Raw genomic sequence first — 122215 nt, forward strand, 5'->3', positions numbered from 1 at the left:
CGAGGACCACCTGTAAAAATAGATCCATTTTTACATGCGGGTCTCTTAGACAACAACACGTGAAAATACACGTCTGCCTGCTAGAAATAAACAACTATTGATATAAAATCGGGCTAGGTGCACGCAAGGGTAGTGACACGCACCAAATCCCCAGCCCTCTCCCACACATCGAATCCACCGGTCCTCTCTCCCTCTCCTCTCCTCACTAGCTCCCCCCCATCCGTCTCAAATGTCAATCTCAACAATAGGAGCAACCACCTCTCCCCTCTCCTCTCTCTAACCTACGGATCGGTTGGTGATATGAAGAGGAGGCATCCATGGGACCTGGGAGTGGCGCATCCAACGTCCTCGGAGGCCAGGTGCGATAGATCGATGGAGGCCGGCTTGGGAAGTGGTGGATCGATGACAGGCGCAGCAGAGCCTGATGGATACTACGTCGGCGGTCGCCAAGTGCCGCGAATCGATGGTGGCGACATGCTTGGGAGGCGGCGAATTAATGGTCGTGGGCCTAGGAAGCAGTTCAATCTACCACGGTCGTTGGGACCGGCGAAACGATGATGACCTGGCAGTTCCGCCAGTCCCGACAGGGCTTGGGGGATCCAACCACGACACTAGATTGTCGTGGCAACGACGATGACTTTATCATTGTATTTTGCAAATGAGGATCGAGGCCAAAACACTTTTTTCTTTTACCATTTCTTTCAGTGTCTCATCGGTTGCCCATATTCTCTAATAAGCCAAAACATTTAATAGGGAATAAAATTTAATTTGTAGGTAAAACTTTTGTATATTTATTGGTAGCGACTTAAGAGTCAGTGCTAAAAAAAATTACGTTAAAAATATCTTAAAATCAAGTTAAAAAATTTAAATTTTAGTTTTTCTTTAGCTTATTAGACCGACCAATGGGACTCTCAAATATCTTGTGTAGTCAATTGTTTTAAGTCTTTAAGTACATGCTTGAAAAAAATCGATTTTTTCGCCTTATTAAGGAGGTCGTATGAAAAATCATTTTTTATACGCGTGGTTAAGGTGCACGCTTGTAAAAAATTGTGATATCCAAAGATAACTAGCATGGTGGCCCGCGCAGATTGCTCGGCTAACATCATTATATTTTCTCTCATATAATAGCATATATGTTTTCTCATTATATTATTAAAATATATTACAATGACAACATAATTTTAAATTTTGCAATAACTTTACGAAACTACTAATGTGTAATAACTACTCTAGTCTCCTCTTCTAATATTCCTTATTTTTTTAATTCCGAATTTTCGTTATTTTTAAATTGTATTTCTATATAGACTCTGCTTTTTCTTTTTCTCCGATTAATGTGAGAATTTCTAGGCCATGAGAGCGAACGTGGAGGCTCTTTTTTCTATTTCTTTAATAATATAATAGATAGATAGATTGGCTGTTGGCGTTTGTGGCAGGTCTACGAAAAGCCATTGGAAATATCTGCTTGCAGTAGTGGTGGACTTGATGCCATCAGAGTTTTTTTTCTCTGTTTTTCTCTCCATATAGTTGTTTTTATGGTTCTCCTCGCTTTAGAATTATTTTCCGGTTTTTTCCTATAAAGTGAGTTAGTAACATTTTTCTTGTTAACATAAAATAGGAAGGCGATTGTACGTAGTATTGGGCTATTGGCTTGCCGTGGAACGCGTGAGAGTGAGGAGGAAGAAGAGATTATAGTGTTTTTGCGTCTGATACATACAGATATTATACTCCTACTGTGTATGGTGATGCATCGATCGATGACGTACCTCTAAATCTATCTACCATCTACAGTAGAGTGATCGATTGTGATAATAAAATTAATTAAACCTTGGAGGCTATGGTGTTGGCGGTTCCGGGCTGATGATGATGATAATCCGGCAGCTCGACGTGGTCGGCGATGGTGGTGTTCTTGAACCTGTACCAGCGGGCGCAGAGGAGGAAGTAGCAGACGTTGGCCGCCGCGATGGCCGCGACGGTTAGGTAGAAGAGGTCGAGGCGGGCGTGGTTCAGATCCTGCGCCAGCCACCCCGTGGTCCGGTGCACCGCCGCCACCATGAAGCCGCTCGCGTAGTTGGCCAGCGCGAACGCCAGGAAGAAGAGCGCCCCCGCCACGCTCCTCATGTTCTCCGGGAACTGCCTGTAGTACAGCTCCGTCTGCCCGATCGCCGCGAACGCCTCCGACATCCCCGCCGCCACCTGCTGCGGCACCAGCCACAGGAACGACATCTTCACTCCCACCGCGCCCAGCCGGCGCCGCCGCTGCTCCACCGCCGCCGCCACCACCATCGTCGCCACCGACAGCACCAGCCCCACCCCGATGCGCTGCAGCTGGCTGATCCCGCCCTCCTTCCCCGTCACCCGCCGCAGCGCCGGCACCACCACCCGGTCGTACACCGGGATCCACACCGTCATCGCCATCATGTTGAACACCACCATCGACCCCGCCGGCACCTCGAACGCCCACCACCTCGTCAGCCGCCGGTCCATCTGCAGCGCCTGGAGCACCACGAACGTGCCCAGCTGCGTTACCACGATGAAGTACACGATCCCCGCCGACCACACCGGGATGATCCGCGCCAGGCACTTCACCTCCTCCACCTGCTGCACCGTGCACAGCCGCCACGGGCTCGATCTCGACTCCGGCGTCACCACGGCGGCCTTGTCCAGGCACCGGAACTGGTCCGTGTACGCGATCTTGGCCACCAGCTTGCTCTGGTGCGGCGGGTCGAACAGGTCGTCGGCGGAGGCCGGTGCGGGGACGCGGCGCTTGCGGACGGCGGCGACGATGACCCGGGCGAAGCTGGTGAAGGGGCTGCCCTCGGGGCGGACGCGGACGTAGAGGCGGGTGCCCATGAAGAAGAGCGCGCAGGAGATGGCCATGAGGGCGGCGGGGACGGCGAGTCCGATCGCCCAGCTGACGTTGCTCTGGAGGTAGATGATGAGGGTGGCGGAGAGCATCATGGCGACGGTGAAGGTGAAGTAGTACCAGTTGAAGAAGCTGGCAATGCCGCGGCGGCCGGAGTCGGTGCGCGGGTCGAACTGGTCGGCGCCGAAGGCGAGGTTGCAGGGGCGGATGCCGCCGGCGCCGACGACGAGGAAGGCGAAGGCGGCGAGGAGAGCGGCGAGCTGGCCGTGTGTGGGGCCCTGGCACGACGACGAGGAAGAGGAGGCAGTGCAAGGTGGGGGGTGGAGAGATGGGATGGCGGCGGTGAGGGTAAGCACAAGCATGCCGAGGCAGGAGGCGAGGGAGGCGGCGGCGATGGTGGTGTAGCGGCCGAGGAAGGTGTCGGAGAGGAAGGCGCCGAGGAGGGGGGCGAGGTTGGTGGTGCCGGAGAAGAAGTTGAGGAGGGTGGCGGCGCGGACGCTGGGGAGGTGGTAGACGGTGGTGAGGTACACCAGCAGGTTGGCGGTGGTGCCGATGGTGCCCAGCTTCTCGAACGTCTCGTTCCCTATCACGTATGGCATCGACTTCCATCCTCGGTACCGGACGCTGCTGATCACCTCCTCCTCCTCCTCCTCCTCGCCGCCGGTGATCTTCTTCTCGCCCGGCTGCTGCTGCTTCTCCATGGCTGCTGCTGCGTCCATGATAGATCTTGATCTTGATCGAGTAGAGTAGAGTAGCTAGCTAGATAGAGGAGCTTGCATGCAGGGAGGAGTGCAAGGAGAGATGAGTGAGTGGAGGCCTATAAATAAGCTTAGCAGAAGCAGAGTCCAGCAAGAGACAGACAGACACAAAGATATTGATTCGATTCAAGGGCATGTATAACGTCGACTGAACTGCATGAACAGAGTGTAATTTAATTGTTGTGAGATTGCCTTCCTTCCACATGCACAGTGCTCAATTAAGTACCATATGCTCACTGCAAAAGTACTTAAATAATGGTGCCATTTTTCTTTTAAAAAGACTTTTCATGCATGAGTTTCTTACAAATACTACTTTTTTTGGATAATTAATAATTTTAATTCATTCCTTCGTCTGTACTCTCAAATAATTAATTACCAGGGACCATTTATCGCAAATCACGAATAATCATCACAAATCATCCATCCACCTGTAAATCTGTCTTCCTGCGCATGATAGTGTATACTTAAGCACGAGTCAGAGACCAAATAATTGAGGCTGCAGGTTAATTAATTAATGGGAATTTGGGGAGCTTGTGGATCAAGCTAATATATGGTAGCTGTACCGTGTGATTTTGCTACACTCTAGCTTAGTTCGTCCGATAGTTTGGGCAGGGGGGTCGATATGATGTAATTAAGTTGATGTCGGCCAGTATCAGGATATACACATAGATTAGTCAAAACGGTGTTAGTAATTTTTTGGCCGGAAACTGTATATGGATGTGTATGTGTACAACGTCATTTTCAGTTAACTTTATTTGACCAAAGGAAAAGAAGGCTTAATTGGTACTTCCTCCGTTTCACAATGTAAGTCATTCTAACATTTCTTATATTCATATTGATGTTAATAAATCTAGATAGATGTATATGTCTAGATTCGTTAACATCAATATGAATGTGAAAAATGCTAAAATAATTTACATTGTGAAACAGAGGAAGTACTAGCAAATGGTGGTTAGTTTGAGTATGAGTGCTACTGATCAAGTGTGGAGTCAAGATGACCGCAGCTGGTGAATAGTACGTAGGGATGGATGTATTCCGGCGGCAAGTGTACATTATTTATTAATTACTACTCCTATTATCAATCATATATAGTATACTCCAGCAATGACAGTCAAAACAAGTTGCAGTACTAGTAGTAGACAGAGAGAGATATTACTACGTACAGACTAGCTAGAGAGTACCGATGGACTGCAGATTATTCTGCTTTCAGATTTCAACGTCAATGCAAAGCAATTTACTACAGTAGCTATACTGTATATACTGTCAATTAATCAGCTGATTTTGTTTTCCCGGCCGGTCCTTCTCTAGCTACGATTTCTTTTTTTTTAAAAAAAAATGGACGCTACCTTAATTAAATTAGCTTGCTCGTGAAGCTAGATACATACTTCTACTCATTACAAAATCTCAGTTTCTGCACATGTGTTTATTAGTTACTCTAGTTACTACTCAAACTGGCTTGCTAATTACTCCAGTCTTTAGCCGCCTGCGGATATATCGGTCCTGCCGGCTGCTAACTGGGTAGCTTAGCTAGTCGATATCATCAACTTGCTGCAGCGAGCGCGGCAACTGTACGTATATATACATACGAGTGCTTCTTAATAATTAATTAAATTAGTTTGACTTTGCTAGCACTGCCACTATATATGGAGTATACAGTGCAACTGGATAGTACTCTCCTCCGTTTCAAAATGTTTAACACCATTAACTTTTTGATATATGTTTGATCGTTCATCTTTTTCAAAAAAATATTGTGAAATATGTAAAACTATATGTGTACACGAAAGTATATTTAACAATAAATCAAATGATATGAAAAGAATAAATAATTACTTAAATTTTTTGAATAAGATGAATAGTCAAACCCGTACTAAAAAGTCAACGGTGTTAAATATTTTGAAACGGATGGAGTAGCTATTAAGTTTGTCGCATGCATATATATGCGGCGGCCGAATTAAGTCTGACGCTAGCTGATCCATCCATCGACGCGACTCGATGGTCATCGATCGATCCGATGAGTCCTCTCCTTCCTAACTTAATTATATACTGCTACAGTACTTCTTCCTCTTTATATTTGCCAATTACAAACAAAATTTGAGGTGAAGAATTCTACGGAACTCTTGATTGAGTAGTAATTTATATCATGCGTGCTATAAAAGTTAGTCGATAAAATGGAAAGATACATCTCAATCGCTATAGCCATTTATCAACTTAATATATATATACTTAAAAGAACAGAAGATATATACTTATTTGATTACAACAGAAGAACACTTGATATTTTCAGAAAATTTAAAGTTGATGACCTGGGAACCAAGGTCCCCATTCCCCATTGCCCATGAAGAAGCCACATGTCCTCCAATATGACTTAACATTTTTTCGAGGTTTGTGTGGGTTTGTGATACATGGACTATCTTGAATAAAGAAGAATGAAGCCCACCTAGGAAAATAAGTTATTTTTTATGCAGATATATTAAGAGTCTTGCCTGTAAAGTTTATTATAATTGTCATGTCATTATACGTTTTGTTTGTAAATATAAATGGGTGTGTGTAGAAAAATGGTTTGTGTAGTGTGACACGTACCACCGAGTTAGAGAGATCGATATGGGGCGTCCTTGGCTTGTCTCCTTCATCCTATACTAGCTAAAGGCCATGTATGTTGCAAAACAAATATTATATTTTTTTTGAGAGAAATAAATATTATAAGTGATAAAGCAAAAGCAAACGTTATAAGTTTATAGTATAGTTAGTTGATTAGGTATATGATGTCATATCCAAAGCAAAAGTATACACGTGTGGGGAACTTATGATCCTACATGTGAGTTTAATTATGGCGTTGGAACGGACTCAAACATCACTACTAGCATCATATTATGTAATTTAAAAATTGAACAAATTATATATGAGTTGAGTCCTAGCTACTCTTGGGCAGGAATCCCGCAGGATGAAAGCGATGAGTAGCTTCTGGATGCAGCTAGCCCAGGTGCGCATGCATGATCGATGGATGATGCATCCATCCTATATATCCAAGCCACCGATCGATCGATGGAGTATATACTCCCTCCATCCTAAATGTTTGACACCGTTGACTTTTTAAAATATGTTTGACCGTTCGTCTTATTCAAAAAATTTAAGCAATTATTAATTCTTTTCCTACCATTTGATTCATTGTTAAATATACTTTTATATATACATATAGTTTTACATATTTCACAAAAGTTTTTTGAATAAGACGAACAGTTAAACATGTTTAAAAAAGTCAACGGCGTCAAACATTTAAGGAAGGAGTTAGTATATGTGTGTACGCGCGGCGGCCTGTCGATCGATCGATCCCCAATAAACGTACTGCAGGATAACAACAAACCTAGAGTAGCTTTTAATTTTCTCCTATCATACATGCATCATCGATGGATATATACTCAACAAGTAGCTAGCGCGCGTGGCAGTGGACAGGAGGATGATGGTCCGGATCGATATATATAGACTACCGATTGATCGATCGATCGACATGATGTACAGTACACTAGAGCTAGTGCACATCACCGTCGTCGTCGTCGATCAATATGCACGATCGATACAGAGATAGATTTGCATGTCTCCAGACACATCTCTTGGTATTTTACGTATCATATCTTTATATAAAATATATATAAATTAATATGAGATATATTATTCTATAAACGTACGAAGCTTAAATTCAATTTGTGTAAGTTATAGTTATTGCATATGTTTGTTGAGAAAAAAATATATCACATATTAATCTTGATATTTCTTAAATATTTTAACGAATATTATTAAGATGCATGCATGATACGACGTCGCGGGAGATAGAAACATTTTTCCCTATGTGTTGATACGGCGGTTGAACATGCATGCATGTTGGCATTTTCATGAGATAGATCTAGCTTTGACTCGATCGACATGACTTGTCCGCATGCTTACGTGCACCACTGCCACAGTCACTCTCTCCTGACCATCGTCTCTATAGTCAAAACCTGTCACTGCTGGCCATTGAGTCGTAAGCTGGATATCGGCAGGCATGCCGGCCTGTCTGCAGTCTCGATCGATCGCCATGCATATATATACGCATTAATTACATTATATTGATCGATCTGTACATATGTATACATGCATGCTAGCTGTACTTGTATTTGTATGGATCAATCTGAACGTATGTACATGCTCGATGCCTTCAGTTTCTCCCTTTCACAAGAGCAAGTGAGAAGAATCTATCTATCTTATTAGCTATCTTGTGAAAGTTGTAGCTAAAGTAGTAGTACTAGTACTAGTAAGAAAGCAGCTAGCTAGATTACCGGCCGTCACGTTGCCACATACACTAACTGAGAGCAACGTCCATTTACCGCTTGCACGTATACGTGTGTAGTCAAGTGTAAACTCAAGACTGACAAATTGCATGTACTTTTGCGATATATATATCTCTATCGAATGAGATATAGATACGCGGTTAATTAGTTAATTAATTTTCTGAGACGAGATATATACATATACCGTACCTGCAGATCAATTTTTCCGTCGCCGTCTCGAGTCATGACAAAAGTTCAATAATTAATCGATCGATCAATTCAAATCGTCCTTGTCCACCAGAGGCAGAGGGCGCCCGAGATAGACCGCTTCTACCTCCATCTTTATTTTAGACAATGATATGCATGCATGTCCCTCGACCATTCATATATACATTCTCAAATTAGATCTGCTCCATTTAATTTAATTCGCCAAATGGTATCAAAAGATCGTTTTGGTAACGTAACTGATCAAGCACTCATTTACATCCATCTCCATGTAGAATTAATTGCAGATCCATATAAATGCGGTACGCGTGTATATACTCTAGCTAGCTAGCGAATTGGATGTAGCTAGCCTTTTGCTCTCTTTATCTATCAATCATCAAAACATCATTACTGACGAGTATCTGCTTATTTGGAAAAATGGTGGAAACTATATATGTTGTGGAAGTCTGAAAATTCACGCTGAATCAAAAAAATGTACGTCCAGGATTTGGTGTGGACGAATCTTGAACGTCCTTTTTCGATACATAGTTAGTTTTGCACTACATATTTTCCCTGTTTATTTTAGTGATCATCGTGCTGAAAGTGCATATTCTCACCGTTCAAAAAATTCTTAGAATTGAGACGAGACATAATACAGTACAACAAATACATACAACTATACTACTATACTACTAGTAGTCGATATCTATACTGTATATAGATCTGCTATAAATAAATATGATTCATAAGATAGTAGTTAGTAAAGAAATAAACAATATAGATTAACTCTGTTATCAGTAAAGTAAAGGCAGTTTTAAAATATCTCAATAATCATAACTAATGGCGAGGAGATCAACTAGAAAGCAACATATATACGTTCGTCAAATTAAAGGTACACACACATCACGAATATATATAATTAAATGCAATGATATATTGGCTGATGAACAGTACTTGACAGTTAAGTAGATATAGCTTGTGTTGGGACCTATGTCAAGTTTTTCATATAAAAGATGGTTATTTTTAACGGAAAAATTATATTAGGGGTCATCTTAATTTGTTACTCCGTATAAAAGACTATACATGGAGTAGGCAGCTAGCTAGCTACTAGCTAGGGGATTAATTCATTATTTGCTGCCATTCATGCAAATGATCCATCCTAGAACAACATTAATAAATTGTATACACCATGTACAGTAGTCCTACTAATTAATCTGCCTTAATTGGTTGTTACTGTTACATGCAAATATTCGTCACGATTAATAAGTACTCCCTGTTTCATTTTAATTGACGTTTTGAACAATGACACGGTCTACAAAATATACCATTGAACTTATTTTTCTATTATAATATACATAATAAATAAATGCATGTTTACTTTTATTATAGTGTTTTGAAAGATAAATCTATATATGTTGTTCTAGTTTCTTCAAACTAAATATTTTTGAAGTTATTGATGGTCAAAGTTATTAAAGTTTGATCTCAACCTTGTCCAAAACGTCAATTATTATAGAACCGGAGGGAGTACTCCTTAGTAGCTCGCAGTTGGACTCAAGGTTATTAGCTCGATCCCTACCAAACTAATATTATCATCTTCAAACTTTACAATATTGCAAATTTTACATAAATCATATACTTGATAAAATTAGTATCTTTGATCCTACGAACTGATTCTATAATTGTTTGGAAAAAAAAAAGCCCAACACATTAAGTATCTTGATCCCAATAACCTAGTTGAAGTGTGTTCGTGGCTGCTAGGGATATATATAGTCGTGTGATATATTTACTTGGTATGGACCATATATCATATATGGACCTCTTGATTATTACGGTTATTTGTATCAATATATTTTCTTGTAAACTACTTATTTGTTATGTGATCGATTCCATCGTTTGTTTGTTGCAATTAAATGATTACAGTAAGACCTCATATGATTATGTTCTGGAGAAAAATAGTATATCATTATAATTGTAGTTAAAATATTTTTATATAAAGCGTGAAAGATCAAGAACATCACAAAATATCTGCTGAAACATTCAAACAACACTATGTAATATTTGCAAATGAACTGGTAAAACATGAGAAAACTCTTATTAAAACATCCAAGAAAATCATTTGCAACATTAGAAAATTTATATTATGAAAACAAAATTAAAATGTGCAACACAGTAGTGGACCAGTTGAAACATTTCAGTTTGAAGTGTGAAACATCCGACCTCAAATAATTGAAACATGTATATTTTAACTAAAATATAATTACCATGTAATGTTTTCAAATGAACTAGTAACACATGGGAAAAGCACTTATTAAAACATCCAAATAATTTCATATGCAACATTAAGAAAGACATATTATAAAACAAAATTAAAATGTGCAACATAGTAACAGACCAGTTGAAAGATTTCAGTTTGAAGTGTGAAACATCCGACCTAAATGATAAAAACATGTATTTTTTTAATTAGAATATATATGTAAAGAATTAACTATAGTACCTTGTTGCAAACATTTAATTGCAATGAGTATAACAGTGTTATTGGATCATAGATTGGATAAGTTGTCACGCCCCGAACGGAACTAGCCCGTGACGCTCCAAATTAACCTGTTAATCGATACCAGTCTCAGGAAACAGTGCTGGTATCACAGGAAGACAGAATATCACAGCAACAGAGGTCTCTTTATTACAGAGTAGAAGTACAGTCATGTTGGGCTGCGGACAGATCCCGAGCTCACAACTGCATTACAAAAGGGAAAGCGGAAGCCAAGACTTGGACCAATCATCACAGGCGCGACTTGGGAACTAGACCGAAACCCTAAAACTCATCGTAGCCGACTTGCTCCTGGAAGAACTCCTCGTCAGCGGGATCCACTTCATCTTCTTCAGCAACTGGGGGAGAATTATTTATATAGAGCAAGGGCCCCGAACGGAACTAGCCCGTGACACTCCAAATTAACCTGTTAATCAATACCAGTCCCAGGAAACACTGCTGGTATCACAGGAAGATAGAATATCACAGCAACAGAGGTCTCTTTATTACAGAGTAGGAGTAAAGTCATGTTGGGCTGCGGACAGATCCCGAGCTCACAACTGCATTACAAAAGGGAAAGCGGAAGCCAAGACTTGGACCAATCATCACAGGCGCGACTTGGGAACTAGACCGAAACCCTAAAACTCATCGTAGCCGACTTGCTCCTGGAAGAACTCCTCATCAGCGGGATCCACTTCATCTTCTTCAGCAACTGGGGGGGAATTATTTATATAGAGCAAGGGTGAGTACAGGAGTACTCAGCAAGCCATGGGAATTAAGTGTTTAATGCAGGCTTCAAGGAAAGACTGTTGTTTTTGCAATTGATTTTATTTAAACTCCTTTTTGAAACAACTAAGTGAGTGCTTCTCAAACGACACGGATGAGGTAGTGCGTCTCGTCCGGTCGGAGTATGTGCAATGTATCAGTCTTTGAATTGATTCAAGGTTGGCACCCGGCCAACGGCTTTCAAACGGGCACCCGGGCCTGGCTGATCCCATCAGCCGCAGATTTTCCAAACATCGAACCCATTCCACAACAGTAATTTCACAAGCAGTAGTCAAACAAAACTACGCTAGGAATCACCTCACATCCGCCCATGACCGTGGGCATGACTGTTCGAATAGTTTAATAACCTCTGCAGAGGGGGTACACTTTACCCACACGACATTACTAACCCGGATCACCCAGCCCGTGCAGAACGGCCACGTCTAGAGACCTTGAGGCTTTCATGACAAGGCATTTCGAAAGCTGACACAGGTTCACCATATGCCAACGAGAGGGGTCCCAAACCGACATTAGGTTAGGTCCCAGACCATACTGTGCCAGGAAGCCCGGGGGTTCTCCCTGGCACCACCCCGTTGAATCCACATGTCTCTTGGCATAATGGCTGCCTCGATTAGCTAATTACTCAGCCAGGGGCATCCCATTCCACCCATGTGGTCGCACTTGCCTTATGTTCGGATGAAATTCCAAGGAAAACGGTCCTTAAGTGCAAGAGCGGGAAACCGTACTCCCGGTACGTTCCTCGATCCGCGATTTTGGAAATTCATTTAGTTCGCAAGCACCGACCCAGGTGTCGGGTTTTTCCAAGTCTTTTGTAAAACCCCAAGTTTTACCCATCGTTGGATATTTTAAATTTGAGGGGAGGTGTCCCGATGCGCGTGCCCGAAGTCCCGTGCATCGAAGCACAACAGTCGACAAAGGAGGTTTAAGTGTTCAATAATTCAAGGAGGGTAATTGCAACAATTAGGGTTGGGCCGGCAGGCTATCTCGCAAGCCGCGGCCGATTTACTTGTGTTAATCCTATTCATGCAATATTTGTGGAAAAGAAATACTTAGATTTAAATTAGGGTTTGTTGGAACCATGCCACCCTATATTTGCAAAATTTGAGATATGCCACCCGTATCTCAATGACATGTAGGACACACATGAGTCAATGACATGTGGGTCAGGGTGGCATATCACAAATTTTGCAAAATTTGTGTGGCATGGTTCGAATTGTCCCTTTAAATTATAGGTGCAAGATGATCAAAGTTGACTTGCCTTGCTCGAGATCTTGAGCTTGATCCTCGAAATCCGCGCACTCCGGGTCTTCGGGCTCTGAAGCTACACGCGAACGAGATGACTCAACAAACGGCGAAATTAAAGCCCTATTATTGACCTCTAAGCGTGCCATTAGATAGATCTCGAGATTTGAGGAATTTTGGAAGTTGAACGGAGTCAAACGGATGTATGGTTGAAAAGATATTGAATTTCTAAGATCATCGGATTTTTGGACTAAAAGAAAAGGATTTATTTAAACCCTTTTTGAATTAGCAACGAAAGAGGGAGGGGAAACAGACTTCCCTCGGGCGGCTAGGGCGCGGCCCGAGAGAAGAGGCGCGACTCGGCCGAGCTAATGGGCCGGCCGGCCCGAGAAGGCGGCCCAAAGGCACGCGGGAGGGGAGGAGAGAGGGAGTCGGTGGACCGGGCTCACCTCGCGTGATCCCGAGTGGGACCTGCTTGTCGGCGGCTCGGCTCACCGTGAGCGAGGAGCACGCGACGCGGCGCTAGGGTTTGGAGCGGGGCGCGATGCACGCGCGCGGCTCGCGGTGGGTGCGGATGCGGCGGGCCCACGCGCAGCCTCACGGCTCGCGGTGGACCGCGTGCGCGAGCGGGGCGGAGGGGAGCGGCGGACCGAGGTCTGCTTGACCCGGTCGCGGCCGAGGTGGCACCGACGTGCCGCCTTCGTGGCAGCCACGTGGGCTGGTGAGAGGAAGACGACGACGTCGGCCGGAACGGATGGCGGACGGCGGCGGCGAGCGGCGGGGCGATCTACAGCGATGCAGGCATGGGCGAGCGCACCGGGAGGTTGCACGGGACAAAGGGAGACGAGCCAACGGCTCGGATTCGCCGGAGGGGGCTCGACGGCGGCGGGTTGCGGCGGCGGCAACCGGCGGCGAGAGAAGGGGGAAACGGCGACGGCATGACGGGAGATCGATTCGGGCGAGTTAGAGCATCTACGTGACTCCGGGAATCCGTTTTTAGCGTCGGATTGGACGGGTCATCGCCGAGGAAGGCCGGCGACGGGCGGCTACTACCGAGCGCGGGTGCGATGGCGGCGAGCTTACTGCGAGCGGCGGCGCGGCTTGGGGCGGCGCCAACTAGCTACTGGGGTACTACTCGAGCTGCTACTCAAAGCTAAGGGGAAGAGATGGAGCGAGGAGGGAGAACGGAGGGATGCCCTACCGAGACGAGGCGGGGCGCTGTGATGAGAGGCCGACGGCACGGGAGTGATCTCTCCGGCCTCGGGCCGGGGAAGAGGAAGAAGACGAGCGCGCGGAGTCCCCTTCACGCGTCCTTCGCACGCGCCGGCTCTCCCGGTGCTTTGGCAACGAATGGCGGAGGTGCAAGTAGGGCGGAGCGACAATGGTGCGGTGGAGACGGAAGGCGAAAACAAGGGAGTTTGGAATGGGGAAAGGGGCTCGGATTTATAGGGGCGACAATGTCGGTTTGGGAGGGCGGAACCGACATTGGGCGGTCAAGCCAGCGAGCTAGCGCTCCGGCTAGCGGCCAAAACGGCGACAGGGAGGATGACGCCGGCGGGGGAGAAAAAGAAGAAAGGAAAGAGGGAAAGGAGACTTGCCTCTTGCCACTTTGGGAAAAGAAGGAAGGAGAGAGAGGGCGACGAGACAGTGGGAGGAGGAGCTCTGCCTCCAACCCTTGGAAGCATGCGCGGTGGTGGTGGGGCCGGGTCGTGACGACGGCGATGACGGCGGGGGCGGTTTGGAAGGGCGCGGCTACAGGGCGGCAGGCGCGGGCTCAGGCGCGGCAGGCGCTGACGGCGGCGGCGACTGGCCTGTCGGCCACCATGGCGCGCGCACGCGCGCGGGAAGCAACGGCGCGGCGATTTGGGCGGCGTCGGCAGGAAGCGGTAGCGGGAGCAGAGAGGGAAGGAGAAGAGAAAGAGAGAGCGAGCTCTCTCTCGTGCTCAGCGCCCGAGCGTCGCACGTGCCTCGCACGTGCGGGCAAGGATGGAGGAGGAGGGAGAGATGGGCTGAGAGGAAATGGGCCGGGGAGAAGAGATCGGCCCACAGACTCAAGGGAGGCAAAGTAGACTTTTCGAGAGGATTTGATTTAGGACATATTTGAGATTAGGGTTTGGATTCGACGATGGATTGGAGATTTGAGATCTGGAATGGCACGGACACTGGACAATAATCAAGGAAACAATTTTTGCATTTAGGATTTTTAAGAGATAGTTTTCCCACTAGGCGCCATGACGAAACGGGCGCTAGATAAGTTGTTTAGGATAAAATATTATTTGAAGCTCGCGTGAAATATTTTATGCATGTACACATATTCCCACATGTATCAAGAGTAGCGTTAGGTTTTTGACATCTGGCCGAGTGGCCTATCAATAGCATTATTTATTTATTTATTGTCGTACAGTGGTACCATTAATTTCTAGATTCCTCCCGAAAACCTGCTAGAAGTACATGCGACAAGTAATATTTCTATGAAAACTATAAATATTATGTAGCACTACATATATGCCAATTTTAAAAATATGTGTTGTTTAGCATGTGATTCATATATTATGAAATTATTTCTATGGTATATAAAAATATAAATTTTATGATGTTAAACTGTATGAGTTTATAGAAATTAACGTTAAAGATTAAAATGTTTGATTTAAACTAATATATAACGTAACGATTAGTAATTTAAAATGAATGGATTAATAAGTGATTGATAGTAAAAATATGACTGAATTGAACGATTGTGGTATGCATATCTCATTAACTAGGTGAAATCCCGCGTATTGCTGTGGAAAATTTAGTATGGAAACAATAAAAATAACCTGTAAGATAGCTAGATAACATCAGTTTAAGAAGTAAGTTAATGTGGTTTATGATAATTTAAATTTAAATAGTATGTACAATGGTGATTCAAATGTAAAAAGTAAGGTGGTATGACTTTTTGGAAGAAGAAAAATAAGGAGATGGTTTGGAAAGTAGATTAATCATCTAAAGGTTAAAAATAATTGATGTGATATGACTTAATTAGATGAAAAAATGAGAAAGATAATTTGGACCATAGATTAATCATTTAAGCACTAACTAAATAAGGATGAACTATAAAACTATATAGGATATCATAAAACATAATAAAGATATACATTGAAACATTATGTAAATTATGTTGGATGATAATTTAACATGTTTGTATTTGAAATCTCTTAAATTATAAAAACTATAAAGATATAGCATGTTTGCATGATATTTAAATGTGATGATTGTTAGTGGATGATGATGTGACATCTTTGCATGTTAAGCTTAAGGAGTTAGTGGGGGATAATTTTATACTAAGATAGGATTAATTAGGATGGTGAAAGTAATAATTTAATCTAGTCGATCGTCCCATTGACTGAGTGACGTACGCATATAGTATCATCTAGTAGTAGTTAGATGGAGTATCTGAATATCTATCTACTTCAGTTAAGTCCTCCGGAAAACATGGTCGATCACTCGGATCTTGCTTAATTTGTCAAAGAGTGCATTTGCGTACGTGCTCGGTCAAATAAATATTGTATTGTAAGCTTACATGTATGGATGCTGCAAATGATTGAATTTGGTGAGTGCTACTAATCCACGTATATATGGCATGGTGTGCAACCCAACTCAAGTGAACCAAACAACACTTGTCTCTCTTTCTTTCTCTTTGCTTTCTTATATTATTATAGTACCGGTAATATGGCCCTAATTTGCATACAAATAAGAACATACTATAATGTAATTTGTAATGTTCGTAACGAGGCAGGGCTATATAAATAGAAATGTACTGAAATGATGATTGAGAATAAAACATATGAAAGAAAGATGACTCTGTGTTTTAAAGTTGCAGAGATAAGAGGGAGAAGAGGCCGTTGGATTGCATTGGAGAAGCCCAAACTCCAACGGCCCATATGACAATCGTAGGAGAAGCCCAAGCTCTACTGGAACAGAGGCCTGTCAAGAAAAAGAAAAGAAAAGCCTAGTAAGGAAATCCAGTCAAGTCGAGTGAGTGTACAGGAACTTTTGGGCCGTGATTAGAATTTGGCCCAACCACAAAGCCTAGTAAGCGGCGGTTGATTGAGCTGAGAGAGAGACGAGTGTGAGTGTGAGTCAGTGTCAGTTGCCACCGCCGCACCGCTCCGAGCGGTAGGTGATCCCGCCGCCGCCCGCCGCCCGCCGCGCCGCTCGCCGCCCCGCCGCCTTCCGTTCCATTTCCATTCCACGACAAACAAACGGAGTCTACTCCCATTCCTTCCCACCCGCGATCCCTGATCTCCTCTCCGCTCCTCCGCGCCATGGCGGAAACCCTAACCCCCCAAACCCTAGCCGCCGGGGACCTCGTCTGGGCCAAGTCCAAGCGCCGACCCTGGTGGCCCGCCCACCTCCTCCCCGACGGCCTCGTCTCCTACCTCGCCGACCCCGACCCCGACCACGCCCCTCGCCGCGCCTCCGACCTCAGGCCCTTCGCCCACCCCGACGCCGACCTCATGGCCCGCGCCACCACCACCCGCGCCTTCGTCGCCGCCGTCCAACACGCCCAGGCTCAGGCCGCCGCTCTCCTCCACGCCCACCTCACCTGCCCCTGCGCCTCCGCCCCCGCCCCCGCCCCCGACGCACCGCCCCCGCCCCTCCGCGCCACCCTCCACAACCTGCCGCCCCCCGACTTCCTCGCCTCCCTCCGCCACGCCGCTCTCGACACCTCCTCCGTCGGCCTGCTCGACCTCCCCAGGCTCAAGGCCTGGGTCGCCGCCCTCGCCAACGGATGGGGTCCCGCTGGCCCGGGCCACTACCCGCGCCGCCCCGTCGCCGACCTGGTCGACAAGATTGACCTCGATGTGCCCGCCGCCTGGGATGCCCAGGACCAGGACACCAGGCCATTCGAGGTGCCGCAGGAGACACCCACCCAAAAGAAGCGCAGCGTCGCCGAGCTCATGGACAATGACGATGACAAGGCTACGCCACACCACCAGGACAGCGCTACCACCATCTCCAAGTCCAACAAGCGCGAGCGCAAGAAGAGCAAATATCTGTCGCCGCCCTACACCAACTTGGGCGGGATTGCCCTTGTCCAGAAGGCGTCTGATTCGCCAAAGCCATCGCCACCCGCTGCCGCTGAAGATGATGAATACAAGGTATTGCCAAAGCCATTGCAGGAGAATGTTTCTCCACAAGAGGTCTTGCTTTTTGTGCGCAGGACTGGGCTGGACGTCTTCCATAGGATACGGTCAATGAAGGCCGTCCATGCCTTCCTTTCTTTGTATACAAGTTCATTGTTGGTCGAGGATGCTGACTACAAGTCCTTTATAGCACACGAGTGTTCTACGGAGAATGCTTTTACAAATGCTGCTGTGGAGACATCTGATTCTTTTGTAAATTCACGTGCTGCTCTGAAACCAGGCAAGTGTGCTTTGAAGAGGACCAGAAAACAGGGGCAAAATGAGGGTGGGAGTTCTTCGACCAAGACCGAGAAGAGGGGGAAGAAATCTCCTGCGGCTGCCCTAGGCTGTGGTGTAACAATTACCCCTGCTATTCCTATCAGGCAAGCGAGGGCAGAAGACATAAGAAGCCCGACGAAACCAGAGAATGGTGCAAGGGGTATGGCAGTTGGTGTGCAGCTTGAGAAGATCAAGCCAGACTTTAAGAGCCCTACATTAGCTTCAGCGAAGGTAGCAAAAGAACCAGGACAGGAGCAGGACAAAGCAAATGGTGGATCTGTTTTGAAGACCCCAGCCAATGCTTGCAAGAATTTATCTGACCAACCTGCAAAACAGAATGATGCAGGTATGCTGGAAGCAAGACAGTTGCATACCAACATTCAAGCAGATCCAGGTGTGCAAGGCATTGTAGTAGATGTGCCTGTCAGATGTGTTCCGGTGGAAGCAGTGAAGTCTGAAGCTAATATTCCTCTACACAGAGATGGGCAGAATGCTGCTGTAGATGTGACTGACAAAAGTGCACCTCTTCCTAAAAGTGAAGACGTATCCCTATCTCAGCCGACAGATGGAAATAAAGAACATGCAAGCGCCGAAGTGCGTACGGTCCAAGAATCTTATGCTTCCCTTGAAGCGATGGTGCCGGAAATGCTTATGAAAGCGGAGGTCGCCAATGGCACTAATGTAGCAGCAGCAAGCAATTCCCTCAAAGATGAGGGCCAGAGGGCCGATCAGCCTAGCCTGAAGAAGATGGTTCCTGGAGCTAATGTAAACCATTCCTCTGGTGAAGCTACCAATAGTGCTTTCCCTGATATAGCTTATTCTACTCCTAAGAAAAAGAAGAAGAAAATTGCAGAGCACTTTGGAAACCCAGCAGCCCTTCTTTTGGACTTTGCAAAGGGTGTTGTTCTGCCCTCCAAAGAGGAATTGCTCTCTGCATTTGGTAAGTTTGGTCTCGTGATTGAGTCTGAGACGGACATCGTAAAAGATACCCATAGCGCTCGTGTTGTGTTTGGGAAAAGTGCTGAAGCTGAGGCGGCTTACAACAGCGCAGAAACTCTTGGTATGTTTGGTCCCCCGTTTGCTACACCAAGGCTTCATTATCTTCCTCCAATCAAGTTGAGCGTGCCTTCGCCAGCTTCAAAGCCTCCCCTTACGGATATTAGGAAAAACCTGGAGAGGATGATCTCATCCCTGGCTGGCCATTCATCTGTCAAGAAGGCAACTCCATCAGATGGATCAAAGCAAATGCCAGAAAACCTTCTTGGGGAAATGCAGGGGCTTTTGGCAAAAGTTGACAAGATGCTCACCGGGCCTTCTGCTACTGCTAGTAATCCTCATTAGCCCCCTACCGCATGGATTATTCTAATCCATCCGTAGTTAGATGTCTTATTGTCTATGCTGTTTGTCGCTGTCATCAATTATAGCTGCCAATCTCGAGCTAATGATAAATTAGATGTTTTGACGATTTCGGCAGCAACGATTGAAACTATTGTGAATGGTAGTCCGTAGCCGTTATTATGTCACTGCTCTCATGCTGCGTGTGTGATATATTAAGACTGCAACTTCTTTCTTCTAGCCCTCTCGCAGCAGCATGAAAAATCATGTTTTCCCCCCAATAGTGAGTATGATGCGTTTATAATAAGGGGTAATAATATACAAAGCTGTTGGGGTTGACATCACATGGCACTGGGCCACTGGTAGTAGTAGAATTTACCATGCAAAAAACTGGCATAGGCATGATGATTGCATATGTTGATCTGGGAGGAGTGGATGTGATACAATGACAGTGATATCCAATAAAATGTAAGCTGTGTATCGCTAATGATTTTTCTAAAGAGATGCTGGTATTGATTAGTAGCAATACAATAACACAGCAGCTCAGTAGTTGTGAACAACAGGCCTGTGAAGTGTGAAATTGATGCTTATTTTAGTCTTTCTGAGTATGTCATAAATCAATGAAGCAAGGGAATGGAGAAGAAATGGAGTATATATGGTTATAGCGCTGCATCTGTTGATACTATTATCAAGGCAAATCTATATGCTACCTTTGAAAAAGAGAAAACAAACAAATCGCCAAATTTGTTGTATTTGGCGCATTTCTCTCAAACTTATGGTGTTACGGTGTTACCTGCAAGAATTATGATACGAATTGTTTGCGGTGCTTTTCTTTTTCATGAATAGGGGTCGGAGTTTTATTCTCCGAACCCCCTTGGTCGTCCAGGTTTTGCCAACTCGATCCGGTGGACAGTGGTTTGTCCTCATTGTTTCTTCAGGTTGTGATTGATTGCTGTGAGTTTTGAGCGGATGGTGGCATTGATTGTAAGCTAGTATGACAATCTCATCTGCAACTTGTTTCTGTGATTGGCAATGCTCTGGCACATCGATCCGCGCAAGTAGAAATTCAGTCACTCACTGTATAGTTGGTTTGCAGAGAGATTATCTGAATTTACTTGCTTGCTCAACTTCAAAAGGCCTGGAATTCAGAAGCTGGACTGAAGAATCGACATACTACTACTTATTTTGTGAAATATCCGTCGTCCCTGATACGTTGCAGATTGATCACAACTTGCGGTTGAGTTTGGAATATCATTGCCACCGGCACCAAAGAGAGTTTTGTTCCCTGAAACTTGTGATCCATGGACGAACAACAGAAGAACAGGCCTTGTTGTCTTGTAGGCATTGATAAGAAAAAGCTCTCTGATATAAGCCTTCGTTTTACCATTGCTAGGAGATAATTCCTGCTCCCGAGGGGCCTTGAGAAATGGAAAATAAAAAAAGAAACTCCGGCCCATTCGGAGTAGTGGAAGTCTGGAACTGGTCCAGGCCAGCCCAGCAACATTTACTTGTTAGGCCGGCCCAAAGTCAAAAAAGGCCCATCATACTCTCTTCCAGAGAAGAAACTCCAAAGTCCAGCACCCAAACTCGATCGAGAATTCGCTCCTCCTCACTCCGCCGCCCGACGACCTCGCCGGCGGCCGCCCCCACCCCGCCGGCCGCCGCTTCTGCTTCCCGCGGGGGGATCCCTTCCGCTCTTGAGCGGGACTCGTGAGCCCCAAGGCAGTGCCTCCTTCACTCAAAAAATTGTCTCCGATCTAATTAAGCCCTCCGCCGCCGCTGCCTCGCCTTCGCCATGGAGGAAGCCGTGCGGGTGGACCTCGACAAGCTCCCCATCAAGCGCCTCCACGCCATCGACGAGGCCGGCAACGAGCACTACCCGCCGTAAGCACCAAACCAAACCAACCTCTTCCCTTCCCCTGAAACCCTAACCCCCACCTCTCTCCGTTCACTGAGATTCGGATTCCGCAGCGACACCAGCAGCGAGGAGCAGCGCCTCTCCGCCATCCGCCGCATCGACTTCTCCTGGGTCATCGACAAGGACGCCAAGAAGCCCAAGAAGGACACCGCCCAGCAGCAGCAGCAGCAGGCATGGCCGTGGCAGGGCATGATGGAGAGCCTGCAGCAGGCGCAGCAGGAGCTCTCCGTCGTCATTGACCTCATCTCCACTGTCAGTTTTCCCACACACAATACTGCAAACCCCATTCTATTTGCATGCGATTGTTTGTATTCCTGACAGAGGAGACAATCCTACTTGATAATGCAGGTCGAAGCCAATGATGCAGTGGCAGTCGCTGGGATGCTCAAGCCCAAATCGCTGCCAACCGAAACCTTAGTTGACACCGCAGTCTCTGCAGCCACCAAGCTTCAGCGCGTTCGGGTATGTCACCCTACTGCCTATGTTTGATTACTTCAATTCACGGCTAAGGAACAAAATGGAACCTAAAACAAACTCAATTTGTTTCTGTAATCGCTTGCCACTTTCCTCTTCCGTCTTGCATCTATCATGCTTCCTGTTGTGATCTTCATTTGTGTCCTCGCAGCATTTGTCACGCTACTTCAAACAATCTGCCAAAACAATGGAGCAGCAGTTCCAAAAAGAGTCTAGGTTCTATGGCTCATTAATCAGGCATGTCTTGTTGCTTAACTTGAGTTGTTATTTCAATACCACTTCACCCAAGTTTGCACCATGAATTACTCGCGGATTGGTGGCAGATTGCAGCAGAACTGGAAAGTGAAGCGGCAACGGTTTGGTGGAAGTGGTCCAGGAAGTGAGGGCTTCATGTTTGATCTGATCGACACTTCTCAATTGGACACAGCAGCAATGCCTCGACTGTCATCATTACCATTGATTCCAATTGACCAAGACTCATCAGGCACTTTGTCCGTACAAGTCCCTCAAAAATCTTGCCGTTTCTTGAGTCTTAATTTTCGAGGGGACAGTGCCAATGGTGTGGAAAACTACGGTCATAAACTGAAAGATGGCATCTCAAGCATCACTTCCTCTGAAACAGACAATGATGATGTCAATAAATCCATCAAACATGCACATTCTATTCTTCGCAACATCCACAAGTCAATATTTGAGGAGCAGGTCAGCTAAGTGTTTGCTTGGCATGCTAAGAATTCCTGTATAGAATGCTCTTAATTAAGTTTTAACTATAGCATCATGGAAAATTATTGTATATCATGTGATGACATCTTGCACCACCACCACCCCTCCCTCCCCGGGTTTATCATTATTTATTTATGTATATCGTTCTGTGGCTTAGCTTAGTGTATGCCTTTGTAGGTATTTGATATGGTGATCCGTGAGACATTTGTCCAATCTCAAGGCATCAATGTGACTGGAATGCGTGAAGATTTTCTCCAATTAGCTATTGGTCAGGAATGTTCATTGTGCCTCTCGCTTGCTCATTCTGGAGATGGTAGTGACTCAGAAATGGTAGACCATGAAGACCATGCCAATTCAGAGGATGCCTCAAATCTTGTGTTGGTCACTATGAATGGGAAGCTGGACCCTTTAAGAAAAGACGTGACAGGGTTTCCTAATCCCAGAAGTCTGGAAATTTACTTGCTACAATTGTTTCATGAGAACATTCTTAGGAAGGTCAGGGAGAAATCCCTTAACATTGGTCGCTACCAAAGTCCTGCTCAGGTTGCAGGTGATGATTATGGCCTGCTAGGTCATTTCTGCTTGACAGTGGCTCACAGGATATTTTCTAACAAAGTACTCGTGGAGCTTGAGAGTGTGGTATAGCTCCTATAAGCTTGTTGATGCTACATATTTGCATGTAGATCATTATTTAAATTTCCTTTCTGTATTGCAGGTCAGCAGGGTTCCATATCTCCATTTGCGTTCTCTTCCTACTTGGCATTCTCGAACTTCCTCCTGGTCTCTATGCTTGAAAGTTCCTCAGCCTATCCTTGCTGCAGATCGGATTGCAAAGCCTTCTGATAACCATGAACTTAAGTACAAATCCAGGTCACAGTTCAATACTAAGGTGATCGTGAAAGATAGCCAAATTAGTCTAATGGGTGAAGGCTCCCCAAGCATTGCTGGATCATTGACTGGGAAGCCCTCCGATGGATATTTGGTAAATAGCTACAATTGTGACTTGGAGGACCTCCCAACAATGCTTCTGCAGCAGGTAAACTTCTGATGATACTATTTAAATTATTTCTTGGTAGATCATGTTTATGAAATTATTAAAGTTATTACCATTGGAATTCATTATGGTCCATTGATAATGCAATGAGCCAGACTATTTCTTGCATTGCAAATGTGTAACATAAACTCCTTGCATTTGAATGTGAAATGCACAATGGTAATGCATTTTTCTTAGTTTTTTTCCCTGAGGAAATCTTCATTTGTGCCTATTGACCTACAGGATTAGTTTGCTTAACAGTTCAAAATGAATGTGGCATGCATGTTGAGTTGAACAGGACACCAGTACAAACATTCTAGTGCCTTGCCATGCTTCCACATTTTTTTAGGTTAATATTGTCCCACATAAGAGGTCTGGAAGGCAGTGGCCATTCATGTAATATAAAACTGAAAGCACTGAATACAGTGCGAGAAAGGGAGCAAGATGTTTATGCTTTGATAGACCTGTCATTGTTCAACTTTGGTTGTCTTGATGGGCTATTTAATTTAATCCAAGTGGATCATCATAAGGATTTGTTTCCAAGTAATACTGTGCTGCCCATGAATATTACCCATGTCACAACAATTGCTTTTTAAGTCTATTTTGTCAGAATGATGTGCTCACTGTTTTTTCTGTTCAGGTTGCTAGTCAAGTAATCCACTGGCTTCATGAAGAAGCATTGGTTCTCGGTATGAATGTGACTAGAGATTTCCTGTGCCTTTACTTTGATCTTGAGCAAGGTGAAACGCTTGGCCTGGTGGCGAATGTTGACCCGGACGACACCTGTGGATGCATTTCTTGGTACCTTACTATTGATCACCCAACGGAGGATGGGAAGATGTCAGCAGATAGTCAGGAGTTTGAGAAGCGTAGGTTTTTGGGCTATGTTTCTCTTGAAGTATTGTACTCTACCCTTATGGACCTGATAAATTTGTGTAACGCTGGCGCCCACCACTGACATCTATCTGAATATCCATGTAATATCACTTACTACCTTGTAGATTGGTCCTTTGCTTAGGCGAATGGAATCCTGTTGGCTGTTGCCCGCTATCATTCATATTGTTGTGTCTTTTCTTTCTGGCCGTAAACAAACGAACCCACTGAACGTATCCTGCGTTTGGTGGGAGTTTGATCGGCGACCCGCTGTGATTTGTTTGATGCTTGGTGCTGAATCTTTGTGGTTTTATTCATCTCGTAATTTTTCCCCGCGTGTTGCCTTAGTGCCATGTGGGCATTCCAAACTGCTTGCATGAGATTTGTAGTAGCTGGCTATTAGAGAATCTAAAGGTGATTGTACATTTGGACATAATGCTCACATCACATGCATGTATAGTATACCCAGTGTTATGAATGGATCGATCAATCAACCAACCGTATAGTTCATCATCCTCATATGATGATATGAATATGAGCTCTATCGGCCTGGTAGGCTATCTCATCTCGATGACAGCGAGAACCATGTGATCCAGGTTGAATCTTATTATCATTAAGATGATGATTGGCTAGCTAGGGAACATCTAAAGGAGATTTTGGGTGAAATTGAAGCTGCCTTAGGCTGTGTTTGATACTTGGGGTTGGGAACCCAACTCCACCGCACGGAAAACGGAGCGGTCCATTAGCGTGTGATTAATTAAGTATTAGTTAATTTTTTTTCAAAAATGGATTAATTTGTTTTTTTAAAGCAACTTTCGTATAGAAACTTTTTGCAAAAAAACACACCATTTAGCAGTTTGAAAAGCGTGCACGCGGAAAACGAGGGAAAGGGGTTGGGAAACTTGTGGAAAGAACGCAGCCTTAGTGTGTGTACGTACACAGGTGCATGTGTAAGATGCCTAGCTCCAAGATCTGAAACATTATGCCTTCATTTTTTTTCCTTTTATTTATTTGTTAGACTTTTTAGACAGTGATTTGTTTGTTACATAAATCGAACACATGAGTTAGGAATAGGATGCTTTATTCCAAAGTGTACTCTCCTACTCTTTGGCTGAAATTACATCATTTAATTTAATGCGATCTGTCCATCAAAGTAAAGAGTCCTTTCTGAACTCCCTTATTTCACCTTTTCTGTCTGAAAGGCCAACCTCCATATCCGGTACCACCTCTTCATTGTTGTCATAAAAGTATGCTCACAAGTTACATGTTTGGTTCATTTTCATATAGTAGTATTGGCTTTCTTTTAGTGAGAGAAGCCTGAAAGTTGAAAATTTATCTTACTCCTTTTTGGTTATTACTCTTAGTCCTGATATCATGTTTGATTAGCCAGTTGGAATTAATTGGTTTGGTGGCTCCTAGACCTCAGGCAAAATGTTTCTTTGGGTTTCAGAAAGGCATTTAACAGTATGTGTCCTTTTGCATTAGTCAAGACACTGAGAGGAAATAAATAAAATTAATTAGGATTATGAAAAATGGTTTAACTTGAAATAAAAGAAAAGGATGAGACCAAGTCACCAAGAATGAATGCATGGTTGCAAAAGTAAAACAGAAATGGTACCCCCAAGATTGCTACCTCCTTTGCACGCATGACTGTGAGTGCACCACCTAAAGCAGATTATCTTTAGTTTCATCTTTGGTTCTTGCTTTCTGGAAATTTTTATCCTGCTACTATTTGAAAAGAAGGAAAGGGAAAAGTTGTGCTCTTGCTTTTCTGAAAAGAAGAGGGAAAGAAAGCAAGGACAGAGCCTGGCCAAGTTTGTTCTCCCTTCTTGCTTAGTATTTTTATTGGATCGTGGATGCAACCTTGCAAATTATGATGTGCTGTGACCAGCAAATAACTAATTCATTTGTTGGTTTATTACTTGTGTGATTGGAAATGTATCCAGCACTCCAGCATGCATGCGTTCTATAATTTATGCTAACAGAAGGTCTATTGTGCTTCTGGTGAACAACTTTGAAGAGAAACTTTTTATGCTAATAAGCATGAAAGTAGCGGCAGACCCAAGGATATATATATATATATATATATATATATATATATATATATATATATTTTCACTTCAGTTCTCACAGATGATTACGTGCTCGATGATTAAAGTTCTCAGTATGATTACCCGCCATTTGGAAGCAATTCTATCTGGATTACCTAATTACTCCAAATGGAAAAAACCATCAAATTGTTCTGAACTCCAACTGGACAACTTGCCGCATGGTGTTCAATTAGTACTCAGATTTCATCAGTGATTCCTTCCTTAAGAGTCTGATTAATTAGTGATTAGGTTCCAAATGACACACGAGAAGAAGCTTGCTTTTAAATTATTTCGTTCTCTCTTAAATTATTGGCATCTCATTATTTCTAATCGTCCAGCTCTTTTCACAATCTCTGTGATTTTGTTTATGGCGTACATGTCGTACCGACCCTTTTCTTTCATCCAACTCTTCTAGTCATATCAATCAGGTACAAATCTAAACATGCTAAACACTCGACACGCACACAACATTCCGTTTGACAGGTAATCTAATTGAAGGAAAGGTTTCTTTCGGTGAACCACTCTGTAATCATTTCATATCATTGAGACAACGATGTCAAAATGACATAGCTGCATGTTTTGATAAAACGGATCAGATGTAGAACGAAAAGAAATTAGCTAGCTTTGATGCTGGGACAATATATTCTTTTTTCTGGGAGGATTCATATATTCAGAATCCGCTGATGTTTTACCCAGCCAGATTAAATGTAGGGAGCCTGCAAATTTACTGCACATTCATTTTCCATGGACAGTTGAACGGAGTCACCTAATTAACCTAACCTTACCTCTAGATGAAACAAAGTTACACCTCTCCAGTCTCCAAGTAACAACCGAACCTTACCTGACAACAATTTTTGTCTTGACTGACTGATTATTAAGACCGTGATTGACCAAATATCCTTCGGGAAAAAAAGGCGATTGCATTCTCAAAATTTTAAAATAACCGAAAAATAACAAGGGTAGGATCATTTTGAGCTCATTTAGTTGAACAGACAAACTAGTGTGAGATTTCAAATGAGAAATGGTCAGGAAGTAGGTCAGATGTGTGAAAATGGGATTAGCTGTAACCCAAGCAAGCATTGGAAGGTTCATTTTCAGGATAACCCACAAGTACGATCCGTACAGGGAAACGACAATAGTCATGCAATCAGCAACTGGATGCTGACTTGCTAAGATGAAACTTGACACCGTTTGCTCACCTAACCTAATCTCCTTCAGATTGTTAATTAGGTATACATACACAGAGTTCTAGGCAGAATCCCTGTTCATTTTCAGTTTAATAATGGAAAGTATGGCCTATTGCCTCGATGATTACCAACATCAAGAGAGATTTACACAGAATTAATAGCATATTGTTGAGTTGATTGATTTGTTGGTGCTCAAGCATTTTTAGCATCCATTTTTTTGATGCTTCATGGACTGGTAATGCTGGGTTTTTTTTGGGGTGCAAAACATGCTTTTTTAATTTTATCAACGGTTTTATTTTTTTCTAAACAAGAATTCAAACCTTGTCCCTTAGATGTTGATATGTTGACCATGCCATTTGGATAAAATTAGTTTTTTTTCCTCGGGCTTGGTTAAAAGTTAAGTTACAACCAAGCAGAATTAAATAGTTTTTTTCATTATTTTTTTAACCTTTTTAATTTGTTGTTTTAAAAATAAACTCTTTTAAAACTTATTTCCAAAAATTTGAACTTTTTAGCTACGCCAACTCACCTGACGTGGCAAAATAATACTGTCACGCTACCCACAATGGACATGATAGTTTTGTTTTGCTACGCCAGTAAGAACAAATAACACTTCCACGTCAGCTAGCTAAGTAATGCTCTCAGGTTATTTTAGGTTATTTTAGACTGACGTGATATTGTTGTTTGGTTGATCTTAAAAATAAGTTTCTAAAATGTTTATTTTTAAAATAGAAAAACAAGAAAGTTCAAAAATAAAAAATAAAGGTAAAACCACATATTATTAGGAGTTATTAATTGTAGTTAAAAGGCTGACACGTGGGAGCATCGTCTAGCGACAATGTTTTAAGCTAGGGAGTGGACTATATTTTTTCTTATTGCCACCAACTTTATATATAATTTTGATAGCAATGTCTAACATATGAAGTAATTTTTTGTTCTTGTTGCTAACGATTTTATACATGAACTAGAAATGTGGAGTTAGATTTATGTTGCTTCACGACTCCACTCCAGATCCAACTTCTTAAGTTAAATTTAGAAGTTGGAGTTTTAGCAAACGAGTTCTCGGAAGGGCTACAAATCTACAATAAATCCCATCCAATCCAAGGGACAATTTGAATCATGCCACACAAAATTTGCAAAATTTGTGATATGCCACCCTGACCCACATGTCATTGACTCATATGGGTCATACATGTCATTGAGATACGGGTGACATATCTCAAATTTTACAAATATAGGGTGGCATGGTTCCAACAAACCCTAAATCCAAATGCAGCACGAGATAAAAATCCCCCTTTTCTTACTCTGTTCCAGAAAAATATCCCTTTTTTTTTTCTGTTTCATTCCTCATGTGGCTTTTTATCCACAATTTATTCCATGTGTATTTGAAAAGGTTATGTTTCTCTGTTCCTCCACATTCCTCTCTACCTCCTCATTCATTTGTGGAGTGGAGTCCCACTCCTACCACTCCTCTCCCTGTGACTCTCCACAACCATCTCATCTCCTTCACCTTCACCTTCAGTTACCCCCATCCAATTCCATCCAGATTGCAATTGCACAGGTAAATTATCCATATACTAACTTTCATTCGTTTGCAAGCAAGATTTCCTTTGCTTATCCCACATATAAATAAATCTGGAAGGGAGCCGAACAGGTGGGATACAGGTAGAGAGAGGTGAGAAGGCAGTGGTGGGAGATCCATCTGCGAGGTGCCTCCATGGCTGAGAAGGAGGGCAACCTCGACGCCGTCCTCAAGGAGGCCGTCGACTTGGTAAGGAACTCACTCTCAACTCTCTACTCTCTACTCCGGCGGCGCCAAAATCTTGCGTCTTTGTGCTCTCTTTTCCGTTCTTTTACTAGATTGGTGCTCCTTCCTGTTCCGCGGAATTCGGGCATGTGCTCCTGGTTTCTTGGGTTGCAATCACTCACGAGTTTCCTGTTTTCTTGGCGTTTCTTGTGACTGGCTAGCGTTTCTTTAGCACCCTGCATGGCTGCCGTTCTTTCTTTCCCTTTTTCGTTCTGTGAGAATTCGTTTATTTGCTCTTGTAAATCTGGGTTTCTGCGGTTCGTTCTGCCAAATAATTCCATGGTGGCGACATTGGCATCTCCAGCTCCAGCCTTGTTTGCTTCTGGCTCAGCCGTTCTCGAAATAGTAGTTGTAGTGGCAATGGCTGCATGCATTAATAGGTGACGGCTGACAATTCGGTGGGCGGGCTGATGCTTCTTGTGTTTCCGTTTTCGTCCATGGAGTTGGATTGGTGAATTCTTGTTTGTTTGTTTTTTTCCTGCAGGAGAATATTCCCCTCGAGGAAGTGTTTGAGAACCTGAGATGCAGCCGCGAGGGTCTCACAACTCAGCAGGCGCAGCAGCGCCTCGAAATCTTTGGCCCCAACAAGCTTGAGGAGAAGGAGGTTTGCTTTGTTCCTTATCTACTGTTTCAGAAAAAAATGCATCTGAGATGTCTGAAAATGCTTAAGAGTTGGGACTTTGATGGTGGCACTGGCAGGAGAGCAAGTTCCTCAAGTTTTTGGGGTTCATGTGGAATCCACTCTCATGGGTCATGGAAGCTGCAGCTATCATGGCCATTGCGCTGGCGAATGGAGGGGTAAGGCAGTTAGATATCTGAGCCAATTCCGATTTTGCCTAGCTTGTTGGTTAGAATTCAGGAGTTGATTACATAACACATTTGTTGTCTTGTGTTGTATCATCAGGGGAAGCCACCGGATTGGCAGGACTTTGTTGGTATCATAACTCTTCTTGTTATCAACTCGACAATCAGTTTCATTGAGGAAAACAATGCTGGCAATGCTGCTGCTGCACTCATGGCCCGTCTTGCACCAAAGGCCAAGGTTTTACCTTTTATGCTGTTCACTATGTTCTCAAGGCAGGTTTCATGTGCCTGTAAGGCCCATTCACAATTCTGAATCCATGAGACATATTTTGTGTTCTTCAGGTGCTTCGTGATGGCCGATGGACTGAGGAAGAGGCGGCCATCCTTGTACCAGGGGATATCGTAAGTATTAAACTTGGAGACATTATACCTGCAGATGCGCGTCTCCTTGAGGGAGATCCTTTGAAGATCGATCAGGTTCTTCCCATTGCTCGACTTAAAGTTGCCTTCACCTTTTGATGATCCATCAAGGCTTCTCCTCACTATCTCTCATGTTGTAGTCTGCCCTGACTGGAGAATCATTGCCTGTCACCAAAGGTCCTGGTGATGGTGTCTATTCTGGTTCGACTGTCAAGCAAGGTGAGATCGAAGCCATAGTGATTGCTACTGGTGTTCACACTTTCTTCGGAAAAGCAGCACACCTTGTTGACTCAACTAACCAAGTTGGTCATTTCCAGAAGGTTAGTTTGAAATGCTCACCTCACATGTGTGTATTCTTCATCAAACTATCATGGTAATTCACTCATATTATTATCTGATTATCGCAGGTCCTGACGGCTATTGGGAATTTCTGCATTTGCTCAATTGCTGTGGGAATGTTTGTTGAGATCATTGTAATGTACCCTATCCAGCACAGGGCATACCGCCCCGGGATTGACAACCTCCTTGTCCTTCTCATTGGAGGCATTCCCATAGCCATGCCAACAGTCTTATCTGTGACTATGGCAATTGGGTCACACCGCTTGTCTCAACAGGTTTGCATCTGTTGCTTTATGTATGTCACTTTTCAGTTTTGGTTTGTATAATGTGCTAACCACTTAAAATATTCAGGGAGCGATCACAAAGAGAATGACTGCAATTGAGGAGATGGCGGGCATGGATGTTCTTTGCAGTGATAAAACTGGAACTTTGACCTTGAATAAGCTCACCGTGGACAAGAACCTCATTGATGTGAGAAAAAACAAATCTCTATTCTATTAACACTTTCATGTCTAGGTTAAAAAGCATCAAATTTGTTAATCCAGGTCTTTGAAAGAGGAATCACTCAGGACCAAGTGATTCTCATGGCTGCTAGAGCATCACGAACAGAAAACCAGGATGCTATTGATACTGCAATAGTTGGGATGCTAGCTGATCCAAAAGAGGTATATTGCTTTGTCGAAGGTTTTTGAAATGGTGGCTGATATCACCTTGGTTATGTTGTGAAATGACTATTTGCCTACATTTTAACACAGGCCCGTGCTGGTATTCAAGAAGTTCATTTCCTGCCATTCAATCCTACTGACAAAAGAACAGCATTGACATACATTGATGGTGATGGCAAAATGTATCGTGTTAGTAAGGGTGCACCTGAGCAGGTATGGGGAGAATGAACTGCTTTTTTTTTCAGCTATTCATATCTTAGCTGCTTTATGAGAGACAGCATTATAATCAGACTTGAATTTTGTGGCATAGAATGTTATGATGTAAACTCAAATAATTGACTGCAGATTCTCCACCTTGCTCATAACAAACCGGAGATAGAGCGGAGGGTCCATGCTGTGATTGACAAATTTGCAGAACGTGGACTTAGATCGCTTGCTGTAGCATACCAGGTGAGAAGGGTTACAGTACACCATCTATCATAACCTGATTTTCACTGTGCAGCAGCGATGGTATCATTTCATGAACAGGTTTAAAGTAATTGTAGATTTTAGTAACTACCAAGTCTTGTCCATGCAAACCATGACTTTCCTCTTTCACTGTTTACTGCGTACGTTATCTTAGTGGTGTGTTACTCTGTTGTTGAATGTAGGAAGTACCAGAGGGGACGAAAGAAAGCCCTGGTGGCCCATGGCATTTTGTTGGTCTCATGCCACTTTTTGATCCTCCAAGGCACGACAGTGCTGAAACAATTCGGCGGGCACTTAATCTTGGTGTCAATGTCAAGATGATCACAGGTGCATGCTCAAATATTCTGTATTGTCAGTTTTTTTTCAGGCTTATGCAGGAATACAGAATTCTGGAGACTCGATTTATACAATCAACTTTAAACAAAAAAAAGAAAAGGAAAATAGGATTCACATGAGAACCAAATAGTACAATGTAAGAACATGGTCGTGAGCACCCAGACCTCACCAGGAAATTCTGTTCTGCTGTTAGCTGGCCAGATTTTTCAACCCTAGTTCTGTGCTTTCCATGGGATGATCCAAATTATCCGTTTGTCTGTTTGGTCACTTTATTTTTACAGTGAACATGGTTTTGATGCAGTCCTATTGATAAATAGAACATAACTCAGATTAAAAATAGTATATTTCCTGGAGGTAGCCGTTTTCATTACATTCAAAAGACTGCTATTTGCGTTCTTTTGTCCTAGTTTATTAATTGGTCTCCTAATGTTCAGGTGATCAGCTGGCAATTGGAAAAGAAACAGGGCGTCGCCTGGGAATGGGTACAAACATGTACCCTTCATCCGCTTTGCTGGGACAGAACAAGGATGAGTCCATTGCCGCTTTACCAGTTGATGATCTCATTGAGAAAGCTGATGGCTTTGCTGGTGTATTCCCAGGTATGGTGATAAGGAGTTATTACACTGCAAAGATTGAGAGTTGGGAAAGATGAATTGTTTAATTCTAAGTTAACTGAGTGAATGGCTTTTGTCCAGAGCACAAGTATGAGATTGTGAAACGTCTGCAAGCAAGAAAGCACATATGTGGAATGACTGGTGATGGTGTCAATGATGCTCCAGCCCTAAAGAAAGCTGACATTGGTATTGCTGTTGCTGATGCAACTGATGCAGCCAGGAGTGCTTCAGATATTGTGCTCACAGAACCTGGTCTTAGTGTGATCATCAGTGCTGTGCTTACAAGTCGTGCAATTTTCCAGCGTATGAAGAACTACACTGTATGTTAAAGCGGAATAGTGTTCAAGTACTCTTTTATATGTTTATTCCCCTAATTTATCTTTCTAATGCATTTTCATGTTGGCAGATCTATGCTGTCTCAATCACCATTCGTATAGTGGTATGTTTATCTTGCTTTTACTTCTGAATGAAAACTTTTATATCCATGCATTTTTTAATTATGTGATTTAATGTGTTGGTATCAAGCTGCATCAAGTCTCTGTATTTATTTATTTATTTGAACAATTATCCTTGATGCGACTGCTAGGGATTATTTTTTTATGTTATTCAGATCAAGTTACAAATACTACGAGATTTCAATCCATAACTGTCCGCTATGATATATATCCATCTTGAACACTGAATTGTGCCAGTGTTCTCTATTTGTGTTACTTCTGAGGGATTAATTCACTTTGTTAATTTCAACAGCTTGGATTTATGCTACTTGCGCTCATCTGGAAATTCGATTTCCCCCCTTTTATGGTCCTAATCATAGCAATTCTAAATGATGGTAAATCTCTCTCTCTCTCACACACACACACCGGCACACAACCACTGCACATGTTCACACTTGCTTTTTGACAATAGAAATTATGAGCATATAAAGATATTCAACTATGTACTGTGATCGATAGGTACCATCATGACTATATCAAAGGATCGGGTAAAACCATCTCCACTACCTGACAGCTGGAAGCTGGCTGAGATTTTTACAACTGGAGTTGTCCTCGGTGGATACTTGGCAATGATGACAGTAATCTTCTTCTGGGCTGCATATAAGACAGACTTTTTCCCGGTAAGGAGCACTGTGTTGAGACTTGAGACATTTGTTTGTGATGATTTTTAAGCCAGCTATGCAAGTATTCTTGGCTACTAACGATGGTTAAATTGTTAGTGAACTACTTTTAGGACCTTATTTGCTTTACTCGCTGAAGCTTATTGTTTATAAAATTTCAGAGAATATTTCATGTTGAAAGCCTTGAGAAGACAGCTCAAGATGATTTCCAAAAACTTGCCTCTGCTGTTTACCTCCAAGTTAGCACCATCAGCCAAGCTCTCATCTTTGTCACAAGGTCCCGCAGCTGGTCATTTGTTGAGCGCCCTGGATTTCTGCTGGTCTTTGCTTTCTTGGTTGCACAGCTGGTCTGCTCCTACTCTCTCACTGTCTCCCTCTTATATTTTGCTTCAGGAGTTAAAGCCGCATTGACGTAAACTTTTGGTTTAAACAAATACAGATTGCTACACTGATTGCTGTGTATGCTGACTGGGCGTTCACCTCAATCAAAGGCATTGGGTGGGGTTGGGCTGGTATTGTGTGGCTCTACAATCTAATCTTCTACTTCCCACTCGACATTATCAAGTTCCTCATCAGATATGCTTTGAGTGGGAAAGCATGGGATCTTGTCATTGAGCAAAGGGTAATTAATAATGCATGCTACACAACTGTCTTGGCCCCTCACACCTATTAAGTTTCTGATTCTCACTAATGTTTGTCTACCTGCAGATCGCTTTCACAAGGAAGAAGGACTTTGGTAAGGAGGAGAGGGAGCTCAAGTGGGCACATGCTCAGAGGACCCTCCATGGACTGCAGCCGCCTGATGCCAAGATGTTCTCGGAGAAGGCTGGCTACAATGAGCTCAATCAGATGGCTGAAGAGGCGAAGAGGAGGGCGGAGATTGCCAGGTAGGAGGACCACACTACACTTGCAAAACATCATGCTTTCTTGCGTATACGATTTCTTGGATCCTTTAGTATTGTTCCACCTGTCCCTTTCTCCATCAGTGCATTGTTACTCATGAATCCATTTTTGAATATGAAAAGTAGTATCTTTTTTTGGCGCCAATAGGCAGGCAACAGTTACATTGAACATATAAGTTGGTTGATAACGATGTGAAGCTAACTTTGGGATGATTTGTTACAGGCTTAGGGAGCTCCATACGCTCAAGGGGCATGTAGAATCGGTTGTGAAGCTCAAAGGCCTCGACATTGAGACCATCCAGCAGTCTTACACCGTGTGATCCAGCCTGTCCATAAAGAAAGAAAAAAGAGGATTATTTTTTTTCCAGATTTTCCTGTTTCGCTTTAACTTGACTGCAATTCTGCAATCACCTACGTGTACTTGAACCGAATTGCTGTAATCTTTGTCCCTCCTGCTCCAGCTTTCTACTACATGGTAGTGTTATATAATTTTTGGTCACCTGAAAATATATAAGTGTTTGAGGTGAAGCACAATGGCAATGCCAGAGTTTTTTTGCTCGGTTACTGAGAAGCATGTTTTCATAATCAATCGGTCAATTGTATGGACATATTATAGATGAATTTGGTAACTGTTTGTGTGGGGGCAGCTGGCAGTATGTAACATGTGGGCTTCAATGTATCCAACCAAGAGGCAATGAATGAATGAATGAATAGCGGTGACTCTGGTCCTGGACTGGAAACGGATCTGTTTGTTGTTGGGTTCCAGCCAGATCTGTAGTGAGGCTCTGGCTGGCTGATATTGTTGTCTGCCATGTTGCCTGTCAAGTTTGCAAAAACTGTGGGCACATCACATGAGATGAGTTGAGAGCTTTTATTTTCTAAGCTGCTTGCTGCGTTGCATGCAGGATCTCGAATGATGCACGCTTGCTTGAGCTGTGCCTGTACCAAATGTATGTAGTACTAGATTGTGTATGTACTATGTATTCTCCAGCTGCCGTACTGTGCACGGATAATTGGTTTGTCTCGTCTGGTCTGGTAAATAGAGAAGTCCAAGTGTTCAATTCACAGAATCTTGTTTTGTAGCAAAAGTAATCAAATGTCATGAGATTTTTCCTTTTTCTTGAATAACAAATGTCCGTCCTAGGGACAATGTCACATCAGTTTGGTATATGTAGAAGTGTAGTAAGAATCAATAGATTACAGCACATTCAGAAACGGTGATCCCAACTTAAAAGAAGGCCACGGCCCACGGCCCACGACCCACTGAAATGGCAAAGCCCAAAGAGGACCAAAGAGGCCCAAATAAAGATGAGGCCCAGAAGCAGAAGCAAACACCATGGTTAGCTCAGCTGGAGGAGAGCCAACAAGCAAAAATGCCGCAGTGGCCGTCACTCCAGCTGCCCGCCGCCGCCGCCGCCCGCCGCGCCACTCCCTTCGCCTTGTGCAGGAGCTCGTCGTCCTCCGTTTCTGCGTCAGCGTCCAACCAGGACCTGGTAGCGTGTTCTTGGCAAAAGGAGGATGAGGCCGAGGCGCAGTCGTTGGTGGTGGTGGGCGGAGGCGCCGCCGGGGTGTACGCCTCCATAAGGGCCAAGTCCCTGGCTCCCCACCTCAACGTCCTAGTCTTCGACAAAGGAAGGTTCTTGTCCAAGGTATAGAAATTCTCTTTGTTTGTTTTAATTTCTATTTTCCATCAGGCACTACTTCCTTTCCACCGAATATATCATTGTTACTGTTGATTTGTTGCCACTTCCGACGAGGCTGCTGTAGGTCAAGATTTCTGGTGGTGGCCGATGCAATGTCACCAACGGGCATCATCTGGAGCCATTGGTTTGTTCTTGTCCACACTGGATGCATATGCTCTATCCTATCGTCTCCTTTGTTCACTTTCACTGTAACAGACTGACAGTTGAATTCTTGTTCAGGGGATGGCAAGAAATTATCCTAGGGGACACAAAGAACTCAGAGGATCGTTCTTCAAAAATCATGGCCCTCAGGATACTATGCGTTGGTTCTCAGATCATGGTGTCGAGCTTAAGGTATCATAGTCATGACACCAAGATTATTAAATAAATCTTTTACATCCATTGATCATCTATTAGTCTGAACCCACCCGGTCAAGTTATTGATGTCGTGGCTGTTTCTATTGGTTCGATTTCATATCAGACAGAAGATGATGGTAGAGTTTTCCCTGTCACTGACAATTCTGCATCGATAGTAGATTGCCTACTGAATGAAGCAAGGCGACTTGGAGGTATCTTGTCCTAATTGACTCTGTTGTTTATTCATTTGTCATCTGAAATTTAAACAACAATCGAATGGAAGTTTCCCTGCAGGCTGGTAAAGCTGTGACTGGTGCATCTGTCACTGAAAATGGGAAGTTTGTTGTGAAGGTTGAGAAGCGTACCGTTGATTTTGTGGATCATGTAAACGCTAAATATGTCTTAGTTGCTACAGGGAGCAGCCAGCAGGTTTGAGAAAAGATGTTTGGCTCCTCCCTTCTTGTTATTGATGTATAATACAGCATAAAGTTCTCCTCCTTTACATTTTTCTTACCTGCAGGGTTATTCAATTGCTGCACAATTTGGTCACTCTATTATTGCTCCAGTGCCCAGCCTTTTCACATTTAAAATTACAGACAAGCGATTGGCTGACCTCTCTGGGGTATTTATCCATGAATACCTTTGTGGCTCTTATGTTATGAAGTAGCAACCAAGACTTGTAAATCTCGTTTTCATCACTGTTATGCTTTTGACAACAAAACAATCATGTATTGCATATGAAGAGTCTGGAGTTAACATGTTTTTGTGTGCTTCCATGGTCTGGTCTAGGTTCCATCCGAGTTTAAGCATCTCATGTGCATATGTATCCTGTTTTCTGTCTGATATCTAGTGGAAATCACAAATCAAGTGGAAGCATGGAAACCCTTTCAGAATTCACGTTAGCTTGCTGCCTCAATGGATTTTTCATGTTTCTGTCTGTGCTTTTCACTAGAATTGCAGTAAACATTACTATGAAACTTAAAACACCTCTGAGTTTGCTCCTAAAAGGAGGAAAGCTGATATTGTAGATTTTTTTTTTCAAGTCAATTGGACAAGAGCTATTCACCCCATTATCTCCTGCCATGTAGGTCACATTCCCAATAGTCAAAGCAAAACTGAAGCTAGACGGCATTAAGAGAAGTGCTCCTGAATTAACTCAGGTGAACATGTCAACATTCAATTGTTTCATAGATGTTTGCTTACATTAACTGCTTGGTCTTTACAGATTGGACCTATGTTAGTTACACACTGGGGGCTTAGTGGGCCTGTTGTTCTTCGTTTGTCCGCATGGGGAGCACGTGAACTGCATCAGTACAACTACCAAGGTAAGATGCAATGGAACTATGCAGGAATTGCACTACATTCGCAGCCTACTGGTAAATGGCAACACAATTTTACTTGCCATGTCTGTCTGTTTCCGTACTTGCACAAGTTGCATTCAGTAGATCCACAACAGAGCCTTTTTCTTATCAGATTGCTGTTTTGCTGGGCATCCTTATGAGGTCACTTCTATGTAGAATGCTAAAGTCGCTGAGTTATTATTCAATGAGTTACGCATGGTTGCAAGTTTCATAACAAATGAGACTACTGGTATCTCATATTAGGAATCTTTATGCTGTCAGTGGATTTGGACAAACTTACCTTCATTTGAAACACTTCTCTTGCTGTTTGTTCTCTTGGATCATATGATTCTTCGATGTATTGTTCTAACAAACAGTAAACAGCTAAAGAATGGTCTCTCCACCTTCTGAGCCAATTAGCTTTACTGTTTGACTCTTTGGCAGCTGCATTGAGAATTTTTATGTTTCATCAAGTATCTGAAATTTTCCACTATGATAATATTTTACAATTATATGTAAGACAGAAGTAAATGTCTATATTATCCACTTCACTGATACCCATACATTTCTTCCAACACAGCAAAGCTCACCGTTGACTTCATACCCGACATTCATATTGAGGACGTGAAGCGCATCCTTTTCCTGCACAAAGATCACCATGCGGTTCATTTCTCACTCTTGTGCTATTCCCTTTACATGTTCTATTTTTTTTTTATAATCTCCTTCACGCATTCATCTAAGGATCTGAATTTCTGATGACTAACATTACACTTGATTGTCCTTGCTTTAATAATTCAGAACGTGTGTACTAAAAATAGACACGTGTACAAATCTCTGTTCTATTTGACATATTGGGGTGTTTTAATCAAGACTTTAGATGGATTCTGTAATCTGTTGCAGAAATATTCCTTGTGTTCCTGTGAATGTTCTAATTGCTGAATAAAAAAATTGCAATGATGAAGTTGAATTAACAAGTTTTAGTCCTTGCAGAAGCACAAAATAAACAACTCTTTTCCCATGGAGTTCGCTCTGGTGAAGAGATTTTGGAAATTCTTGCTAGAACAGGAGGTCATAATATTACTGCGGTGCTCTTTACTCATTCCTCTATTTTAATTGATGGTTTCATCACTAAAATCTTCTCGCGCAGAGTTTAGATGGTGATATGCACTGGGCGTCCATACCAAATAATAATCTAAACACAGTAGCCCTTAGGTTAAAGCAATGGATGTTTGAGGTTGTCGCTAAGGTATGTGATATCTTAATATACCAATTGAAAACATAATGAGCGCAATCATTTAGGTAAGAATATTTTTTGTCTGTCCAAACTCACAGACTGTTATCTCATCATCATTTGTAGGGTCAATTCAAAGATGAATTTGTCACCGCCGGAGGTGTTCCACTTTCAGAGGTTATTAGTCTTAATTGGTTGCAGTTTTCATCAAAACTGAATCAACTTGCATATATATATGTCTAATTTGCTGCCCTGTTCTAAAGATATCGCTGAGCACTATGGAAAGCAAGAAACAGCCCAACCTGTTTTTTGCAGGAGAGGTATACATTTGTTCCTGAACTTGCAACACTCTGGATCAGCAAGAGAACAATTGACCTTAGCATGACCGTGGTGCAGGTACTTAATGTTGATGGGGTCACTGGCGGATTCAATTTTCAGGTACGCATTACAAGTTCCCTTAAAGAATTTCACCTATTTTAAAAGATCGAACTGTTCATTAGAGACTTGGAGATCTTTACATACGACAAAGCAAATTTCAATCTCATCGATCAAGTATAGCACTTGAAATAATAGAATATTATTTTGATTAAAAATGTTTCACTTATTTTCAAGTAGAAAACATGGTTTGTAACTATAATCTATTCTACATTCTCCACAGAATGCATGGACCGGTGGGTATATAGCTGGGACAAGCATAGGAACATTGGCATCAAGCAACATGAGGCAGCAACAGCCATATTTGCAACTGGACGGATCATGAAGTATCACACTGCAAAAAGGACTCCTGCCTGTTCTTACTACTGAAGACTAACATTGACAAATGACATTGTAGATGTACATAGAGGTCAATGATCGATTGTAGAGATGTACCCGTGAAACAATCTCTTGTTATTAGTTAGCAAACAAGTTCAGAAGTAGTGGATTGTGTACTCTGCACAGCTGTGAGCAAATCTAGTTGTCATTTCTCCAACATAAAATCAGATATAAAGTTACACTCAAGGTTATCTGTTGGCAGTAGCAGCTAACGAGTCATTCAAGCTCCCAGAAAAGGTTGGAACAGCAATGGACGTGCTGGAACACGAAATGATTCTAATTGGCTATCAATTAAGACAGGATAATCTCACTTAAAATGCACCAATGCCATCTCTAAATGTTATCACAAATAAGAGGTTTCAAAGCATAAGGAATCAAAGAGAACTACAACTTAGACTACAGACCAATCTAGACAGATGCACCAGATCATCATTCTTCCCCCAAAACTGCACCCTGTTTAGATGAGTCCCTTATTTCTGACTGGAATAACCTCACTAGTCACTAGAGTCTCTAGAGCAGATGCATGCGCTCAACATAAGGATTGTGCAGCCACCTATTCAGTGGCTCCCCACATCCAACGAAGCATCCAGTATTGCCTCGCGTGGTGACGAACGGGAATTCGAAGAGATGTAGCAGCTTCTGAACTGACTGTCTAACCAAGGAAGACCCGGTTACCCTGCTCCTCCTGCCCCAGCCAGTGACAATGTCAATTCTTTCAGGGCATTTGCCCATTGTCAGAATCTGCCTGTGGAACCAAGCCAGTGTCCTTGACAGCGCAGTCACTGCAGTGCCCTCCGACATCAGGTGTAAGTTGATGAGCCAATATGATGGGTCCTTCTCCCTCACAGAATCCGGGTACACATTCCTCTGGGCAGCAACCTCCCATATGAAGCCAGCCTCCTCCTTGAGGCCGGACTTGTGTAGGAAATCTATGACAGCATCCATTAAACCCCTTTTACTCTCTCTGTCCTCACTGTGCATCATGTCCAAGAAATATCTGGTGTGATCCCTCACATTCTGGCCGCCAGGTTCTGCATCGGGCAAATATAACAAGAACATGTGGGCAGGGTGTCCAGTGATCGCCATGAGCTGGCAGCATAAACCCATCTGTGCTTGAGCCTCAGTACAACAACTGAGCAGCAAGGTGTAGGTCTGCAAAGATGGAACGAGCCCCTGAGCAAGCATGTTTTGGAGCACGCTGTAGGCATCTTGGAACCTGTTTATCTTAAGAAAAGCACTCAGTAGGGAATTGCAGGTCGGCACATTGGGCTGCAAACCATCCTGAAGCATTGCATGATACCATCCTAGTGCCTTGTCAACATTGCCAGCTTTGCCCCAGAGGTCCACCAAAAGACCATATACAGGCTCATCAGGAGCCCAGTCATGCCTCATCTCAATGAACACAGCCTCAGCCTCATCCAGATGACCACAATGACCAAGAACTTCCATGACAATACTGTATGTTATTTTGTCAGGACGAAACCCGGCAACCTGCATGTCCTTGTACAGCTTCACAACATTTTCATAATTTCTTGCTTTGGCCTGAAGAGCAATCATTATGTTGTATGTAACTAGGTTAGGTGTGCAGCCATTTTCAACCATCTCACAGAAAAGCTTATAAGCAGCTGCCAGGTGACCACCTTTTCCAAGGCAATTAACCATGGCACTGTACGTGAAAGTATCTGGTGACAGCCCTACTTCTTGCATCCTGGTATATAAATCCATTGCAAATTCCAGGTATCCACCTTTAGCATGGATATCAATCAATGTACAATATGTAACCCGATCTGGCTCATAACCGGCTTTCTGCATCTCCTCGAATACTTTAACAGCCTCTCTTAGATAATTTGCACGACCATATGCATGTATTATTCTGTTGTATGTTACAACAGTTGGTTTGCAGTGAACACTGTTCATCTCATCAAGAAGTTTCCTCATCGTACCAAATTGCCTGGCTTGTCCAAGGATGCCTATCATGGTTGTGTAGCTATGACCATCATGCTTGAAACCTGGTTGCCGCTTTAACCACTGGAAGAAACCAAGTGCAATGGTGTGGTCATGAAGCAGCTTGAGTACTTGGTTTGCCTGGAATGCATCTATCTTGCAATGGAGATTATCCAGAACGTGTTCCGTCATAGGACCCCATTTCATTTGCTGCAGTGTATGGTAGTACTGTTCAACTGAGCGCAATGACTTCAATGATCTTAAGTTAGACTGAGGTCCTCCACCATGACTCTTTATTGTTCCCGCAAGGGCCTGAGATTTGTGACCAGAACCAGTATACATAGCTGGAGCTGACAAGTTTTGGGTTTGAACTTCATCCCACCTAGCATCTGTACTGAAATTGTTAGAATGATAATTTGTGTGGCGCTGACCAGGATGTCTTTGATTCTTTATTTGCGATGGTGAATTAGCAACCATAGCAGGAGGTCCTGAAAAACTCTGGTTTGATTTTGCATAGCCAGATCTTGATACACCCTTCCCAAGATTATTTTGCACGGAAGGATTATAAGGCATCTTTGCCTCAGGAAGACTATGCTGGTTGTGTGACTTGATATTAGAAGGCTGGGCATCCGACAAGGGCTGGTAAGAATAGCTAGTGGCCATCTGTGAAGCTTGATTGGTGCCTCCATTATTTGATGTGGACTTGAGGTTTACTAACTCAGTGTACACACCAGCTCCTGCAATTGCAGAATGAGAAATGCTTCTGGCGGTCTGCTTAGAAGGCTGTACATAATCATTTCCTAGCACCTGAGGAGTTCGAGGGTGGTTGCTAGTGTTGCCAGATGCTGGCTCTGTCTCTTGAGATGAGTTGGAAGGAACAATATGAACAGCTGGAGCAGGGTAACCAGTGGCCCGACCAATGGATCCAACAACATGTTGTACAGATGGAGTTTGAGCCTTTACAGAGGGTCTGCGAGTTGAATGAAACTTCTGCTCGATACCATTAGCCGTCTGCCTTTTTGGAGCAGAAGTTTCATCTTCAGGGCATGTGCATGAAGCTCCATCAGTGCTACCACACCTTGACCCATTAACGTAGAAGGACCGTGCACACTGGGTTAGCGTGCCGAGTTGCTTTGCCCTCAACATGAACTGCAATATTAAGTTCACACGATGTTATCAGCTAGAACAACCTTTATGTTATGAATACATCATACATGAGAGGTTCTGCTTGTGATGATGAAGACAGTATAAAAGATATATTTGATGTTGCTTTGTGGCCTTGTGCTCATTTTATATATATACCCATAACTCTTTCCTATTATTTCTAAAGATAAAACAACAATGATGTGTATTATGAAGCATGTTAGTAACATATATACGAATAGAAATGGGTGTGCAGGTGTCAACTGGAAGAATTGATGGCTATGATGGCTCATGCTTTAGTTTGTAACCTAAGTTCATGTACAAGCAAGTCTATTAATGTGAGAAAACACAGTCAATGATATAAGGAGGAAGGGACATACTGGTTAGTTGGTTAATAAATCAAGCTAGAACTTTTGATAATGTCAGTGCGAACTTCTAGCCTCCACTGAACTCCATATGGCCCCTCACTGGTAAACCTGAAACAAAAATAGAGCAAATAAATATATGCTGCTTACAAAGTATTTTGTTTAGCTGTACTAACCAGTACGAAGAAGAAGAAGAAGAACTCATTCAGAATACTAGATATGTATAACAAAAGGGGATTCTAAGTGTAAACTTCTGGGCAACTACACCTATCTAGGCTTATTGATCCAATCTACATAACTGGTGAGTAAAATCCAACGATCAACCTTATAGGCACTAGTTACAACTGCAAAGTAGTAATAATAAAGTTAAATGATATGCTCAGAACGTTCAGTTCGTCGAAAAGCCATTATCTTCTTTTGGAAAAAAATGTCTTTTAAGGCGCGCAGAAGCAGCATGTCAAACAGAAAGGCAGAAACAGGATTACAGATGAAGCCAAACAGATTAATGTGCGGCAACTAAGATGAAAGAAGCAGCTTGGTGAACAATCCAAAAATTCGTTGAAGCTTTAGGTCTGCAAGACGAGATTTTTTTGTTTACAGGGAGGCAATTAGGGTTGAGTTTTCTGAGCCACAGCATGTCCTTTCCTATCAGAATCAGAGCATTCAAAATTTATAATTGGGGGCTAGATTCTACACAGAACTTTATTGGATTGAATTTATTACATCACATTACAGGATAATAATTCCAAAACAAAAGAAAGAAACCCTTGTTTGGCATTGAAGCAGAAGAAGAGGTAAAAGGTGTCCTTAATTAGGATAGGCTAAAATAATCATCCGGTGGCGAAAAGGAAGGAAGGGCCTTTGCTGCGCAAAATCCAAAATTTGACCATGGATTGAGGAGCACGCGGGCGTTGGGGATAGGGCTTGGAGAAGGCATACCTCGAATCGGGTACCGGAGACGGAGGAACGACCGAAGGGGCCTCTTTGGTCGTTCCAGCCGGCGGCGGCGCGCTCTCGGCTCCAACGCCAGCCGCGCCACCCAGCAATCGCACGGCGGGAGACCCAGCTGGACGGCGGCGGCGTTCGGCAACCCCTCTTCTGCCTCTTCCTCGTCCTTTCTACTAGGAGTAGTACCTAGCTAGTAGTACTAGGTTCCAAGGAGACATGGAGAGCAGAGGAGGAGCGGCGTGAGGAGGAGGAGCAACAACAACGAAGAAGAAGAAAGATGCGATGCGATGCGATCCCGTGTCCCTCCCTCCCGGAGACGCGGCAGCGGCGGCGCACGGGTGGGGTGGGTGGGGATTGGGGATGTTCCGTGGCTTGCGGGAGAATCCAATCCTCCTTCAGAGCCAGAGGAAAGAGAGCAAACCTTTTCTCTCAGACTCCTGGAACTTGTCACGCAAGAATAATAATCTCAACCAATCTAATCTGTTGTTCCGATTTCTGAATCTTTCATTATTAGTATCTTTTTATTCAAAACAATAAATACTACAGTTTATCGGGTTTGACCGAGTTTAGTTAACAATCCTGCCGTTAGTTCCTCCTCCTAACCCATTTGGATTTGGTGTTTGTTCGGGTGGATTAAACCTACAACTACTACTCCATATAAGATATTTTCTTCTTCTTATAAGAAGCCGCCCCCCCTCCCCCACACCACTAAATTCATCCAAAACTAAACAATCCTTTCTTCATATTGCATTTTCTTTGACTACATCAGATATTTTATTGAGGTTATACTTCGTCCGTTTCTAAATATTTAACGGCCTTGATTTTTTAAAATATATTTAACCATTCGTCTTATTAAAAAATTTAAGTAATTATTAATTCTTTTCCTATCATTTAATTCATTGTTAAATATATTTTTATGTATGTATATAGTTTTACATATTTTACATAAGTTTTTGAATAAAATGAACGGTCAAATATATTTAAAAAATCAACGGCGTTAAATATTTAAGGATGAAGGGAATATATGAGAAAAAAGACCTAGATTCTTCAGATGATAAATAAGAGTAGCAACTAGTATCAATTAAGGCCGAGTTTAGTTTCAAACTTTTTCTTCAAACTTCCAGTTTTTCTATCACATCAAAACTTTTCTACGGCTGTGTTTAGTTCAGCGCAAAGTTTAGATTTTGGTTAAAATTGAAGATGATGTGACTGAAAAGTTGTGTGTGTATGACAGGTTGATGTGATGGAAAAGGATTGAAGTTTGGATCCAAACTTTGGATCTAAACACAGCCTACACACATAAACTTTCAACTTTTCCGTCACATCATTCCAATTTCAATCAAACTTTTAATTTTAGCGTGAACTAAACACACCCTAAGATAGTAGAGATGGATTCTGATCTAGCTTTAGTTATCCTAGCTCAGCGAATCCAAAGATAAAACAGAAACAGGGAAAAGGTAAAGAAAATCTAAAAATTTGTGTGTACGTGTGTTTTTGTCTGATGTGTGTCCTGCTTTGGCCAAGAGGAAACACGCGGCTCACAATCATCCAAATGTTAAGATCGATACACAAACAAAATTAAAATAAGCAGAAAAATGTATGCACATCAGGAGCTCGTGAATTGATTGATCAATAAATCAACTAAAAGATGAAAGTACAGACAGTTGTAAAAAATGACAGGAGGACAATGACATCTATCACTCCAAAAATCATTCAAACCTGACATATACATTGAGAAGAAAAAAGAACAGCATACAAATAGTATCGACCTAAGATTTTTGTGAATTGCTATATGAATGCTGTCAAACTTTTAAATACTTTTTATAACTATTTCGAACAACAGGAACGTCTCCTAAAGAATCAAAACAGTTTCCCCCTAAAAACACGAGGATATATACTCCCTCCGTTTCACAATGTAAGTCATTCTAGCATTTCCCACATTAACATCAATATGGATATGGGAAATGCTAGAATGACCTATAAATTGTGAAACGGAGGAAGTAACAACTAGTTGTGGCATACGTTCCTTGTCTTCTCACGTACTCCCTTCGTCCAAAAAAACCCAACCTAGTATTAAATGGGACATTTTCTAGTATAACGAATCGGGACAAGCTTCTGTCCAGATTTATTTTATTAGAAAGCATTCCATTCAATCTTAGATTGGTTTTTTTTAAGGAGGGAGTACTCGCGAGTGTGTCCGCTAGCAATCACCATCACCACTGCACTAAAGGCGGCATACACATCACATCTAAACACATCAATAATTTAATTTTATTATTCCCTAAAAAAAATGTGGGCAAACTGTGACACGTAGAGTAATGTACCACCACACCACCAAAGCTTCCTTCCTAGCTTCCCAGGTGTATATCGTGTATTGTATTGTGATCAAAAGTAAACACTTAATTAATTATGTCAGTTTCAATTTCATTTGACACTCATATAAGCAGATAGCTAGGTGGTTATTCAAGTGATCGGCGTTAATTGTACACGTTGATATCGATCTTGATCGATAATGATTGTTCCACCTAATCAATTGATTAAAGTCTCGATCGATAGTTTTTTTTGGCTTTAAGTCGACGCGCGCGTCGCTATTTAGCTTCGTACATACTACTGCGTCCGTTTTTGGATAAATAACGACAGTTGATCTTTTGAAGTATAGTTGGTTATTTGTTTTATTTTTTTTCTAAAAATATGTAATTCTAATAATTTGTTGTGAGTTGTTTTATTGAAAACGTTAAGGCTGAGTTCGCACTCCCTCTTCCCAACCCAACTCTCTCATTTTCCACGCACACGCTTTCCAAATTACTAAACGACATGTTTTTTTAAAAAAATTTCTATACAAAAGTTGCTTTAAAAATCATATTATCCATTTTTTAAAAAAATTAACTAATACTTAATTAATCACGTGTTAAAAAACCTCTCCGTTTTGCGTGCAGAAGGGATGGGTTCCCGTCCTCCACTCCCAAACACACCCTAAGTATGACTTTTGTGAGCTTATGTATTTGAAAAAAATGATAAAATTAACGATGTCATCTATTACAAAATGCAGAATACTGCTTGTCGACTTTTGATGTCGCGATTCCGGTATTTGCATAGTATGGGGATCGTTGGTACTAGGATATATGCGAGACTGAGGTAAAAGAGATGGAGACAAGGATTTTTATACAGGTTCAGGCCCCTGAATTGTCAGGTAATAACCCTACATCCTGTTGGCCGAAGCCGGTCGTTGCTCTTATTCATCATAATCACACCAGTACAATATTTGGGGTAGCCTAGCTAACTGTTGTCGACATGACAATCTAAAGTTCTGACTCATAGTCGACAATAGGGTAGTCTTCCTCCTCGGGTCTGTGCCCGGCGAGATCAGATATAGCGCTTTCGTCTCTCCTGACAGTATCCGGAGACACCATAGGGGACTAGCCGTGCTTATCCCTGAAGTCGATATCCGGCATCTTCTTGACGTATATTGGCTTGTATGTTGATCTTCTATCTCGACCTATTGTTCCGTGTATGTTGATTGTGGGTGTCCTTTTCCTCATAGGGGGTCTTGTATTTATACCCATAGATGTCCCCTTGTCCAAGTAGAACTAGGGAAACTAATATGGATACAATCCGAGTAGTCCTTGTCGTTTCTATGTAGAACTCTATTCATCCTTCCTTATGCGGAACTCCTCCTATATCCGAAGGTTGTTTCCGTATAAGACATGATATGTGGTGGGTCCTGCCGAGATTTAGTCGACTACTATTAGGTATGTGGTATTCATAACCCTGACACTGCTAATAGTACATGTTGAGAGGTGGGTTTGACCAGTTCTGCTTCAATTCGCGTGAACTCATCCAATCTGCATGCCGGTTTTTGCATCTTTTGTATGGAGATGCAAATATAAACTGTGGTGGTGTTTGAATCTCATGAAGATTAAGATTAAGTGTTTTACGCAAAACGAGGTAGTAATAACGTGTGATTAATTGAGTTTTAATTATTACAAACTTAAAAAATGGATTAATCTAATATTTTAGAACAACTTTCATATAGAAAATTTTCGCACGAAATGCACCGTTTAGCACTTTGAAAAGCGTGCTACTTTAATCCAAAATTTCATCCACTCTTCACTCTTTTAAGTGGATTCAAACGGGGCCATGTATCTAGGCTGTTTGGATTAGGGACTAAAATTTTAGTTCCTGTCAGATCGGATATTTGAATACTAATTAAAAGTATTAAATATAGACTAATGATAAAGCCATTCTAAAACCTTAGATTAATTTGCAAGACGAATCTACTGAGCATAATTAATTTATAATTAGCATATGTGATAATATGGAAAACATGTGCTAATTATAGATTAATTAGGCTAAAAAAATATCTCGTGAGTTATTTATACAATTAACTTTATTATTAATCTATATTTAATATTTATAATTAATGTTTAAACATCCGATATTACAGGAACATTCAGACTAATAATACTCCATGCTCCCTCCGTCCTACCTCTTGGTTCAACGAATCTGTACACGATACGATACATTCGGACGGTGAGGGAGGCGAGTGGAGTGCGTGTCGACGTGTCCTACTCATCCACGCCACGTAACCAATTCCATCTCCGGCCGCCGCCGATGGCCTCGCGCTCCCGGTGGTCGGCGCTGGCGGCGAGCGCGCTCATCCAGTGCTTCGCGGGGAGCTCCTACTGCTTCGCCGTCTACTCCCCGGCGCTCAAGGCCTCCCAGTCCTACGACCAGTCCGCCCTCGACAAGGTCGCCTTCTTCAAGGACGTCGGCGCCAACGCCGGCATCCTCTCCGGCCTCCTCGCCGCATGGGCCCCCGCCGGCCGCCGCCGCCCCTGGCTCGTCCTCCTCGCCGGCGCCGCCCTCTGCGCCGTCGGCTACCTCCCCATCTGGCTCGCCGTCACGGGGGTCGCCCCGGCGCCGCTCCCTCTCCTCTGCCTCTACATGCTGCTCGCCGCGCAGGCGCAGACCTTCCTCAACACCGCCGATGTCGTCACCGCCGTCGAGAATTTCCCCGATCGACGAGGCACCGTCATCGGCATCATGAAGGTCAATTATCCATTCCCCTAATCCATCCTCTCTCTCTCTCTCTCTCCAGATACAACCTCTCTCATCATTTCTTTAATTAATTCGGTTCTTTCTAATTAGGCTTATAATAAAAAGGATCAAAATAAATGAATAGTACTCCAGTAGGCAAAAGCCAAAAGCATACAGATTATTATTGAACAGGCTGCTACCAGCCTACCAACAACCAACCCAACTGTGGCTCTTCCTTGTGAGATACTATTACTCTGTCCTCTTCTCGAACACTCACTTGTTTAAGATGGGTCCCTATGAATTTCGACTACATACATAGTACTGGATGTGTTGCTGCCTTGATGCCTCAAAGCAACAACCACATTTTTTTTATGTGTCCTGATCCTGGATGTTGTTGACTTTAATTTTGGAGCAGAGCAGAGCAAATAGAATATCATATGGGTAGATCACAGGAACTTATAGTGAAAAAGGAGTGCTCCAGTTTTTATTATCATGATGAACAGCACACCAGATATAAGGAGGGAAAAGAAAGAAGAGAACATCAAAGACTGAAAAAAAAACATGTATTGTCCACTGTGTTAATTGAATCTTGTGTGTTTTGTTCTTTCTAGATGACATTCCAGAGTATTGTACATCAAGATAATAAGCTCTACCGTCTTCAAAGAAAAACAAAATCTTTACCTTTTCATCCCAAATAATTTCCCTTCCTTCTTACCAGTTGGTTAGCAAAGCATGCGGGTAAATTTCAAGGAACTTTGACTCATTGTTGTGGGGGGTGTCCCAAATCCCTTTTATGGTAAGCCAAACTCTTGGAGTAGTACTTCCTTCACATAGCTCAGTGGTGTACTAGGCCCCAAAATTTCAGGTTCTGGAGTCTGGAGTCTGCACCAGGATAAATTAACTCCATGAATGAGTAATCGCAAGCTTTAACGGTTTACTCCATTTACGTGAGGATTACCAGTTTAATCTGTAAATTAAGGAGTTTGTGGGATATAGGAAATTTGTGTACTGTGCTCAGAAATTATTGCTTCCAAAAAGACAGCATGACTGATGTTAGAGTGCTACAAACGTGTAGGTAACTACTCCTATTTCAGAAGAACGACATCTGGTCCCTGCTGAGCCATCAGTTGCAATCATCCCATGCCTGTCTTTTTGTTGGATTCATCCTTTTCAATATTTCATGATTCATTGACATGCTTCCTGTGGCTAGTAAGCTTGATTTACCTCCTGTCACTAATTTCCCAAATATTAATTAATGGAAACGTCTGAATAAAGCTTGTTTGCATCATATATCTTTTGGTATTGCCTTGAGGTTTTATCTAATTTTATCGCGGAATACAATTATGTGAACTTCTGCACGTGCATTGCTCTATTAGCCTAACTTGCCTTTTATTTGCTTGAGAACATGGAAATCTGAAGTCTCATTTATTTGTGTATAATATTTTAAACCTGAATCCCTGTACAGAAAATGATTTAGGCCTGAAACTCATTTTATGCTATAAGCACCATGTTCTGTTCTGTTGCACAAGTGTAGGGAGATCTTAAATTCATTTTTTTTCTGTACTTTTCAAACAGGGCTTTCTGGGATTAAGTGGAGCAATACTGGTCCAAGTATACCGCACCATCCACATTGCTCCCAGCACTTTCATACTGATGTTGGCGATATTGCCCACTGCCATCACCCTGCTGCTTATGTATTTTGTCGATGTCCACCGTTCTGATCATCAACGGTACAACAAGAAGTTCATGGATGCTTTCTCCCTCATTGCCATTACTGTTGCTGGTTATCTAATGATCATCATAATCTGTGACCAAGTATTGAAGATAATAAGTTCAGCTGTGCAGACTGTTTGCTTTGTGATACTCCTACTGTTGGTCCTGTCTCCAGTGGCTATTGCTGTGAAGGCCCAGAAGACAGAATCAATGAAGCAAGAAGAAGAAACCAGGGATCAAGCTGAAAGAATCGGACTACTCCAAGAGCAAATTAGTACAAATGCCAGCTCCAGTAGCGATGAGCGATGTCAAGAACTGTCGACAGGCAAAGAAAACATGAATCTGGTGCAGGCAATGTGCAAGCTGAACTTCTGGCTGCTGTTCCTAGCAATGTCCTGTGGGATGGGATCAGGGCTTGCAACGGTGAACAACATCAGCCAGATCGGCGGCTCCCTCGGGTACTCGACCAAGGAGACGAGCACACTGGTGTCACTCTGGAGCATCTGGAACTTCTCAGGGAGGTTTGGTGCCGGCTACATATCCGACCACTTCCTCCGTTCGCGGGGAGTCGGTCGCCCTTTCTTCATCGGCGTCACGCTCCTGGTCATGAGCTTGGGCCACGCCATCATCGCCTCCGGCATCCTGGCGTCGCTCTACGTCGGGTCGGTGCTCGTCGGTCTTTGCTATGGGTGTCAGTGGGCACTGATGCCGAGCATCACGTCGGAGATATTCGGGCTGAACCATTTCGGCACCATCTTCAACGTGGTGGCGGTGGCGAGCCCCGTGGGATCTTACATCCTCTCGGTGAGGGTGGTGGGTTACATCTACGACATGGAGTCGCCGCCGGGAGCTCGTGCCTGCTCCGGTAACCATTGCTTCGTTTTGTCGTTCGTCATCATGGCGTGTGTCTGCGTGGTTGGCTCTGCTGTCGCCTTCATGCTCTTCGTCAGGACGAGGAGGTTTTATAAACGGGTTGTGTACGCCAGGTTGCAATCTTTTCTATAGAGAGAGAAACGAACCGATTCTTTTCTAGCAAATGCTTACCTATCTTTTACAAGCAACAGGATTTGATCTGTACCTGTACGTCAGAGAATGGTAGAAAGCAGAGGCACACTACTTTCTGCTGCCATTTTTTTCTTGTTGAAAAGACATCATTGGACTGGTCACTGGTGTTATATACTACTAGTACTTGTATGTATGCGTAGAAGTAAAAGGAAAATAAAACAATGTACAGGGAAGAAGCTACAGAAAACAAACAGCATTTGCTTCGTCAGAAAATTATAGCAGAGCTGACTTAACACAAAGAAATCAGTTCGTGCAACCAGCTGGCTGGGGTAATTTTTTCAAGGGAATAGGCTTGGAGAGCTCTGCCTTTTATGCTGATTCAGAAAGTAGAGAATAGTTCAGTTCTAAGCACATGAAAGCTACATTGTTACAGAGTGGATTTGTCAGCTGACAACTGTATATACCAGCTGCTTTGCCCCTCGCCGGATGCGGTACAGGAGGAAAAGGCCCAGGCCACAGCGAGAGAAAAGGCCCAGCTACAAGTATGCAGGTCCAAAATGGGCTCTGTAATATGGGCCAAGGCCGGGAAAGTGAATTCATCTAAATAGTCATGTCACCTAAATAGTCATCAAAAAATATGAAAAAAATTGGCAACATAGATTAATATGAAATATATCTCTTCACAAATATGCAAGTTTTAATTCAACTTCTACAAGTTGTAACAAAAATAACAAATATAGTTGCGAATGCGTGATAACTATTTTCAGTTTAATTTGTTATTTTTGTTGCAACTTATAGAAGTTGAATTTGGTCTTGCATGTTTGTGGAGTGATATATTTCATATTAATCTATGTTGTCAATTTTTTCTAAATTTTTTGATAACCATTTAGATGACATGCAAACAACGAGAGGATGTCCCCTTGAGGGATGAAAATTCACATCTGCCAAGGCCCTGTAATAGAGCTAGGCTATCTGGGGAGGCCAAATCCGGCGACGGCGGCGGTGGGACTACTGATGTCTGGAACTACCGTCGACACCCAAATTTATAACACTACAGTAGAATTAACACAAATTTAGAGCCGAGCATTATGACGTCTCTAACCATCCATGTGAGATCAAAGTTGGATAAACAAGTGCAATATTTCAAGTGCCATCTTCAGATTTAACGGGCCGAAGGAGGATATTAACCCTGTTTGAGAGAGCTTCAGAATCAAAAGCTCCCCCAAACAATTCAGCTTTTGACCTAGATTCTGAAAAGCTGTAGTTGTAAAATACAAAAAAATAAACTAGAAGCCAGAAGCTGGAAAACCCAGCTTTTATATATTCTCAGAAACTGGATACCAACCAACTGCTTCTTAGAATTTTAAGCTCCTCCAAATAGACCTTAAGGTATTTTTTTTAATTCCCAAGGGGGAGAGAGGCAAATTAGGAGCTGAACATTCTGATGTCTCTAACCACTCATGTCGGATAAGAGTCGGATAGACAATTGTAATATTTTAAGTGCCGCCTTCAAATTCATCGGGCCGAAGGAGGACATTAAGATTAAGGTATTGTTCGTTTAATTTCTAAGAGGGATTGAGGAAAAACAATTCTATATCATAATAATTATGGAATAAATTATCTTTAAATTATCCTCAATCCCCTTATTGCCGTATGGGAGGGATTAACCGAACAACACCTAACGAAAAATTTTCCACAGCTTTAACAAAAAAAAAGTACTAACTTAATTGTGTGGTTGATTTAGAAACAATGATCAGAGCGGCGGCATTTACACTTGAAGGTGTATATGCCTTATGCCCTTATTATTACAAAGATGGGGAACCTTATTAATAGAAAGAAACTATGACAAAAATATATAAGGACTCAAACAATTAAGACATAGGAGAAGACTATATATTAGTGAAGTGCCATGTCATATGCATGAAGAAGACTGAAAACCACTCCTCGCTCTGTCCTGACATATATGGTCCCGTCGATCGTCCAGGACGAACAACTCCTCGTGCTGAAATAATATAAACAAACAAAATCGCAATCAGTCAAGACTTGTGCAGTAGGATCAGTAATAAACAACTTTCATTAGTGGAGTAGTATTTGTCACCTTAATTAATTACTAGCTAGCTTGTTAATAAATTATATGGTGCCATTCGACTTGTTGTTGACTGTTTCATCCACCTTCGTCCCTGCAGCTTCGTCATCCTTCTCTTTCTCTTTCGCCGCTTTGGCCTTCGCCGCCTCTTCTTCCTCCTTCGCCTTGGCCGCCGCCGCCTCTTCTTCCTCTTTCGCCTTGGCCGCCTCCGCCGCCTCCACCTTGGCCTTGTTCAACGCCTCGATCAGACCTGCCAGGCACGCGTCGGGGTCCCTCTTCTTCCCCTTGGACGCCTTGGGCATCAGGTTCTCCGCCACGTCCGCCGGCGACATGTCGATCTCCTCCAGCAGCCGCCGTATCTCGACGAACATCTCGTGCTGCTCCACGCCCAGGTAGTTCTTGGCCAGCACCTTGAACGCCTCGAACCGGCAGTAGGACATCTCGATGTGCACGTCCATCCTGCCTCGCCGGATCAGCGCCGGGTCCAGCTTCTCCTTGTGGTTGGTCGTGAAGATGATGATCCTCTCGCCGCCGCACGCCGACCACAGCCCGTCGATGAAGTTGAGCAGGCCGGAGAGCGTGACCTTGGATGCTTCATCCTTTTCCTGCTCGGTGGGGAGCTTGGGCTTGTCGTCGTCGTCTTCGTCAGAGGATTTCTTCTTCTTCTTGTCGTTGCTGCGCTTGGCGGTGAGGTCGACGGAGCAGTCGATGTCCTCGATGACGATGATGGACTTGCCGGTGGTCTCGATGTAGAGCTTGCGGAGGTCGGTGTTGGTCTTGACGGCCGTGAGCTCGAGGTCGTAGACGTCGTAGTCGAGGAAGTTGGCCATGGCGGCGATCATGGTGGACTTGCCGGTGCCGGGGGGGCCGTGCAGGAGGTAGCCGCGCTTCCAGGCCTTGCCGACTTTGGCGTAGTAGTCCTTGCTGTCGCGGAAGGCGGTGAGGTCGTCGAGGATGGCGTCCTTGTCGGCGGGCTCCATGGCGAGGGTGTCAAAGGTGGCCGGGTGCTCGAAGGGGACGTGGCTCCAGACGCTCTTGCGGCTGTAGTAGGAGGTGGAGGCTCCGGGGGCGTTGTTGGTGAAGAGGCGGCGCTGGCGGTTGCGGATGGTGACGGCGCGGCCCTCGGCGAGGACGTGGGGGAGGTAGGCGTCGAGGACGAGGTCGCGGTGGCGGCGGTGGAAGACGAGGCGGTAGAAGCGGGCGTCGTCGTCGCGGGGGTAGAAGCTGATGACGTTGGTCCGGGGAGGCTTCTTGGAGGGGTACCACCAGATGGTGGCGCCGCGGAAGGAGTCGGTCACCTCCTGGTGGTCGTCCACCGTGATCTGCACCGTCCTGGCGTCCTTGCCCAGGTCCGCCCTCAGCTTGCGCGCTCGCCGGGCGCAGGCGTGGCTCAGGTAAGCCTCCACGGCGAGGAAGAAGTCGCTGCGGCGGAAGCGCTGGTGGCCGTACTCGGAGATGGTGACGTGGAGGTAGGGGCTGAGGTAGGAGGTGAGCTTGTCCACCATGGTGCTCAGCCACTGCCGGAGCCCCGCGGGGACGTGGTTGTTGACGACGGGCCAGAAGAGGAGGACGCTCACCAACGCCGACCACAACGTCGACACCGATCCCAGATTCTCCATCATGCCCATGGCCATTTGGCGCCGCCGCCACCGCTATAAAAAGAGATGGGCAAGTGTTGGAAACCAGTGCCTGCAGCTCCTGTAGGTGATGGCCAGTATATATAGAGAGTGCGCTGGTATTAAAACATTTTCTATAGACAACTTAATATATGGTATTTCCTCCGTATTTTAATGTATAACACCGTTGACTTTTCGACTAACGTTTGACCATTCGTTTTATTAAAAAATTTTATGCAAATATGAAAATATTTATGTCATGCTTAAAGAACATTTAATGACAAATCAAGTCATAGTAAAATAAATGATAATTACATAATTTTTTTTTGAATAAGATGAATGATCAAACGTTTGATAAAAAGTCAACGGTGTTATATATTAAAATATAGAAGTAGTAGTATACTACAAATCTATAACCCGTTTTTCTCCTCTCTTCTTCACATAACTATAAATATTATATTTGACAAACTTATACAGTCCGCTTATTATAGCCTATTAAGTTTTTGATGAATATTCTTAGTAATTTCGCTGCTTGGTTGTGTCGTTGGTGAGGAGTACGTGACATATCGATGGACGGAGATCGAATTTGCAGTTGGTCGTAAATCATCAAGCGTTATCTGCAGAGACCATCATATCGACCGTCAATAAAAACTACAAGTGGCAAGGAGGATGGATTCTAATCTCTCGGGTGAACGTCCACCCGTTTCTTGCATGCCATCTAAATAATTATGAAAAAATTTCAAGAAAATTCACAAGATAGGTTAATATATAATATATTACTTCACAAACATTCAAGTTCAAATTCGACTTCTACAAGTTGTAACAAAAATAACAAATCAAACTCTAACTAGTATACGTATATTCACAGTCAAATTTGTTATTTTTGTTACAACTTGTAGAATTTGAATTTGAACTTGTATGTTTGTGAAGTGATATATTACATATTAACCTATCATGTCATTTTTTTTGAAAATTTTTCATAACCATTTAGATGACATGCAAGAAACGGGTGGACGTCCACCCTGAGTGTTTAAAACTGTTTTCCAGTGGCAAGTGCTTTCCTCATGCGTCATCTGTCCATCCTTAAGTTGTGCCTGCTTCGTCAACCGCCCTTTAATTTGGTCATGTTAATTTCGATCTTGTGCGATACCTTTTATACGTGTAAATATAATTAATGTACCTTTAGGTAGTTGTAACATAACGGTGTATTTAATGAAACTTTTAGTTTTGGTTTAGAAAAAACTAAAATGCAACAGGTAGGCTTATCAATATGAAATGGATGGATGGAGTAAAAAAAGAGAGTAGATGTTCTGTATAGCTGCAGGACCACCAACCAATGAAAGGGGGGGGGGGATACCGAATACAAGCGGCGACTGGCGGCCAGTTGTTTTAAGTTTTATTTATAACAAGGTGATTTATAATCAATCATCAATTAAAAAGAGAGCGAATGTGATTAATCAAACGACAGGAATTAGCTTAGGGCCCATCAATGGCTCTCCTGAAGAGTGGCCGATCGACTGCGATCCTGATCTAGCCCTAAGCTGCGATCGGCATGGTGATGGGCGGACAATTAAGGAGGACGGCGACTGCATGCATGCGTGAAGCAGCTGGAGTACGATTTATACTTGTATACGATACGACGAGGCAGCGACTGTGCATGGCCGAGGTGGCGGGATCTAGCAGGAGAGAGCTAGCGCGCGCGGGAGAAGATGCATAGGCGGCGCACGAGGCCGCTTAATTCCTGTGCGATCTCGATATATATATATATATGTATATGCTCGCCATCCGCATGCATCATCCTCGATCTCCTCCTACCCCGATCTTCATCTTGTTGTTGATGACGATGACGTACTATGACGACGACGATGTGTGTTTCCCCCATGTTGATGACGATCTTCTTCTTCTTCTGAATGCATCAACATTATAAGAGATCAAAACATAATGATAACACTACATTATAATTAAGGATTAATTAGATCCATCCCATTAAAAATTTAGCGGTTTTAAAATATACCATTACTATTTATATATTTGTATTGATGCCACTATTTGAAATCTTAGTGGTGTCACTGAGATATGTATTTTCCATGTATTAAAAAAAATACCCTCATCTTCTACCTCTCTCTTTCCCATCTTCTACCCCTCTCTCTCTCCTCGCTGCGTCGCTCGCTCCGCCGCCATCCCATCCGCCATGCCGCTCATTCCGTCCCCGCCGCTCCTAATGCTGCTCGCGATGCCGCCGCTTACCACCGCTGCAGCTCGCTGCTGCCACCGCGTCGCTGCTGCTGCTGGCGCCGCCGCTATTCACCGCGCCGCCACGTCACGGCTGCCACCGCCACTGACACGCCGTTGAGAAGGAAGAGAGGAGGAAGGAGAAAGAGGAAGAAAGAAGAAGAAGAGAAAAGGTGCAGTTTGGTATAATTTTTCTAGAAATACATTCAAGGGTAAATAGTGGTATCTTTTGAATATGTGTGAAATTATAATGGCATATTTCCAAATACATGAATACTAGTGGCACATTTTAAAACCGGTAAATTTTTAATGGCATATATCCAATTAACGCTATATATAATAATATTTAATAATGAGGTTCATTTGAAACCTGTTAGGACTAAAGAAGTTACTCCTTGATTCATCGTAATTACAATATACTCCCTCCATCCCTAAATATTTGACGCCATTGACTTTTTTAAACATGTTTGACCGTTCGTCTTATTCAAAAAATTTAAGTAATTATTAATTCTTTTCCTATCATGTGATTCTTTGTTAAATATACTTTTATATATACATATAGTTTTACATATTTCACAAAAAATTTTGAATAAGACGAATGATTAAACACGTTTAAAAAAATCAACGGCGTCAGGAGGGAGCATTACAGTTCGTATCAAAGATTATCAACCGTCTAGGCCGACGGCAACAACAAGTTGCTCCCTCACCTGTATTGTATGCTGAGTCTGAATCTGACACCTGGAAAATACAACTCTAAGTTTTTTCTTTGCAACCGGCCGGTTTTCTATATATATTGGACACAAATACGTTTGGCAGTACTATTCCAACTCCGCATGCAGTACTATCTCGGCCCATATGTATATATAGGAATATACTAGGACACAAAAACAACAATCTACACACAAATTGATCGATGGAGATGACGGCAGCAATGGAGGGTGCAGCAGCCGGCGGTAGTTCGGCGGCGGGGTTCAGCTTGTCGGCGGTGGCGAGCCTTCTCTTCCTCTTCTCTATGCTTCAAGAGCACATCCCCTTCCAACTCCAGGACTGCCTCGCCGCACTGGCCGCCCGCCTCCACGCCCTCCTCTCCCCCTACGTCACCGTTGTTGGAGTTAATTTATTTCTAGAACATACCAGCCTACTCTCTAACTCTCTCTACTACTCATGAAATAAAAGTCAAGGAGCAAGTCCTTCCTCTGTGAAATTTCTAGAGTAGTGTAGACAATAATATGTTCTTTGTGAGTTCTAGTATTTTCATGCATGTACCAGTACTAGTTGTGTTCAAAAAAGTTCCTAGCCATCCTATAAATAGGCAGCTATGTCCTAGATGTGATGCTGCTGTCCAACAATCAATGTAACGTGCAATACTTGAGCAAAGCATAACCAGTTTGTGAAACAAACACAGAGCTTCTCTCCTCTGTTCTCCTTCTCTGTTCCATTGCTAGCAAAATAATCAACAACAACAACTGGTATCAGAGCGCTCAGGTTCGAGTAGGGCGTGACGGAGTAGCACGGCGTATCGGTATTGTCAATTGAAGCTACAAGTATGGCTTCAAGTTCGGGCGCCACAATGGCGCAGTCTATGGTTCCTGTATTTGCAGGAGAAAATTATGATATATGGAGCATCAAGATGCGGACGCTGCTGCTATCTCAAGGATTGTGGGATATTGTTGAGAATGGCTATCAAGAGTATTCCGCTGGAGAAACTCTTACGGCGGAACAGAAAAAGTCTTTGGCAGAGGATCGGATGTCGGACGCCAAGGCCTTGTTCTTGATCCAACAAGGAGTTGCGGAAAGTCTATTTCCGCGTATTATTGGCGCCAAGAAATCCAAGGAAGCATGGGACAAGTTGAAGGAGGAGTTTCAAGGATCTCAGAAGGTACTTGCGGTGAAGCTTCAAACCTTGAGAAGACAATTTCAGAATTTTCTAATGAAGGAGTGAGAGAAGGTAAAAGACTATTTCTCAAGAGTTATTGAGATCGTTAATCAGATGCGCCTCTATGGTGAAGATATAAACGACCAGAAGGTTGTGGAGAAAATTTTAATCAGTCTGCCTGAAAAATACGAGTACATTGTTGCTGCTATTGAGGAGTCGAAAGACATGTTGACTCTCACAATTCAGCAACTAATGAGCTCGTTGGAATCTCACGAAGAAAGAAAGCTTCAGCGCGAAGGGAGCTCTATTGAAAATGCATTTCAGTCAAAGTTGAGCTTCAGGCCTCAAAACTCAAGGTTTCGCGGAAATTTTCAAAAAAATGAATTTCCAATGCGAGACCGTGGTTATTTTCAGAAAAATGGCTTTTCAAGGCAGAAGGAAGATGGTCAAGAGAGAAGAGAAAAAGGTACGTCCAGTTCAAATTTGTGGTGTGACATTTGCCAAAAATCTAGTCATACTACAGATATGTGCTGGAAGAAAATGACCTGCAACAAGTGCAAAAGAAAGGGCCATATTGCAAAATATTGCAGAACTCGAGAAATTAATCGGGCTAATTTTTCACAAGAAAAGGAAAAATCTGAAGAAATGGTTTTCTCTTGCCATACTGCTCAAGAAGAAAAAGATGATGTTTGGGTTATTGACAGTGGTTGTACAAACCATATGGCCGCTGATCCAAATTTATTTCGAGAAATGGATTCATCGTATCATGCAAAGATCCACATGGGAAATGGCTCTATAGCCCAAAGTGAAGGCAAAGGTACGGTTGCTGTTCAAACAGCAGACGGTCCAAAATTTATAAAAGATGTTTTGTTGGTACCCGATTTAAAGCAAAATTTGCTAAGTATTGGGCAGCTTCTAGAACACGGGTACGCGGTTTATTTTGAAGATTTTTCTTGCAAAATATTGGACCGTAAAAATAATCGTCTGGTTGCCAAAATAAATATGGAGAAGAACATAAATTTTCTATTAAGGATGAATCATCCAACTCAAATGGCTCTCAGGAGTGAAATTGATATTTCCGATTTATGGCACAAAAGAATGGGTCATCTTAATTACAGAGCATTGAAGCTACTCAGGACAAAAGGTATGGTTCAAGGCCTTCCATTTATTACTCTCAAGTCTGACCCATGTGAAGGATGTGTATTTGGAAAACAAATTCGGGCTTCTTTTCCCCACAGTGGAGCTTGGAGAGCAAGTGCACCATTGGAACTAGTGCACACTGATATAGTTGGTAAAGTGCCAACAATTTCAGAAGGAGGAAATTGGTACTTTATCACATTTATCGATGATTATACAAGAATGATCTGGGTATATTTTCTAAAAGAAAAATCTGCAGCCTTGGAGATATTCAAAAAATTCAAGGCCATGGTGGAAAATCAGAGTAATCGAAAAATTAAAGTATTGCGCAGCGATCAAGGAGGAGAATATATCTCAAAAGAATTTGAGAAATATTGTGAAAATGCTGGCATCCGAAGACAGCTAACGGCAGGCTATAGTGCTCAACAAAATGGAGTTGCAGAACGGAAAAATCGGACGATCAATGATATGGCCAATTCTATGCTCCAAGACAAAGGTATGCCTAAATCTTTCTGGGCTGAAGCAGTTAATACTGCAATTTATATTTTAAATAGAAGTCCTACCAAGGCAGTACCAAACCGTACACCTTTTGAAGCTTGGTATGGTAAAAAGCCTGTCATTGGTCATATGAGAGTATTTGGTTGCATTTGCTATGCTCAAGTGCCAGCACAAAAGAGAGTAAAATTTGATAATAAAAGTGATCGGTGCATATTTGTTGGCTATGCTGATGGTATCAAAGGCTATAGACTTTATAATTTGGAGAAAAAGAAAATTATCATTAGCAGAGATGTGATTTTTGATGAGAGTGCTACATGGAATTGGAAGTCTCCAGAAGCCTCTAGTACTCCATTATTGCCAACCACTACCATCACACTAGGCCAACCACATATGCATGGCACTCATGAAGTGGAAGATCATACTTCAAGTCCACAGTCATAAAGTCCAATGTCAAGCTCAAGTGCTAGTTCAGATTCAAGCCCGAGCAGTGAAGAGCAAATTTCTACACCGGAATCAGCTCCAAGACGGGTAAGAAGTATGGTTGAATTATTAGAATCTACTTCTCAACAAAGAGGGTCAGAACAACATGAATTTTGCAATTATTCAGTTGTTGAGCCACAAAGTTTCCAAGAAGCAGAAAAACATGATAATTGGATAAAGGCCATGGAAGATGAGATTCATATGATTGAGAAAAATAATACATGGGAGTTGGTTGATCGTCCTAGAGACAGAGAAGTTATTGGAGTTAAGTGGGTTTATAAGACAAAATTAAATCCAGATGGCTCAGTTCAGAAATACAAGGCAAGACTTGTGGCAAAAGGCTTTAAGCAAAAGCCTGGGATTGATTATTATGAGACATATGCTCCTGTTGCCAGGCTAGAGACAATTCGTACCATAATTGCTCTAGCAGCTCAAAAGAGGTGGAAGATTTATCAACTTGATGTTAAATCAGCTTTCTTAAATGGCTATCTTGATGAAGAAATCTATGTTGAACAACCTGAAGGGTTTTCAGTCCAAGGGGGAGAAAATAAGGTATTCAGACTCAAGAAGGCTTTATATGGATTAAAGCAAGCGCCTAGAGCGTGGTATAGTCAAATTGACAAGTACTTTATTCAGAAAGGATTTGCCAAGAGCATAAGTGAGCCTACTCTATATGTCAACAAAACAGGTACGGATATCCTAATCGTCTCACTCTATGTTGACGATTTGATATATACTGGCAATAGTGAGAAGATGATGCAAGACTTTAAAAAAGATATGATGCATACATATGAAATGAGTGATCTGGGCTTGCTCCACTATTTTCTCGGTATGGAAGTGCATCAAAGTGATGAAGGAATATTTATATCACAAAGGAAATATGCTAAAAATATTCTAAAGAAATTTAAGATGGATAACTGCAAGTCAGTTACAACCCCCTTGTTGCCAAATGAAAAGCAAAAGGCTAGATATGGAGCTGATAAGGCAGATCCAACAATTTACAGAAGCTTAGTTGGAAGTTTATTATATTTGACCGCAACACGACCGGATATTATGTTTGCGGCAAGTTTATTATCAAGATATATGTCTAGCCCAAGTCAATTAAATTTTACCGCTGCAAAGAGAGTTTTGCGGTATATCAAAGGGACCGCAGATTATGGTATATGGTATAAGCCAGTTAAAGAATCAAAATTAATTGGCTATACGGACAGTGACTGGGCTGGATGTCTTGACGATATGAAGAGCACATCAAGCTACGCTTTCTCACTTGGTTCAGGTATGTGCTCCTGGTCTACAAAAAAACAAAATATTGTCGCTTTATCTTCAGCCGAAGCAGAATATGTAGCAGCATCAAAAGCTGTTTCACAAGTTGTTTGGTTGAGGAGAATTATGGAAGATCTGGGTGAGAAGCAATATCAGCCTACTACAATTTATTGCGACAGTAAGTCTGCAATTGCGATCAGCGAAAATCCAGTCAGTCATGACAGGACGAAACATATTGCTATCAAGTATCATTATATCCGGGAAGCAGTTGATCGCCAGGAAGTTAAATTGAAATTTTGCCGAACTGATGAGCAGTTGGCAGATATATTTACCAAGGCTTTATCCAAAGAAAAATTTGTCCGCGACAGAGAGCTCATCGGAGTTTGCAAGAAATAAATTAAGGGGGAGTTTGTTGGAGTTAATTTATTTCTAGAACATATCAGCCTACTCTCTAACTCTCTCTACTACTCATGAAACAAAAGTCAAGGAGCAAGTTCTTCCTCTGTGAAATTTTTAGAGTAGTGTAGACAATAATATGTTCTCTGTGAGTTCTAGTATTTTCATGCATGTACCAGTACTAGTTGTGTTCAGAAAAGTTCCTAGCCATCCTATAAATAGGCAGCTATGTCCTAGATGTGATGCTGTTGTCCAACAATCAATGTAACGTGCAATACTTGAGCAAAGCATAACCAGTTTGTCAAACAAACACAGAGCTTCTCTCCTCTGTTCTCCTTCTCTGTTCCATTGCTAGCAAAATAATCAACAACAACAACCGTCACCATCGACGACCACGCCTCCGACTCCTTCTCCCGCAGCGAGGCCTTCCTCGCCGTCGAGGCCTATCTCAGCGCCTCCCCCTGCGCCGCCCGCGCCCGCCGCCTCCGCGCCGACCGCATGGCCCTCGCCGTCGACGACCACGAGGAGGTCGCCGACGACTTCCGCGGCGCAACCATGTGGTGGCGCAAGTCCAAGGCCATCCCCCGCGCCAACGTCATCAGCTGGGCCCCGCGCCAGGACGAGCGCCGCAGCTACCACCTCACCTTCCACCGCCGCCACCGCGCCCTCGTCGAGGCCGACTACTTCCCCCACGTCCTCGCCGAGGGCCGCGCCGTCACCGTCCGCAACCGCCAGCGCCGCCTCTTCACCAACAACCCCGGCGCCGACTGGTCCGGCTACGACGACGCCCGCGTCTGGAGCCACGTCAAGCTGGAGCACCCCTCCACATTCGCCACGCTCGCCATGGACCCCGTCCGGAAGCAGGAGATCATCGACGACCTCGACATGTTCCGCGACGGCAAGGACTACGCCTCCGTCGGCAAGGCATGGAAGCGCGGCTACCTGCTGTTCGGGCCACCCGGCACCGGCAAGTCCACCATGATCGCCGCCATGGCAAACTTCCTAGACTACGACGTCTACGACCTCGAGCTCACGGCCGTCGAGAGCAACACCGAGCTACGGAGGCTGTTCATCGAGACCACCGGAAAGTCGATCATCGTCATCGAGGACATTGACTGCTCCATCGATCTCACCGGCAAGCGCAAGAAGAAGAAAAAGGACAAGAAGAAGAAGAAGATGATGCCGCCATCGGACGACGATGACGAGGAGAAGAAGGTGACGCTGTCGGGGCTGCTCAACTTCATCGATGGGCTGTGGTCGGCGTGCGGCGGCGAGCGGATCATCATCTTCACGACCAACCACAAGGAGAAGCTGGACCCGGCGCTGATCCGGCGGGGCAGGATGGACATGCACATCGAGATGTCCTACTGCTGCTTCGAGTCGTTCAAAGTGCTGGCCAAGAACTACCTGGGCGTGGAGCAGCACGAGATGTTCGGCGAGATACGGCAGCTTTTGGAGGAGGCGGACATGTCGCCGGCGGACGTGGCGGAGAACCTGATGCCGAGGTCCAAGACAAAAGACGTGGACGCCTGCCTGGAGAGGTTGGTGAAGGCGCTCCACGAGGCCAAGGAGACCAAAGCAGCAGGCGGAAACGACGACGACGATGAGTCTTCCAGTTCCAGCGACGATTCTGATTCTAGTTCTGACTCTGAAGAACAAGACAAACTAGCAGTAGTAACAAAACTAGATTTCAGTTTGGCCCAGCCAAACTATATCATCTGATATTGGACTTGTTTATATGTACACTCTATGTGTTGGAGCTGGGCTGTTTGTCTTATGTTTGGTTGTGGAGAAGCCTTAGTTGTGGAAAATGATGATGTCCACTCTCTTCTTGTAGAGAAATTATTCTAAGCTTTCGATTGGATGTTCTCTCAGCGTTGTTTGCATGTCACTTAAATGGTTATGAAAAGATTTAAAATATTTTGAGAAGATGTTATGATGTAAATTCAACTTCTAAATATCGCAACGAAAAAGTAAATTAAACTAAAGCTAGTTAACATATATCCGTTGCAACATATAGATGTTGAATTTAATATGGATGTATATGAAGTGATATATCACGCGTTAATATAATTATAATTTTTTCATAACTATTTGAGTAACATACAAACAACGATGGGACATTCCTTCAAGAGTTTAAAATCCACTCTCCCAATAGCTCATATATATTTATCTTCGCTCCATCCTTTGTAGGAGTAATCAATATGATGATCAAAAGCAAATGAACAGAGAGGATATTTAGTTTACATGCAATTAATGAGTTTTTTAAATGATTAAAAATCCCACTCCGGCTCCTCCACTCTATACCCGAGCTAGTTTAGTTCCGCTTCCGTTCCGCCACTTCTCTCTCGTGCGGTGGACGATGGGCTGTTTGTGTAATTGACAAACCGGCAGTCACTAGACAAGGATTTTCTACACCAGGTATCATGGAACATTTGCATGCAACTCAAATAGTTATAGAAAAAATTTAAAAATATTAGTAACATCTATTGTGATTATATAAATCTATACACAAACATGTAGGACTAAATTTGATCCACAACTAGAGAAACAAAAATAATAAAATCAGTTAGTGAATAGTACCCGTACAACGCAAATAGAATTTGTTATTTTTGTTTCTTCATATGTCGATCGAATTTAGACTTACATGTCTTATATTACCATAGTCTAGCTTATATTTTTTTATGAAATTTTTATATAATTGTTTGAGATACTTTCCCGGCAGTCACTATCATCATTACGTACTGCTGCTCAATTAGCTGGTGGAGGATCCATCATATAATTAGCTCGATCATCTTTTAGTTTCACACACATATGGGTTGTGAAGATGCTACAATGTGCAAGGGATTCAATAACGACAAAGAAGAAAAATAAGATGTAAACCCGTTTATTCTGATCGATAAATGGGTTCGTGGCTTACCTGCGTACACTCCTAGTATTGACCACCATCGAGACATGCTGGGAATAGTTATATCGCCTACGTGCTTGGAATGAGGCTGGCCGTATTATATCGTCATTGATCCGGTGTACTTGTTCACAGAAAGCAGATTAATCATCTTCCTCGTTCTCAGGTGGAAAGCGGATGTCCCGCCTGCTGTGACGACTGAAGGCATGTATGGGTCAAACAAGTAGTCATAAATGTTTATATTATGAGATAGAAGAAGTATCTTATAGCGGTTCATATGGTTCTATTTGAAATAACACTAGTCCTAACTCAACTCATATTATATATTGTTCCGTGCAAAGAAGTACATTAGCCGAGCTTTTCTCCACATAATTGTTAATTAATAATAAAGCCTCCAGATTATATTACTCCTATATATATATTCTTAACGAGTAAGGAACATGTGGACTAAAGTTAATCAACTAACTTGGGGACCAAGTTTCCAAGCATGCATGCATATGGTAGTAACATCTACTAATAAACTAGCTACTACGTGTATTACGTAAGCAGGACTATGCGACCATATATACATGATGCATCATAGCTACTCAGCTGAAAGTTCCTAGAAATTCAGAAAGATGCATGGTACTATATATACTGAAAATGAATCAACTGGTGGGGTTCACTAGAGACCATGCAATAGTTAACTTAATTTGATAAGAAAATTTAGTGGAGTCACCACAAGTAATCTGGGCATATATCCTCTCCATCGTTAACATGAATATGGTGTAAACTGTAAAATGAACAGTGCATGCATGGCTTGTACGTCTATATAATTAATAACTTATTCTATACTAATTAATCTTGAAATGGTTTTGGTAACTGAAATGATGCATGAGTGATACATGACAGTATGACAGCTCGTCAATCAATGGTAATCACAGCAGTAACTACACAGCCGTATCAAACTTGTTAGCTGGCATGCATGACGATCGATGCCTATTTTGAATAGTCTGATCGATGTATATGCTCGTCGTCATCAGTCGTAGTCTAAGTACACATCACTAGAGCTTGCTTTGTGGAGTAAAAAGAAATGCAAATAAAGTAAATTAGGACGGAATGACTTTGATTTTCACACATGCTGGTACAAAGTACAAACTACTTTAAGAAAAAATATATATGCACGCTAGCTCTCTCTCTCTCTCTGTTATATATATATTGATGTTGGGTGAATCGACTTGACTCGATCCAACACAATGCAGTAGAGATATCATCACCGCTCAGGATATATATATATAGATAGATAGGATACGCAGGCTGACACAAAACAACTAGTGAATTAATGGTGATGACGACAGCGGGGGCGGCGGAGAGCGAGCGGTTTGGATGGCCGGCGCTGTGGTCGGCGGCGGCGAGCCTTCTGTTCCTCTTGTCCATGGTGCAGGAGCACATCCCCTTCCAGCTGCAGGACCACCTCGCCGCCCGCCTCCACGCCCTCCTCTCCCCCTACGCCACCATCACCATCGACGACAAGTCCTCCCACTACTTCTCCCGCTGCGAGGCCTTCTTCGCCGTCGAGGCCTACCTCGGCGCCTCCCCCTGCGCCGCCAACGCCCGCCGCCTCCGCGCCGACCTCGCCGAGGGCGCCGATCGCATGGCCCTCGCCGTCGACGACCACGAGGCTGTCGCCGACGACTTCCGCGGCGCCACCATGTGGTGGCGCAAGACCAAGGCGCTCCCCAGCGCCAACGTCATCACCTGGTCCCCGCGCAACGCCGAGCGCCGCAGCTACCGCCTCACCTTCCACCGCCGCCACCGCGCGCTCGTCGAGAACGCCTACCTTCCCCACGTCCTCGCCGAGGGCCGCGCCGTCACCGTCCGCAACCGCCAGCGCCGCCTCTTCACCAACAACCCCAGCGCCGACTGGTCTGCCTACGACGACGCCCGCGTCTGGAGCCACGTCAAGCTGGAGCACCCCTCCACCTTCGCCACGCTCGCCATGGACCCCGTCCGGAAGCAGGAGATCATCGACGACCTCGACATGTTCCGCGACGGCAAGGAATACTACGCCTCCGTCGGCAAGGCGTGGAAACGCGGCTACCTGCTGTTCGGGCCACCCGGCACAGGCAAGTCCACCATGATCGCCGCCATGGCAAACTTCCTAGACTACGGCGTCTACGACCTCGAGCTGACGGCAGTCAAGAGCAACACCGAGCTACGGAGGCTGTTCATCGAGACCACCGGAAAGTCGATCATCGTCATCGAGGACATCGACTGCTCCATCGACCTCACCGGCAAGCGCAAGAAGAAGAAAAAGGACAAGAAGAAGAAGAAGATGACGCCACCTTGGGCCCGCGACGATGACGAGGAGCTTATGTGGAGGAGAGATGTAACAAAAAGTTAAAGGTGTTGGTTCTCATGCAAGAGCTAGCTTAACACAAGCTCCAAGACAAATACAATTAATGTATAGGTGAGAGATAGAGAGAGGAGAAGAAAATTGTAGTCAACCTTATAGCTAATCTATTATATGTGTTGGCTTTAAGATTAGCTAATAGTAGGAAGTGAGCTCTATTATTATCCTTGCTCTAAGATATGACAATAGAAACTACACTCTACAACCCATGATTTCTTAAAGTGGGCCTTTAATAAATACATCATTCCTCTTCTCTACCAATCATATTTATTCTTCATATATTATAAAGACACTATTCTCTCTCAATGCAAAACTTGATAGTGTCTAGTGCATAGCTTCTCGTGTTGAAGTTGTGTCTTGCACGAGACCCAGTTTCTTCCTCTCTTCACTCTCTCTCTCTTAATTAATATAGTGCCACATAAGCTAAAAGTCCTACATGGCAATGTAGTTAATGCCATAGACATCATTCTAGGTAGAGGGTTGGGATTGCCCTAATATCTGAAGAAAACATAAATATTTTTTCCGACCCAAAATTCATGTGTATCAACAGGATCGTTGCGCCAAAAACCATGGATATCAACCTCAACAAAAAAAATTCGCGAGTTTCAGCCTCTGGCCTATAATTTCTAGAGTTGTAGCCTTTGCCAAAATTGATGAGTAACGACCTTTGAAAATAAATGCATGAATATTTTTCTGTAGCCCAACATTGCACGAGTATTAGCACACATATCATTCAGCACTAAATTTGTGAATATTAACCTTAGGATAAAATATTTCGTGAGTTTTAGTCTTTGGCCTATAATTTTGTGAGTTGATGCTCATGATTGGCTTGAAGGATCACGCATTTTGGGGCCTAAGGTTAATCTCAAGAAAGTTTGGTCCAGAGTGATATACTCACGAAATTTTGGGCCCAAAGGCTAATATTAATGATTTTTCCCCAAGGCTAATAATGATAAAATTTGCGGCCCAATCCTATTTTAATTTATTCCTCTACCTCTTTTACAAACCCAACCCTCTCTAGTGTGGAATATTTAATTTGTTTACAAACTTTATAAAGAATAGTGTGTTGTAAAGTGGCCCTAAAAATATGCAAAGATTTCAAAGCTACGGACGTACCAATGGGATAGGCGTGTTGATTTGGATGGTACCCACGTCAGAGTCAGTCCCTCAACATCCATAAAATTTTATGATACATATATAGGATATTAGTATGCACTCAATATGTACGAGCTTGTTCAACAGATGTATTAGAAATGATACCTTGTGATGGATGTAAAGCCAAACAGATTGCTTTCGTGCCAAAAGACCAAAGATTGTGTAGGTTGTAAGAGATGCGAATTTGCCTTCCCAACAAATTTTTTAAGTGCCCGCGTTTATTTAGGACCTGAGACAGCCCGCATTATGGCTCAATCTCATTGATACATTATAAAAAATTTCACTTGAATTGTCTGATTCCTGTTTACCAAAGAAACATGTGCTCAAAATAATCGCGCACAGGTTTTCCTAGTCAAAACTTATGTTGTCTTTATGACTTTATCATCAGTTTTTTTTCTTTGGTTAACTATACTAGTTGTTTTGCCGATATCTGCGGGCGTGTCACGTTAGGTGCGGTGGACCAACAACACCAAGATACGGAATACTAACGTCGGCCATTTGATTTTTACGCCGGCCTTGCTAACCAAGTACTCCTACGTGACATGTATATACTTTTTTTTTACATGAAACATGTATATACTTTTCACTTGTCAAATTCGATCGTACAGGTTGGATGGTTAGTAACACATGCATATAGTAAGTTGTAGATAATTGACAGCAATAACACAGCAGAAATGTAGAAGTATATCGAAAAATCAAAATTTGAAAAACCCACGGATTAGGCTATGATGAACAGTTGCAATCCAAAAATCCAATAGTAGTACACTACTCCTGGAGTACTACATGGCAGTACTAGCTGCTCCCTCCGTCCCAAAATATAAACATTTTTAGCATGTAAAATTTGTAACTTTGACTATTAATAGACAAAAAATAAAAAAGATCAATCATGTAAAATTGATATTAGTCATCTTTTTGCTTATGCTTATACTTATCAGCCAAAATTTGAATTTTCAACCTTAAATTTAAAGCTGATTTTGAGATTTTTTTTCATCTAAGTTTATTTTTCAGCCTTTACTTTTAGATCGCTAAGAACATGTGTATAAAAGTTTTATTCACAAATTACTTTTCGTTTGCAAATACTCCCGATGTTACTAGATTTATCATTAAACAAACTATCATAATATGCAACTCTTTTTATTTAAAACATCTTACTTTTATGGATATTGTTGGTCAAAGTATTATATCGAAAACCGTGTCAAAATTTAAAAGTGCTTATATTTTGGGACAGAAGGAGCAGGATGTTTGTTTCATACAATGGGTTTGTGGGTGAAATTTGGGTTAACATCATGACATGTGTTATGAAGTGATGATGGGACCATTCCATATGTTAATAAATTAGTATTTAGAACTTTCGTCGACTTAATATTATTATATGAGATGGCATATGTGGAGGAAATGGGGGCTAATGTGACAGTAGTGTTTGGGATCGTGGCAAATAATTTTTCTTAGTACTAGCACTAGATGAATTAATAGAATATAAAAACCGAACATGTCGATGTCGTGATCGACCTTGTGGAGAAAATGGTAAGCAAATGGCATGGCGAGTGGAGACGATGAGAGAGATAGAGTTGGTGAGAAGGAAGGACCGAAGGAGCCGCAGCTCGCACCAGCACAAGTCAACAGTTGAGCTCCTCCATCCACTTGACTACTCCTACTTGAGAGAGAGAGAGAGATAGTGCCATTGCCACTGCATCCACCATTCAATCTCACACCTCCGGGCTCCGGCAAGGGAGACAGAGATGCTGCGCCGCCGCGGGCTCCTCCTCGTCTTCGTCGTCGTCTGCTTCGGCGGCGGCGGCTGGCTCCTTCCCGCCTCCCGTGCCATGCCGCTATGCACGGACTCCAGTCAGTCTAGTCACTTACTACATTTGAATGAATGAGAATGATGATACTAGCTAGTGTAGTGTGCTTGCTCAATCAAGGATCTTCTTGCTCTTCCCTGCAGGGCCTCCCGTGGCGCTCAACAAGACGCTCGCCTTCTGCGCCTACGCCCGGGGGAGCAGCAGCTGCTGCGACGCCGCCGCAGACGCTACTTTGCAGAAACAGTTCGATGCCTTCAACGTCTCCGACGCCTCCTGCGCCGCCCTCCTCAAGCCCATCCTCTGCGCGGTACCCTCCTCCTTTCCCTGCTTTTTACTTTCCTCACCTCACGCTCACAGAGGGCCACGCCACACACCTGTTCGCCGCTTTGCCTCACTGGAATGGATAACCTGCTCCAGATTTGGCTTGCCTTGTCTTTTCCTTTTCAGTTACTATACTAGTACTGTATTATTCATTCATGTCAAAAAAAAAACAGAGATACTGATAATCCACCACTAGTTCAACTTCACTTACAATTTAACTGAGCTTCTTTTCTTTCATGTTATCAAGTTGATTCACTGCCATATCAAATTGCCTCACCACTAATATCTCATCTTTCTAACATGTTACTACAAAGATACCACCTTCCGTAATGTATCATATAAGAGTGCAGCAATTCTTTCAATTTATTTGAATTTATGTATCAAATAAATTGAAGAGAGTATCTGTAATTGAAGATACCACCTTCATGTAATTACAGATACTTTCTTTAATTTATGTATCAAATTTCCCTCTCTTCCATTTTCAGAAATGCAATCCGTATTCTGCTGAGCTGTTCAACGCCGGCCCAAACATTCGGACTATCCCTTTCCTGTGCAACTCTACCTCATCCTCTTCTGCTCAATCAAAGGACTCCACACAAGACTACTGCAAATTAGTCTGGGAAACTTGCAAAGATGTGACCATATCCAACTCCCCCTTTCAGCCACCGCTTCAAGGCGGCGCGCCACTTCCCACTTCATCATCCAAGCTTACTGATGATTGGCAGTCTGAAGCTGACTTCTGCAAATCATTTGGCGGTGCGCCTAACGACCAATCTGTTTGCTTCAGCGGGAACTCTGTCTCATTTAACACCACTCCACCTTCGCCCTCTCTGAAAGGGATATGCCTAGAGAGGATAGGCAACGGATCATACCTTAACATGGCTCCTCACCCTGATGGCTCCAATAGAATCTTCTTAGGCAGCCAACCTGGGAAGATATGGTTGGCAACAGTTCCTGACCAGGGATCTGGAGGCATCCTGCAGTTTGATGAGACAAGCCCATTTGCTGATCTAACCGATCAGGTGCATTTCGATTCGCAATTTGGGCTCATGGGCATGGCATTTCATCCCAATTTTGCAACCAATGGCCGCTTCTTTGCCTCTTACAACTGTGATAGGACAAAGTCACCCAGCTGTTCTGGTAGGTGCTCTTGTAACTCTGATGTCGGCTGTGATCCCTCAAAGGTTGGCACGGATAATGGCGCTCAACCATGCCAATATCAAGTTGTTGTATCAGAATATTCCGCTAAAGGTTCTTCAGCAAATATTTCTGAGGTTTGCTCATCTGGACACCCTCCTCGATTCATGTCTGGTTATTCCTCATACTCCATTCATGCACATTCTTCAGTTTTCACTTTTGTCAGGTTACGTCTGCTGATCCATCCGAAGTCACAAGGATATTTACCATGGGGCTGCCTTATACGTCTCAGCATGGAGGTCAGATCCTCTTTGGGCCTACTGACGGATATCTCTACCTCATGATGGGGGATGGTGGAGGAAAGGGGGACCCTTTTAATTTCTCTCAGAACAAAAAGTCGCTTCTGGGAAAAATTATGAGGCTTGATGTTGATAATCCACCAAGTAAGTCTTCCAGAGGGCCATCTTTTGTCATTTGTTGATTGATTTATCCATTCAGAACTGCTTTCCTGTATTCTCTTCAGATTCCATGTTTGTGTCTCTATCGCTGCTCTTTTTTTTTCCCATCTTATTTATTTTAGTTCTAAATGTTGGCATCAGAACTACAAAACAAAATGGCAATCGTGACTCCTAATCACCACCTTCAGTGTTGTTTCAATAATTTTCTCTCTTCTGGGCCAATTGTGTTCAATAAATAAACTACTACTGGGCACATTTTAAAGAATGGCTTAGTCAAAGATGCTGAATGGTGAGTACAAATCTTCTTCGGGATCTTCAAACTGGCAGTATTATCATTCCATATGAAAATATTAGGTTACGTTGTTCATATGGTCATAGTTTAAACCTTGTAGACGATTGACACCTGTCAATATAAATTTAAAACCCAGTATTTTGTAGGATAAAGATAAACTAGTTTCTATTGCCAGTGCAAGTAGTTTGTAAGATAAACTTAAATCTCCTCTCACATAAGACAAACAATTAGCAATATATGGAGCATCAGCATGTACTATATTTGATAATTTGTTCCTTTTTTCCTTTACAGGACAGAGTGAAATTGCTAACCAGAGCTTGTGGGGTAACTACTCCATTCCAAAAGACAACCCATACACTGATGACAGTGACTTAGAACCAGAAGTTTGGGCATTGGGTCTTAGAAACCCATGGAGATGCAGCTTTGATTCCGCGAGGCCTTCCTACTTCTACTGTGCCGATGTTGGTCAGGTAACATTCAGCATTATATGAGCAACTCATGATAATTTGCTACTTTTTAATTTAATACTATTGGTTAACAATTGATTCAGTAAAGATAGTGGTTCTTCATCAGTTTTTCTTTTTAAGGAAATTGCCCATTTTACTCCATAAAGTATGGTATCAGTCTACCTAGCCCCCTAAACCTTTTCCCGTTCAGTAATACCCCTAAACTGCTTTTACCTGAGAGGCTAGTCTTGGATGTTGGTTTTACCATCTTGGCCGCCTCGCCATCAGGCTTTGCCACATCGGCTGTGCTGTGCTGACGTGATGCCAAGTGGAAAAAGTAGGTATGTGGAAGATATGGTGGCAAAAGTCAAAACCATCTTTGAGACAAGTCTTAGTGGCTTAGAAAATAACTCAAGGGGTTTGGTGGACCAAGCAGTAGTTCAGGTTTAGGGGAGTATATTGGAATTTGTCATGCCCTTTAAGGTTGGTTTTTTGTTAGTTGGGTATCCTTGACCTTGAGGGCTGCATTACTTCTAGTCATCATCGAGGAACCTGATAAGCACACTGAAAAGTGTAGGTATAGCTATGTAATCTAGTTTGATCATGAACTTAAAATATTCTGAACTTGATAGGCATTTACAGATAAAGGCATAAAGACAGGATAGATACGTAGCAGACAGAAGCCTATTATTCATTGTGCTGATATAAAAAGACGCGAATATTAGGGAATGACCTAATATCAAATAATTAGAAGAGGTGAAGCTTCGAATCCAGGTCGTTTCTCATTAATATTGTGCCGATATTAATGGAACTCAACTGTTCATTCTCCAGACTTCACATTTAGCTCTCTTCTTTCTTTTTCTGAAGGCAAGCTTTTGTATTTCTAAGACATACAGAACTTAATTTCATCAAATTTGGTAAAATTGTCAAGATATGTGACCACTATGTGCACTTTGCATGCAGTACATCATTTGCATTTTTGACCTTAATCTGTGTATAGGATCAATACGAAGAAGTAGATTTGATCTCCAAGGGTGGAAACTATGGATGGCGTGCATATGAGGGGCCACTTGTTTTCAATCCACCTTCGGCACCTGGAGGGAACACTTCCCTCAATTCCATAAACGCCATTCCCCCTATCATGGGCTACAGCCATTCTGATGTCAACAAGAAGATTGGATCTGCGTCAATAATAGGTGGTAATGTTTATCGAGGATCTACCGACCCCTGCTTGGTCGGAAGGTACATATTGCTTTATTTTGGAACTTAAAGATGGCCTTGAACTAGTAGTATCTTGTGCAGCAGCAGCAGCAGCGAAAAATCTTGAAATTTGCATATCACAACAAGAAGATGTCTTTGTCAATGTGTTTTCAGGTACCTATACGCCGATCTGTATGCATCAGCGATGTGGACCGGCACAGAGGCTCCAGAGAGCAGCGGGAACTACAGCTCGAGTCTGATCTCCTTCAGCTGCTCCAAGAGTTCTCCTATAGCGTGTGACACTGCTGCTGGAAGCCCCCTCCCATCACTTGGGTACATATACTCGTTTGGCGAGGACAACAACAAGGACACCTACGTCCTGTCGAGCAAGGGCGTCTACCGGGTTGTGCGGCCCAGCCTCTGCGGCTACACCTGTCCAACAGAGAAACCTGCGACGAACACTGGGACGACGACGCCTTCGTCAGCGGCATCAGTGACAGGCAAGCAGATGATGGGAGCGCTTCTGCTGTCGGTTCTTATGTTCTGGGTTTTGGTAAGATAGAAACTGCAAAAATAAGCCTCTTGCACTGTTAGCTAGTACTCCTATATAAGTCATGATTTGAGTCCTGATGCACCCCTCCTCACTCTTTTTTCCTTTTTCCTTTGTCTGAACAATCTCACTGTCTTGATAACCGTATGTAAATAATCAGTATTTCAGTTATGCAAGAGAGGGTTGCATCATTATCAAGGTGAATGAAGTTTATTTCATCATACAGTAACATATATTGTATATCATTCCATAAGTGGCGACGTGCAGTACAGATACAGTGTGGCATGTGACAGTTTATTACCAGTTGAAGGTGATTCCATCTGGTGTAGTGACTGATACATTTATAATACTGGGATGTTGCAATAACTATACTAGTCCATGATGTAGTATTAGCAGGCAGCGGTGGGAGGGATGTTGCAGTAGGTTGGGTAAAGATTGCAGGCGGAAGGCAGCGTGATGGCAATCTGCCTGGCCTCAGCCACCCTCTGAACAGCTTGTCTTCCGAACGACGGCATCTTCCCAATGTTTTTGTCTCGTCAATGGTGGATTCCCTTCATGACAAGGTGCAGATTCTCCCTTCTCTCCTCTCTCCATAGACCACCTCCTCTATGCTCTTTTCTCCCGCAAGCCACCGTGACTCCTGTAGGCCACAATGACATGCTCAGAGTCATTGTGCTTTCTCTTTTTCTAATTTTTTTAATACGCAAGGAGCACATTATTGTATTAAGAAGTAGCAAAAGTTATTTACAAGTCTCCTTTTCTAATTCAAATCCAACATGACGCTTGGAATCGTGCTTCACTGTGGAGCGTTAGGCATAACCTAAGTTTTCGCTCACATATAAACTTTGAATCATACGATACCATAAAAACTAGCATGGCGGCCCGCGTAGATTGCGCGGCTAGCATCATTATATTTTCTCTCATATAATAACATATATATGTTTTCTCATTATATTATTTAAATATATTAAAATGACAACATAATTTTAAATTTTGCAATAACTTTACAAAATTACTAATGTGTAATATTCATATTGTATTTTATATACGTGTTAGTTATTAATTATTTTTAATATCAAATTTTAGTTATTTGTAAATTATATATATTCCTATATGGGCTCTAGACTTGTCTTTTAATATTTTTTTCTCCGATCAATGTGAGAATTTCTAAGCCATGGAGCAAACGTGGAGGCTTCTTTTTCTATTTCTTTAATAATATAATAGATATATTTACAGAATGTTTGGTTTGGTTTAGGTGTTTATGGGATACGTGATGTTGTGCCAAATGGAGAGGACGCACGGGTTTGGTCCAACAACTTGTGTTGACTTCACTTGCTCCACCTGTACTGTACTATTATACTGTACTACTGATCAAGTGATGAAAATGAGAGTACACAAGACAGTACAGTAGTAGTCCAGTAGGGAAGAGAAGAGAAGAGAAGAGAAGAAGGCCCATGAGATGAGATGAGATGAGATGAAGCCCACCACCGGCACCGCCGCCGCCGCCGCCGTCGATCGCCGCTGGCTTCTCCCCCTCGCCATCGGCTCCGCCCTCTCCCTCCTCCTCCTCGTCCTCCTCACCACCTTCCCCCTCCCCTTCCCCTTCCCCTCCTCCGCCGCCTCCCGCCCTCCCAACCCCACCCTCTTCGTCGAGCACAAGCTCGCCCCCTCCCCGCCATCCACCGCTTCCCCCCCTCGCTTCGCCTACCTCATCTCCGGCTCCGCGGGCGACGCCGCCGCGCTCCGCCGCGTCCTCCTCGCGCTCTACCACCCCAGGAACCTCTACATCCTCCACCTCGATGCCGAGGCGCCAGACTCCGACCGGGCCAACCTCGCCGCCGACCTCGCCGACCACCCTGTCATCGCCGCCGCCGCCAACGTCCACGTCATCCAACGGGCCAACCTCGTCACCTACCGTGGCCCCACCATGGTCGCCAACACCCTCCACGCCGCCGCCGCCTTCCTCTACACCAACCAACACCCGCACTTGGAGTGGGACTGGTTCATCAACCTCTCCGCCTCCGACTACCCGCTCCTCACGCAGGATGGTACTAATTCGGATTACTTCCTCACGCCACCCATCCCGTAGGGATAGGGGCCCCCCCTTCCCTTGCTACTTACTGTTTTGATCTGCTGCAGATCTGATCCATGTGTTCTCCAAGCTGCCTCGCGGTCTCAACTTCATCGACCACACCAGCAACATTGGGTGGAAGGAGTAGGCCCTTCATTTCCTCCTCTTGCTACTCCTCATCCTAGGCCCGCCCAATGCATCATTGTTTTGTTTTGTTTTCTAGGTATCAGAGGGCCAAGCCGGTCATCATTGACCCTGGCCTCTACATGAAGAAGAAGGCCGATGTCTTCTGGATCCCGCAGCGCCGGAGTGTCCCCACTGCCTTCAAGCTCTTCACCGGTCATAACAGATGCCCCACTGCTCAAATCTGCTGTTTTTTTTCCCTTACTAGCTTGCTCATTACATTAGGGACAGTGAAAACCTATTCGTGATCAATTTTCCTTTCTTCTGTAGTATTGGTGATATAATTGAATCTAGTGAGAATTAGACAGTCTATTTGTTCATGCTGCCGAGATGACTAATTGTTGTTTGTTTTCTCTAGAGTCTTAAGAACTCAGATAAACTTTTTCCTCCAAATAGCTCATATATCTTACTACACTTCATGTTCAGACAACAACACAGCCTGACCGCATACTGAAAATGTTAGAATTAAGCTGCGGATGCAGAGCCAACCCACTCAGTGAAAGCCAAGGCATATAGTTTATTAAGCATGATGTGTTGAAGTTACATGAAATGATCTGATTTATGCTTCAAGTGGATGCATCTGACAATCCTACCACATTGCAGGGTCTGCTTGGATGGCCCTGTCTAAGCCGTTTGTCGAATACTGCATATGGGGCTGGGACAACCTTCCAAGGACTGTACTCATGTACTACGCCAATTTCATCTCTTCACCAGAAGGCTACTTCCACACTGTGGTCTGCAATGCTGAGGAGTTTAAAAATACCACGGTGAACCATGACCTGCATTACATATCATGGGACAACCCTCCGAAGCAGCATCCGCACTACCTCACAATTGAAGACTTGGACAGGATGGTTGCTAGCGATGCACCATTTGCTCGGAAGTTTCATGCAGATGACCCGGTTCTAGACAAGATAGATGCGGAGATCCTGTTGCGTGGCCCAGACATGCTCACTCCTGGAGGATGGTGTGGAGGGACACGAGAAAATGGAAGTGACCCTTGCTCAGTCATCGGCAATACCACTCACCTTCAGCCTGGTCGAGGAGCTGTACGGCTGCAGCGGCTCATGACGTCGCTCCTGTCAGAGGAGAAGTTTCACCCAAGGCAGTGCAAGTGATGTGTTTCTGACTGAAGAAGGCTCTGTGGATGGAGAGTGCTCCTGGTGATATATGGCTGTTCTGACCCATATTTCACCGTTTTGTCGGGCAGCTTCCTTTTTTTTTGAGGTTTTTTTTTTGAGGGAGGCAGCTTCCATTTTAACCTGTGCAATATAAGTTTTAGGAGCACGCCACTACATCGATCAGTTTGTTGTATGCTGATATTGTGTCATCCCTTAGTACAAACACGAGATGAATGTATCATCCACGGTCTGAAGTGAAAATTGAATGGAAAATTAAAGTTGGTGATCAGTGTAGTGTATGAGGTTTGCTGTGAAGTATGGTGTGGGATAAGGATGGGTTCGAACTTCGAACCCTAAAACGATCGGTTTGGATTCCAGATGATTGTGACTGGTTGTTTGTTTTAGGACAAGGTTGTCCTAGGCAGAAGCAACAAAAGGTGGGTGGATGGATCAAAGGTTGCAGGATGCAGAGACGCATATATCTGAGATTACTAGAGGAACAAGCCATGAATCATCAATAGTAATAGTTCATTACCGAGTCAAGGAAGAAATAAATAAACTGGAGTAGTAATAGAGAGATTAGACCAACGGAAGGAAAGAAGGTCGTCCAAGGAATAAGAAGCAGTTAACGCGGGAAGGCAGACGACAGATAGACAAGCTAGTCAACGGGGGCAGACGGATGGACGGCTCTGATCGAAGCAACCAAAGTCCAAGCATCTAGAATCACTTTTGATAACTCCATTGACACAATTAAGCTAGGGGAAATTGATGAGGTTCTTGAATAACTAGTCCAAGACGGTCGGCCGGCGTTTCATTTCGTTTGCTTCCATCGATCTTTCCTTCCTCCCTACCTTGGCCACAACGCCCACGTACACCTTCCATTGTTGAGTGTTGACACACAAGAATTGCAATTACAACAAGAAGAAGCAAGATCAAGAATCAAGATGGCGGAGTCGAAGCTGATATACGCGATGGTGGCGCGAGGGACGGTGGTGCTGGCGGAGCACACGGCGTACGCCGGCAACTTCCGGGACATCGCCGCGCAGTGCCTGCAGAAGCTCCCCGCCGGCGACAACCGCCTCACCTACACCTGCGACGCCCACACCTTCAACTTCCTCATCCACCAAGGCTACGGTACTTATTTAATCTTTCTCTTTTCCCTCGATCTCTGTTTATTACAGATGTATATACTGGATTATCATCCACTCCATCTTTTTTTTTTTGGCTTAATTAGCCGACAACAACTAATCTTCGTTTAATTCGTTTTTTGCGACGACAATAGCTAGTCATGATTGGTTTGCACTAGATATATTAAAAATATGATCATCGATGATGACGAAGACGATGATGAACAGGAAATCTACCATGTCAATATGCCATCCTCCCTGTTTGTTAACTGTATATCATCATCCATGTTGCTTTCATTCAGTCTCAGACAAGTTTCTTTAGATCATTGATCGACCCAGTCTCAGACAAGTTGAATGAATAAAATTGTTTACCCATCACAAAACTGCAAGGGCGGCCCTGGCCCTATGCAGCCGAGGCGACCGCCGGGGGCCCATGATGGTAGGGGACCCATAATGGTGGGGGTGCCAACACCTAATACTAGTAATCTAGTATCTTATCCGATGTTGAGATCAATGGTTTTTATTTAGAATTAAAGGTGTTGCAAGTGAGTTTGCCAGATTCTTCGATGTTCGTGCCTGAGATTCTGAAGTTTGTTATGGATGCAGATTTTTATTCAAATGTTTTAGTTGCCTATCGAATTCTCTTAACCGTACCTATGACGGTAGCTTCATCTGAAAGAAGTTTCTCAAAATTAAAGTTGTTGAATAACTATTTGATATCAATTATGTTGCAAGAAAGGTTAAATAGCTTGGCTATATGCTCAATCGAGAAGGATATCTTGGACACTATTGATCTTAATACTGTTCTTGATGATTTTGCATCAAGAAATGCCCGAATAAGTATCTTTTCATAGGAAACAATAGATGTGATGGGGTTCTATTCTTCATTAGGTTAATGAATAATGATATTAGTTCCAAGTTACAAATATATTGTTATTTTGGTCGACTTTATTTCTTGATAATTACCATGCATGTTAAATTTAATATATGGATGTATTTGTTTTCGTTTTACAAGTAAAATTAGCGTATATATATATATATATCAATAAGTTTTATATATAGCTTAGAGGGCCCATCGCGATGAGTTCGCCTGGGGCCCTCAAAACCGTAGGACCGGCCCTGTAACAAAAGTTTGCAGCTGTTTATTTCTCTCAAGCCATTTATCTAAAACTAATATAGGGTAACCAGACCTGAAGAAATTATTTCATCCGATGTCGCTTTACACTTGACTGAAACCTAAAAGCACAAGAAAATTTCAGTTGCCACTTTACTTGCCTGTATGACTGAATTATCTGAAAAAAAAACAGCATACTGCGTGGTTGCAACCGAGTCGAGTGGCCGGCAGATTCCTCTCGCCTTGCTAGATATGATCAAGGAGGATTTCAACAAGAGGTATGCAGGAGGAAAAGCAGCCACAGCTGCAGCCAACAGCCTCAGCCGAGATTTCGGGTAACGTACGCTTCATTTCATCTGCCAGCAACTAATTTAAGGATTCAGATAGATCCATGCAGTACTTTAGGTCTATAAAACACCGATCATTATAAATTCCTGTATATATGCATGTTCAATACATAGTGTGTTGGCTTGATAGGCCAAGGCTTGGAGAGCAGATGAAGTACTGCATGGATCACCCTGAGGAGGTGAGCAAGCTAGCCAAAGTGAAAGCTCAGGTCTCTGAAGTTAAAGGCATCATGATGGAAAACATTGACAAGGTACAGTACATAGTCCAATTGAAGCTACTAGATTCAGGTATCTGAAGTTACTAACAACTAGTTTTGCATGGCATGAATATATCATCAGGCCATTGATCGCGGACAGCAGATCGACGTACTTGTCAGCAGGACAGAGCAACTCCATGACCAGGCAGGCATTTCAGTTTCATTCATCAAGGCACGTAATTTACAGATTAAGGGCTAGTTACTAAGACATTTTGATTGCATTTTTACTGCAATTTGCAGGCTGCTGATTTCAGGCAGCAAGGGACGCGAGTGCGGCGCAAGATGTGGTACCAGAACATGAAGATCAAACTCATCGTCCTCGGTATCATCATCGCGCTCATCCTCATCATAATCCTCTCCGTTTGCCACGGCTTCAAATGCTAGATAGTATTCGTTATGCACTCCACATTGTTGTCATCCTCAATTCATATATATATATATATATATATATATATATATATATATATATATATATATATAATTGCTACTCCCTCCGTTTCACAATGTAAGTCATTCTAGCATTTTCCACATTCATATTGATGTTTAGATTCATTAACATCAATATGAATGTGGGATATGCTAGAATGACTTATATTGTGAAACGGAGGAAGTAGCAAGGAATTATTTTGATAGTAGTACATATACTGAATAATACTAGTAGTTGCTTTTTTGACATCTGACAAGAGCAAATTAAGACTAGTAAACAGACATAAGCGTTGATCGCTTGACGAAAGAAAAGAAGCAAACTAATTAAGGTTAGCGTCCACGGTGCCTGCCGCCGCGTCCGCCGTCCTTGTCGCGGCCACCGCCGTAGTAATCGTCCTCCTCTTCCTCCTGATAGCATGCTGCTCGCGCCTGGAACTCTTGGTCCTCCTGCCTCTGGCTTCGCCTTGCGCCGCGCCACCTGTTGCTGTTGCTGGTACGAGTAGGTCGACGTCGACGTTGGAGGAGGGGGCGCCATCACGTCGCTCTTCTTGATGTCCGTGAGCGCCGACAAGGCCTCGTCGACGAGCTTGTAGGCGGCCACGGCGGCGCTGGTGTCCTTGGCGGTGGCGAACATGGCGCAGAGCGCCTTGTGCTGCTTCCTGACTGCGTCGGTGGTGATGGCGTCCGGTTTACCGGTGGCGCTGAGCTTGACGCCGAGGACGGCGTAGTGGTCGGTCTTGGTCTTGTCCTTGGTGGCGGCGGCGGCGGCGGCGGCGTGGACCTTGAAGGCGGCCTGCGCGCACTGGGCCTCGGGCGCGGAGGAGAAGAGGGCGGCGGCCATGTCGGCGTGCATCTTGCCGCCCTTGATGTTGCCGTCGGAGAAGCACTTGTCGGCGGCTTCGAGCTGCTTGCGGAGGGCGTACGGGAGGGTGGCCGCCATGGCTGGCAACAACTAATTAACTGCGCTGAGTGCTGATGAATTGATGGTGATCGACGATGGTGCGCTTTGGTGGTTAATTGATTGCTTGCTCCGGCCGGCGTGGAGGAGACTGAATTTATAGCGTGATGAGACGAAAGTCGAATCGAATCGAATCATAGTAGGATTCCGACTCCGATCAGAATTCACTCTGATTCGCGCGGTGCTGCTCTGCTCTGCTCTGCTCTCCGACTCCGATTGAGAGAGGGAAGGAGTATGAGGCAGCTGATGGGCTGATTGGGCCGGACCAAATTAATTAGGTCCTCTCTTGCTTTCGGCCCTCAGTCTAGAAGAAGGCCCAAGTTTGACAATAATGCAAAGGTGAAGATGTAGTGAGCCTGACAAGATAGTTTATCACCATGCCACACGAACCAACATCATACTCCCTCCGTTTCAAAATGTTTGACACCGTTGACTTTTTAGCACATGTTTGACCGTTCGTCTTATTCAAAAAAAAATTTGAAATATGTAAAACTATATATGTACATGAAAGTATATTTAACAATGAATCAAATGATATGAAAAGAATAAATAATTACTTAAATTTTTTGAATAAGACGAATGGTCAAACACGTACTTAAAAAATCAATGGTGTCAAACATTTTGAAACGGAGGGAGTAATATGTAACGGCAAGGGCTCGATTGGTGTTGGATTCCTGATGCCGTCTGACTCAGGCATGGACATGGGAGAATGGTGGTTAGCGATGCGGCAAAATTTTTAGAATGGCCACAGGGACGTCATCGATAGCCTTGTGCTATTTGTATGTTGGATGGTTTGGAAGAAAAGAAATGCGCTTGTGTTTCAGAATCAACGGCGCTCTCGATAGATTTCCTGTTTGGTTCAATTAAAGAGGAAGTGGCGATTTGTAAGGAAGCTGAGGTTTTCAGAAATATTGGATAGTAATCCCTCAATGTAATCTATTTTCTTTTGGGAGATTGCTTCTGTGGCAACTTTTATTTACTTCGACAGCTTCTTGTTGAAGTCAAAACTCTTTATACTTGTAATATTCCTTAATCCTAAGTAAATTTGGATGTTGCAACGCGCTGGTCCTTTTTTTTTTAAGTGACACTTTAATTTGCTGATCGGTTTTGTTTGAGAGATGAGATATGGATACACATGAAACAAAACGTACAGGCGCACGTTGAAGGTAGACACAAGATGAAACGATTACAAAGATATATATAGGGTAGTACAAGGTAACAACCAAATAGATAGACTAATAAGCTAGGATGGAGCTGAAACGAAGCAATTATAACATTCGCAGTAACTATATTCTAGTATAGTTACGTAGTTGGTCCATCCTTTCAGGGCAGGCTCTGCCTGCAGACTTATTTCCCAGCTAGTTAAGCTACAATGACAAACACACATACATATATAGGAGTATAGTAATTGCCTGCCTGATACAACATCACGGATGGATGCAGCCGCCACCGGCACCGCCGCCAAGGCCACCGGAGGATCCACCGCCGAGGCCTCCTCCAAGACCAGCAGGGCTTCCTCCGAGAACACCACCGATGCCTCCGATGACCCCGCCGAGAGGACCTCCCATACCAGCGAAGCCTCCAACACCGCCGCCGCCCATGCCTGGCACTGGCGGCAGAAAGGTCTTGTGGTCATTGAGACCCCCGCCGCCGCCGGCCTCCATGGCCTTCGCCATGGTTGTGGCGCCCTGCGGCGCGGGCATGCCTCTAGCGGCCTCACATGATACATTAAGTAGCATGAGCACCACTACAAGTAGAAGAAGAACGATGTGCATCATGCTCATGCACCACCGCGCCATGGATTCAGATCGATTAATTTGATGCCTGCCTAGCTGCGATGCGCTTTGTACGTACCGATTATGAGCTCTTGTAGCTAGCACCTACAACGATAGAGATCATCAGCTAATTTGTGCATGCATATATAATCCACTCCAGGTCCAAGCGCGCCTAGCTAGCTAGACGCATGTATATATGGGAAGAGATCATATCGACATGCATGCATGGGTAGATAGGTGCACTGACACGGTCCGACTTTATTGCTAGTAGCATTAATTCGTACGTGTACTCACTCCCTCCCACCATAAGCCAACCTTGATACTAATTAGTACTCTCGTATAAAGTTAAAGTTCACTTCTATAAGTTACATTGCAAAAAATAAATTAAACTGGTGCGTCCATATTGTACCATAAGAACCTAGCACAAAAATACTTTTTCATACGATAAAACACATTTTCACAGGCGAGCACTTTGCCCGCCTGCCCTTAGATGACAGTAGAAATCAAAATTTTCTAAGAAAACAGCCGATCCTCGTGCAAAAACAAAATTTTCTCATATGGAACATTAAACTGCTTGTCTGCAAAAACAAAATTTGGCAAAAAGAATTATAAAAACAAAATCCCGAAACCATAGCTCCCATTCCTATCATCCTCGAGCTCGTCATCAGCCGTCCATAGCCCCTTCTAGGCCAAAGGACAACTAATCCGTCTCTCCCGAGAATGATGCCGTTGGATTTGTTGTCGTCATCCGAGCCGTCACTACTTGCTATCTATAGCCTAAGCCCAAAGAGCCCCGACGAGACTGGGAGGGAGGGAAGGAGAGAGAAAGGAGGAAAAGACGTGGAGTAAGCGAGGAGAGAGAAGAGGTGGAGGTTAAAAAGAGTGGAGGGAGAGGTGAGGAAGAAAAGCTTAATGTGCCGCGAAGTATATGTGGTTGAAAAAAAACGCTTTTGAAAATCCATTTTCGTAGGCGGACGCTATTATTGCTGACGGGCCTCTTAATACGCTCGTCTTGAGAAAATGCATTTTCATGAGAGATCTTAATCGAACATCACCAAAATCTTTATACATACGAATATTATTTTAGTCTATTCGTGATTAAATAAGGGTGTCCGTAAAAATAAAATTTTAAAATAGTGGAACGAGCTAGCATTCATAACTGATGGATCGATCATTTGCCACGCTGGTTCATGTGTGGTAGCGGGCGTGGTGACAAGTGAATTTAATGAACTCCTTCGTTCCCGTGTATTCCTCCCCCTTCCGGAATGAAAAAAAGAAAGAGATTGATCGAAGTGAAAATCGGAGGGTCCTGCGAATGGTGGTGAGCGGCGGATCCATATCCATCCATGGATCCGCGTTTGAAAACCACGCGAATTACTCAAAATACAAAATTCCTTTTCTGCCTAGCCTAGTGACAGTCGAAATGACCAATATAGAAATTATTTCTTTAATGAATTCATCGAATTTGTTTTCAACATTAATCATTGAGTAATCCTAGCTCTTTCAGTATAGAGACGGCCTCTCGCGAGCGATCGATTGTACACCAACCTAGCTGCCTTACTATAATGCATACGCGCGCGCGTGTACTGTTGATTGTGCAAGGTACATGTAGGTGCGTATGTAGCTGCAGGTGTCATCCATGCAAGTAACCGGCAGGCACTATCTCATTCAGTGGTGATCTACAGTGTTAGCGTCGGTGTTAGGTGACACCGATAATTTTAAATTAAACTGCTTATCTATATATCATAACACTATAATCGAAGTGTAATTAGTATACTATGATACTAATATACACATTATAACACTAATAAATTAATTTTCTACGTTCGCCAGTGAGCTCATTCATCATGAATTGAATGAATTAAACCACCCTGCCTGCTGCATGTCACGGCTCACCGCACACGCTGGCACGTACCATTACTACCACGTCCAGCCCATGCGCTCGCACATGCTAATGCTCACGGACGTCCAGGAATCTCAGCTGGTTTTTTTTTTGTTTGAACGACTCACACGAGACGGTGCGAAGTTCTATTGATAGAGCAGGAAAAAATTACAAGGCGAAGTTCTATTGATAGAGCAGGAAAAAATTACAAGTTACAACCCTGGAGGGTCGTAACTAGGAAAAAGGAAAAAATATACCACCACCCACACGGCGACATCCCCATCACACAAGCCCAGGAGAAGGCTAACACCGGACAGGCCGCCGCTAAGCGTGACCGACCGCAACTAAGCCAACAAAGGGACACAGACGAGGTCGCCAGAGGGGTGAGACAGCACGACAACGCCCTCAGGAGGGGGGATAACCATCGTTGTCGGTTCAACCAAGGCCGGACTGGGTTTTCACCCGCCGCTCACCACTTGCGAATCCACGCCTGACGCACCGATGTTCCACCACCACACAAGCTTTGCCGACATGCGGGACCCCTACACCAGCGTCCCCCGCCGGCCAGTCTTCGTGCGCCGAAGACCGCGCCACACCCACCGGCAGCAACTCCTCACACCTAGGTCGCCTCCTCTACCACCGGCCGCGCCACTCTGCGCCAAGCCAGCCTCCTCCACCGGACGCGCCTCGCGCCAATCCGGTCTCCCTCCATCAGCTGCGCCTCCCGCGCCAAGCCGACCTCCATCTCCGCCGCCCGCGCCTCTCGCGCCGAGCCGGCCTCCGCTGTCATCGGCTGCACTTCTCTGCGCCAAGCCGGTCTCCGACCCCTCCACCAAACGATACCGCGCCGGCCAGATGTAGTCGTCTCCCACGCGCTCAGCTAGCCGTTTGAGGCCGCCATGCCTCCAGTGACCGCAGACACGGTCACCATCACCGCAGCCGCTGCTACCTAACGCCCAGCCACCTCGCCGTCGCCATCCTTGCCTCGCAGCTGACTCCTTCCCCGCCGCTGACGTCACCACCGCCTCCATAAACGGCCGCCGTCGCCGCTGCCACCGACGCCAGCCCCCGCATCCGCAAACTGCCGTTGTGCCGTCGCCCTTCACCAGCATGCGGCTGGCCGCCGCCCGATGCCATGTGCGCCACTACCGCCATCGCCAGCCGACACCGCAGCCGCCAACTGCCACGACCGCCGCCGCCGTCCTGTCGCCGTCGCCAACTGCCGCTGCTGCCGTCGCCACACCGTCGCCGTCGTCGCCGCACAGCCGCCGCCAACTGCCACCGGCCACCCTCCAGATCCGGCCGAGAGGCGCGGATCTGGGGGACACCGCCGCCGCCGCCGGGCACCGTGCCGTCGCCACCACAAGCCCACACGGGACCACCACCACCACCTTCGCGCTCGCGGCCGGTTCCATCCCCGCCACCATCGCCATCCCCGCCGCCTTCAGCCGCCGCCGCCCGGCGTCGCATGCCCCTGCCTTCGCCGTCGCCATCCCCGCCGCCGTGGCCGCCGTCCTCCCCGCCGCCAGTCGCCGCCCCGCCAGATCCGGCCGGAGCGGCCTAGATTTGGCGGTCACCGTCGTCCCGCCTGGCGGCTCCCCTGCCCGCTCAGTGAGAGGTCAGCGAGGAGCCCTGCCGCCGCCGTCCTTGCGGCCGGCTAGCTTTGCCGGCGGCCGCTCGAGCGGCGGCGAGGCGGAGGGGAAAAAGGGGAGGGATAGGGGCGGCCGGGTCGTCGCCTCCCGTACTGCCCAGGGGAGGACGACGCGAGAGACTTATAGGAATTATTGGAATCTCAGCTGGTCCGCCCTTGCGATCTGCACTTATTAATTTCTCCTCCGATCCGCACTTGTCCGGCCTGCGACCGCAACCGCCTCTTCCTCTTCCTCTTCTTCATCTTCATATATACCATCAGCGGCACTGAACGCTCTCTGCATGCCAGGCCGCTGTGTTGCCGGACTGCATGCATGCCAACGTCATCATCATATCGTCGTCCTTGAGGCAGCCGGTCGGACTGGTCGAACGTACAGGTCCACGTCCAAGTGCAGGCCGCCGCGGTGGTCAAAGAGCAGCATTTGGCCGGGGACGAGGCGGTTCGCACCCACAAAGCCGCACGCCACCCAGTCCAGTCGGCTACGCGAGCTTGGACCGCAGCTTCACTTGTGGGTTGGATCGAAGAGAGTCAGGTGAAGCAGAGAGAGGTAACGGACTGGGTTGAAACAAAAAAGGAAGAGAAGAACGGGCTTTCGGCCCAAACCAAGGAACAATTTTTATTAACTTTTTCAATTATAATATAATATATAGTGATCCTAACGTTTCAATACTCAGTTCCTAATAGCGGTTGTACCACTGGAAAAATGTTTTTACTCGTTACAATGTACGAGTATTTTTTTTAAGTAATAACTAATTAAACGCATAAATTAAGGGAAGAGGGTTACTTTACGTACATGTGGATGTTTTTCATAAGGCCCAGTCTCTCTCTTATAGGACCTTACGTATGTACTGCCGACCTGTAAACTTTTCTTTCCAACCTCAAGCTCAAATCGATTTTAGCAGATACACACAACAGGGGAAAAGTCTATTCATCCCTCGAGGGATGTCTCTTCATTTTTTGGGGATATTTAACTTTTGGTCACTTTTAAGATGTAGCAATTAATTATTTGTCACTCGCTGTCTATGACATGTAGGCTCTCATGTGTATATATGACATGTGGGTACAGTGGCAAATCATTTAGCACCATTCGTAAGAGTAGCAAATAATTAATTATCCCCGTTTTTGCATGTTGTTTAAAAAAATCATAGAAAAAACTAAAACAATTTTTGTAAGATAAATCAATATGGTATGTCACTTCAAAAAATGCACATTCAAATTAAACTTATACTAGCAAAAATACCCGTGCGTTACAATGGGTAAAAATAAATTACATATTCCAATTATAATGACTTTTACTGTTAGATTGTTAGATCATAGCAAACTCAAATTATAATAATGGTATAGATTGACTGAATACGGTGGTTTTGCGTGGGAAGCGATGAGGATGAGAAAAAACGTGTCCTAGACGCACCAAGTTGCGTTCTCGTGTACATACAATGCTTTATCGAGTCGGACTCGGATAACCGCATTATCATGCATGCACAACGCATTACTTTATTGAGTCAGACTTGGACGACGCTTTGCCTTGATATGCCAGTAAAGCGCTTGCTGCAGCCCCCTCCGTTCGAGCCATATTCTACCCTGATGCGGGCATAGAATTCTTTCGCTGCGTTCCCAAAAGAAGTACAAATTTTCCCCAACTAGACCCTTGATGAGCATGCGAAAATCGGAAAATTGCAATGACACATGAGAAGCTGAGACGACACATGAGCATGTATCCCTTAGTTCGAATCCCACGCACACATGCATGTGTCCCTGATTTTTGCATAATATTAGAAAAAACGCCCATGCATTGCAACGGATAAAAATATTTTTAGATTACTATACATTGTCCTTTTTGGTTTTGGACAAAAACTTATTTTCTTCCTTCCTTTTCAGTCTCGACCCAGCCCGCTACTTCTCTCTACTTGGCCTACTTCTCTTTAACCTAGCCCACAAGTAGAGCTATAAGCTTAGCTCATATAGTCGATTGCCGTTTTTAACCTCGAAGATAATACCGTGTAGTACGATGCCAGAACCGATACTCCTCATCAAATCCGATCGAATCTTTCTCAATCTCCCAAAATTGGTTGAGTGCTCTTATTCACTCGATCTTTTTTCTTTCCGTTTTTATCAAAATCGCAGCGAATCAATAAAACTGTAGGATATAAATGGTGTCTTCTAAATATAGAGATTGAATCCAGTAAATTAAAGCGGAACTGAAAGAAAAATATAGGGAAAATGATGATGGAGTAGTGGAGAATTGATTTTTCAATCAATTGGAGGAGGGAAAGCATGAGAAGGCCGATCGATGTGGCGGTGGTGCTAGGGGCGGCCCGACAATGAAAAAACCGGTCAGATAAAAAAAATCCTCACAATGTGCACAGACCCTTTCTCGTCACAAAAATTACGAATAAAATATAGAGACGAAAAAAAGGATGGAAAAAAAAAGAAAAGCGAAAAAAAGAAAAAAAATGGCGGATAAAAGAGAGGGACTTCTTTTTTTTTCTGTTTTATAATGTGTTTTTTTCTCTGGTAATTTTTACGGGCTATTTTCTTCACCGTTTTTTAGGACGGCAGTTTCTTTTTTCACGTGACTTTCTTTTTTTTTTTTTACGATCGGCGACTTCTATATTTTTGTGCAGTCGGCTTTTTATGTTTTTTTCCATCTTTTTTCCACCACTTTTTTTTTCCCATTTCCAGTCCGGATCGGACTTTTTTTCCGCTGTTTTTCTTTCGCGTTTTATTACTATGCGTTTTCTTTTCCCGCATGATTTTTTTTCACCCTTTCTAAAATTACAGATTTAAAGTAGTAGAGATTAAAACCGAAAAAAATTAAAACCTACTCAAATACGGATGACGTACCAAAATACCGGCAAAAACATCTTAAACTTTTATAATATATAGGTAAAGATATAGTCTGGGTCATTTTTCCGATCCGGTTCGCCGATAGATGTTTTTATCCGATCCGATCCGGGTTTTATGCGTGTTTAACTCAGATGATGGATGAAAATTAAGTGAGTACGAAATCATTTTCAATTTTTATAATAGGTAAAGATAATAAGAAAGAAATAAAAATAAAAAATTTAACTCTAAATAGAATAGGTAATTCACAGTTAAATTTCTCTTCTTTCCTCCTCTCCAACTCTAGTACTATACAATATACAATTATATAAGTCATACTAAATTTTGTAATGACTTTTTATACGATATGCACATAACGAAAGGATGTCCCCTCAAGGGGAAAAAAACATCTCCCACGCACTAGCTAGCTAGAGTAGCTTCTTCACAATATGTTATTAATTTCCACCAAGTCACATTTATATTACATAATTCCAACCAAATTAAGACTTTTGATTGGTATTCATGGAACATTAAATTATTGTTTCTTTTAGACAATACTAATAGTGTAAACTTCAGACTCTGCATCAACCAAAGATATACATATAACCTTATACCATCACTTTTGGCTAAGATATATTTATTGTATATTTCATATAGTATAATTATAAGGATGGATGGACGATGGTGGCACCATGAACTAGTAGCTAGCTAGGCATATATATGGCTGGCAACATAGGGGGCGGCGCACAGAAGCAGCGGTGTCTTCCTACGAACACCTAGTCCGGGAGCCTCAGTCATGTCAACTTCGGTGGCTCCATCCGGCATGCTCCAGTCGAAGGAGTGAAGCAGTTGCGCTAGCGTGAGCTCCATGCTGGCCAACCCATAGTTGTACCCTGGGCACATCCTCCGTCCTGACCCGAATTGCGTGTACTCATAGTTGCTACCATAGAAGTCGATGCCACCCTCGGCAAACCTCTCTGGCTTGAACTCCTCCGCATCCTCCCAGTACCTCGGGTCTCTCGAGATGGCCCATGAGTTCACTATGACTCTCGCCTTCGCTGGGATCATGTATCCATTGATCTCGCATGCATCAATACTTTCTCGTGGCACCAACAGGGGAGCTGGAGGGTGCAGCCTCAGCGTCTCCTTCATCACTAGCTTAAGGTATTTGAGGTCACGAGCCCGAAGATCAGCCTCACCGATGCTTTGCTTCCCATGAAACGCATCCCTGATCTCTGCCTGCACCTTGTTCATCACCCTAGGGTTCATCATCAGCTCTGACATGGCCCACTCCATGGCATTAGCGGATGTGCCGGATCCACCAGCAAATATGTCCTGATATGGATTATACATTAACGATATATATACATGCATATATAGGTACGAGGAGCTAAAGAAAGTGAATTGAAGGGTAATTTTGTTAATGAATATATAGAGCACGTATATGAAGCGAGAGCGATTCATACACGAATCTATTCAAAACCCAAAACATCGATCCTATATAGTACTAATATGAAACAAGAGAGAATAGAAAGTAGTAACCAGCACGATGGCCTTGATGGTGTCGCGTGTGATGGGGAAGCCAAAGTCCCCCTTGTCCTTGAGGCTGAGCAGGACGTCCACCAGATTATTATCCTGCTGCTGCTTGGCCTCTTCCTTCTCACTGATGATCTCCTCGAGGATGCTATCAATGGTGTCGCGGATGCCGTGCAGCGTACGCCGCATGCCGGTGAGCCAGCAGAGGAGCACGCTGAACCTCGGGAAGAGGTCCGGCACGTAGAACCCCGACGCCATGATGACGCTCTGCTTGATGGCCACGAGGAAGTCGGCGGCGTTACTCCTCTTGTTGCCGAACGCCGCCCTGGACACGATGGTGTTGGTTATCCGGTGCAGCCTGGCGCTGAGGTCGACGGCCACAGATGGACCGACGGCGCGGATCTCGTCGGCGAGCATCCGCACCTCGTCCTCCCGGATGTGCTCGAAGGAGAGGATGCGCTTGGCGCTGAGGATCTCCTGGATGCACAGCCTGCGGAGCTTGCGCCAGTAGTCGCCGGAGGGGGAGAAGAGGATGTCCGTCCAGTCGTAGGCGACGATGCCGCCGGCGACGAGCTTGGGCCGCGTGGCGAAGTTGGCGTCGTGGGTCTTGAGAATGTCCCGGGCGAGCTCCTTGGAGGTGACGACGACCACCGGCACCTGGCCGACGCGGAGGTGCATGAGCGGGCCGTGCACATCGGCCAGGTCCCTCAGCACGCGGTGCGCCAGCGTGTTGACAAGCCGGTGCGCGCTCCCGACGACGGGGAGGTTGCGCGGGCCCGGCGGGAGCGGGAGGCGCGACGGCGTCAGGAGCACATGTTTCAAGAGCTGGAGGAAGGAGACGACCACCACAGAGAGGACAAGGGCATTGCACATACGAGTATTATTATTGCACAAGCTCAGCACATCATCCAACCACGCCATGGCTCAGCTCGTCTATATATCCAGTGCTCCTAGCTATATAGTGGAGTATATCCTATACTATTAGCTAAGTAGAATGGCTTTGATTACCTTAGCTAGCTTAATGCTCATTCCTTAGTTTGCTCGATCGCTTCTTGATTTTCTGGAGTACTTAGGTGATGCATTGGAGCCCTTTTATAGGAAGCTAGGGGCGCTGCCCCCACGTACCTCCACATCATCACTTATTATATACTCCTATCTTAATCGACCAATTACCGATCGAATTTGCTAAGCTGCTAGCCATGGCATATTAAACAGCAATTTGCAGCTAGCCAGCAGGTCAGTCAAGCACATGCATATGATGCATGATTCATTTTTTAAGCATTGCGTACGGTCGGTACCAAGTAAGCTTCTTCGACCGATCAGTGTTTCAATGATGCTCCCTTGCATTTGGCCCCGGATTAGGTGCAAACGAGGTGCTTTAATTTTGTCCTTACATCTGTCTCTACATGCCTATATATGGTATACCATGTTGTTAGCTTCAATTATCTTGTTAACTATTTAATTAGATACCTAAGAGAGAAAAACACACGCACTCAAGAGTTTATAATACTTTCTTTGATGGCACATTAATTTATGGTCATCTTTTTTTTGGTTGTGGCGTAGCAAACCGGTGATGGAAAATAGGTAACCCCAACGATGTCTAGTTTTACCTGTTTTCGAACTTCGCACGTTTTGTTGTTTGCAACTTTGCATCAGTTTGGCTAAATTTTCCCCAAAACCTAGGTCAATAAAATTATCTGTTGTAACAAAATTAAATTATCTCTAAAACTATTGAGGGGCCGGGAATCGAACAAGTTAATTAATTCCTTAAAGCTGGTACGTATCATTAATTTTGACCTCTCCCAATTCCTTATTTATCTTCATATTGTGTTTTTGTGTAAATAAATGAACTCACTTTTTTTAATACTATATGTTTATCCACGTGCAAGAGCGATCAACATATTGTTCTAGTATATATGGCTACCTTAGCATGGGGGCATGTTGCGTTCAGTTTAAATGAGCATGCATGAAGAGGTCAATGTCTTTTGTAATTAGGAGATTTTGAGAGTTTTGTCCATGGTCACAACTCTTTTGATGCAACTTCTGGAGGCATATTCCAACTGATGTAGTTGGGAGAGAGAGAAAGATGGCACCACTTCAATTATCTCTGTTCTTTTTGACAACTTTTAATTTACAACTTTACACTATTAATTTACAGATTTACATAACAATAAATAATGCCATATATGTACAAATTATATCTAAATATGAATATATTAATGTTCAAACTTTATATTAGTTGAAAAATACAAGTATAGTCTCGTGAAGGTGGAATTTGAATTTGCGTGTTTTTTGGCATATCACATATTGTTGTATCTTATTAAGTATTTTAGTAACGATTTAGATAGCGTGCAAAAACGAGCAATATCCTCTCACTACTTAAAAAAAGATTTTTCCCAACGTCACGATTTCCCAGGCGGATAATAAAATCACCGTTTGTAAAAATAGCTAAAGATACCATAAATCTAGTGCCGCGTGCGAAAATCGACTTTTACACGAGGACCTCTTAAGAGATCTGCTTGCGAAAATCCCCTTATTTTTGCTGGCGGATCTCTTAAGTGGTCCGTTTATAAAAATTGATTTTCGTAGGTGAAACCTTAAGATGTCTACATGCGAAAAGGTTATAACTTATAAAATCACCACCTATCCCCATTTTCACCAAGTCTAATCTCTCCCTCACCTCATCTGGTCTCCCCTCCCACTCCTTCCCTCTCCCTCACCTCACTCTCCATCTTAGAGCAGCGACACGCGCCCTTCCCTCCCCTCCCTCCCTCCCAGATCCGACTAGAGGAGGAGAGGGTGGTGGCGGCGGCGTGGAGGCGGCTCCCCCTCCCTACCTCTCCGCTCCTAGATCCGGCCGTAGGAGGGGGAGCGACAGTGGCGGCGCAGACGCGACGACGGTGAAGGAAGCGAAAGTGGTGGGGCGGAGGCGGCGACTCCCTCCCTCCCTACTCATAGATCCGGCTGTAGCGCCCGTTCCGTTGTGGCGCCTAGCGGGAAAATTATCTCTTAAAAACCCTAATTGCGAAATTTGTTTCTTCGCTTGTCGTCTAGGGTCCGTGCCATCTCAAGATCTCAATCCCCGATCTATCGTCAAGTTCAAATCCGAATCCAAATCTTTCCAAATCAAATTCCTCCGCAAAAGTCTATTTTACCTCCCCCGGGGTCGATGGGCCGAATTTCTCTCGGCCCATCTTCCCCTCTCCCCCGGCCCTCTCCTCTCCCCCGGCGCGCTCCCGCTCTCCCTCTCTCTCTCTCTCTCTCTCGCCCCCTCCCCTCCCCCGGCGCGCTCCCTCTCCCCCTCTCCCTCCGCTTCGCTCCGCCCCGCCCGCGCGCCGCGCGCGCGTGTGCGCGAGCGCCGCGCCGAGCGCCCCCTCCCTTTCCCCTCGCTCTGCCCGCGCGTGCGGAAGCGCCGCGCCGAGCGCCCCCTCCCCTCGCTCTCCTTCTCCTCTCCCTGGCGAGCTCCCCGCTCGCGAAGACGGCCCCCGCGCGCCGTCGTTCGCGCGTGCGCGCCCGCGTGGTTCCCCGCCCGAGCCGCGTCGTCTGCGCCATCCGCGTCGCCCGACCCCGCTGCTCTACCGCGCCTGCAGCCGCTCGGCCCCGCAAGCCAGCGCGTGTGCCCAGCCGCGCCGCCCGTTGTTTCCCGCGCACGCGTGCCGAGTGGCCGACCGCCTGGTCGCCGCCGCCGTCACCCTCTGCCGCGCCAGCCCGCGCCTGTCGCCCGTGTCGTCGCGCCGCTCCAAACCGCCCCGCCGTCATCGCCGTCGTCATCGCCTCGGCCCCGCCACTCCCGCGCTAGCCTCCAAGGGACGGAGGTAGAGCCTCCCTCCTCCCTCTGCCGCGACGCCCCCGCTCCCTCCTCCTTTTCCCGAAGAGGCAAGGGGACAAGCCCCCTTTTCTCTCCCTCTTTTCCCCTTTTTCCCTCCCGCCGGCGTCATCCTCCTCCCTCCTCCCTGTCGCCGCTTTGGCCGCGACCGCCGAGCGCTAGCCCTCTCCTTTGACCGCCCTAAGTCGGTTCCCAAACCGACATTGCCATCCTATAAACCCGAGCTCCCCCCCTTTTTCCTTTCCTCTCCCATTCACCTCCGCGCCATTGCCGCCCCTCTGTTTCGCCGTCGCCGTTCGTCGTTGCGCGTGTCGGAGGAGCCGGCATGAGCAAGGACGCGGAAGGGGACTTCGGCCGCGCCCTCTCCTTCCTCTTCCCCGGCTCGAGGCCGGAGAGATTACTCCCGCGCCGTCGGCCTCTCGTCACAGCGCCCCGACCCGCACGGTAGTGCCTCTCTCCGTTCTTCCTCCTCGCTCTATCTCCCCCCCTTAGTTTTCGGTGGTAGCACGAGTAGCCTCCCCGTAGCTAGCCGGCGCCGCCCCGACCGTTGCCGTCGCTCGCCGTGTGCTCGCCGCCGTCACCGCTCGAGCTCCGTAGCACCCGCTCGTCGCCAGCCTCGCTCGGCGTAGCTCCGCCCAATCCGACGCTAACATCGGATTCCCATAGCCGTGTAAATGCTCTCACCGCCGGGAATCGGCCCCTCGTGACCTCGTCGCCGTTTCCCTCTTCCCTCCCCGCCGGTTGCCGCCGCCGCGATTCGCCGCCGTCAAGCTTCCTCCGGCGAATCCGAGCCGTTGGCTCGTCTCCCCTCGTCTCGTGCAACCACCCAGTGTGCTCGTTTTCGCCGGTATCGCCGCGGTTCGCTCCGCCGCTCGCCGCTGTTGTCCGCCGTCCGTTCCGGCCGGCGTCGTCGTCTACCTCCCGCCAGCCCACGTGGCAGCCACGTAGGCGCCACGTCGGCGCCAGCTCAGCCGAGGTAGGGACGGGCTGACCCCGGTCAGCCCCTCCCGTGCGCGCGTTCCACCGCGAGCCGTGAGGCTACGCGTGGGCCCGCTGCATCCGTTCCTCCGCAGACCGTGCGCGTGCACCGCGTCCCTCCCCCGCCCGCGCGCGTGCGCCGCGTACTCCCTCCGCACGGTGAGCCGAGCCGCTGACAAGCGGGTCTCACCCGGGACCGCGCGCGGTGAGCCCGGTCCACCAGCTCTCTCTCCTCCCTCCCGCGCGCGCGACCGTCTTGGGCCGGCCGGCCCATTTAGCTCGGCCGGACCGCCCCAATTCTCTTGGACCGTGCCCTAGCCGCCCGAGAAAAGTCTATTTTCCCTCCCTCTTTTCTTTTCTTTTCTTTTCTTTTCTTTTCCAAAAAGGATTTAATTAAATCCTTTTCCTTTAGACCAAAAATCCAATAATCTTAGAAATTCAATATCTTCCCAACCGTAAATCCGTTTGACTCCGTTCAACTTCCAAAATTCCTCAAATCTCGAGATCTATCTAATGGCACACTTAGAGGTCATTAATAGGGCTTTATTTTTCGCCGTTTGTTGAGTTGTCCCGTTTCGCGTGTAGTTCCGGAGCCCGAAGACCCGCAGTGCGAGGATTTCGAGGATCAAGCTCCAGATCTCGAGCAAGGCAAGCCACCTCTGAACATCTTGAGCCTATATTTGAAATTTAATTATGTTGCTTGAAAAATATTATGCACTGATAGGATCGCACTTAATCTGTTGTCCCGTCTGCAAGGCAGTTTGGCGGACCTACCTAATTTGTTGCATTGATCCTCCCTTTGTTAATTGTTATATCATGTCCCCTTGTAACCATCCAGTTGCGCCTCGATATTCGTGCACCCTGTGCCAGTATCGACGGATGCCTTCAAACTTAAAATCTGAAAAACAACTTGGGTAAAACTTGGGTTTTACAAAAGACTTGGAAAACCCGACACCTGGGTCGGTGCTTGCGAACTAAATGAATTTCCAAAACCGCGGACCGGGGAACGTACCGGGTGTACGGTTTCCCGCTCTCGCACTTAAGGACCGATTCCTTGGAATTTCATCCAAACATAAGTCAAGTACGACCACATGGGTGGAATGGGACACCCCTAGCTGAGTAACTAGCTTATCAGGGGAGCCTTGATGCCGAGAGACATGTGGATTCGCCGGGGTGGTGTCGGGGAGGACCCCTGGGCTTCCTGGCACAGTATGGTCTGGGACCTAACCTGTTGTTGGTCTGGGACCCCTCTCGTCGGCATATGGTAAACCTGTGTCGGCTTTGGAAATGCCTTGTCATGAAAGCTTGGAGGTCTCCCGACGTGGCTGATCCCCACGGGCTGGGTGATCCGGGTTAGTAATGTCGTGTGGGTAAAGTGTACCCCCTCTGCAGAGGTTAACAAACTGTTCGAACAGCCGTGCCCACGGTCATGGGCGGATGTGAGGTGATTCCTAGCGTAGTTTTGTTTGATACTGCTTGTGAAATTGCTGTTATGGAAAGGGGTTCGATGTTTGAAAAATCAGCAGCTGACGGGATCAGCTAGGCCCGGGTGGCCGTTTGAAAGTTGTTGGCCGGGTGCCAATCTTGATCAATTCTAAAGACTGATACATTGCACAAACTCCGACCGGACGAGACGCATTGTCTCAACCGTGTCGTTTGAGAAGCACTCGCTTAGTTGTTTTCAGAAAGGTGTTCAAATAAAATCAGCTGAAGAAGATGAAGCGGATCCTGTTGATGAGGAGTTCTTCCAGGAGCAAGCCAGCTACGATGAGTTTTAGGGTTTCGGCCTAGTTCCCAAGTCGCGCCTGTGTTGATTGGTCCAAGTCCTGGCTTCCGTTTCTCTTTTGTAATGCAGTTGTGAGCTCGAGATCTGTCCGCAACCCAACATGACTGTACCTCTACTCTATAATAAAGAGACCTCTGTTGCTGTGATATTCTGTCTTCCTGTGATACCAGCACTATTTCCTGGGACTGGTATCGATTAACAGGTTAATTTGGAGCGTCACGGGCTAGTTCCGGTCGGGACTAGTTCGGGGCGTGACACCGGCCGGCCCCGGGGCGCATGGATCCACCGCCGGCCGCGATGACGGCGGTGTCAGCGCCTCGGTCTACCGCCAGCCACGATACCAATGACGGCCACGACGACGACAGGAACGGCGCCTGGATCCGCCGTCGAGCGGCCTCGGGCGCATGGATCTGCTGCTGGGCCTCGGGCGCGCGGATCTGCCACCGACCGTGACGACAATGACGACGGTGCCTGGATCTACCGTCAGGTGGCCTCGGGCACGTGTCGGGCACGCGGATCCGCCGTCGGGTGCCCTTGGGGGATCTGCCGCTGGCTGACCTCGGGCCATCCTCGGGAGCGTGGTTCCCCTGCTGGCCGTCCTCGTTCTCGTGAGTGGCGGTGGCTTCAACTAGCAGCGGTGTGTTGGGGGCTCACAGGAGTGAGCAGCGACGGCCATGAATATTTTGTTGTTTGTGTTGATTTGTGATGAATTTTGTTGAATGTATTTGAGGATTTGGTAAATTTGTTGAATGGATTGGAGGCTTTTGAATCTGCTCGTACACGGAGAATTTTGAAGTTCCCGAGTATTTTTGGTATGCAAATATTTTCGTAGGCGGACCTCTTTAGGAATCTGCCTACGAAAATCGATTTCCACAGGCGGTCAGTCCACCCGCCTGCGAAGCGTTTGGACTGGCCGTACGCGAAAAGTTGTTTTGTCCAACAGTAAAATTGATTTTTGTAGTAGTTGAACATTGATGACTTAACTAGGATATCCATAAAAAAAACGTAGACCTTTACGTAGGCCATGACACAAAGTAAGGTCGTAAGGTCGGACGAAAGTACAATGTGTCCATCTGACATACAAAATTGTCGCGTTACTTGTCAAGAAAAGGCTAATTGAATTAAATGACTTCATTATATACATAGTCATTGATTAACTTTAGGCCTGGTCAGCTCATATATCTTCCTATGTATATACTTCCTTCGTTTCAAAATATTTGACACACCATTCATCTTATTCAAAAAATATAAGTATTTATTTATTCTTTTCATATCATTTGATTTATTGTAAAATATACTTTCATGTACACATATAGTTTTACATATTTCACAATTTTTTTTAATAAGATGAATGGTCAAACATGTACTAAAAAGTCAACGGTATCAAATATTTTGAAACGGAGGGAGTAGTTAATTACTGCTAACATCGATTATTAAGTATTCTCTTGCATTTGCGCATGGTACGCACGTGGTTACACATTCGTCTCAAGAGACAATAATGTTTTACCCCCATGAACATATACAGTATATATATGCGTGTGCAAATTTATTACGTGAGGTAGGAAAATGAAAGTGACCACTAATTATTAGCTTTGTTTATTACCCCACTTGATTTGAGATAAAAGCATGTGCGCAATTGTGATGGAAAACCAAAAGTCTAGAAGACCATTTGACATTATTAGATAGAGCAATGCTGTAAGTACTTCAAGAAATTCTTGCTAAGTTTTTACAAACAACATTTTCAACCGTTTGATTAAATTGGTGAAGATAACAATAGATCAAATTAACATTTGTAGAACATTTGCACTCAACCGGCACGAATATATGATTAGAGCGATGGGCAGAGGAATTCTTTTTTTAATTGCACCCAATTGCCACGCCAAGACCGGTGGGTGGCTGCGTACTTTGGCCACGTCGGTTCCAATGGCATAGCGAAAATGTTCATTTTTGAAAATAAGTTCCTGGAAGGTCTATTATTGAAATTATTTATTAAAAAGAACTAAAAAAATTTCAAGGGATATACCCCGATCACAAAATCCATACATATATGATGTGTTTGGAGGATGTAGGGATTGGTTGATATATATAAGAATGCAAATGAAGTTTTCAAGAGATCAAGTGATTTTTATACATGTTCGGGATCCCTGATTACTGGTAATAGTCCTACTCCTGTTGGGCAGAGGCTAGTGTTACCATTATATGTCAATATCACATGTAGGAGGATCGATTCCCTTTTCTAAGACAATTAATGATAGGTACCTTTGGGGAGATATACAATAGTCGCTAATATCAGTCTCATAACTTTGCTAGAATAAAACGTTCATGTTAAGCTCAACATCGGTTCGTTGTGTTTATAGAATAAAAGTTTACTATATGATGGTGGGGAAAGGAAAGCATAATAAAAATGTTTTGGTAAATAGTAAATGCTTATGTTTATATAGAGCTTAATTAATTTGTTGTCTCCTTAATTTCTCATCTTAAAAAGTAGTAGCCTAGCTAAGAGGTGAAAGACAAGGTCCACTGCTCTTCAACGGTCGTAATTAAGTGGATGAGCTCTCGCTAGGGATGAGTTGAGTTGAGAGTTGAGAGAGGAGATAGAGGAATGTGGAAGAAGTTAAAGACGGGACTAATAATATTCCTATATATATGTACTAGGAAAGAGAAGGCCGCAAAATGCTCCCTACCAAAGACCCCTGTTTCATGAGCTTGTGGAGTGTTGATGCATGCATTGCAGCCATGGAGATAGGAAATTTGTGCATGCAATGCAATGCAATGCACGTACCCCTTTGATTTGATTTGATTTGATTGAATTAATTTGAGTCCGATCTGATCCGTGCATGCATGTATATTCAATATATAATTCATCTGCCGGATTAATTGCAATGAATTGAATTGAAGATCGATCAAGATCAATAGTAATCGATGGGAGGAATGGATTGCTCAATGACAAGCAGCATATTGTCGGCGAATTACAACACCATCCTGTTCGAGTTCGGCGTGATCCTGGTGACCAGCAAGATCCTGTACGCTCTCCTCCGAAAGCTGTACCAACCGCGCATCTTCTCCGACCTGCTGCTCGGCATCGTCCTCGCCCAGTTCCGCGTGCTCTCGCTCACCAACGCCATCAACCTCGTCTTCGGCAAGATCGGCGGCTTCGTCTTCGCGCCCTACCTCTTCGCCCTCGGCGTCGAGATGGACCCCTCCGCGCTCCTCGACGCCCCCACCGCCGACGCCGCCGTCGCCTACGCCGGCATCTTCTCCACCGCCGTCCTCGTCACGCTCTTCCACGCCCCCATCATGCGCCCCACCTCCGGCATCGTCCACGAGAACTCCCTCCGCGCCTTCCTCGCCCTCGCCGCCGCCCTCGCCAACACCGCCTCCCCGGTCCTCACCCGCCTCGCCACCGACCTCAAGATCGCCAAGACCGCCGTCGGCCGCCTCGCCGTCGGCGCAGGCATCGCCTCCGACATGCTCACCACCATGCTCATCGCCATCGGCAGCATGATCTGGCGCGACACCGGCACCGAGGGGGCCGCCTCGCCCCTGGCGCAGCCGGCGCTCACCGCCGCGGTCCTGGCCGTGGTCCTCATGTCGGGCCTGGTGTCGAGGGCCATGGCGGAGTGGGTGGACGGGCGCAACCCAGAGGGGCGCCGCATGCGGGGCTTCGACCTGTCGCTGGTGGCGCTGGTGGCGGCGACGCTGTGCTGGTTCACCTCCGCGCTGCGGCTGGACGTGAACATGGCGGCCTTCCTGGTGGGGCTGGCGTTCCCCAGCGAAGGGAGGGTGTCGCGGCTGCTGGTGAGCAAGATCAACCTGGTGCTCAGCTCCTTCGTCCTCCCGCTCTACGTCGCCCACGTCTGCCTCTCGCTCCGCCAGACCACCGACGACATCGAGGCGGCGGGGCTCCGCAAGGACCAGGGCTTCCGCGTCTACGTGATGGAGCTCCCCTTCCCCTGGTGGAAGGTGCTGTTCGTCACCGCCATGGGCACGCTGGGCAAGCTGGTGGGGTGCGCCGCCGCCGGCCTGCTCCGGGGGCTGGGCTGGCTGGAGGCGCTCGCCCTGGGTCTGCTCCTCAACGTGAAGGGGTACTTCCACGTGTACTGCGCGCTGGCGGCGTTCGAGGCCGGCATCATCACGGACAAGTCGTTCATGGCCATCATCTTCATGGTGGCGGTGAACGTGGCGACGACGCCGATGGTGGGGATGGCGATCGCGTCGTGGGCGCGGCGGAGCGTGCAGTGGCGGCTGATGGGGCTGCAGCACCACGACCCGGCGACGGAGCTCCGCCTGGTGGTGGGGCTGCAGGGGCCCCAGGACGTGGCGACGCTGGCGTTCCTGATGGAGGCGCTGCGGTGGGGCGGCGGGAACGGGGAGCTGGCGGTGTACGCGGTGGACATGGTGCAGCTGACGGACCAGACGGCGGCGGCCATCGTCAAGGGCGGCGGGTTCGACGGCGTGACGGTGGTGGACGAGGAGGTGTCGGAGATGCGGAAGCAGATCGGGGAGGCGCTGGACGCGTACCAGGGGGATGATGGCGCGGTGAGGGTGCGGAGGGTGCTTGCGCTGTCGTCGTTCACGGACATGCACAGCGACATCTGCATCTGCGCGGAGGAGGCCATGGCGGCGCTGGTGCTGTTGCCCTTCCACAAGAGGCAGCGGCGTGAGGATGATGGGGGGGCCATGGACATGGAGCCCCCCCGCCCCTTGGGCTTCCGCCTCGTCAACCAGAAGGTGCTGCAGCTGGCGCCGTGCTCCGTCGGCATCCTGGTGGACCGCCACCGCCACGTCGATGCCGCCGCGTCGCAGTCGCAGTCGCAGGGCGTCGTGGTGGTCTTCATCGGGGGCGCCGACGACCGGGAGGCGCTCACGCTCGCCTCCTTCATGTCCAAGCACGCCAGCGTCCGGCTCACGGCGCTGCGGGTGGTGCAGAACGCCACGGCGCAGGCGAGGGCGCGGGCGCGGACCAGCCTGTTCGAGTCGTCCAAGAGTAGCCGCCGTGCGGGGGCGTCGTCCTCCTCCTCGGCGTCGTCAGTGCTGGGGCAGGAGGAGGTGCAGGCGCAGGTGGACGACAAGTTCTTCGCGGAGTTCTACCGGAAGCACGTGGCCGGCAGCAAGGCCATCGGGTACATGGAGAAGCACGTCGGCGACGGGGCGGAGCTGGTGGCGGTGCTGCGGGCGCTGCAGGCGGAGTACCGTCTGTTCGTCGTCGGCCGGGGCCGCGACCGCCGGTCTGTGCTGACGGAGGGTTTGGAGGAGTGGGCGGAGTGCCTTGAGCTGGGCCCCGTCGGCGACATCCTCGCCTCCTCCGATTTCTCCTCCACCGCCTCCGTCCTCATCGTCCAGCAGTACGACGCCAAGAAGCACTACAAGGTCATCGACGAGGAGTTCATGCCTTTGTAATTCTTTCCCATATACTCCTTCTATTTTCATTACCCCTACCTCCCTCTTCCTCTTCATTAGCTTATTACTAATTGCAACCCATATACTTACCTAACTTACATTTATATATGCCTGTTTTTGGAGGAGTAAATGTAATTAGAAGATTAAATACTTCCAGTTAAGCAAACCTAGCTCGATCCCTTGTATACATACAAAAGAGTCGTACATATGTCATACCTAGAGAAGGTGGCAAAGTTCATCATTTTCAAGTTTGAATAGAGGGCCTTAATTCAGAGTTGTGTACGTTGTATCAAACTATCAGTGCTTTTGAAAATCAAAAATCAAGTTTAAATTCAACTTATACAATCAAGAGAGAGAGAGAAATGTGGGTATAAAATAGTACCACTATTAATTCATGCGCTTAAGCCACGCGGTCGTAATATAAGGGTGATGGAGTGATGACGATAACAAGGATACCGCACCGTTCGGAAAAAGAAAAGGAAAATAAGAATGAGTAAATATGTGAGCCACAAGAAGGTTAATATAGTAGTACAGCTGAGTGGTTAATGGAAGGGGAACGCGGCAGTAGAGGAGCAACTCGATTGGCAGGGCTGACTTGTACTAGTACAAGTAGAGAAGCAACGGATGTGTGTGGGTGGGTGAGGCGCTAGACAGACCTCAGCCAATGTGAATGTGAGGTAGACACGTACAGTACGTACTAGATTAGTACATTACATACTCATGTCGTGTGCAGTAGTGTAAGCAGAAGCAGACGCACCAAAAGAGACGAACACTACTACTAGTATAGTATTCCCCATTGGATTCCATCCGCCGGCCGGCCTGCTGCCTGCCTGCCATTGATAGATTCCATCGTCGTCGTAGGATAGAGAGTACTAGTTTGCAATTCAATTCAATCCCCCATACCCATAGGCCATAGGATAGGAGTATGGGAGGCGGCGATGGCGATGAGGTGCTGCTGCTGCCGGAGCCGCGCCCTCGCAGGGGCCTCGCCTCCTGGGCGCTCGATCTGCTGGAGCGCGCCGCCGTCCGCCTCGGCCACGACGCCTCCAAGCCGCTCTACTGGCTCTCCGGCAACTTCGCCCCCGTCCACCACGAGACCCCGCCGGCCCCGGCCCTCCCCGTCCGCGGCCACCTCCCCGTACACCTCCCCTATCCTATCCTCCTCCTTTTCTTTTCATTCATAAACACTACTACTTCCATCTGCTTGCCTTGCCGAGATATTTAACCATTTGCCACATTTAGATGTGACAATTAACTTTTTGCCATTAGACTCACATGTCATAGACATATGTGGACTCACATGTCATATAGGGGTGGCAAATAGTTATTTGCCAAATCTCTAACAGTGGCAAATAGTTAAAAGCCCCTGCCTTGTCTGCTTCTTATTATGTAGCACTCCACTCTGAAAGAAACGAAAAAAAGGAGGAGAAGAAATTTCTCCCCCTTTCTTCCTCCTGTACTGCCCATAGCTCAAATCTTTGTCGCCTCAACAAAAGAGATTAAAATACACTCCAGATTGTCCTTTCCAATGGTTTGTTTGGGTATCATATATACGATGAACAGTCTCACTAGTCAACGCCAATTAATGCACCACACCACATACTAGTACTAGTCAACGCCAATTTATGTACACTACCAACACTAATTTTTTCCATCTCTCCTTCTCATCACTATGCATGTAGTAACACTCAAACTGACATCTTCCATTACCCCTGCTCTCCCCTTCTCTTCTCCTGTACCCTATTCATTCATTCATTCATTCATTCATGTTTTTTCTTCGCCTATTCATCTCTGCACTAAGATGACACCTAGGAACCATTTTGACCACCAAAATCTCTTTATCAAAAATTATGCAACAACAACCTCTATGGTGGAAGCGATCAAACATTCTGTCGTTCACAATGATAACTGTGTTTCAACACTACCTCTACAAACTGTTCATTAGGCACTCATCAAGATCATGTATGCGGCCTCCTCTTTTTTGCTTTCACCTTCTCACTGACCCGTCTTTGGTTTTCCACAGGAGTGCTTGAATGGAGAATTTGTCAGGGTAGGACCCAATCCAAAGTTTGTCCCTGTCGCTGGCTATCATTGGTATTAACCCCTCCCTCTCTCTCTCTCTCTCTCTCTCTCTCTCTCTAGCTTCATCACAATTTTCCTTTCTCTTAAAAAGACATTATTGTAAGGATTGCCATCTTGTTTTCATTAGTGCGTCCAAACAAAAACAAACTGTACAGATTTTAAATTGTCATCCATATGGGTTTGCATTTATGCCTCTGCTTTGATGCACATATAAGGGACAATTGTACTCTATTTTCTAAAACACAAAATACATATCCTCATACCTGTTGGCCTGTTGCTTCCAATATCTGTGCATAACGTGTTTAATTGATTTCATATTCTCTGTTTGTTTCCACAGGTTTGATGGAGATGGGTATGTCATATTAGCCTCTCTGTGGTCAGATGCATATCCTTAACGGCATACATATCTGCTTCTCTCTAGCTAATACATTTAATTCCCAGATAATTATTGCATTATCCACTTCTTTAGCAGTTGACTAAGGTCTTACTGTCTGCCCCTAAATTGGAGTTTTTTCTTTCCAATAAGAGTCTACATGATAAAATCTATTGTTCCATGTAGTGTTTCTTAGAATTTAATTTTCGCATGTATATTGTAGTCCATTGTTTAAAGCAAATTTTTTTTCCTCTACTGTTTAAAGATAGTGTCAGACTGACAGATTTGCACACAGAACATTCTGATCTTCAGAGCAGATATGGCAAAATCGTTCTTTGATGCAGATCTTACACGTTATATATCTTCATGGTTTCATGGGCATATTTGACGCTATGTATTGCCATTTTGCAGCACTTTTAGTACTTCTAAATTTTAATGTTTTGGTGACATATTAACAGTACCTCATAGTTTTATAACATATTTGCAAACATGATCAAAATGTGTTCTTTTTTTTATTTTCTGGAAGTGAAAATAGGAGTTTAACAAGGGCACGTGCGTGGAAAAATAAGATTTCAAAATGTGCATAACTTTGTTTCTTACAGAATGATCCATGCGATGCGTATCAAAGATGGGAAAGCTACCTATGTGTCGAGATATGTGAAGACTTCTCGTCTCAAGCAAGAAGAGTATTTTGGTGGAGCAAAGTTTATGAAGGTAACTTCAATTGTTTGATTAGACATTCTCATGTCTTTGCAATTAATCGATTGTTACTGTAGTATTTTCTTGACTACAGCTCCAAAATGTATTCTGTTTAGCTTGTTGGCGAGTGTGACTTTTCTAGTTTGTACATAAGTTTCTCAATTTAACTTAATCTTCAGATTTTTTGTAATCAGGCTATGCTTAGATCCAGGGGTGAAAAGTTTTGGCGTCACATTGGATATACGGACACACATTTGAAGTATTAAACGTAGACTAATAACAAAACAAATTACAGATTCCGCCTGTAAACTGCAAGACGAATTTATTATGCCTAATTAATCCGTCATTAGCAAATGTTTACTCTAGCACTACATTGTCAAATCATGGAGCAATTAGGCTTAAAAGATTCGTCTCGCAATTTACACGCAATCTGTGTAATTAGTTTTTTATTTTGTCTATATTTAATACTCCATGCATGTGTCCAAACATTCGATGTGACAGGGTGAAAAGTTTTTGCATGGGAACTAAACAGGGCCTCAGTTTACTGCTGCTTCTTAGCGACATACCTTACCCAGCATGATTTTCTTCAGCATATTTTTGGTTCTCGGTTTTCTCACAGATCTCTCTGTGCTTGCATGTTGGGTTGCAGTGTCGAATTTTTGTTGATTTCATATGCATATCAGCTTTGAACTTGTCGTATAGTCATAGGGACCTCACTTTATTTATGTCCTCTTAGTTTCTTTGCTTCTACACTAACTGCCTGACTATATAGTTGACCTACGGTGACATCAATGTAACTTCATGATCATCCTTAAATGTACCATTAGAAAATTCAAGTCCTGTTGATAACTACTTCTAAATCCTAACTCTCCAGCTCTTTTATGGCCATTGACAATCAGTAATACATGCATGTGCTTTTTTTACCTGATTCTTACATTTTACAGATTGGAGACCTGAAGGGATTTTATGGATTGTTTATGGTCCAAATGCAACAACTCCGGAAAAAACTCAAAGTATTGGATTTTACATATGGACATGGGACAGGTTATTTTTATCTTACGCAGAACCTATTCAAATATCATGTTTAAATGCAGGACAATTTTCTGCACTGCATGTTGTCATTTTTTTTCACGACCATTTGGTGTAACACCATTTTATTGATTTGGTGACTTTGTTTTTTCAGCTAATACTGCACTTATCTATCACCATGGTAAACTTATGGCCCTGTCAGAGGCAGATAAGCCCTGTAAGTTCTCATCCCATAATGGTAATGGCTAGTTGGGAAAGTTGTGACAAAACATGGATATAGCTAGACCCAGTGTGGTATTTTCACATCTAGCTTAAAACGTTAATACTACATTTTTCTATAGCCACTACACATGCCATTGGAAATTCAACAGCACGATCCTTTATTTTTGACAAACGCGACCAGGTTGCCAGCTTACTTTTGTGTAAATGGAAAATGGCAAAATCCCCCCCCCCCCCAAAGCTAGGAGAAAATCTACCTGTTTCATCTCCAATATCATAAGAATAGCAAAGGAATCAATCACTTGAGATTTTTACAACAGTACAAAGCATTTCCAAATGATTATTGGCTTATGAATATTGCATTGCACTATGCATGATTATCGTGTCAGACTATCACAATATGTTATATGTGGTCGATTTCATATACCATCATAGGAAATTTATTTTGTTTCTCATGAACAGTTCTGCATGCCAGCTGATTTTTATTTTAGATTTAGATCTATGTAAATTGTAAAATAAATATTTTTGCAACTGTGAAACTCTGGTTTCTGCGTTCGTTTTCAGATGTTGTTAAGGTCCTTGAAGATGGAGACTTGCAAACTCTTGGATTGTTGGATTACGACAAACGGTTGAAACACTCTTTCACTGCTCATCCAAAGGTCGATCCATTTACAGGTACACAACAGTAACTCATGTTATTTCTTGCTTTCCCTATTGTTTATCGTAATTGTGTTAAAAGGTTTTATTTACCGGTCTTTCAGACGAAATGTTCGCTTTTGGATATTCGCATGAACCTCCTTACTGTACATACCGGGTCATTACCAAGGATGGAGCCATGCTTGATCCTGTGCCAATAACAATTCCAGAATCTGTAATGATGCACGACTTTGCCATTACAGAGAATTATTCTATTTTCATGGACCTTCCTCTGTTGTTCCGACCAAAGGTAAGTGGTGTTTTTGCTTGTCTAGCAATTTGTGGCCAAGGTCATTGACAGACTTTTTTTTTCTGCCCCTTATTTTACTACGTCAATAAACAATCATAGTACGGTTTGCAGTGCTTTATTCTAACCGAAGAACATTGACCAAAACATAGGATACTGTTTCAGCATGTACAGATTGTTACTTGTTAATACACATACCTTTATAGTGGTTTGCTGGTTTTAGAATCCTAAGGGAACATCCGTTGTTTTTTCTTAAGATTTCCATGATGAATACTCCATATGTATGCATTCCGTTCAAGAATACCTAGTCAATATATGCTGCAGAGGGTAGCACTTGTGTTCATTGAAGCATTTGATAAATGATATCAAAACCTCTTCATAATTTGACTCTTGCCCTGTCCCATCATTTTATAAGGAAATGGTGAAGAATGGTGAGTTTATCTACAAGTTTGATCCTACAAAGAAAGCTCGTTTTGGTATACTCCAACGTTATGAAAAGGATGACACAAACATCAGATGGTTTGAACTTCCCAACTGCTTCATATTCCACAATGGTATGCCATTGGTAACCTTCTTGAACTTCACATGTACAACATTTTGTACATTGGACATGATGATGAATAACTGTAACGACAAATTTGTCTTGGCCTTCCAAAGGGTGCTTTGCTAGGAATGTGAGAACATAAAACCAAAAACATAGAGTTAAAAAAAGGGAACTAGAAGATATCAGTATTTCATCTCATGCTGTTCTACGTTATCTGCTCATTAGAATTCTCTCTTGTTACAGCTAATGCTTGGGAAGAGGGTGACGAAGTTATCCTAATTACCTGCCGCTTGGAGAATCCTGACTTGGACAAGGTGAACGGTTACCAAAGCGACAATCTCGAGAACTTTGGGAATGAGCTGTATGTACCTACAATTCAGTCGCCATTTAAATTCCAAGAAATGAAATGCTTGACCCAGTGTTATATATATACTTAGGTATGAGATGAGATTCAACATGAAAACCGGTGCTGCTTCACAAAAGCAACTATCTGTTTCTGCTGTAGATTTTCCTCGAATTAATGAGAGCTACACTGGCAGGTAACTTTTAGTGGAAGTCTCAACTTCAATAAGTAATGATTCTTCTCTAGGAAATCATGGGCAACCTGTTCATATCAGCTGCATTGTTCATTTCTGTTTTGTCGATGATTTGATGATGGCCATATATATATCAAGCACTATATACGAAAGTCAGCATCATAGAGAACTTAGACTTGGCTGCTTCCTGAATCACTTGACTCACATGCTTCTAACGTGCAAATTTGGTGAAAACAGAAAGCAGCGGTATGTGTATTGCGCTATTCTAAACAGCATAGCGAAGGTAGCAGGCATTATAAAATTTGATCTACATGCTGAACCGGAGATCAGTGGCAAGAAACAACTTGAAGTGGGGGGAAATGTGAGAGGAATATTTGACTTGGGACCTGGTAGATTCGGGTCCGAGGCAATTTTTGTGCCTAGGGAACCCGGTGTATCTGGAGAAGAAGATGATGGTTATTTGATATTCTTTGTCCACGACGAGAATACAGGGTACTCATTATCTTTTCCTTCCCTACCAATTAACTGCTCCATGCGTGTATGTTGTATGTTAGTTGCTGTAGTCTGATACAAAACATGCATGCCCATCTGTTGCTCTCCAATTTTTATAGTTTACACTATCAAATTTGTTTTGTGTCGTTGGTGTAGGAAATCTGAAGTCAATGTGATTGATGCAAAGACAATGTCTGCTGATCCGGTGGCAGTTGTTGAGCTACCAAGCCGAGTTCCCTACGGATTCCATGCTTTCTTTATAAACGAGGTACGAAAACCATTCGAATTGTATGTACCTATGTAGATATATATAGAGAAGACTTTAAATTGTTTTGAGCTCATACACTTTCCGTTTTCTCTGGTCTTCAATTTGGGCGATTCTATGTGAATATGAATATGATGTGATATGGTCAATTTGCCCTTTGACAGGAACAACTGGCAAAACAATCAGCGTGACAAGTGACAGCGGACTGCATACATCCTACAGTAACTTGTTATATTTTAGTCGGAGGGAAATGATATATACATATGAATGTACATGTGTATCCTCTTACTCGGGGAAATAATTGGCTTAAGGTACATATATGTTTAACTCGAATTGAACAATTACTCCTATATTAATTACTTATTAAGGGAGGGTTATTATATATCTCTGTGTGTGTGCGTCATCGGGAGTAGTAGTGTATATGCACGCATGAGGAGCAATTAACGAATATATTCCCTTCATCCTAAAATATTTGACGCCGTTGACTTTTTTAAACATGTTTGACAACTTATTCAAAAAGTTTAAGTAATTATTAATTATTTTCTTACAATTTGATTAATTGTTAAATATACTTTAATGTATACATATAATGTATACATATAGTTTTACATATTTCACAAAAGTTTTTGAATAAAACGAACAGTCAAACATGTTTAAAAAAGTTCACGGCGTCAAACATCTAGAAAGGAGGGTGTATCATGTATCATCTGGAGTTCTAGTGTATATGCATGCATGATTTGTTCCAGACAAGTGAAGGTGAGCTTGGAAGTCGTCGGTTGCCAGCACCGATGCAGAGATGATAGTTGGAGATTACTCCAGTTAATAATGGGCTGTGACCATGAAGAATTGATGGAGAGGTGCTTTGCGTGCAATTGTATTAATGAATTAATTTGTCCGACAACTTCTCTATGACGATCGACCCACCGACCGACGTGGCCAACAATCCAAATTAGTGACACTAATTAACCACACCACCAATCAATATACCACTCAGTCCATTTGCAGGTATAAAGGATTTTATGTTGTTTGGCATGCTCTCGAAATACGCGCACATGCATCCCTATAAACATACACATATTTTATCTCTATAAGTACCTCTGAAAAATTAAGTCAGCATATCTTAAAATTAACAAAGTTACCATGGACGCCACGCTGTCATAGGTACATTGTCTAACACTGAAAGAATAATTATGCATAAATACGGACACCCATGTTAAGTATAGAACTTAAATCCAAATAGGCTGATTTTACCACGAGAAACCACCCTAACAACTTTCTTTGATTGAGAAATATCACGCCTAACTATGGAAAATAATTATAGTTGTAAGATGGATCAAATCAAAAAATAAATTGTGCACCCAAATTTTTTTTATATTTGTAAACAGAAAAGTACAAGAAGTCACAAACAGTTAGGGAAAAAAACTTACTCCAGGATACCAGCTTGCATAAAATTTAAATAATCAAACAGCAACCTGACAAAGATTACTGTAGCTAAAATATATCTGGTGGATGGGTCTAATTCCATCCTAAATTATAACATTTTGAGACGGATGGAGTAATGTATTTTAATTGCAGCTGCTTTCCGGTAAACAATTTAAGACCATTTTCCAATTGAGATTTATAGTATTAGAGAAGCCTTAAATTAGTGCAAGCTGAACAAATTAATATAATGCTAGTACATGATTATACATTTCTTTTTCATGCATGCACCTGACCTACCTTCATCTAGGCAGCTACATTAACTTTTTCTTTACTACAATTAATTAATTAAGCGTTGTCTGCCTGATCAGACCGTCCTGGATCCAAATCTCTTTCGATTGGTCAAACACCGTTGGCCGGCTTTGTGCCTGTTGTTACTTCCAATTTAATATTTTCCAGAAAACTCATATACCTATTTAAATTTGCATGGTGCACGAGAGTGACAAGAAACAAAATATATATAAATATTAAAAAGCCTAGTGACAAGTTTATTCATTATCATGAATGATACATGCGCTGATCAACTCACCAACTAGTTGTTCATTAAATCTGTGGTGCATCTTGAGCCAGCAACATGCAACCCCAAATCATTACTACTGTAGGGATCTTCACATAATTGATATCTTCTCTTCTGTTTAAATGAACAGGAATGAACTAAATATGGATATATTTGCCATGCAAATTGCTTGATATTGTATATGAGACGCATTTAAAACCCACAAAGTCAATATTGAACTTCCAAATATTTACACAACGGAGTGAGCGTAATTAGGTTCATTGTGATAAAAATAGTCCACCCGAATTCAAGTTCTAAATTTAATATGGGTGCTCGCATTTACAACCAATTATTATTTTAGTGGTAAGCAATATACCCGTTGACAGCGATATATCTATGATAACTCGATGTAACCGGCAACAGCGAGACGCCTATGATAACTTCGTGAATCTCAGCATATACCGAGCCAGTCTTCCGGAGATGCTCACAGGGGTAGGGTGTGCGTGTGTACGTTTATAGGGGGTGAGTGTGCGTGTGTTGTGAGTGCCCACGTTTGTACTATGTCTCTTAAAAAAAGATTTTACACAAAATGCACTTAACTAGATTGGGTTGTAAATAGCTAATCAGAACGACTACATCCTCGTCCTCTAAGCAAATTTTTTTAAACCACTAAATAATGTGTTTTGTGTAAAATTTTATTTTAAAAAGAAACAAACAAACCAACATTTCAAGTTTATTGTAATTAATATCATACTCTAGCTAATAACTTGTCCCATTTCACGTGCCACCAAAAGTTTCATGTTCCGAACTCAGGCTTAATAGTTTAGACAGTTATATTTATAAAAAAAACTACGTACAATTAATTTGGCTCTTTAAAATTAAACTGCACCCTGGAAAAAGAGAGAGTGAAATGATAGAGCAGCAGTTTTTATTGACAAAAGTCAATTTCTGTGTATTGTAACTCTTTCACATGAGGTAGCAAGCAGGGGCGAGCAGGAGCAGGAGCAGGAGCAGCCAATGGTAGCGCTTTGACTCTGCGTGTGGCGCCGCTAGGCATTAAAGGCAATCTTGACTTGTCTTGCCTGCCGCGGCAGCAACATCCATCCATCCCATATTCCCATCCCAAGAGGAGAGTCAACTCCTCTCCTCTCCTCCGCCATGGATGCTACTGCTAGCTAAGCTACGGCGATCTTCTCCTTCCATTCCATGGCAGCTCTTCTCCTCCTTGTGGTAGCGGTAGCGATAGCGATAGTCCCTTGGGGCGGGGGCGCGGTGGCGGTGGCGGTGGCGCGCGAGGTCCCCGTGGAGTACCTGTACCCGCCATTCAACCTCACCTACTTCCACTTCCTCGACACCAACGGCGTCTTCCTCCTCTCCCGCAACGCCACCTTCTCCGCCGCCGTCTACAACGCCGGCGTCGACCCTTCCTCCGACGACAACCAGTCCCGCTTCTTCTTCTCCGTCCTCCACGCCGCCTCCCGCACCCCCGTCTGGACAGCCACCGCCGGCACCACCATCCTCCAGTCCATCGTCCTCTCCCTCACCGCCCAGGGCCTCGCCCTCTCCGACCCCGACCCCGCCGCCGACTACGCCTGGTCCACGCCCCGCCTCCGCGCCCCCGTCGCCGCTCTCCGCCTCCTCGACACCGGCGAGCTCGCCCTCCTCGACGCCGCCAACGCCACGCTCTGGTCCTCCTTCGACCACCCCACCGACACCCTCCTCCCCGCCCAGCCCCTGCTCGCCGGCGTGTTGCTCACGTCGCCCGTCTCCGACCAGGACCTCAACCCGGGCGCCTACCGACTCATGCTCACCGACACCGACGCGCTGCTGCAGTGGGCGACTAATAATGGCTCCTCCTTCCTCACCTACTGGGCGCTCTCCACCGACCCCAACTCCGTCCAGGACTCCAACGCCGCCGTCCACTCCATGACGGCCAACTCCTCTGGCCTCTACCTCCTCGCTGCCAACGGCAGGGACACCGTCTTCCGCCTGCGCTTCCCCTCGCCTGACGCTAATGGTGACCCCTGCCTCCTCAAGCTCGACTCTTCCGGCCGCCTGCGCGCGCTCCGGCTGAGCACCACATCGCCACGCGCGACCCTCCCCACCGTCTGGGCGGCACCGACCGGCGGCTGCGACCTCCCGCTGCCGTGTCGGTCGCTCGGCCTCTGCACGCCCGGCACCAACGGCTCCTCCTGCTCCTGCCCGGACGCTTTCAGCACCTACTCCACCGGCGGCTGCGCGCCGGCGGATGGCTCAGCGCTTCCACTTCTAGCTGACACCTGTGCGCCGCCGCCTAATTTCAACTACATGACCCTCGGCGAGGGGATCGGCTACTTCGCCAACAAGTTCGCGTCGCCGGACACCTCCGGCGAGGAGCTCCCGGCGTGCCGCAACCTCTGCTCGGCCAACTGCTCCTGCCTCGGCTTCTTCTACAGGAACTCCTCCAAGTCTTGCTTCCTGCTGAACTACCGGATCGGCTCCCTCTTCCGCGGCGACAGCGACGCCGCCGTCGGCTTCATCAAGACGTTGCCGCCGGCGTCGCGTCGCCAGGGCGGCGGCAAGGGCTCGTCGCTCAGCTTTATAACCATAGTGTTCGGCATCGCGCTGCCAACCGTGGCGGCCGTGCTCATCGGCTTCGTCGTGTACGTGATGTGGGTGAAGAGCCGGCAGGCCAGCAACAAGAAGAAGAAGAAGAAGCAGGGCGGCAGCCGCAGCTGGTTCAAGCTGCCGATGCTGTCGTCGCAGCAGGCGTCGTATGCGAGTGAGGAGCAGCAGGGCGAAGAAGACGACGGCGACGGCGACGAGGTTCTCATCCCCGGGTTGCCGGCGAGGTTCACGTACGCGGAGCTGGAGGAGGCGACGGAGGGGTTCAAGTCGCAGATCGGGTCGGGAGGGTTCGGGTGCGTGTACAGGGGCGAGCTCACAGACCCAGAGCGGAGCGCGGTGGTGGCGGTGAAGCGGATGAACAACCTTGGGTCGCAGGGGCGACGCGAGTTCCTGACGGAGATGGCGGTGATCGGGAACGCGCACCACGTGAACCTCGTCAAGCTGCGCGGGTTCTGCGCCGAGGGCGCGCGGCAGCTGCTGGTGTACGAGTACATGAACCGCGGGTCGCTGGACCAGTGCCTGTTCCGCGCCGCCGCCGCCCCGCTGGAGTGGCCGGAGCGGATGGGCGTGTGCGTGGGCGCGGCGCGCGGGCTGGCGTACCTGCACGCCGGCTGCACCCGCAAGATCCTCCACTGCGACGTCAAGCCGGAGAACATCCTGCTGAACGACCGCGGCGGAGTCAAGATCGCCGACTTCGGGCTGGCGAAGCTGATGAGCCCGGAGCAGTCGGGGCTCTTCACCACCATGCGCGGCACCCGCGGGTACCTGGCGCCGGAGTGGCTCACCAACGCGCCCATCACCGACAAGGCCGACGTGTACAGCTTCGGCATGGTGCTGCTGGAGATCGTGCGCGGCAGGAAGAACTGCAGGTCGGGCAAGGGCAGCGGCGGCGAGGCTTCGTCGGACTCGGACGGCTACTTCCCGGCGATGGCGCTAGAGCTGCACGAGCAAGGGCAGTACGAGGCGGTGGTGGACCAGCGGCTGGAAGGGAGGGCGGACGTGGCGCAGGTGGAGCGGGTGGTGCGCGTGGCGCTCTGCTGCCTTCACGAGGACGCGGCGCTGCGGCCGGCCATGACGACGGTGTCCGCCATGCTCGACGGCAGCATGGAGGCCGGAGTTCCCAGGACGGAGCTGCTCGACTACCTGCGCTTGTACGGCCGCGGCCTGGTCGACGTCCGCTCCGGCCTCCATGCTGCGGGGAAAGGCGGCTCCGACTTCACCAGCGGCGGCGCCGGCAGCAGCAGCTGGTCGCCCACGTCGTGCGTGTCGGCGCAGCAGCTGTCGGGCCCCAGATGACATGACACACACATTTACTACTGTTTTTTCTTTTTCTTGTGTGAATACTACTGTAGATTATACAGAATATTTTCCATGTTGAGCTGCTATTGTTGCAGGCAAATCGCTGCATATGATTGATCGCTAGCTAACAGCCAAGCCAACTGACTTCATTTTGTCCTAGCAAGTAGCAAGCATTGCACTATTTGTTAGCATTTGCATCTTGCAAGTTGCAAAATACTAGTACTACACAGCCCGGATGACAGTCCATATATTCCGTTAACAAGGATTAATTATTGGTATTTTGCTAGTAACTACTCGAATCAGTACTGTACTGACGTAAGCTCAACCACCCCAAAAGATGCGTGCCACGTATTCAAAGATTACTGCACGGTGAAAACTATGATTCACTGTTTATTTATTTATTTATTTATGATGACACATGAGGTAAGCAACCGGCTTGTTAATATGGTCTTTGCTAGTAGAAGGTGAATTTTTATCACACTTGAAAAACCCTTATCGGGATTGCTACGTATCAAGATCCCGTCGAGACGGGACAGGATTCCTTTCGTCCCCCTTGCCTATCCAAAAAGGAGCGAGAGCTAAAAGTGCCTAAGCCATGAGGAGGAGGTGGCTATTGGCAAAGACCTCCGGCGAGGACCGAGGAAGAGGACCCGCTCCGCGAGAGGACGCGGCCACCAGCAAAGAGCCCCAACACAGTTAGCTCCCACGACGTTAAGAACCTCGTCTACGTCTCGTCATGGTCGAACCAACAGCAGGGGAATCATCGACGAAGAGAGGATAGACGACAGTGGCTAAAGCCAGGGGAGGGAGGGGAGTGGCAGCGGTGGCCGAAGCCAAGGGAGGGGCAGCGGCGATGGTAGCCGGAACCGAGAAAGGGAGCAGCGCTAGTGGCCGCCTGATACCTCGTAACCTCATAGGTATCACCTGATACGTGGTAAAAATCGTATGATCCCTAACAGATATCACCTGATAGCTTTGCAAGTATCGCCTGATACCGGTTAGGTATTAAGACATGATACCTAACCAGTATCATCCCGTCCCAACGGGATTCCTTTGTATAGAAGCCTCCAACTTCTTTCAAAGCCAGCTAAGCCGGTGCGCGGCGTTGTTGGCAGAGCAGCCAGTCGGAGGCGAAGGTAGTTTTCGGTGAAGCAGCAGCGAGGCACGAAGCTCGGTTGCCAAAGCTTATTCACCCAATCAATCCAGATTATATATTTGTTCAGGATACACTACGATTTCACCAGCTACCTGACTAGGATAATAATTCGCAAGCAAACATGCCGCTCGTACACATTGATCATCACAAGAAATCACCAATTCAATACATTCATCCATTCAAGCATAATAACAATAATATGCAATAGTTTCCTCAAACAAAATTTGCCAGTAATCACCCTCTTCATAGGTTCTCAACGCAATTACAAGTTTAATGCCATATTTTGAGACGTGAATGTTTGCCCACATAACCGATGTTAGTGCTGAAATATATATTATAAAATGAACAAGGGGAAATTCGTGGCCTTAACTCTTCAAGTGATGAGGGCACAGTCAAACAGATTCGTGGATAGCACATCAGTGAGAAATGGAAAGTAGAATAATATTCATCCAGATAAACTACTCAGGTTTATCACTGGCATTGTCTAATACGGATACCTTAGGCTTATGCAAAATACTCCTCTGAAGGGAAGTAATAAAAGATGTGACAAGTCAAAATATTATGATATGTGAATTTTTACATTCTCAATGGGTGTTTTTTGCATGCAGAGAATTGCAGAAATCAAACATGATATAGTATTCCGAAATTTGATTTATTTGTTTGGAAAGTCAAAGAACGAGCAAAAAAAAAATTCTTCTTGATGTAAGTTGTAATGTTCCTGATAGAAGCTATAATAGCAAGATTTACAAAGTAACAAATTACTCAGAAAATTAGGGGCTGTGTAAGGAATTTCACTCAAGCAATCCTTTGTCAGGTTGCATACTTAACAACATAGAAGTACTATTTCATAGAATGGAAAACAATTAGATTTGACAGCAGAATATACCAATATAGACAAAATGGTGAAACCCAATCATTCCCATAAACTTTTACCCAGTTATTATTAGCTAACTTAACTTGAAGTTAATCTAAAGTTATATAGCAGTTGTTAACTATCACCAGACCAGCAGTTTTTAATTATTCAAAAATATTCCGAGTCAAGAAACAGCTAAACACTGCACATGGTATAAAGTGTAAGTGCTTAATCCTAGAATTAACCCCAATGTGCAGCTGGGACCTGGGATGGAAACGGCCAGATTAGCGATGGAACCATAATTGTTTTTATCATTCCACTGTTTACAAGTCACAAGTGGGACCCATAACGCAATTAAATACTCCCTCCATCCCAAAATATAAGGCACAACCATCACAAATGCAAAGACCAAAAACGAATTTAATCACCTCCTCGGTTGGATCACTTCGATGCATGCAAGTAGTGTGATTGGGGGTTTCAGGTTTGATGCATGCAACCATCACAAATGCATGCACGCCTTATATTATGAGACATGGAGAAAAAGTGATTGCGCCTTATATTTTGGGATGGAGGAATTATCACCTTTTCATCCTGCTCCTGTATGCACCCATCGGACCTAAAAGTAGGCCAATAATTTTGATTGGCTTTGGACCCAGGAACTAGGTGGATCCGTGGATTACTAGTAACAGCTCTTATTTGTAAGGCCTACCCTCCTAGTCAAGTATTCTTGCACAACAAGAGAAAGAAATCAAGCAAATTTCAAATTTTTAATCTCAGAATAAACAAATTTATCAAACCACCCACCCAAGTTTCCACTGAGTTAACGACGTGTATC

The 122215-nt window shown here is 44.7% G+C and overlaps 18 protein-coding genes across 19 annotated transcripts; 13 read left to right on the forward strand and 5 right to left on the reverse strand.

The window, feature by feature from the left end:
* Positions 1-1669: 1669 nt before the first annotated feature.
* Positions 1670-3836, reverse strand: LOC4352906 (protein NRT1/ PTR FAMILY 2.11). Its single transcript, XM_015764993.3, has one exon. It carries the CDS (start codon positions 3580-3582, stop codon positions 1819-1821), a length of 1764 nt encoding a protein of 587 aa, XP_015620479.1. The 5' UTR covers positions 3583-3836; the 3' UTR covers positions 1670-1818.
* A 12949-nt stretch (positions 3837-16785) lies between these two features.
* On the forward strand, positions 16786-19648 carry LOC9266094 (PWWP domain-containing protein 1). The gene has a single exon (XM_015764658.3). It carries the CDS (start codon positions 16986-16988, stop codon positions 19464-19466), a length of 2481 nt encoding a protein of 826 aa, XP_015620144.1. The 5' UTR covers positions 16786-16985; the 3' UTR covers positions 19467-19648.
* Positions 19649-21049: 1401 nt separating this feature from the next.
* On the forward strand, positions 21050-24665 carry LOC4352909 (mediator of RNA polymerase II transcription subunit 17). The gene is made up of 8 exons (XM_015764659.3): positions 21050-21344; positions 21432-21630; positions 21727-21840; positions 22004-22089; positions 22176-22554; positions 22753-23214; positions 23291-23611; positions 24249-24665. Exons 1-8 carry the CDS (start codon positions 21256-21258, stop codon positions 24564-24566), a joined length of 1968 nt encoding a protein of 655 aa, XP_015620145.1. The 5' UTR covers positions 21050-21255; the 3' UTR covers positions 24567-24665.
* A 4509-nt stretch (positions 24666-29174) lies between these two features.
* On the forward strand, positions 29175-35755 carry LOC4352910 (plasma membrane ATPase 1). 2 transcript variants are annotated; one of them, XM_015764748.3, is made up of 22 exons: positions 29175-29319; positions 29401-29529; positions 30050-30169; positions 30265-30363; positions 30470-30607; positions 30712-30846; positions 30930-31109; positions 31197-31403; positions 31480-31599; positions 31674-31793; positions 31884-32006; positions 32139-32243; positions 32444-32588; positions 33032-33196; positions 33293-33531; positions 33618-33650; positions 33959-34040; positions 34165-34325; positions 34487-34672; positions 34765-34947; positions 35034-35212; positions 35451-35755. In XM_015764748.3, the coding sequence occupies exons 2-22, from the start codon at positions 29476-29478 to the stop codon at positions 35545-35547; spliced, it is 2871 nt and encodes a 956-aa protein (XP_015620234.1). In that variant the 5' UTR covers positions 29175-29319; positions 29401-29475; the 3' UTR covers positions 35548-35755. The 2 variants fall into 2 exon arrangements, with proteins under 2 accessions (XP_015620234.1, XP_066162736.1); XM_066306639.1 differs by having other exon boundaries at positions 29413-29529.
* Positions 35756-36311: 556 nt separating this feature from the next.
* On the forward strand, positions 36312-40857 carry LOC4352911 (uncharacterized). Its single transcript, XM_015764597.3, has 15 exons — positions 36312-36876; positions 36995-37054; positions 37150-37263; positions 37391-37478; positions 37550-37695; positions 37787-37888; positions 38355-38426; positions 38492-38591; positions 39187-39269; positions 39597-39674; positions 39754-39852; positions 39964-40014; positions 40101-40157; positions 40234-40275; positions 40496-40857. Exons 1-15 carry the CDS (start codon positions 36496-36498, stop codon positions 40595-40597), a joined length of 1575 nt encoding a protein of 524 aa, XP_015620083.2. The 5' UTR covers positions 36312-36495; the 3' UTR covers positions 40598-40857.
* A 49-nt stretch (positions 40858-40906) lies between these two features.
* Positions 40907-45481, reverse strand: LOC4352912 (pentatricopeptide repeat-containing protein At1g74750). Its single transcript, XM_015764596.2, has 3 exons — positions 45042-45481; positions 44118-44213; positions 40907-43743 (listed from the first exon to the last, which is right to left on the reverse strand). Exon 3 carries the CDS (start codon positions 43738-43740, stop codon positions 41161-41163), a length of 2580 nt encoding a protein of 859 aa, XP_015620082.1. The 5' UTR covers positions 43741-43743; positions 44118-44213; positions 45042-45481; the 3' UTR covers positions 40907-41160.
* A 4060-nt stretch (positions 45482-49541) lies between these two features.
* LOC4352914 (protein NUCLEAR FUSION DEFECTIVE 4) lies at positions 49542-53078 on the forward strand. Its single transcript, XM_015764782.3, has 2 exons — positions 49542-50099; positions 51663-53078. Exons 1-2 carry the CDS (start codon positions 49662-49664, stop codon positions 52803-52805), a joined length of 1581 nt encoding a protein of 526 aa, XP_015620268.1. The 5' UTR covers positions 49542-49661; the 3' UTR covers positions 52806-53078.
* A 1427-nt stretch (positions 53079-54505) lies between these two features.
* On the reverse strand, positions 54506-56670 carry LOC4352915 (AAA-ATPase ASD, mitochondrial). The gene is made up of 2 exons (XM_015764781.3): positions 54904-56670; positions 54506-54807 (listed from the first exon to the last, which is right to left on the reverse strand). The coding sequence occupies exon 1, from the start codon at positions 56523-56525 to the stop codon at positions 54936-54938; it is 1590 nt and encodes a 529-aa protein (XP_015620267.1). The 5' UTR covers positions 56526-56670; the 3' UTR covers positions 54506-54807; positions 54904-54935.
* A 7966-nt stretch (positions 56671-64636) lies between these two features.
* On the forward strand, positions 64637-66258 carry LOC4352916 (AAA-ATPase ASD, mitochondrial). Its single transcript, XM_015764783.3, has one exon. It carries the CDS (start codon positions 64888-64890, stop codon positions 66109-66111), a length of 1224 nt encoding a protein of 407 aa, XP_015620269.1. The 5' UTR covers positions 64637-64887; the 3' UTR covers positions 66112-66258.
* A 2260-nt stretch (positions 66259-68518) lies between these two features.
* On the forward strand, positions 68519-69947 carry LOC4352917 (AAA-ATPase ASD, mitochondrial). The gene has a single exon (XM_015763349.3). The coding sequence runs from the start codon at positions 68616-68618 to the stop codon at positions 69675-69677; it is 1062 nt and encodes a 353-aa protein (XP_015618835.1). The 5' UTR covers positions 68519-68615; the 3' UTR covers positions 69678-69947.
* Positions 69948-72484: 2537 nt separating this feature from the next.
* On the forward strand, positions 72485-77238 carry LOC4352918 (HIPL1 protein). Its single transcript, XM_015764392.3, has 7 exons — positions 72485-72686; positions 72787-72950; positions 73450-74238; positions 74328-74544; positions 75143-75321; positions 76298-76539; positions 76672-77238. The coding sequence occupies exons 1-7, from the start codon at positions 72581-72583 to the stop codon at positions 77057-77059; spliced, it is 2085 nt and encodes a 694-aa protein (XP_015619878.1). The 5' UTR covers positions 72485-72580; the 3' UTR covers positions 77060-77238.
* A 1195-nt stretch (positions 77239-78433) lies between these two features.
* On the forward strand, positions 78434-80711 carry LOC4352919 (beta-glucuronosyltransferase GlcAT14A). The gene is made up of 4 exons (XM_015764393.3): positions 78434-79095; positions 79187-79262; positions 79342-79457; positions 79905-80711. Exons 1-4 carry the CDS (start codon positions 78522-78524, stop codon positions 80417-80419), a joined length of 1281 nt encoding a protein of 426 aa, XP_015619879.1. The 5' UTR covers positions 78434-78521; the 3' UTR covers positions 80420-80711.
* A 471-nt stretch (positions 80712-81182) lies between these two features.
* LOC4352920 (vesicle-associated membrane protein 721) lies at positions 81183-83942 on the forward strand. Its single transcript, XM_015764394.3, has 5 exons — positions 81183-81556; positions 82857-82998; positions 83141-83261; positions 83350-83412; positions 83508-83942. The coding sequence occupies exons 1-5, from the start codon at positions 81367-81369 to the stop codon at positions 83649-83651; spliced, it is 660 nt and encodes a 219-aa protein (XP_015619880.1). The 5' UTR covers positions 81183-81366; the 3' UTR covers positions 83652-83942.
* Positions 83943-86078: 2136 nt separating this feature from the next.
* On the reverse strand, positions 86079-86450 carry LOC4352921 (uncharacterized). The gene has a single exon (XM_015763856.2). The coding sequence runs from the start codon at positions 86448-86450 to the stop codon at positions 86079-86081; it is 372 nt and encodes a 123-aa protein (XP_015619342.2).
* Positions 86451-93385: 6935 nt separating this feature from the next.
* LOC107276432 (premnaspirodiene oxygenase) lies at positions 93386-95370 on the reverse strand. The gene is made up of 2 exons (XM_015763951.3): positions 94325-95370; positions 93386-94117 (listed from the first exon to the last, which is right to left on the reverse strand). Exons 1-2 carry the CDS (start codon positions 95237-95239, stop codon positions 93491-93493), a joined length of 1542 nt encoding a protein of 513 aa, XP_015619437.1. The 5' UTR covers positions 95240-95370; the 3' UTR covers positions 93386-93490.
* An 8283-nt stretch (positions 95371-103653) lies between these two features.
* LOC4352922 (cation/H(+) antiporter 28) lies at positions 103654-106582 on the forward strand. Its single transcript, XM_015763861.3, has one exon. It carries the CDS (start codon positions 103831-103833, stop codon positions 106306-106308), a length of 2478 nt encoding a protein of 825 aa, XP_015619347.1. The 5' UTR covers positions 103654-103830; the 3' UTR covers positions 106309-106582.
* A 465-nt stretch (positions 106583-107047) lies between these two features.
* On the forward strand, positions 107048-113872 carry LOC4352923 (carotenoid 9,10(9',10')-cleavage dioxygenase). The gene is made up of 14 exons (XM_015763863.2): positions 107048-107446; positions 108332-108402; positions 108728-108742; positions 109366-109477; positions 110407-110506; positions 110646-110708; positions 111275-111385; positions 111472-111656; positions 112069-112207; positions 112441-112558; positions 112635-112736; positions 112971-113225; positions 113382-113493; positions 113655-113872. The coding sequence occupies exons 1-14, from the start codon at positions 107234-107236 to the stop codon at positions 113679-113681; spliced, it is 1623 nt and encodes a 540-aa protein (XP_015619349.2). The 5' UTR covers positions 107048-107233; the 3' UTR covers positions 113682-113872.
* Positions 113873-116534: 2662 nt separating this feature from the next.
* On the forward strand, positions 116535-119444 carry LOC4352924 (G-type lectin S-receptor-like serine/threonine-protein kinase At5g35370). Its single transcript, XM_015763859.3, has one exon. It carries the CDS (start codon positions 116672-116674, stop codon positions 119366-119368), a length of 2697 nt encoding a protein of 898 aa, XP_015619345.1. The 5' UTR covers positions 116535-116671; the 3' UTR covers positions 119369-119444.
* Positions 119445-122215: the final 2771 nt, after the last annotated feature.

The sequence above is a fragment of the Oryza sativa genome, chromosome 12, assembly GCF_034140825.1.
Source record: "Oryza sativa Japonica Group chromosome 12, ASM3414082v1".
NCBI classification, from domain to species: domain Eukaryota; kingdom Viridiplantae; phylum Streptophyta; class Magnoliopsida; order Poales; family Poaceae; genus Oryza; species Oryza sativa.

What these genes read in the sequence shown, in the direction of transcription:
- LOC4352917 (XM_015763349.3), top strand. Translation starts at nt 68,616, where the DNA reads ATGGTGATGACGACAGCGGGGGCGGCGGAGAGCGAGCGGTTTGGATGG.
- LOC107276432 (XM_015763951.3), bottom strand. Translation starts at nt 95,239, where the DNA reads ATGGCGTGGTTGGATGATGTGCTGAGCTTGTGCAATAATAATACTCGT. An exon ending in CCATCAAGGCCATCGTGCTG is followed by an intron (nt 94,118 to 94,324) that starts GTTACTACTTTC and finishes AATCCATATCAG; the next exon opens with GACATATTTGCTGGTGGATC.
- LOC4352912 (XM_015764596.2), bottom strand. Translation starts at nt 43,740, where the DNA reads ATGTTGAGGGCAAAGCAACTCGGCACGCTAACCCAGTGTGCACGGTCC.
- LOC4352919 (XM_015764393.3), top strand. Translation starts at nt 78,522, where the DNA reads ATGAAGCCCACCACCGGCACCGCCGCCGCCGCCGCCGTCGATCGCCGC. An exon ending in AGCAACATTGGGTGGAAGGA is followed by an intron (nt 79,263 to 79,341) that starts GTAGGCCCTTCA and finishes TTTGTTTTCTAG; the next exon opens with GTATCAGAGGGCCAAGCCGG. An exon ending in TGCCTTCAAGCTCTTCACCG is followed by an intron (nt 79,458 to 79,904) that starts GTCATAACAGAT and finishes ACCACATTGCAG; the next exon opens with GGTCTGCTTGGATGGCCCTG.
- LOC4352921 (XM_015763856.2), bottom strand. Translation starts at nt 86,450, where the DNA reads ATGGCGCGGTGGTGCATGAGCATGATGCACATCGTTCTTCTTCTACTT.
- LOC4352909 (XM_015764659.3), top strand. Translation starts at nt 21,256, where the DNA reads ATGGAGGAAGCCGTGCGGGTGGACCTCGACAAGCTCCCCATCAAGCGC. An exon ending in TTCTATGGCTCATTAATCAG is followed by an intron (nt 22,090 to 22,175) that starts GCATGTCTTGTT and finishes GATTGGTGGCAG; the next exon opens with ATTGCAGCAGAACTGGAAAG. An exon ending in CAACAATGCTTCTGCAGCAG is followed by an intron (nt 23,612 to 24,248) that starts GTAAACTTCTGA and finishes TTTTCTGTTCAG; the next exon opens with GTTGCTAGTCAAGTAATCCA.
- LOC4352920 (XM_015764394.3), top strand. Translation starts at nt 81,367, where the DNA reads ATGGCGGAGTCGAAGCTGATATACGCGATGGTGGCGCGAGGGACGGTG. An exon ending in CCTCATCCACCAAGGCTACG is followed by an intron (nt 81,557 to 82,856) that starts GTACTTATTTAA and finishes AAAAAAAAACAG; the next exon opens with CATACTGCGTGGTTGCAACC. An exon ending in AGCCTCAGCCGAGATTTCGG is followed by an intron (nt 82,999 to 83,140) that starts GTAACGTACGCT and finishes TTGGCTTGATAG; the next exon opens with GCCAAGGCTTGGAGAGCAGA.
- LOC9266094 (XM_015764658.3), top strand. Translation starts at nt 16,986, where the DNA reads ATGGCGGAAACCCTAACCCCCCAAACCCTAGCCGCCGGGGACCTCGTC.
- LOC4352916 (XM_015764783.3), top strand. Translation starts at nt 64,888, where the DNA reads ATGGCCCTCGCCGTCGACGACCACGAGGAGGTCGCCGACGACTTCCGC.
- LOC4352911 (XM_015764597.3), top strand. Translation starts at nt 36,496, where the DNA reads ATGGCAAAGCCCAAAGAGGACCAAAGAGGCCCAAATAAAGATGAGGCC. An exon ending in TGAAGCAAGGCGACTTGGAG is followed by an intron (nt 37,479 to 37,549) that starts GTATCTTGTCCT and finishes ATCGAATGGAAG; the next exon opens with TTTCCCTGCAGGCTGGTAAA. An exon ending in CTACAGGGAGCAGCCAGCAG is followed by an intron (nt 37,696 to 37,786) that starts GTTTGAGAAAAG and finishes TCTTACCTGCAG; the next exon opens with GGTTATTCAATTGCTGCACA.
- LOC4352914 (XM_015764782.3), top strand. Translation starts at nt 49,662, where the DNA reads ATGGCCTCGCGCTCCCGGTGGTCGGCGCTGGCGGCGAGCGCGCTCATC. An exon ending in CCGTCATCGGCATCATGAAG is followed by an intron (nt 50,100 to 51,662) that starts GTCAATTATCCA and finishes CTTTTCAAACAG; the next exon opens with GGCTTTCTGGGATTAAGTGG.
- LOC4352915 (XM_015764781.3), bottom strand. Translation starts at nt 56,525, where the DNA reads ATGGCCATGGGCATGATGGAGAATCTGGGATCGGTGTCGACGTTGTGG.
- LOC4352906 (XM_015764993.3), bottom strand. Translation starts at nt 3,582, where the DNA reads ATGGACGCAGCAGCAGCCATGGAGAAGCAGCAGCAGCCGGGCGAGAAG.
- LOC4352924 (XM_015763859.3), top strand. Translation starts at nt 116,672, where the DNA reads ATGGCAGCTCTTCTCCTCCTTGTGGTAGCGGTAGCGATAGCGATAGTC.
- LOC4352922 (XM_015763861.3), top strand. Translation starts at nt 103,831, where the DNA reads ATGGGAGGAATGGATTGCTCAATGACAAGCAGCATATTGTCGGCGAAT.
- LOC4352918 (XM_015764392.3), top strand. Translation starts at nt 72,581, where the DNA reads ATGCTGCGCCGCCGCGGGCTCCTCCTCGTCTTCGTCGTCGTCTGCTTC. An exon ending in TGATGTTGATAATCCACCAA is followed by an intron (nt 74,545 to 75,142) that starts GTAAGTCTTCCA and finishes TTTCCTTTACAG; the next exon opens with GACAGAGTGAAATTGCTAAC. An exon ending in GACCCCTGCTTGGTCGGAAG is followed by an intron (nt 76,540 to 76,671) that starts GTACATATTGCT and finishes ATGTGTTTTCAG; the next exon opens with GTACCTATACGCCGATCTGT.
- LOC4352923 (XM_015763863.2), top strand. Translation starts at nt 107,234, where the DNA reads ATGGGAGGCGGCGATGGCGATGAGGTGCTGCTGCTGCCGGAGCCGCGC. An exon ending in GTCAGAGGCAGATAAGCCCT is followed by an intron (nt 110,709 to 111,274) that starts GTAAGTTCTCAT and finishes GTTCGTTTTCAG; the next exon opens with ATGTTGTTAAGGTCCTTGAA. An exon ending in AAAGGTCGATCCATTTACAG is followed by an intron (nt 111,386 to 111,471) that starts GTACACAACAGT and finishes CCGGTCTTTCAG; the next exon opens with ACGAAATGTTCGCTTTTGGA.
- LOC4352910 (XM_015764748.3), top strand. Translation starts at nt 29,476, where the DNA reads ATGGCTGAGAAGGAGGGCAACCTCGACGCCGTCCTCAAGGAGGCCGTC. An exon ending in GTAAGGGTGCACCTGAGCAG is followed by an intron (nt 32,007 to 32,138) that starts GTATGGGGAGAA and finishes AATTGACTGCAG; the next exon opens with ATTCTCCACCTTGCTCATAA. An exon ending in CTTTGCTGGTGTATTCCCAG is followed by an intron (nt 33,197 to 33,292) that starts GTATGGTGATAA and finishes GCTTTTGTCCAG; the next exon opens with AGCACAAGTATGAGATTGTG.